Source organism: Garra rufa, chromosome 6 (genome assembly GCF_049309525.1).
Source record: "Garra rufa chromosome 6, GarRuf1.0, whole genome shotgun sequence".
NCBI lineage: Eukaryota > Metazoa > Chordata > Actinopteri > Cypriniformes > Cyprinidae > Garra > Garra rufa.
The window spans coordinates 1138313-1281638 of NC_133366.1; the positions used below are offsets into that span (position 1 = coordinate 1138313).

The following is a 143326-nucleotide window of genomic DNA, read 5'->3' on the forward strand; positions in this document are numbered from 1 at the left end:
CACAAATGCCCGCGAAACTAATGAGAAAAGATTAAATGACCTACTCATCCAGTCCATTTCAAAAGTCCATTTCAGCTCGATATTAAGAAACAGGTGTGTTTTCTGTTATCTTGTGCTGTAATTATTAAATTCCCAATCGAAATTTGTTTTTCAATTGACCTTATGCACGGAGCGTTCTTTAGAACTTCGGTATAATGATAAGCAGCTCGTAAACTTCCGCTGAAGCTCATTTTATATGTGCTATATAATAGGTGAACACTATTGAGACTCCTCTACTGCCTCGTTCTTATCAGAAACTGAGAAAAATTATAATTGCAACATTATAAACAATGTTAGCGGCATGAACATTCAGTTTCATATTATTTAACAACATATAATTTAGATGTGGAGCCTGGCAATCCCGTACTCTGCATAGTTGTACATTTAAATGCTGACAGCTAAACACTATCATAACGTGTTTAAGCTAACATTAGCTATCTAGCGATACTTCTCTTCAAGAACATCTTAATCCTATTCTTGATAATCAGTCACTTGCCTTCCCAGGTAAAAAAAAAGTGCACTAAAATGCACTTTATTTAAGTATACTTAGTACACTTTTCAGTAATGTACTAAAAGTGCTCTATTTTCGCACACTAATTTTGTACTTAATGTACTAAAAGATAGTATTAAGTATATGTTAAGATAAACTTAATACCATCTAAGTGTACTCAACTGTGCTATTTTGAGACACCATGAAATTGAACTAAAATGTTCTTTTAACATACTATATCTGTATTTTAAAAAATATATTTAGTTAAAACTAGAAATACACTTGAACCCTATTTTTAAACATTTATAAATATATTTATGACTAATTTAAAGTATAATAGTAATATATTAAAAGAATATTCAAAATGTGAAAAAAGTGTGCTAAAATACACTTTAAGTATAGTTAGTACACTTTTCAGTAATGTACTAAAAGTGCTCTATTTTCGCACACTAATTTTGTACTTATTGTACTAAAAAATAGTATTAAGTATATGTTAAGATAAACTTAATACCATCTAAGTGTACTCAACTGTGCTATTTTGAGACACCATGAAATTGAACTAAAATGTGCTTTTAACATACTATATCTATATTTAAAAATATATATTTAGTTACAACTAGAAATACACTTGAACCCTACTTTTAAACATTTATAAATATATTTATGACTAATTTAAAGTATAACAATAATATATTAAAAGAATATACAAAGTGGGAAAAAAGTGTGCTAAAATACAATTTAAGTACACTTAGTGCACTTCCCTAATGTACTTAAAGTGCTCTATTTTCGGCCACTGATTTTGTACTTAATATACTAAAAGTTATTCTTAAGTACTCCTTAAGATAAACTTAAGATCATCTAAGTGTACTCAACTGTGCTATTTTGAGACACCATGAAGATGAACTAAAACGTGCTTTTAACATACTATCTCAGCATTTCCAAAAATGTATTTTGTTACCACTTATAATACATTTGAAACATATTTCATAAACCTTTAAATATACTAATTATACATAAAAAATAAACTTACTGATTATTTAAAATACAATAATAATATATAACAAATGTATACAAGGCGTATTTATAATGTATTGCCCACATGTTTTTTATTAATAAAAAATACACTTATTAATTATTTAAAATACATGAATAATATATGACAAATGTATACAAAGCGTATTTATAATGTATTGCCCAAATATTTTTATTAATAAAAAATACACTTGATGATTATTTAAAATACATGAATAATATATGACAAATGTATACAAAGCGTATTTATAATGTATTGCCCAAATATTTTTATTAATAAAAAATACACTTGATGATTATTTAAAATACATGAATAATATATGATAAATGTATACATAGCGTATTTATAATGTATTTTTTATTAATAAAAATATGTGGGCAAGACATTATAATTACGCTTTGAATAAATTTATTATATATAATTGATATATTTTAATTAATTAATAAGTGTATTATAATGAATAAAAATGTATGGGCAATACATTATAAATACGTTGTCACGAAACGTGTAGGAAAGCAAAAAATAACGTCTTCAATAAAAAGTCTTCAATAAATCCTCAGGCAGAGTAACAAAAGACAGGAATGGCGGGAGAAGACGCGCACACAACGAAGGAACATAGGTGTAACGCTTGTAGCCGGACAAAGAAACAAGGAAATCAAACAAACTTATAAAGGGGAGATAATTACAACAACAGGTGGAGAAGATCACACTAATGAGCAGGAAGACCAAAAAAAGGCATGGGAGAAACCAAACAGACAGTCCAATGGGGGAAACACTGGGAAAAACCAAGACAAACAGTCCAAGGGCGTGACATACACTTTGTATACATTTATCATATATTATTCATGTATTTTAAATAATTAAGAAGTGTATTTTTATTATTAAACATATGTGGGCAATACATTATAAATATGCTTTGTATACATTTATTATATATTATTCATGTATTTTAAATAATCAACAAGTGTATTTTTTTTGTAATAAAAATATGTGGGAAATACATTATAAATACGCCTTGCATACATTTGTTATATATTTATGTATTTTAAATAATTAAGAAGTGTATTTTTTATTATTAAACATATGTGGGCAATACATTATAAATATGCCTTGTATACATTTATTATATATTATTCATGTATTTTAAATAATCAACAAGTGTATTTTTTTGTAATAAAAATATCTGGGCAATACATTATAAATACGCTTTGTATACATTTGTTATATATTATTCGTGTATTTTAAATAATCAGTAAGTTTATTTTTTATGTATAATTAGTATATTTAAAGGTTTATGAAATATGTTTCAATCCTATTAGAAGTGGTAACAAAATACATTTTTTGGAAATGCTGAGATAGTATGTTAAAAGCAGATTTTAGTTCATCTTCATGGTGTCTCAAAATAGCACAGTTGAGTACACTTAGATGATCTTAAGTTTATCTTAACATATACTTAAGAATAACTTTTAGTATATAGAGTACAAAATTAGTGGCCGAAAATAGAGCACTTTAAGTACATTAGGGAAGTGCACTAAGTGTACTTAAATTGTATTTTAGCACACTTTTTTCACACTTTGTATATTCTTTTAATATATTATTGCTATACTTTAAATTAGTCATAAATATATTTATAAATGTTCAAAAGCAGGGTTCAAGTGTATTTCTAGTTGTAACTAAATATATTTTTTTAAATACAGATATAGTATGTTAAAAGCACATTTTAGTTCAATTTCATGGTGTCTCAAAATAGCACAGTTGAGTACACTTAGATGGTATTAAGTTTATCTTAACATATACTTAATACTATTTTTTAGTACAATAAGTACAAAATTAGTGTGCGAAAATAGAGCACTTTTAGTACATTACTGAAAAGTGTAATAAGTATACTTAAATAAAGTGTATTTTAGTGCACTTTTTTTTAACCTGGGAGAATTACCACACTCAAAATCAGTTTAAGTGTTAGTGCTAATAATGCATTCATATTAAGTGTACTTAAGTACAACTTTTGGGAAAATGTTCTTCTACTACAATACATTACTAATAGATTTTTAATAAAATAAATTTAATGTAAACTTAAAATTACCACACTCAAAATCAATTTAAGTGTTAGTGATAATAATGCATTCACATTAAGTGTACTTAAGTACAACTTTTGGGAAAATGTACTTCTACTACAATACATTACTAATAGATTTTTAATAAAATCAATTTAATGTAAACTTAAAATTACCACACTCAAAATCAATTTAAGTGTTAGTGATAATAATGCATTCATATTAAGTGTACTTAAGTACAACTTGGGAAAATGTACTTCTACTACAGTACATTACTAATAGATTTTTAATAAAATCAATTTAATGTAAACTTAAAATTACCACACTCAAAATCAATTTAAGTGTTAGTGATAATAATGCATTCACATTAAGTGTACTTAAGTACAACTTTTGGGAAAATGTACTTCTACTACAATACATTACTAATAGATTTTTAATAAAATCAATTTAATGTAAACTTAAAATTACCACACTCAAAATCAATTTAAGTGTTAGTGATAATAATGCATTCATATTAAGTGTACTTAAGTACAACTTTTGAGAAAATGTACTTCTACTACAGTACATTACTAATAGATTTTTAATAAAATCAATTTAATGTAAACTTAAAATTACCACACTCAAAATCAATTTAAGTGTTAGTGATAATAATGCATTCACATTAAGTGTACTTAAGTACAACTTTTGGGAAAATGTACTTCTACTACACTACATTACTAATAGATTTTTAATAAAATCAATTTAATGTAAACTTAAAATTACCACACTCAAAATCAATTTAAGTGTTAGTGATAATAATGCATTCATATTAAGTGTACTTAAGTACAACTTTTGGGAAAATGTACTTCTACTACACTACATTACTAATAGATTTTTTATATATTAACTTATTTTAAACTCAAGATTAGTATGTAAACAGTGTACTAAAAATCAACTAATGTTTAAAGCATTTAAAGCACACTTTTGAAAAACACTAATAAAACTCTTTTGGATGTTTTTTCTGTAGTGTACTTTATTGTAGTACACTAAAAAATGATTTAAGTATTACTGGTATTTAGTATACTTTTGTCAAGTGTACTAAAGTCCTACTGAAGTATAAACATACTTTTAATTAGTAAATTTATAGTGTATAACCATCAAACTTTTATTTAACACAAAAAAAAAACAATGTACTAAAAATGTATTTGCGGGTATTTAAGTGTATTTTAATTGCATTTAAGTATATTTTTTTTTCACCTGGGTTCATAGTCATGAACACATTTTTAAAATCTTGCAATATTTTAAAGCCTTTATTATTTTCTAACTCTACAGCTGTGAAATAAAATTTACTTCAAGGGCTCATTTTTCATTCATAAAAACGGCATCGGAAAAAATGAGACAGTCCTCGCTGCAGTCTGTAGCGCGATGACGTAGCTGGATCATGTCCAATACGTACTGGACGTTGTAACGCGCATGCGCGGTGGTTTGTTTGGCTGATATTTCAATATAAACAGTCACATGAGTGAAAACAGCTTGATCTGACAGCTAAGATCAGTTTGTATATTGAATCTAAAGTTTAATGTTGTTTTTTTCCCCCATATATGTACATGCCCTGCTGACACTGGGTTCTGATTCAATTTGCTGATCAATGTAGATCACTGTAGAAAAATGAGTATAGTCATTAAAGAAGAAACTCTTACCAGTCAAAATATCATTAAGCACACTCGTTGTTGTTGTTTTTTACATCTGACAAGATTATTATTATTATTATTTATTTTTTATTTTTTTTTATTGGTGCTGTTATTATTTTTCCATTTCCCTTGAATGTGTACTGGTATTTCAAGTAGTTTACATCCCTTATTGTATTGTAACTTTAGGATTAAAATGACATAGAGACATATTTTTAAAATGACACTTAAAATGACATATTTTTGCTTCCACTCAACAATAAATATGACCTGAATAAAATGGCTTCATTTTAATATGTTGTATGTACACTCACTGAAAATAATACTTGACAAAGATATTATGCTTTTATTCCATTAAATTGAAATTAAAAAGCTCTAAAGTTATGCAGTTTAAAACTTTAAAATGTTAACATTTTGCATGTGCGTAGAGAGCATCACATCACAACTTAAGCATCACATTTGTGTAAATTATTATTCATCATTTATTACTTATTAATATTCATCACTACTAGTACACAGGTTAGAATATCATCACAATACAATATTGTCCCTTTAAACCAGCGTATTCGTATTATATTCAGAGATCGCTACTGCGCATGACGCGCCTAACAACATCCATTATCAAAAAAGATCAAATTAACGAATATTTTATCATTAACCTACTATTACTACTTGCAAAATGTCATATTCACTGCTGCAAATTCATTCAACAAAATCCTTTGTTATTTTAAAAGAGAGGTTCAACAGTATATCCAAACTATTTTTAATTTATATTGTTTAAGGTTTTGTTTTGTATTTATTTATTTTTATTATATACATGTATAATGCTGACATTTTTGTACTTTTGTGCTTTGTTCCTTGGCAATAAAAAAAAATAAATAAATAAAAAAAAAACGTCCAGTACGTATTGGACCTGATCCAGCCACGTCATCGCGCTACAGCCTGCAGCGAGGACCTCTTGGAAAAAATGACTTTTCAAGGAAAATAACTTCTATTTATGGAATTACCCATATAACCAATAGATGGCAGCAGAGGATTATTTGTGCAGCTGCCTTTTAAAATCCCTATATTTTTAAGACGTCTTGCTTTTCGATTTATTATAAAATTGCTAGTATAATAAATTGTAGTACTTTTTCCGCCTATATACATATATATATATATATATATAGAGAGAGAGAGAGAGAGAGAGAGAGAGTATAGCAAGTGCAGAAGCAAGTGCACCACAAACAACCTATTCATTATTTAAATACTAATATATAGTTCCCTACAAATACATTAAATATTGATGGTATAATAATTAAATAATGCACCAGTGGCGGCTGGTCCATAGGGGGCGCTGGGGCGCCGCCCCCCCTCAAGTTAGCCAAGGAAGAAGACTATTAATATGTTAAAAATAAGTTTAATACATATTGCAAAATAATTACGAAATTGCATTATTTTGACATACTATTCGACTGTTAGTTATGTTAGCACCTGTTAAAAATAAAAAAAATCTAAACTGTTTTTCGTTTGTTTGTGTATGCGGGACGCCGGCCAAATGGGTGTCTATTAGGTCTGTAAATATTTGAAACACATGTGACTTGAGGCTGAGCTCTGATTGGCTTGTTTCAGATTGTCCTCGGGGCGCAGAGCACTGCGCCCCAGACCCTCCCACTTAAGATCTTAGCCAATCAATCTTGTTTTTATATATTTTGTCCTCATGTGATTGGACCGTTCTCGACTGTCAAATATGTGCAATATCTTTTCCGAGATGAAAGTAAATTTGTTTTTATCTTTCACAAGCCATTCAAATGAAGAAAAAATAAACAAAATAAACATACGAATCATGGAGCTTGGATAGAGTTTGCTTGCTAGATGCGATGTAAGTCATGCCTTTTATTGTTTTCATTGTTTGTTATTTCAAAGTCCTGTCACCGAAGCTTTGTGGGCAACTACACAGAAAGTAACGTTAACTGTAACAATGCAGTTTAACTCAATCGTCGGTGTACAAGCAAGGGTTTATGTAGATGTCTTTTTTCAAGTAAATTGTGAGTGTTTATGTTAGTATTATTATAAACACAATATTAAAATAGATATATATAATATAGTGTTCCTTCTTTAATTGGACATACAAATATATTGTCAATAGCATTATAATTACTTATTATATTGGACTATATATAACTGTATGAAAATTAATTTATATGCAATGTTTTATTACAAATCAATTTATTTTCTCTGTCTTTGAGATTTATCCTGTGGCTCCCTCGTGTGGATAACATTAGTATTATGGCCTTTATCTCTGAATCACATTAATATAAATGGCTAATATTTTTTGGGATGATTACAAATGTTTAATGATTACTTTACTGATAATAAAGCCTGTATTAACAGTGTGATTCATTTTGTGTGCGCCCCCCTAAAAATTTTTAGCACCAGCCGCCACTGTAATGCACTCAATATGAATCGATAGGAATTTGAAATATTTAATAACTATTTTAATAATTTAATAATTTACATCTTTTAAGTTTTATCTTGAACTGTAAAAGCTATTAAATAGCCTATATTCATCCAACACAAACTTGTTACTGCTGTAGTTTTGTTACTCTGAAATTAGTCTGAATCATTTAAGCTCTTTTTTTTGACATCAGTTTGTCATTTGTTTGGTCCGGTTATTACTGTCAATCATAGCAATGACTCGCGCATATTTAGCTGATTTACTCGCATATTTTTATATGTTTTGTTTTCTGCTAGTCTCATTCATGTTGGCTCCTGTGTGAGGAATTCCAAAAACTTGTTTCGTCTTGAGATACTCGAAAATGTAAATATACTATATATAATTACAATGAATTATACAAATTAATGCACAAATGCACTATTAATCTTTCAATTATTTAAGAATAAGAAATACCAGATTTTCATTTTATATATATATATATATATATATATATATATATATATATATATATATATATTAATGGAAATTACATATTTGAGCTAAAGACTAGATGTTTTTGGCTTGATTGTCAGCATAATTACAGGAAAATGCCAATGCCAAAAAAAAAAAAAACACGTTTTATTTAAATTCAAAATAAATTCTGGAAGTATTAGTAAACAAACATCATACCTCATTATCATTAAGCTTTATAACAACAGCATTTCTGATCAGATCATTTAAGTATTTTAAACCCATCATAACGAACTCTACTGTTTATCAAACCAAACTTCAGTTTCACTTTCATTTTTCTTCTTAAATCTTTACAGTTTTTATGACATAAACCAAGCTCACCTTCAACAAAACAAATCATTTATAATTTTAAAGAAGCTGCCTTATATTGCATAATCTAAAATTGAATAATTTCTACTTGCACAACAGACAACAAAGAAAAACCAAAGCAGCCCAAATATTTTGTTCATTTAGTGATCTATTGTCCCATGACAGATCTATAACTCAGTCTCCAGCATACGCCATATGATGATTCCATATCAGTTTGGAAAGCAGTTTTCAGATCTTGAGATTGGAAAGTAATAAGCAGGGCGAATTGATGATCCCCTGTTGAACTGAAGCTTCAAGAAAAGTCTTAATTTGTCAGAGAAAGCGTTTAAGAGTTCAAAAGTTTGTGCAAAATCCATCAGCACATGCCAAGTGCTTTATATGTGTGACTCTCCTGTGCTGTCGTCACTCCGTAGAGGTTTCTGTAAAAGTCAAAGGAAGAATAAAGAAGCTGAACACATAGCTGCTGCTTTAATGTCCAAAACACTCAAACACAGGCTAACATACCTGACTGTTGGTGGAACTGTATTCCTCTTTCTTCTTGTGTGGACACATTCGGAGAAACAGATTGTTATACTCAATCCTGACCTGAAGGGGGCGACACAATAAGCAAACTAAATGACATTTGAATAAATAACAAATTGCGATTTTTTGCCCATGTTTGACACTGTTCTTTGAGTCTAAATGGGTAACAAAATGCATGCATTTGGATATTTAGAGATCGGTTTTCAGACCTCATTTATATGTAGAAATAAACCAGATATAAATGGGATGTGTGCCAATGCAACTGTCATGTAAAAAGGCAGATTGGATTTTCTGAGGCATTGCATTCTGTACGTCATTAAAATTGCTACAATTTGGTACTTCTCATCAGTTTAATGACATCTAATGTTACCCTTGCTGGCAAAATAAATGTAAATGCACACAGGATATTTTTAGGTACAGGCAAAATGGTGAAAAGGTGAAAAATGTTGGTTGAGGTTTTCACAAAAATTAGTTTATTAAGCCCTGTAAAGCGATCCCAAATGCTCCAAATAGTGATTAGACATCTAAAAGTTTCTTTATTTGCACATTTGTGACCCTGGACCACAAAACCAGTCTTAAGTCGCTGGGGTATATTTGTAGCAATAGCCAGAAACACATTGTATGGGTCAAAATTATAGATTTTTTTTTTATGCCGTAAATCATTAGGAAATTAAGTAAAGATCTTGTTACATTAAGATTTTTTGTAAAATTCCTACTGTAAATATATCAAAATGTAACTTTTGATTAGTAATATGCATGGTTAAGAAATTAATTTGGACAACTTTAAAGGTGATTTTCTCAATATTTAGATTTTTTTGCACCCTCAGATTCCAGATTTTCAAATAGATGTATCTCGGCCAAATATTGTCCTATCCTAACAAACCATACATCAATAGAAAACTTATTTATTGAGCTTTCATATGATGTATACATCTCAGTTTTGTAAAATTTAACCTTATGACTGGTTTTGTGATCCAGGGTCACATTTACTAAGATGATTAGCTTCTCTGCTCGCTTCTCACGCTAACTGTCATCCAAAGTGTGCGCATAATACAGGAAACACAATAAATACACATAGGCACAGAATATTTCAGTATTCACACAAATATATTCTGCTCTGTCTTAAGTGAACGCTTGGGGAAAAACATCTGATGTGTAACGTTATATTTGATTTGTGCATTACAGTATATCTATTATAGATTAATGTTAATCTAACCATAAAAGAAAAGAGGGAATCACTCGCTGCACTTCTTTTGTAGTTTTAATAATCAATCTATTTCTAATAAACACATTTGAGCATTTGTTTTTTCGCACATAAATGCTTTTGTTTAAATGTAAAAAGTTCTTTCTTCCTAGGCTATTTGTTATACTGTCTTTCGCATCTGTTGGTATTTATAATAGCAACGATCAAATAAAAATAGCTGTATTGTGATTATTAAGATTAAGAACTGGAGGAAACTTTTGATTCTTTCTCATAACCAACTTTGCTGACTCTATCTTCAAACGGGTGTAGCGTAGTCCAACAAATCATGCATCATATTTTTAGAAATGTGTTATTGTGGCTGGTTTAATCAGCACTGTTCACATATTACTCTCAGGAGGAAGCACATGTGAAGGAGGTAAATGACAACAATGCATGAGCAATGTTTAAGATGGTGTCACAAATGTAAATGCATGAATCAGATATGGCTCACAATTGAAAGAACATGTAAACAGCCCAAAATATTGGATATAGGCAACAAATCAGATTTGGGCATCAAGACCTGCAGTGTAAAGGAGGTCTTAGAGAGCAGGGTGGCCGATATAAAGCTGATATAAAAGACATTCCACTAATTAAATAACGTTCAGTGAGTAAGTCATGTCACCATGTGGTTTCTGTATTCATGTTTTGTGTGTGTAAATACCGGTTTGGACAGCAGGCAGTGCATGATGAAGATGAACAGCCCCTGAAGGCTGTTGAAAATAGTGAAGAGGTACAGCATGACCTCAGTTCCTTTCTCCTGGAAGAGGAAGAAGCCGAAGATCCACGTTCCTCCAAGAACAACCAACTGAGCCACGGCGGTCACTGTGAAACTCCTACACACCCAATGTAATTCATCAAACCCACTGCTAGAAAACAAAATCAAGACTTGAATCTATTTTGTGATCAAAACATACGCGCGGACCTGATTTTGTTGAGTTTGGAGAGGTCTGGATTGAGGCTGGAGAACTTTTTGGCCAGTTTCCACACAGTGATGATGAAGAAGAAACAATTGAGGAGCACGACGATGCAGACGGGCACAAAGAAACTCAAGTTAAAATTACGTTCGAGAGAGAGCCAGCAGCTGGAACACACATATGGATAAGAACATTAGTCACATGGTCACAACATACAAAAGACTAGTTCGTAGGGGTGTGACGAGACACTTAAAGGAACACTCCACTTTTTTTGGAAATAGGCTCATTCTCCAACTCCCCCTGAGTTAATAAGTTGAGTTTTACCGTTTTGAAATCCATTCAGCCGTTCTCCTATTCCTAAAGCGCCACCAATTTTTATTTCCAATACATTTTTCAGCTGTTTACGGTCAAATTATTGCAATTATCGACCCATGTTTTTATGCAGCAAACACATAGAGTTGTAAATGTGAAAGAAGTTACCTGATAGCACAGGTACATCTCGGAGACCTCTATTTGACGTCTGCATTTACATCTGTAAGACGTAGTTTGCTCATCTGCAATACATTTATTGGACGTTTCCTATCAGATGTTAAGTTGGCGTCTTTTAGATGTCTTTAAGATGTTTATGATGTAGAATGTATGTAAAACTAACATCTTACAGACGTCTGACAGATGTTTGAGCACAGCAGATGCTTTCCAGATCAAGAGATCTCCCTGATAGCACACGTACATCTCAGAGACCTCTATTTTACGTCTGCATTTACATCTGCAAAACATATGCAAGACGTAGTTTGCTCATCTGCAATACGTCTATTGGATATTTCCTATCAGATGTCAAATAGATGTCTATTAGATGTCTTTAAGATGTTTATGATGTAGAATGCATGTAAAACTGACATCTTACAGACGTCTGACAGACGTTTGCACACAGCAGATGCTTTACCAGACATCTTGCAGAAGTACGTATGCTATCTATTATATTACATTATAATGTGCTTTCTAAAAATCTAAACAATTAAGACAGTAATATTTACGTTTTAAATAAATATAATAAATTATATACTTGATTTATCCTTTTCAATGGTATAAAGGCTGAAATGCCATTATATACGATATTTTGTTTTTGTGTGAACCTGTGTCGTAATTATAAATCATGTCATTTTATGGCTTAATAAGATACCGAACATTGTCCAACCCCACTCATACTGTTAATTTTACTTGTGCAGCAGCAGCTCTTAAAAAGGCTCATAAATTTCTTTAAATTGGTATTTAAAAATTCTGCAGATACACTTAATAGTGAAATAAAATTCCTTCCTTGATATTTGTTTATATCTGATTTTCTATATTTAAAAAAAGTGGTCTTTTTTATTTGGGCTAATTAAATTTTCGGGCTACCAAACTCTGAAGAGTACCTGCCTTGTGACATTTTGCGAATTCGGATTGGTCCCGTATCCCTTTGGGTATGCGATGGCAGAGATGCTGACGATGACGAGAGGGGCTCCGTATCCCACCGCAAACATGTAGCGATGTTTTAATGTGGTATTAAACACCAGCACAACCATCCGATAGAGCTGAACCCCCTCCAGCAGCATCCAGCAGAACGCAGACAAGAAGAAGAAATGAAGCAGACCGGCCACAATCCCACACCCGACCTGAGAGAGAAACACACACGTTAGCTTACAGTAAATGTTCATTAATGTATTACCAGTGCTGGCTAATAACTGATTACATGTAGTCTAGATTAAGGTTATTTGATTACATTACATTTAAAAATGCTATTAAAAATAATCAGGTTACATTTACTCTTTTTTTTTGTCAGTTAAACTCTTTTAACCAAAAATATTTAAAGTCCCCCTGAGATTTTAAGGTAATATTTCAAAAATGACACAATAATACTCATTTGTTGGTACTCTTATGTCGGTTAATGGTCATACATTTTATTCTTAGCCTGTTTTTCCCAAAATTCCTATCTCAAAAAATTAGCATATTTCATCCAACCAAAAAAAGAAAAGTGTTTTTAATACAAAAAAAAGTAAACCTTCAAATAATTATGTTCAGTTATGCACTCAATACTTGGTCGGGAATCCTTTTGCAGAAATGACTGCTTCAATGCGGCGTGGCATGGAGGCAATCAGCCTGTGGCACTGCTGAGGTGTTATGGAGGCCCAGGATGCTTCGATAGCGGCCTTAAGCTCATCCAGAGTGTTGGGTCTTGCGTCTCTCAACTTTCTCTACACAATATCCCACAGATTCTCTATGGGGTTCAGGTCAGGAGAGTTGGCAGGCCAATTGAGCACAGTAATACCATGGTCAGTAAACCATTTACCAGTGGTTTTGTCACTGTGAGCAGGTGCCAGGTCGTGCTGAAAAATGAAATCTTCATCTCCATAAAGCTTTTCAGCAGATGGAAGCATGAAGTGCTCCAAAATCTCCTGATAGCTAGCTGCATTGACCCTGCCCTTGATAAAACACAGTGGACCAACACCAGCAGCTGACATGGCACCCCAGACCATCACTGACTGTGGGAACTTGACACTGGACTTCAGGCATTTTGGCATTTCCCTCTCCCCAGTCTTCCTCCAGACTCTGGCACCTTGATTTCCGAATGACATGCAAAATTTGCTTTCATCCGAAAAAAGTACTTTGGACCACTGAGCAACAGTCCAGTGCTGCTTCTCTGTAGCCCAGGTCAGGCGCTTCTGCCGCTGTTTCTGGTTCAAAAGTGACTTGACCTGGCGCCTGTACACGGTGGCTCTGGATGTTTCTACTCCAGACTCAGTCCACTGCTTCAGCAGGTCCCCCAAGGTCTGGAATCGGTCCTTCTCCACAATCTTCCTCAGAGTCCGGTCACCTCTTCTCGTTGTGCAGCGTTTTCTGACACACTTTTTCCTTCCCACAGACTTCCCACTGAGGTGCCTTGATACAGCACTCTGGGAACAGCCTATTCGTTCAGAAATTTCTTTCTGTGTCTTACCCTCTTGCTTGAGGGTGTCAATGATGGCCTTCTGGACAGCGGTCAGGTCGGCAGTCTTACCCATGATTGCGGTTTTGAGTAATGAACCAGGCTGGGAGTTTTTAAAAGCCTCAGGAATCTTTTGCAGGTGTTTAGAGTTAATTAGTTGATTCAGATGATTAGGTTAATAGCTCGTTTAGAGAACCTTTTCATGATATGCAAATTATTTGAGATAGGAATTTTGGGTTTTCATGAGCTGTATGCCAAAATCATCAATATTAAAACAATAAAAGGCTTGAACTACTTCAGTTGTGTGTAATGAATCTAAAATATATGAAAGTCTAATGTTTATCAGTACATTACAGAAAATAATGAACTTTATCACAATATGCTAATTTTTTGAGAAGGACCTGTATGTATATATATATATATATATATATATATATTTTTTTTTATTTTTTTTTTTTTTTAAATCTTTTAAGAAATATCTAAAATCTTTTAAGAATGTTCTTTTAAGAATTTTTTAATTATTATTAAATTAAATTTTTTTTGTGCTAATGTTTTGAGAAGATTAAAAGAACAGGTCAATTGAAACAAATGTTCTGTTAAAGTTACTGGAAGAATGTTTGTGCATACATTTGAGAAAAATTTCTCAGAAAGCTGTGAGAATGTTCCCATTAGCTGGGGTTTCTGCATTCAAACACACCCTATTCTCAGTGCTGGAGATCCCACAGAGGAAGACGAGGTCTGCGGTGAAGAGACAGATGCTCAGATGAAGATGGATGCTGGTTCGGGTTCCTTGGATGGAGCGGCAGAACTTGAACGTCAGGATACAGAGAAACAAACAGACCAGAGACAGAGCTAAACCCACACGTGTGATCAACTCCAACTCATGTGACTCCTGGAGGAGAGGAAGAGGAAATAATCATCATCATTTCAAATTAAAAATCTGAATTATGTTAAATCACAGTTTTTCTGGCTCACGGATGTACCTGGACAGGATAGAGAGCCATTAACACAGCGAAACTACTGAGGTGGGAGCAGGAACATTCTGTATGAGTGCTGTTAGACCACGCCCTCTCACAGCCCCGCCCAGACCACGCCCCCTCAGCCTCATCCCAGTACACACAGGAGTAAGACATGTCCTCAGACTCCGCCCTCTCCTGAACAAAACAGAACAAGAGTCTCGGAAAGAGTTTAGGAAACGAGGAGCAGGTCAAAACCTGCCTGAAAAGTTCAGAGAAAGGTTGGAAACTAGTGCGTGTGCCAACACTAAGTTGTCTTAACACAGAGTTAATGCTGCTCTGAGCAGTAAACAATCTCATTAAACCCTGCTAGAAAATCCAACACAAGCCTGAACATGGTAGATGGTTTTCTCCTGGTCTGAGCAGGATCTTCACCTCCATGTGTGTAAAGATGAGCGTCACCGGCTCTGACAGCTGTTTGGTTTCTGTGTTACTGACGACAGCCGTCACCACTTTAGAGCTGAGTTGGTAAGAGACGTCATCTGATTTCTCTCTGTTCATCTTCTGGAGAAGATCAGCAGATGAGTTCAGCTCTTTATAACTGACCAGAGCTGCAAACGCAAAACCTAAAGGAAACATTTGGATCTCATCATGAAAGTGTTGATGGTTTCATAAGTACATATATGTGCATGTGTGTGTTTGTACCTGGATATGAGTTTCCTACAACTGTTTCCCAGCTGGTGTTGAAGAGGGCGGAGTCTGTGTTCAGAGTGACACGCCCACTGGGCGGAGCCTGACTCCGCATGACTGCAACCTCAGCGACTGTCAATCATAAAGAAAATAGGTTTTCACTAATCACAAATGGCTTATTTTCAGTATTTCCATTTAGAACCACAATGTCTACAGTTTCTCACAGGTGTTCTGTGTCTCCATCCTAGTCAGAGGCTCTTTCAGCTGTGGTCCGATCAGACGCATGCTGTTCTCCACCGCGCCCAAAAAGTGACTCAATGTCTTCCCGTCAGCCATTTTTTCATCAGACAGCAGTTCGTCAGAGGAACTGCACAGTTTCTATGATCATTCAACCACTGTGTGAGTACATGTTTACAAACTACTATTTGTAAATGTCATGAAATGTGGGTTTCACCTCCAGTAACTTCTCTCCAGTGACATGTTCTCCATGTGGATCATTCAGAGACTCACAGCTCTTCTCCAACAGTGACATCAAATCCTTCAACTAGAAGAAGAAGACACACAGAAGTATGAGAGTCTGACAGCATATTTGTACATCTAATAACAATGATCAGAAGATGAAGTAGACTTTTTACCTTCTCCAGTGTGTGGTCCACATCAGACTCGGGTTTAAACTGATCACAGTGCATTTCTGTGCACAGATAAAATACTAAGCAAATAGTTGGCAGTAAAAACTCATTCATTACCTTCTATGAGGTAATCAAATAATACACTCTCCATTGACTTTGTATTGCAGAAAGCTGACTCCTTGTCATTTCTGACTTATAACAAAAATCAGAACAATGTCTGAAAGCTGCTATGAGACGAGGTGTACAAGCTAAAAAACAAGAACTATGTTTTTATACGCTGTTGATCTAAAAAAAACATTAAAGTAAGTAGCACAACGTGTCATATTACTAGAGAACTACGCCCGCTGGAGGGAAATTTAACGGCGACAATAAACATTCATTATTTTTAACCATATCAAAGGATTATTTCACCACCCTGAAAGAAGGAGATATATTGGGAAACTTTTTATTTTATTTTATTGGTCTATGTCTGTGCACCTTTTCCTCACCTTACATTGTTGGAGAAATGATCCAACTGAATGGCCCAATGTGAAATACCCTGACATCTACAACTCTTTGTGTCCTTAAACAATCGTTTTTGGGTCGACAGCTTATAAAAACATAGTTCTGTGTTTGGAGAGTGTTGGATTGCCTAAATGTGCTCTGTCTCTATGCCATAAATTCATACCGATGCATTTTGACTGGTTGTTGCCATAATTACTGTAACCCTGGTGGCATTTGCAGCTGTAGCCGCCTGGATGATTGGAGCAATCTGCGTTTGTGCCACAAACTTCTGGATCATCTGAACACTCATCAATGTCTGTGAGAGAAGATGGGAGAACAGTCTCTGTTAATGGCATTTTAACACATAGGGACACATTGCACATTTGATATGACTGATGTTGGGATCGCAGAAGCGACAGCAGGACACTGGACATCACCTTCACAGGTGAACTATTGCTTTTTACAATGTTTTGTAAGTCACCTTGTATTAAAGACTGCACTAAATGATGAAATATTAATGTACATGTAAGATGGACTCCTTAGTCCCACAATTCTCTGTCGTACCTTTACACGATCCTAAGCTCATTTTAAATCCTTTTTTACAGGTGCATTTGAAACTTCCCTCTGTATTTACACACTGAGCATGTTCGCCACACATGTAGTGTAAAAGCGGAAAAACGGCACACTCATCCTCATCTGAAATAGAGACAGACACATGAGTGGAATCAGGGAAGATTCATTTGAACTGTGTAATGACTACAATTAGAACGCTTCATTCTACAGTTAGAAAACTTCATTAAAAACTTCATAACAATTAAATTAATTCAATCATCAATGCACAAAGTCATTTTTACCAACACATTTTCCTTTAACAAATTTATATCCAATGGCACATCCACTGCATGACGGTAGAAAGAGACCTGGGAGGGGGAAAAAAGCAAAAAAATATAGCCAAACCCTGCTGAAAAAAACTGCATATGCTGGTTAGGTATGTTTTGGTGCTGGGATGCTGGTTTTAGCTGGTTTATGCTGGTCCTTTGCTGGTTTATGCTGGTCCTTGACCAGCAAAGGACCAGCATAAACCAGTAAAGGACCAGCATAAGCCAGCTAAAACCAGCATCCCAGCACCAAAACATACCTAACCAGCATATGCTGTTTTTTTCAGCAGGGTTTTTGATCATTATTTATACATAATTTGCATAATGTTTAACATCATGCAAATTATATATCATCATTACGTTGATAATTATGATATGAATATTATAAATCTATCTATAATGTGAAAAACATACAAAAATTATACAAATGTGTTTTTGTTCCGCAGTCGCTCTACATTCCTTTACATTTCGCGCGTTCTCGCAATTTAAAAGTTAACGGACATTCCTCTTGGTCGCCTCACGGATTCATATTCGCTGTTATTTCATAATTCATTTTAGTTGTGAGATTGAATATATGTAACCGATTTTGCTCGTCTGTTTTTAAGGGAGCATGTGAAGCGTAGGCCTAAAGGCAGAGAAAAGCGGATTCCTACCAAACTGGTAATATTCCGTGGTAAGATATTGCAGATTTTAGCCTCATTCGAATATGTTGCAGTTTTTTATGTGTACTAAACCTCTGATTACTTCTGCATACAATGTAGTAAGAGATAGTATAGTTACTTTGACGAAACTATATTTTGTTCTCTCTTGTATGCGAGGACAGCTAAGAAAATTGTTGCACCTTGATCCTTAATGGCTGTTTTCATAAACGGTCACATTTGCATGCTGGCATGATTCTGAATTGCTTTTTGCTGCACAGTATCTGCATTGAAATCTTTAAAGGAAAATCCCTGTTTAAATACAGGTGTAAAACTGTCGACAGCCTCTGTGATTGGTCATATTTACTATCAGAAATCATCGATGCAGCTGATGACAGGACAACTTGTATTTTCCGCTACAGGTAGATGACTTTTCGTGAGGGACATGTTTCCACTGGCCTCCACCCTCATGTAAAGATAAGGCTATTTAGAAAGAACAGAACTGAAAGTTGGCAGACATGAAGCGACTACGACACAAAAAGGTCTGAAAAAAATTGTAGGTGTGTCTGGAGCCGGACCTTCACGATCGTGAATGTGTTGGATTTGAGTGGGTGTTCACTTTTACGAAAGAAAAAAAAATCACTATTTCACAATCATTTCCTCATGATCCTTATCATTCTTACTGTGCGCTGTTTTGTGTGTCTGTCGCGTTGGTCCATAAGGGAGTGAATGCGATACTTTGGTATGAACAACATGCTCCAGGTCTCTCTGGTTTTACATTACTAACAACGGAAATCTACAAACTTAAAGAACACTCTTCAATACAAACACACACGTTCTTGTGGTCTTTGACACATATATTCCCAGAAGTCTGACTACCAATCCAACTTAGTGTTTACACGTGAACAGAGCAAAACAATATACTCACCCAAAATAAGTATCCATTTCAGCTCCATGTTAGGAAACCATAAATAACTATTACGTTTTATTTACGTTTATGAAAGTTCACGATAATATGAAATTCCCAAAGAAGTGTCCGGCTGACTGTTACTTCACGTCCTGAAAGTCTTTAACTCTTTTAACAGTAGCTCTAGATCTCCCGACATGTGTCCCGCCTATTAGTCAAGCTCCAAAGAAGACCACAGAGGTTCTTTACATTTCCTAAAAACTAGAAAATCATTCCAATACGTTCTGTCGCATTTCTCCTCATGTCCAGAGAGACGTCGTTGTTTCTTGGCTGTATTACCAGTACATAAGATACTCCAACCACAAGGCGTCCCTCCTTCCTCAATACAAATGATTCATCCTCAACTGATAAAAGAATGACCAATGGTTGTGACCCTAAAAATATTAACCAGCATGACTATTAAACTCCTAAATAAAAAAATAATTATAAATCTACTTACTTTTTATTTTGCATATTTGTTCCTTCCAATAAATTGTAAAATAAATTAGCATTGCAGAACATGAAATACAAAATTGATATTTAACTAAAAATCCAACCTTTTATACACATATAACACATATTTTAAAATAAACACGTTTTCAATTTCCATGTACGGTTTGATAGGACAGGACCATATTTGGTTGAGATACAACTATCTGAAAATCTGGAATCTGAGGGTGCAAAACATTTTAAATATTGAGAAAATAAACTTTAAAGTTGTCCAAATGAAGTTCTTAGCAATGCATATTACATTTATGGTAGGAAATTTATAAAATAAGCCTGCACCTCTAAAAAAGAATTTAACTGTCTCTGACATCTTGTGCATATGACAAATAACGTTAAAAGTGAAACTGTAAGTCTGCACCCTGATAGCACAATTGCATCTCAGAGACGTCTATTTGACATCTGCATTTACATGAATATTCATGAATATTAATGATCCATCAGGGCGTGGAAACCATTTGTAGGCCCTACCCATATTTACCTCGTGATCATCCAAAAACAGAAAAAATACATTATTGTAAGGTCATATAACTTGATTATTTGATTGTTAAAATATGTGGTCGTTTCTTCTTATGTGTATTTCTAATCTCCGACCTCAGACCTCAGACACAACACAGAATAATCAATTGACTACACAAATGCCCGCGAAACTAATGAGAAAAGATTAAATGACCTACTCATCCAGTCCATTTCAAAAGTCCATTTCAGCTCGATATTAAGAAACAGGTGTGTTTTCTGTTATCTTGTGCTGTAATTATTAAATTCCCAATCGAAATTTGTTTTTCAATTGACCTTATGCACGGAGCGTTCTTTAGAACTTCGGTATAATGATAAGCAGCTCGTAAACTTCCGCTGAAGCTCATTTTATATGTGCTATATAATAGGTGAACACTATTGAGACTCCTCTACTGCCTCGTTCTTATCAGAAACTGAGAAAAATTATAATTGCAACATTATAAACAATGTTAGCGGCATGAACATTCAGTTTCATATTATTTAACAACATATAATTTAGATGTGGAGCCTGGCAATCCCGTACTCTCCGTATCTGCATAGTTGTACATTTAAATGCTGACAGCTAAACACAATCATAACGTGTTTAAGCTAACATTAGCTATCTAGCGATACTTCTCTTCAAGAACATCTTAATCCTATTCTTGATAATCAGTCACTTGCCTTCATAGTCATGAACACATTTTTAAAATCTTGTAATATTTTAAAGCCTTTATTATTTTCTAACTCTACAGCTGTGAAATAAAATTTACTTCAAGGGCTCATTTTTCATTCATAAAAACGGCATCGGAAAAAATGAGACAGTCCTCGCTGCAGCCTGTAGCGCGATGACGTAGCTGGATCATGTCCAATACGTACTGGACGTTGTAACGCGCATGCGCGGTGGTTTGTTTGGCTGATATTTCAATATAAACAGTCACATGAGTGAAAACAGCTTGATCTGACAGCTAAGATCAGTTTGTATATTGAATCTAAAGTTTAATGTTGTGAAGTTTAAAGTCCCATATATGTACATGCCCTGCTGACACTGGGTTCTTATTCAATTTGCTGATCAATGTAGATCACTGTAGAAAAATGAGTATAGTCATTAAAGAAGAAACTCTTACCAGTCAAAATATCATTAAGCACACTCGTTGTTGTTTTTTTTTTTACATCTGACAAGATTATTATTATTATTATTATTATTATTATTATTATTATTTTTATTTATTTATTTTTTTTTTATTTATTGGTGCTGTTATTATTTTTCCATTTCCCTTGAATGTGTACTGGTATTTCAAGTAGTTTACATCCCTTATTGTATTGTAACTTTAGGATTAAAATGACATAGAGACATATTTTTAAAATGACACATAAAATGACATATTTTTGCTTCCACTCAACAATAAATATGACCTGAATAAAATGGCTTAATTTTAATATGTTGTATGTACACTCACTGAAAATAATACTTGACAAAGATATTATGCTTTTAATCCATTAAATTGAAATTAAAAAGCTCTAAAGTTATGCAGTTTAAAACTTTAAAATGTTAACATTTTGCATGTGCGTAGAGAGCATCACATCACAACTTAAGCATCACATTTGTGTAAATTATTATTCATCATTTATTACTTATTAATATTCATCACTACAAGTACACAGGTTAGAATATCATCACAATACAATATTGTCCCTTTAAACCAGCGTATTCGTATTATATTCAGAGATCGCTACTGCGCATGACGCGCCTAACAACATTCATTATCAAAAAAGATCAAATTAACGAATATTTTATCATTAACCTACTATTACTACTTGCAAAATGTCATATTCACTGCTGCAAATTCATTAAACAAAATCCTTTGTTATTTTAAAAGAGAGGTCCAAACTATTTTTAATTTATATTGTTTAAGGTTTTGTTTTGTATTTATTTATTTTTATTATATACATGTATAATGCTGACATTTTTGTACTTTTGTGCTTTGTTCCTTGGCAATAAAAAAATAAATAAATAAATAAATAATAAAACGTCCAGTACGTATTGGACCTGATCCAGCCACGTCATCGCGCTACAGCCTGCAGCGAGGACCTCTTGGAAAAAATGACTTTTCAAGGAAAATAACTTCTATTTATGGAATTACCCATATAACCAAAAGATGGCAGCAGAGGATTATTTGTGCAGCTGCCTTTTAAAATCCCTATATTTTCAAGACGTCTTGCTTTTCGATTTATTATAAAATTACTAGTATAATAAATTGTAGTACTTTTTCCGCCTATATATATATATATATATATATATATAGAGAGAGAGAGAGAGAGAGAGAGAGAGAGAGAGAGAGTATAGCAAGTGCAGAAGCAAGTGCACCACAAACAACCTATTCATTATTTAAATACTAATATATAGTTCCCTACAAATACATTAAATATTGATGGTATAATAATTAAATAATGCACTCAATATGAATCGATAGGAATTTGAAATATTTAATAACTATTTTAATAATTTAATAATTTACATCTTTTAAGTTTTATCTTGAACTGTAAAAGCTATTAAATAGCCTATATTCATCCAACACAAACTTGTTACTGCTGTAGTTTTGTTACTCTGAAATTAGTCTGAATCATTTAAGCTCTTTTTTTTGACATCAGTTTGTCATTTGTTTGGTCCGGTTATTACTGTCAATCATAGCAATGACTCGCGCATATTTAGCTGATTTACTCGCATATTTATGTTGGCTTGGAGAAGCCAACATATTGTTATGCTATTTAAACTTATTATTATTATTATTATGTTGGCTTGGAGAAGCCAACATATTGTTATGCTATTTAAACTTATTATTATTATTAAACTTCTTCTGAGACTAAAATTCTATACGCTACTCCTCCTAGAGCTTTAAGGCTACAAGCCCCAAACTCGGCGGAGCCCTGGGCCCTGGTCACGAAAGTGTTGCTATATCTTTTTGGAATGATCAGACTTACAGTTGATTTAATATTAATTTTTTTACATGAAAAATTTCTATGGGATTTCAATGGGCTGAGAAAAAATGCGCCATCTAAAGGCGCAATACCTCTCCACTGAAGAGGCGGGACTCAAACCTCTTGCTTACAGTCACTCTGAAATCGGTGGAAATACAAATAAATACCGCTTTTTAAAATTTAAATATTACAGCGATTTAACTCTAAATACCCATTAGAACACATCAACAGCTAAATTCAGTGGTTTGAGAGCAGTTCTTGTAAAAGGAAAGCTTGCACCCTTCAGCGAGTGTACAAGCCGTCAGCACGAACTCTCTCTGTATGTGCTCATAAACAAAATAATTTGCACGAATTAGAACGCCTTTAAAATTAATATATTTCAGCGATTTATTTGTAAATACCCATTAGAACACATCAACAAATCAGCCTTTTGTGATCTGTTTTATTTCAAAGTTAACTTAGCTCCGAGCCGTGAAGCTCGTCTGTATAACACACATTTGCTGAAGACAGTGCTTTAACGTTACCCGACTGAGAATTAGACTGCACGTCTTTTAAAAGCATTTAAATAAAAACACTCCAGCGATCCAACACAATAAATATAAAATAATATTTTAAAGAACTACATTAGCTGCAAATGAGCTATTCAATAGGTTTCACTAACGAACATGTTACCAAGCTGTGACCCACACTTTCACTTTGACTTCGGTGGAAAATGCATATAAATAACGCCTTTAAAATTACAATATTCCAGCCATTTAATTTTAAATACCCATTAGAACACATCAAGACCTGAATTCAGCTGTTTGAGCGAATTTATTCAAAACCCTAAGCATTTCCTTCACCGCGTACAGATTGCTTTCAACGAGTATACATGGAGACGAACGACATAATTTGCACGAATTAGAACGCCTTTAAAATTACAATATTGCAGCGATTTAATTCATTCCACCCATTAGAAAATATCAACAGCTAAATGCAGTTGTTTGTGAGTTTTTTTTTTTCATACAGAGAGCGCTGTGTTCAGCAGTGTAGACATGAGCTCCGAGATGTCCGTCTGAGAATTATACATGACTGAACGTCTTTTAAAGGCATGTAAATACAAACACTCCAGCGATTGCACACAATAAATATAGAAGAATATTTTAAAGACCTGCATTGGGTGCAAATGACTTTTTTCATAGGCTTAACGAACTAACAGGAGATGCACGGCTGCATTTATGTGTCTGTTAACAAAGACATCATTTGCACGTCTTTTAAAGGTATTTTAATACAAACACTCCAGCGATTCCACACAATAAATATAGAAGAATATTTTAAAGACCTACATTGAGTGCAAATGACTTTTTTCACAGGCTTAACTAACTAACATTGAATGCACTGCTCAGTCTTCGTCTGCATCAAAGACATCATTTGCACGTCTTTTAAATGTATTTAAATACAAACACTCCAGCGATTAAACACAATAATAGTAGAGTAATATATTACACAGCTTAAATGCTTGCTTATTTCTGCTTTTAGGCTCAACCGCACAGCAACGCGTCGTGGCTTTCAAGCACCCGCTGCACACTTGTTGTATGGCAAGGCGTTTTAACCTAAAATACACATAAATCCTCTATGGCAAGCTGTTTTAGCCTAAAATATACTAAGTATTACTTTTCGTGATAGCATTTTTACTAGCAACAATTCAATCAGAGAGCTCTAAGTGTTCTGGGCTGGCCCTTTTGCCCGAAGGCTGCCCGGTTTGCTTCTCCAAGCCAACATTTAAAGTTTGTCATCGAACTTTAGCTTCTAGTTATTATTAAAATTCTTCTGAGACTAAAATTCTATACGCTACTCCTCCTAGAGCTTTAAGGCTACAAGCCCCAAACTCGGCGGAGCCCTGGGCCCTGGTCACCAAAGTGTTGCTATATCTTTTTGGAATGATCAGACTTACAGTTGATTTAATATTAATTTTTTTACATGAAAAATTTCTATGGGATTTCAATGGGCTGAGAAAAAATGCGCCATCTAAAGGCGCAATACCTCTCCACTGAAGAGGCGGGATTCAAACCTCTTACTTACAGTCACTCTGAAATCGGTGGAAATACAAATAAATACCGCCTTAAAAATTCAAATATTACAGCGATTTAACTCTAAATACCCATTAGAACACATCAACAGCTAAATTCAGTGGTTTGTGAGTAGTTCTTGTAAGAGAAAAGCTCGCACCCTTCAGCGCTTATACAAGCCGTCAGCACTAGGCTTCTCTCTCTCGACATGTGCTCACAAACAACATAAATTGCACGAATTAGAACGCCTTTAAAGTAAATATATTTCAGCGATTTGTTTGTAAATACCCATTAGAACACATCAACAAATCATGCCTTTTGAGATCTGTTTTATTTCAAAGTTAAAGCACTGTCTTCAGCAAATGTGTTATACAGACGAGCTTTCGGAGCTAACCTGACTGAGAATTATACATGACTGCACGTCTTTTAAAAGCATTTAAATAAAAACACTCCAGCGATCCAACACAATACAAGAATATTTTAAAGAACTACATTAGCTGCAAATGAGCTGTTCAATAGGTTTCACTAACGAACATGTTACCGAGCTGAGACTTACTTTCACTTTGATTTCGGTGGAAAATGCATATAAATAACGCCTTTAAAATTACAATATTCCAGCCATTTAATAGTAAATACCCATTAGAAACACATCAAGACCTGAATTCAGCTGTTTGAGCGAATTTATTGAAACCCCTAAGCATTTCCTATACCGCGTACAGATTGCTTTCAACGAGTATACATGGATACGAACGACAAAATTTGCACAAATTTGACCGCCTTTAAAATTACAATATTGCAGCGATTTAATTCAGTCCACCCATTAGAAAATATCAACAGCTAAATGCAGTTGTTTGTGACTATTTTTTTTTTCATACAGAAAGCGCTGCATTCAGCAGTGTGTTAGACATGAGCTCCGAGATGTCCGACTGAGAATTATACATGACTGCACGTCTTTTAAAGGCATTTAAATAAAAACACTCCCGCGATTCAACACAATAAATATAGAAGAATATTTTAAAGACCTTCATTGGGTGCAAATGACGTTTTTCATAGGCTTAACTAACATGAGATACACGGCTGCATTTATGTGTCTGTTAACAAAGACATCATTTGCACGTCTTTTAAAGGTATTTTAATACAAACACTCCGGCGATTCAACACAATAATAGTTCAGTCATATAATAAAAAGTTTAAATGCTTGCTTATTTCTGCTTTTCGGCTCAACCGCACGGCAACGCAACGCGGCTTTGAAGCAGGCATCACTTATTCCAGTATGGCAAGCCGTTTTAACCTAAAATACACATATTAATCCAATATGGTGTTCTGGGCTGGCCCTTTTGCCCGAAGCCTGCCCGGTTTGCTTCTCCAAGCCAACATTTAAAGTTTGTCATCGAACTTTAGCTTCTAGTTATTATTAAACTTCTTCTGAGACTAAAATTCTATACGCTACTCCTCCTAGAGCTTTAAGGCTACAAGCCCCAAACTCGGCGGAGCCCTGGGCCCTGGTCACCAAAGTGTTGCTATATCTTTTTGGAATGATCAGACTTACAGTTGATTTAATATTAATTTTTTTACATGAAAAATTTCTATGGGATTTCAATGGGCTGAGAAAAAATGCGCCATCTAAAGGCGCAATACCTCTCCACTGAAGAGGCGGGACTCAAACCTCTTGCTTACAGTCACTCTGAAATCGGTGGAAATACAAATAAATACCGCCTTAAAAATTCTAATATTACAGCGATTTAACTCTAAATACCCATTAGAACATATCAACAGCTAAATTCAGTGGTTTGTGAGTAGTTCTTGTAAAAGAAAAGCTCGCACCCTTCAGCGCTTGTACAAGCCGTCAGCACTAGTCTTCTCTCTCTCTCGACATGTGCTCACAAACAACATAAATTGCACGAATTAGAACGCCTTTAAAATAAATATATTTCAGCGATTTGTTTGTAAATACCCATTAGAACACATCAACAAATCAGCCTTTTGTGATCTGTTTTATTTCAAAGTTAAAGCATTGTCTTCAGCAAATGTGTTATACAGACGAGCTTTCACGGCTCGGAGCTAACTTACCCGACTGAGAATTATGACTGCACGTCTTTTAAAAGCATTTAAATAAAAACACTCCAGCGATCCAACACAATAAATATACAAGAATATTTTAAAGAACTACCTTAGCTGCAAATGAGCTTTTCAGTTTCACAAACGAACATGTTACCGAGCTGAGACTTACTTTCACTTTGATTTCGGTGGAAAATGCATATAAATAACGCCTTTAAAATTACAATATTCCAGCCATTTAATTGTAAATACCCATTAGAACACATCAAGACCTGAATTCAGCTGTTTGAGCGAATTTATTGAAACCCCTAAGCATTTCCTTCACCGCGTACAGATTGCTTTCAACGAGTTTACATGGATACGAACGACAAAATTTGCACAAATTTGACCGCCTTTAAAATTACATTATTGCAGCGATTTCAGTCAACCCATTAGAAAATATCAACAGCTAAATGCAGTTGTTTGTGACTATTTTTTTTTCATACAGAAAGCGCTGCATTCAGCAGTGTGTTAGACATGAGCTCCGAGATGTCCGACTGAGAATTATACATGACTGCACGTCTTTTAAAGGCATTTAAATAAAAACACTCCAGCGATTCAACACAATAAATATAGAAGAATTTTTTAAAGACCTGCATTGGGTGCAAATGACGTTTTTCATAGGCTTAACTAACATGAGGTGCACGGCTGCATTTATGTGTCTGTTAACAAAGACATCATTTGCACGTCTTTTAAAGGTATTTTAATACAAACACTCCAGCGATTAAACACAATAATTGTAGAGTAATATATTACACAGCTTAAATGCTTGCTTATTAATGCTTTTAGGCTCAACCGCACAGCAACGCTTTCAAGCACGCGCTGCACACTTGTTGTATGGCAAGCCGTTTTAACCTAAAATACACATAAATCCACTATGGCAAGCTGTTTTAACCTAAAATATACTAAGCATTACTTATCGTAATAGCATTTTTACTAGCAACAATTCAATCAGAGAGCTCTAAGTGTTCTGGGCTGGACCTTTTGCCCGAAGGCTGCCCGGTTTGCTTCTCCAAGCCAACATTTAAAGTTTGTCATCGAACTTTAGCTTCTAGTTTTATATGTTTTGTTTTCTGCTAGTCTCATTCATGTTGGCTCCTGTGTGAGGAATTCCAAAAACTTGTTTCGTCTTGAGATACTCGAAAATGTAAATATACTGTATATAATTACAATGAATTATACAAATTAATGCACAAATGCACTATTAATCTTTCAATTATTTAAGAATAAGAAATACCAGATTTTCATTATATATATATATATATTAATATATATATATATATATATATATATATAGCTCAAATATGTAATTTCCATTAATATATAAATATATATATATATATATATATATATATTTTATATATTAATGGAAATTACATATTTGAGCTAAAGACTAGATGTTTTTGGCTCGATTGTCAGCATAATTACAGGAAAATGCCAATTAAAAAAAAAACACGTTTTATTTAAATTCAAAATAAATTCTGGAAGTATTAGTAAACAAACATCATACCTCATTATCATTAAGCTTTATAACATCAGCATTTCTGATGAGATCATTTAAGTATTTTAAACCCATCATAACGAACTCTACTGTTTATCAAACCAAACTTCAGTTTCACTTTCATTTTTCTTCTTAAATCTTTACAGTTTTTATGACATAAACCAAGCTCACCTTCAACAAAACAAATCATTTATAATTTTAAAGAAGCTGCCTTATATTGCATAATCTCAAATGTAAGAATTTCTACTTGCACAACAGACAACAAAGAAAACCAAAGCAGCCCAAATATTTTGTTCATTTATTTTAGTGATCTATTGTCCCATGACAGATAACTCAGTCTCCAGCATACGCCATATGATGATTCCATATCAGTTTGGAAAGCAGTTTTCAGATCTTGAGATTGGAAAGTAATAAGCAGGGCGATTTGATGATCCCCTGTTGAACTGAAGCTTCGTAAATAGTCTTCATTTGTCAGAGAAAGCGTTTAAGAGTTCAAAAGTTTGTGCAAAATCCATCAGCACATGCCAAGTGCTTCATATGTGTGACTCTCCTGTGCTGTCGTCACTCCGTAGAGGTTTCTGTAAAAGTCAAAGGAAGAATAAAGAAGCTGAACACATAGCTGCTGCTTTAATGTCCAAAACACTCAAACACAGGCTAACATACCTGACTGTTGGTGGAACTGTATTCCTCTTTCTTCTTATGTGGACACATTCGGACAAACAGATTGTTATACTCAATCCTGACCTGAAGGGGGCGACACAATAAGCAAACTAAATGACATTTGAATAAATAACAAATTGCGATTTTTTGCCCATGTTTGACACTGTTCTTTGAGTCTAAATGGGTAACAAAATGCATGCATTTGGATATTTAGAGATCGGTTTTCAGGCCTCATTTATATGTAGAAATAAACCAGATATAAATGGGATGTGTGCCAATGCAACTGTCATGTAAAAAGGCAGATTGGATTTTCTGAGGCATTGCATTCTGTACGTCATTAAAATTGCTACAATTTGGTACTTCTCATCAGTTTAATGACATCTAATGTTACCCTTGCTGGCAAAATAAATGTAAATGCACACAGGATATTTTTAGCTATAGGTAAAATGGTGAAAAATGTTGGTTGAGGTTTTCACAAAAATGAGTTTAATAAGCCCCCGTCTAGCGATCCCAAATGCTCCAAATAGTGATTAGACATCTAAAAGTTTCTTTATTTGCACATTTGTGACCATGGACCACAAAACCAGTCTTAAGTCGCTGGGGTATATTTGTAGCAATAGTCAAAAATACATTGTATGGGACAGTAAAGATCATGTTCCATGAAGAGTTTTTGTAAAATTCCTACTATAAATATATCAAAATGTAACTTTTGATTAGTAATATGCATGGTTAAGAACTTAATTTGGACAACTTTAAAGGTGATTTTCTCAATATTTAGATTTTTTTGCACCATCAGATTCCAGATTTTCAAATAGATGTATCTCGGCCAAATATTGTCCTATCCTAACAAACTATGCATGAATAGAAAACTTATTTATTGAGCTTTCATATGATGTATACATCTCAGTTTTGTAAAATTTAACCTTATGACTGGTTTTGTGATCCAGGGTCACATTTACTAAGATGATTAGCTTTTCTCTGCTCGCTTCTCATGCAAACTGTCATCCAAAGTGTGCGTTTAATGCAGGAAACCCAATAAATACATATATACACAGAATATTTCAGTATTCACACAAATATAATCTGCTCTGTCTTAAGTGAACGCTTGGGGAAAAACATCTGATGTGAAACATTATATTTGATTTGTGCATTACAGTATATCTATTATAGATTAATGTTAATCTAACCATAAAAGAAAAGAGGGAATCACTCGCTGCACTTCTTTTGTAGTTTTAATAATCAGTCTATTTCTAATAAACACATTTGAGCATTTGTTTTTTCGCACATAAATGCTTTTGTTTAAATGTAAAAAGATCTTTCTTCCTAGGCTATTTGTTATACTGTCTTTCGCATCTGTTGGTATTTATAATAGCAACGATCAAATAAAAATAGCTGTATTGTGATTATTAAGATTAAGAACTGGAGGAAACTTTTGATTCTTTCTCATAATCGACTTTGCTGACTCTATCTTCAAACGGGTGTAGCGTAGTCCAACAAATCATGCATCATATTTTTAGAAATGTGTTATTGTGGCTGGTTTAATCAGCACTGTTCACATATTACTCTCAGGAGGAAGCACATGTGAAGGAGGTAAATGACAACAATGCATGAGCAATGTTTAAGATGGTGTCACAAATGTAAATGCATGAATCAGATATGGCTCACAATTGAAAGAACATGTAAACAGCCCAAAATATTGGATATAGCCAACAAATCAGATTTGGGCATCAAGACCTGCAGTGTAAAGGAGGTCTTAGAGAGCAGGGTGGCCGATATAAAGCTGATATAGAAGACATTCCACTAATTAAATAACATTCAGTGAGTAAGTCATGTCACCATGTGGTTTCTGTATTCATGTTTTGTGTGTGTAAATACCGGTTTGGACAGCAGGCAGTGCATGATGAAGATGAACACCCCCTGAAGGCTGTTGAAAATGGTGAAGAGGTACAGCATGACCTCAGTTCCTTTCTCCTGGAAGAGGAAGAAGCCGAAGATCCACGTTCCTCCAAGAACAACCAACTGAGCCACGGCGGTCACTGTGAAACTCCTACACACCCAATATGATTTATCAAAACAAAATCAAGACTTGAATCTATTTTGTGATCAAAACATACGCGCGCACCTGATTTTGTTGAGACTGGAGAGGTCTGGATTGAGGCTGGAGAACTTTTTGGCCAGTTTCCACAAGGTGATGACGAAGAAGAAACAATTGAGGAGCACAACGATGCAGACGGGCACAAAGAAACTCAGGATGAAATAATGATGGAGAGAGAGCCAGCAGCTGGAACACACATATGGATAAGAACATGAGTCACATGGTCACAACATACAAAAGACTAGCTTGTGCCTCTTTCTTTCATTGACTACGTTAACATGGACAGCAGTAATCTAATTAATGACCTTATTCTGAATAAGACAATAATATGATTAAGGTGTTTACATGAGCTGCTTTTAGAATATTCCTTCCATGTTGCCGTTTTACATGTTATAGTGCATATATCGATTAATGACACACATCATTAGGTCCACACGCGACGCTATCAGTTCATTTTCCTTATAGACTTTTGAATGTTTCGGTTTTAATTTTACAAAAGCTTGAAGTGGCTCTGGACATATGCAACACATTTTTTTTTGAATGTGTGAGTTCAAATTTGCCGTGGTTGCATTTGTGCGAGTGCATGTTGTGCTGCTCGAAAGCGTCTGCTCCATACAGCGAGCGTTTCAGAGCCAGTCAGTTTTTAGGAAAAAAACAAAACACGCAAGCACGGTCACCGAAAGCCAGTTTAGTTTTACTTTTTTTTGTTTGTTTTCATTTTGAAAACCCTGTTATCTTTGCCGTTTACCTCACATTACGCTTTACAGGCTTTCTTTTATTTTCTATTAATTAATTTGATTGCTCAGTGTTTGCACGCCCCGTAATCATTTTTTAGTCTGCATATAACACAGCATGCGATGGAGTCCATGCCTCGTCTTATCAGTTTTTGTTAATAAATGCTATATAAGCTGGTTTTGTTTTATTGCTGTTGTGCTGTTTAATTAAAAATAACAAATCCATCTTTTAGGAATTTGTTTTAATCTTAAAATTGATAGGTGTAGCCTATATATGTGACCCTGGACCACAAAACCAGTCATAAGGTTAAATTTTACAAAACTGAGATGTATACATCATATGAAAGCTCAATAAATAAGCTTTCTATTGATGTATGGTTTGCTAGGATAGGACAATATTTGGCCGCGATACATCTATTTGAAAATCTGGAATCTAAGGGTGCAAAAAATCAAAATACTGAGAAAATCACCTTTAAAGTTCTCCAAATTAAGTTCTTAGCTATGCATATTACTAATCAAAAATTACAGTAGGAATTTTACAAAAAAATCTTCATGGAACATGATCTTTACTTAATTTGCTAATGATTTTTGACATAAAAGAAAAATCAATAATTTTGACCCATACAATGTATTTTTGGCTATTGCTACAAATATACCCCAGCGACTTAAGACTGGTTTTGTGGTCCAGGATCACATATATAAGCAAAACCAAGATCATGAATTCGAAAGTAAAAGTGAAAAGCATCCCAAGACATTCCAATAGCGGAAATCCCGTTCACAAAATTAAAATCACAAACAATACTAATGAAAAAGAACGGGTTGAATGTTAACTACGTTACCATGAACTATAAATTATGATCACAGACAAACTATTTATCAGCAATGAGCATTGATTAATCCCATGTTGTAGCAAAAAATAAATAAATAAATAAAAATGAAACCAAGGCATATGCACGTGCAACCAACTGAGAGCGTTATGCCGCGTTACCCGTGTTTTTCCAAATTTCTACCCATGAAATTGCACTGGAAACCTGTGAATTCCCACCCGTGAACTCGTACTAGATCGACGTACTCCCAGTTCCGAGTTCTGACGTAACATAGCCTGCGAAACAACAATATCAGCCTCTAGGGGTGCGGTTTTTAGTGGCACACGGTGGAAAAATTGAGTTTAGGGCAATATAACATTGCAATCAAATTATTAATAATATAAAAATAATAAATGCGCTTAGGCCGTTGACTTTCCTAGAACGCTACAAAGTCTTGAGTCGTGGTTTGAAGACGTGATTTACGAGCTCAAAAAACTGCCTGGAACAACAAAGTCCTACAGAAGGGGAATAGTGTGATTAAGGTGTGAACATGTCTTCCATAATGCGACTAAAATAGGAATACTCCACCTGTCTTAATTCGATTTGTGTTTACTCCGATTATGACTTTAGTCGGATTAATTTAATAAAAAATATCATGTTTACATGGCTGCTTCTTAATCAGAGTATGGTCTTAATCGCGTTAATATCGGAATATTGTTGTCCATGTAAACGCACTCAGTGATACTATTATTGTTTTTATTACTGTTTTGAATTAAGTTTTATATTTTCCATCAAAATCATTTGTCCATTTTTAAATGGCTATTTAGATTTTAATTTTTGTTTTAATATTTAATATTTTCCTATTTAACACTAGAAAATTTACCCACGCAGACTATTGTTTTATTTTTATTTAAGAAGGTATTAATGTATTATGTGACTGTATTATGCCACTGTCTTTTTTTTTTTTTTTCTCTGTCTATTGCAAATGTCTAGAGTCATGGAATTATTATTTTTTTAGTCATCAACTGTTTGGTTTGTAGTTAATAGACAATAGGATGTGTGATGCAACAACAAAGTCAAGTGTGCAGTTTGACCTAATTATAAACTAGATCAGACTAGAATAAATAGCAACACAGTAGCGAACAATAAATTAACAGTCTGAACATTTATGAGTAGGCTAAAATAAACTTTTTATTTTGCAATTTTTATTGTTTATTGACTGATACGGTGTTGCTATATTCTAGTCTGACTGTGTCCGTAATGGATGACCACAAATAATCATTTCATGACTTTAGACATGACTTTGTGAAGACAGTAGCATAATACTTTTTTTAGTTTGCTAGCCATATCACAACAGTAGTCATGTGCATGGGTCAAATTTACCAGCTGGCGAATTTAGGTATACAACTGTCCCTGGCAGTTAAAGTGTTCATTTTAGTTTAAGTTTCAGTAATTTTTCTGTTTATATTTGTAGTTTTTATAATTATGGTATTGTCTATATACTTCATATGAACTATTTATTTCAGTTTTAGTTATTTTAGTACTTTAAAATGCAACTAGCTGCAAAAAAATGCTTTCTTACTTAGATTTTTTTGTCTTGTTTCCAGCCAAAATATATAACAATTCTTAAATCAAGAAGGATTTTCTAGACAAATAAAAATTATTGTCTTGTTTTCAGACAAAAACAAGTCTAAATGAAGTGAGTTTTTGCTTAGAACAAGCTAAATAATCTGCCAGTGGGGTAAGCAAAAAAAATTCAAACAGAAAAGATTATTTTGCTTATTTCAAGCAAAAATGCACTTAATTTTGACGTGTTTTTTTTTTCTGAAAATGACAATAATTTTGGAATTAAGGAATTTCTAGAAAATCCTTAGAAAATTTAAGAATTGTTAGATATTCTGGCTGGAAACAAGACAAAAAATCTAAATAAGAAAAGCATTTTTTGCAGCTAGTTGCATTTTGAAGTACTAAAGTAACTAAAACTGAAATGAATAATTCATAAGAACTATATAGACAATACCATAATTATAAAAACTAAAACTAAAAAACAAAATTACTAAAACAGAAAAAAAACAAGTCAAAATTAAGTGCATTTTTGCTTGAAATAAGCAAAATAATCTTTTCTGTCTGAATTTTTTTTTTTTTTTTTTTTTTTTTTACTTACCCCACTGGCAGATTATTAAGCAAAAAAATAACTTCATAAGACAATAATTTTTACTCGTCTAGAAAATCCTTCTTGATTTAAGAATTTTTAGGTATTTTGGCTGGAAACAAGACAAAAAATCTAAGTAAGAAAAGCGTTGCAATGTAACGTTCTTAATTATTATTATTTTTTTATTTCAGTTAACATTTATTTCAAGTATCAAACATTTTAACAGTTTTAGATTCTGTTTTTGTTAATGCTAATAAACCAATAATAACACCCTTCTGATTTTCTGCTCTTGCCCAGAAAGTTCAGTCAGACTGCAAGTCAATTTTTACACCTGATGAAACTTAATAAGAGCTTGTCAGTTTCTCTTTCTCCTATTCTGACCTTCACAGTCACAGCAGAAACAGAAATGTGTTACTCAACAGTGAAGGTTGTGATAATAAAACATTGTGACGGGAACAGCACTGGCTTTATTACTGTAAGCCGTCAGAGACTCTGTGAATGATTCAACTGTATTTACAGCTCCTGAGCTGATGTTTGACCATGAGGCAGCTGAAGGAGTGTTTCTGAAGCCGACAAATCGATTACTGATATATAATGTTAACACACTTCTACAGATGAACAGCACTGGATGCAAAAACTCACTGTCTGTCGGTCCCGTATCCCTTTGGGTATGTGATAGCAGAGATGCTGACGATGACGAGAGGGGCTCCGTATCCCACCGCAAACATGTAGCGATGTTTTAATGTGGTGTTAAACACCAGCACAACCATCCGATAGAGCTGAACCCCCTCCAGCAGCATCCAGCAGAACGCAGACAAGAAGAAGAAATGAAGCAGACCGGCCACAATCCCACACCCGACCTGAGATAGAAACACACAAGTTAGCTTACAGTAAATGTTCATTAATGTATTACCAGTAAGACACCTGGTGCCACACTCTAATCAGCTAATTAACTCAAAACACCTGCAAAGGCTTTTAAATGGTCTCTCAGTCTAGTTCTGTAGGCTACACAATCATGAGGAAGACTGCTGATTTGACAGTTGTCCAAAAGACCACCATTGACACCTTGCACAAGGAGGGCAAGACACAAAAGGTCATTGCAAAAGAGGCTGGCTGTTCACAGAGCTCTGTGTCCAAGCACATTAATAGAGAGGTGAAGGGAAGGAAAAGATGTAGTAGAAATATATATATATATATATATTTTTTATAAACTAATTTAAATTAAATTATGTTTTTTCTGCTAATGTTTTGAGAGGATTATTAAAAGAACAGGTACATTTGAACAAATGTTCTATTAAAGTTACTGAAAGAATGTTTGTGCATAACTTTGAGAAAACCTTCCCAGAACGCTGTGAGAATGTTCCCATTAGCTGGGGTTTCTGCATTCAAACAAACCCTATTCTCAGTGCTGGAGATCCCACAGAGGAAGACGAGGTCTGCGATGAAGAGACAGATGCTCAGATGAAGATGGATGCTGGTTCGGGTTCCTTGGATGGAGCGGCAGAACTGGAACGTCAGGATACAGAGAAACAAACAGACCAAAGAAAGACCTAAACCCACACGTGTGATCAACTCCAACTCATGTGACTCCTGGAGGAGAGGAAGAGGAAATAATCATCATCATTTCAAATTAAAAATCTGAATTATGTTAAATCACAGTTTTTCTGGCTTACGGATGTACCTGGACAGGATAGAGAGCCATTAACACAGCGAAACTACTGAGGTGGGAGCAGGAACATTCTGTGTGAGTGCTGTTAGACCACGCCCTCTCACAGCCCCGCCCAGACCACGCCCCCTCAGCCTCATCCCAGTACACACAGGAGTAAGACATGTCCTCAGACTCCGCCCTCTCCTGAACAAGACAGAACAAGAGTCTCGGAAAGAGTTTAGGAAACGAGGAGCAGGTCAACACCTGCCTGAAAAGTTCAGAGAAAGGTTGGAAACTAGTGCGTGTGCCAACACTAAGTTGTCTTAACACAGAGTTAATGCTGCTCTGAGCAGTAAACAATCTCATTAAACCCTGCTAGAAAATCCAACACAAGCCTGAACATGGTAGATGGTTTTCTCCTGGTCTGAGCAGGATCTTCACCTCCATGTGTGTAAAGATGAGCGTCACCGGCTCTGACAGCTGTTTGGTTTCTGTGTTACTGACGACAGCCGTCACCACTTTAGAGCCGAGTTGGTAAGAGACGCTTTTCTCTTTATCATCTGATTTCTCTTTGCTCATCTTCTGGAGAAGATCAGTAGATGAGTTCAGCTCTTTATAACTGACCAGAGCCACAAACGCAAAACCTAAAGGAAACATTTGAATCTCATCATGAAAGTGTTGATGGTTTCATAAGTGCATATATGTGCATGTGTGAGTTTGTACCTGGATATGAGTTTCCTACAACTGTTTCCCAGCTGGTTTTGAAGAGGGCGGAGTCTGTGTTCAGAGTGACACGCCCACTGGGCGGAGCCTGACTCCGCATGACGGCAACCTCAGCAACTGCCAATCATAAAGAAAAAACGCTTTCACTAATCAATGTTTATAATATAAAGGCCTTATTTTTAGTATTTCCTTTAGTATTACAGTTTCTCACAAGTGTTGTCCGTCTCTATCCTGGTCACAGGCTTTTTCAGCTGAGGTCCGATCAGACGCATGCTGTTCTCCACCGCGCCCAAAAAGTGACTCAATGTCTTCCCATCAGCCATTTTTTCATCAGACAGCAATTCGTCAGAGGAACTGCACAGTTTCTATGATCATTCAACCACTGTGTGAGTACATGTTTACAAACTACTGTGTGTAAATGTCATGAAATGTGGGTTTCACCTCCAGTAACTTCTCTCCAGTGACATGTTCTCCATGTGGATCATTCAGAGACTCACAGCTCTTCTCCAACAGTGACATCAAATCCTTCAACTAGAAGAAGAAGACACACAGAAGTATGAGAGTCTGACAGCATATTTGTACATCTAATAATAATAATCATAAGATGAAGTAGACTTTTTACCTTCTCCAGTGTGTGGTCCACATCAGACTCGGGTTTAAACTGATCACAATCCATTTCTGTGCACAGATAAAATAATAAACAAATAGTTGGCAGTGAAAACACATTGATTACCTTTTATGAGGTAATGAAATACTACGCTCTAAATTGACTTTGAATTGCGGAAAGCTGACTCCTTGTCATTTCTGACTTATAACAAAAATCAGAACAATGTCTGAAAGCTGCTATGAGACGAGGTGTACAGCAAACAAGCTAAAAAACTATGTTTTTATAAGCTATCGACCTAAAAAAACGACAATTACTCTGAGAACTACGCCCGTTAGAGGAAAATTTAATGGCGACAGTAAACATTAATTATTTTTAACCATGCCAAAGGATTATTTCACCATCCTGAAAGAAGGAGATATATTGAGAAACTTTTTATTTTATTTTATTGGTCTATGTCTGTGCACCTTTTCCTTACCTTCCATTGTTGGAGAAATGATCCAACTGAATGGCCCAATGTGAAATACCCTGACATCTACAACTCTTTAACTCTTAAACAATCGTTTTTGGGTCGACAGCTTATAAAAACATAGTTCTGTGTTTTTTACCTTGTTTACTGTACACCTCGTGTCATAGCAGCTTTCAGACATTGTTCTGTTTTTTTGTTATAAGTCAGAAATGACAAGGAGTCAGCTTCCCGCAATACCAAGCCAGTGGAGAGTGTTGGATTGCCTAAATGTGCTCTGTCTCTATGCCATAAATTCATACCGATGCATTTTGACTGGTTGTTGCCATAATTACTGTAACCCTGGTGGCATTTGCAGCTGTAGCCGCCTGGATGATTGGAGCAATCTGCGTTTGTGCCACAAACTTCTGGATCATCTGAACACTCATCGATGTCTGTGAGAGAAGATGGGAGAACAGTCTCTGTTAATGGCATTTTAACACATATTTAGGGACACATTGCACATTTGATATGACTGATGTTGGGATCGCAGAAGCGACAGCAGGACACTGGACATCACCTTCACAGGTGCCGCTTTTATGTTGGTGAAACCCCGGAGAACAGCTGCAGAAGAAACTTCCAGGTGTGTTAGTGCAACTGCTGTGAACTCCACACACCGAGGACAAACACTCATCCACATCTGCAGCGGACAAACACAACATCCCAAATAATAATTCCATTTTTTTCAGTTCTAACGTTTCTTTTTGAGTGTGTCATATATTTGTTTAGCACATATCTGTGAGTGCAACTGCAAAAACAAAAGTGAAACTGGTGAAACTAATAGTTATATAGATTTATTTATTATTTGTACGAAATACCCTAAACCTTAAACCTGATTTGTTGCAATGCTCAGCCAGTGGAAAATACAATGGTTTGGACAACTTGGCCAAAACAGAAGTATGTCTTAAAGGAGTAGTTCACTTTCAGAACAAAAACTTACAGATAATTTACTCACCCCCTCGTCATCCAAAATGTTCATGTCTGTCTTTCTTCAGTCGTAAGGAAATTATGTTTTTTGAGGAAAACATTTCGGGATTTCTCTTCATATAATGGACTTCTATGGTGCCCCCGAGTTTGAACTTCCAAAATGCAGCTTCAAAGGGCTCTAAACGATCCCAGCCGAGGAAAGAAGGGTCTTATCTAGCAAAAGTTGGTTATTAAAAAAAAAAAAAATCCAATTTATATACTTTTTGACCTCAAATGCAAATCTTGCTCTGTGTGTACTCTGTGTAGAGTTAAAAAGTATATAAACTGTAAATGTTTTTATAAAATAACTGATCGTTTTGCTGGATAAGACCATTCTTCCTCGGCTGGGATCATTTAGAGCTTTTTGAAGCTGCATTTAAACTGCATTTTGGAAGTTAAAACTAGGGGGCACCATAGAAGTCCATTATATGGAGATAAATCCTGAAATGTTTCCCTCAAAAAAACATCACTTATTTATTTCTGAAGAAAGAAAGACATGAACATCTTGGATGACAAGGGGGTGAGTACATTATCTGTAAATTTTTGTTCTGAAAGTGAACTATTCCTTTAATAGAATCAATTCGTTAATGGCAGTAGCCAATGTAATGAAGTGGAATTATTGACAGTATTATAGCGCTCGCCTTCACATTCTGCTTTGTTCATCTGCTGGTACCCATGTGGACAAATACACTTGTAGGAGCCAATTGAGTTCTCACACATCAAGTGACCTGAGCAGGGAGATTCACTCTCGAAACACTCGTTTATATCTGATAGAAGAGAAAGACCGCAATTGGAATAGTTAATATGACAACTGTTGTCAGTTATATTGTGTCTCCTATAAAAAAAATGCTTTTTACAATGTTTTGTAAGTCACCTTGGATTAAAGACTGCACTAAATGATGAACTATTAATGTACATGTAAGATGGACTCCTTAGTCCCACAGTTCTCTCTCGTACCTTTACATGATCCCGCTGAGCTCATTTTAAATCCTTCATTACAGGTGCAGTAGTAACTTCCCTCTGTATTTACACACTGAGCGTAATCACCACACACAATCGGAAAAACGGCACACTCATCCTCATCTGAAATAGAGACAGACACATGAGTGGAATCAGGGAAGATTCATTTGAACTGTGTAATGACTTGAATTACATTTAGAAAAACTCCCTCCATTAAAAACTTCATAACAATTAAATTAATTAAATCATCAATGCACAAAGTCATATTTACCAACACATTTTCTTTTAACAAATTTATATCCAATGGCACATCCACTGCATGACGGTAGAAAGAGACCTGGGAGGGGGAAAAAAGCAAAAAATACAGCCATTTTTTATCATTATTTATACATAATTTGCATAATGTTTAACATTATGCAAATTATATTTCATCATCACGTTGATAATTATGATATGAACTTTATAAATCTACCTATAATGTGGAAAAACAAAAATTATACAACTGTGCTTTTGTTCCGCAGTCGCTCTACATTCCTTTACATTTCGCGCGTTCTCACAATTTAAAAGTTAACGGACATTCCTCTTGGTCGCCTCACGGATTCATATTCGCTGTTATTTCATAATTCATTTTAGTTGTGAGATTGAATATATGTAATCGATTTTGCTCGTCTGTTTGTAAGGGAGCATGTGAAGCGTAGGCCTAAAGGCAGAGAAAACGGATTCCTACCAAACTGGTAATATTCCGTGGTAAGATATTGCAGATTTTAGCCTCATTCGAATATGTTGCATTTTTTATGTTTACTAAACCTCTGATTACTTCTACATACAATGTAGTTAGAGATAGTTACTTTGACGAAACTATATTTTGTTCTCTCTTGTATGCGAGGACAGCTAAGAAAATTGTTGAACCTTGATCCTTAATGACTGTAATCATAAACGGTCATATTTGCATGCTGGCATGATTCTGAATTGCTTTTTGCTGCACAATATATTTACAGGGAAATCTTTAAAAGAAAATTCATGTTTAATACAAGTGTGAAACTGTCGACAGGTCATTGGTCATAATTACCATAGATATATATATATAGGTATATATATATATCTATGATAATTACTATCAGAAATCATCGATGCAGCGTCATTGCAGCTGATGACAGGACAACTTGTTTTTTTCCGCTAAAGGCAGATGATTTTTCGTGAGGGACATGTTTCCACTGGCCTCCACCCTCATGTAAAGATAATAAGGCTATTTAGAAAGAACAGAACTGAAAGTTGGCAGAAATGAAGCGACTACGAGACAAAGGTCTGGAAAGCATGAGGAAATGTAAAAAATAATATTGTATGTGTGTCTGGAGCCGGACCTTCACGATCGTGAATGAGTTGGATTTGAGTGGGTGTTCATTTTTACGAAATAAAAAAAAAATCACACACACTATTTCACAATCATTTCCTCATGATCCTTATCTTTCTTACTGTGCGCTGTTTTTTTTTTTTTTTTGTGTCTGTCGTGTTGGTCCATAAGGGAGTGAATGCGATACTTTGGTATGAACAACATGCTCCAGGTCTCTCTGGTTTTAGATTACTAACAACGGAAATCTACAAACTTAAAGAACACTCTTCAATACAAACACACACGTTCTTGTGGTCTTTGACACATATATTCCCAGAAGTCTGACTACCAATCCAACTTAGTGTTAACACGTGAACAGAGCAGAACAATATACTCACCCAAAATAAGTATCCATTTCAGCTCCATGTTAGGAAACCGTAAATAACTAATACGTTTTTATGTACGTTTATGCTTTTAGGAGGTTCGCGATATTATGAAATTCCCAAAGAAGTGTCCGGCTGACTGTTACTTCACGTCCTGAAAGTCTTTAACTCTTTTAACAGTAGCTCTAGATCTCCCGACATGTGTCCCGGCTATTAGACAAGCTCCAAAGAAGACCACAGAGGTTCTTTACATTTCCTAAAAACTAGAAAATCATTCCAATACGTTCTGTCGCATTTCTCCTCATGTCCAGAGAGACGTCGTTGTTTCTTGACTGTATTACCAGTACATAAGATACTCCAACCACAAGGCGTCCCTCCTTCCTCAATACAAATGATTCATCCTCAACTGATAAAAGAATGACCAATGGTTGTGACCCTAAAAATATTAACCAGCATGACTATTAAAAATAAATATAAATCATATGCATATTCATATTCATATGCAATGCATATTCGTTCCTTCCAATAAATTGTCAATTAAATTAGCATTGCAGAACATTAAATACAATATGGATTTTTAACCATAAAACCAACTTTTTATACACATATTTTAATATAAATACGTTTTGTTAGGATAGGACAATATTTGGTTGAGATACAACTATCTGGAACCTGAGGGTGCAAAAAAATCTAAAAATTGAGAAAATCACCTTTAAAGCTGTCCAAATGAATTTCTTAGCAATGCATATTACTAATAAAAAAATAAGTTAAGTTGATACATTTATGGTAGGAAATTTACAAGATATCTTATTTTGCATATTTGATCCTTCAAATAAATTGTAAATTAAATTAGCATTGCAGAACATTAAATACAAAATTGATATTTAACTATGAATCTAACCTTTTATACAAACACATTTTTTTTTTTAAATAAATACGTTTTCTATTTCCATGTTAGGATAGGACAATATTTGGTTGAGATACAACTATCTGAAAATCTGGAACCTGAGGGTGCAAAAAAATCTAAATATTAAGAAAATGACCTTCAAAGTTGTCCAAATTAAGTTCTTAGCAATGCATATTACTAATCAAAAAATAAGTTAGGTTGATACATTTATGGTAGGAAATTTACAAGATACCTTATTTTGCATATTTGTTCCTTCCAATAAATTGTAAATTAAATTAGCATTGCAGAACATTAAATACAAAATTGCTATTTAACTATGAATCACCTTTTATACATTTTTTTTTTTAAATAAATATGTTTTCCATTTTCATGTACGGTTTGGTTGAGATACAACTATCTGAAAATCTGCAATCTGAGGGTGCAAAAAAAATCTATATATTGAGAAAATCACCTTTAAAGTTGTCCAAATTAAGTTCTTAGCAATTCTTATTACTAATCAAAAATTAAGTTGATACATTTACGGTAGGACATTTACGGAATATTTTTATGAAACAATCTTTACCTAACATCCTAATGATTTTTGTCATAAAAGAAAAAAAAAATCGATAAATTTGACCCATGTGTATTGCTCTAAATATTATGATCCATGGTCACATATTTGCTGGATTCTGGTCATAAAATAATAACAAAATAATAACATTAGTACCTTGGTTTCAAAGTTGGAAGTGAGCTGTAGCCAAAACAGAATGTCCAGGTTAACACATTATTGCATGCAATTTATTACATTTACCAATGATTTCCATTTTTTCTCACAATTTTTTCTTAGTGCATATCAAGGAGGTCTAACACACTTGGAGAAGGCTACGCATTAGTAGTCCCAATCATCTCAACTGCAGTCGCACGTCTAGTGTATGCTCCCTCAGCAAACATCAGATATAATATCATAAAATTATTAAGATTTAAAAGTTGCATGAAAAAAAAAAAGGTGAAGTCAACTACTTTAGAATAGGTTTTACCAACTGTGTCAACACAGCATTCAACACTATATTCACACGAAAGCGTTAAAACTCAATATACAGTTTCAGGATAGGCTGAATGAGTGTTGTTTTGGTAGACTGATGGAATGGATTATGATGTTTCTGGAGCAGTTTGTTCTTTGGTGTGTTTGCTCTGGTGGGTCTGAAAACCTCCCAAATAGGCAAATCTCTCTCCGCAGATGGAGCAGGAGTAAGGTTTCTCTCCGGTGTGAACTCGCTCGTGGATTTTCAGGACGTCCGATCGAGCAAACGACTTGTCGCATTGAGAGCATTTGAACGGTCGTTCCCCGGTGTGAATCCTCTGGTGCTTCAGTAAGTTGGTGTGTTGACGGAAACTCTTCCCGCAGACGCTACATTGGTACGGCCTTTCTCCAGTGTGGACCCTCTGATGGACTTTGAAATGAGCCGGATCGGAAAAGCTCTTCCCGCAGTGAAAGCACAGGTACGGTCTCTCTCCGGAGTGCAATCTCTCGTGGCGTTTCAGCTGGAAAATCTGCCGGAAACGTTTGTCACATTGTGTGCACTGATGCATCTTCTCAGAATGTATTTTCTGGTGAGATATTAAGCAAATGGGCTGCTTGAAGGTTTTCCCACATTCGCTGCACTGGTACGGCCTCTCGCTGGCGTGCGAACGCATGTGCGCTTTGAAATGGGAACCATCTCTGAATCGTTTATCGCAGTGAGGGCACTTGTACGGCTTCTCCCCCGTGTGGATTCGCTTATGAACGAAAAGAGATTGTTTGGTGCTGAAATACTTGCCGCAGTCGCTGCAGTGGAAAGGCTTTTCGCCGGTGTGCGTCTTCATGTGAATTTTCAAATTACCAGAAGTGAAGGAAACCTTCCCGCACTGCTCACAGCGAAACTCCTTCTTCACTCTGTGCTCTTTTGAATGCAGTCTCCTCTCCTTTAAGGTCGGAAAGCTGCTGCCGCATGTCTTACAGGGGTAGTCTTTCTGCTCCGTGTGTTTTCTCTCGTGTCTCAGTAAGTTACCCAGTTTGCTGAAGGTTTTTCCGCAGGTGACGCAGGAGAAACTCTTGGCCGGCGTCTGCTCTTTGGATGTTGAGGCGGTTTCTTCATCAGAAGAATTGCTCTTTTCATCTGAGAGGGTACAAAATGCACACTTTGAAAATACATTCATGTATATTTGGCCAGTATGAACCCTTCACTAAACCATGTGGACCTTAAAGGAGTAGCTCACTTTCAGAACGAAAATGTACGGATAATATACTCAGCCCTTTGTCATCCAAGATGGTCATGTTTTACTTTCATCAGTCGTAAAGAAATGGTGTTTTTTGAGTAAAACCTATTGGGATTTCTCTCCGTATAATGGACTTCTATGGTGCCCCCGAGTTTGAACTTCCAAAATGTAGCTTCTAAACGATCCCAGCTGAGGAAAGAAGTTATTTCAGGAATTATCTCCATATAATGGATTTCAATGGTGCCCCCAAGTTTGAACTTCCAAAATGCATTTTAAACGCAGCTTCAAATGGCTCTAAATGATCACAGGTGAGGAAAGAAGGGTCTTATCTATTAACACAGTGAGTTATTTTCTAAAAAAATATTACAATTTATATACTTTTTATCCTCAAATGCTCATCTAGTCTAGCTCTAAGTTGTAAATGTTTCAGAAAATAACCGATTGTATCACTATATAAGATCATTTAGAGCCCTTTGAAGCTGCATTTTGGAAGTTCAAACTCAGGGGGACCATAGAAGTCTATTACATGGAAAGAAATCCTGAAATGTTTTCCTCTAAAAACACCATTTCAATGGTGCCCACCAAGTTTGAACTTCCAAAATGCATTTTAAACGCAGCTTCAAATGGCTCTAAATGATCACAGGTGAGAAAAGAAGGGTCTTATCTATTAACACAGTGAGTTATTTTCTAAAAAAATATTACAATTTATATACTTTTTAACCTCAAATGCTCATCTAGTCTAGCTCTAAGTTGTAAATGTTTCTGAAAATAACCGATAGTATCACTATATAAGATCATTTAGAGCCCTTTGAAGCTGCATTTTGGAAGTTCAAACTCAGGGGCACCATAGAAGTCTATTATATGGAGAGAAATCCTGAAAAAACATAATTTCTTTACGACTGAAGAAAGAAAGACATCTCGGATGACAATGAGGCGAGCACATTATCTGCAAATTTTAGTTCTGAAAGTGAACTAATCCTTCAAGCTTGAGAAACTATGAATTACTTGTAACACCATTTGTTGACGCACCAGTTAATATGTCAAAGGATGAAACCTACCCGAAGGAATAAAGATGTCATCATCATCATAAGTGTCATCGTTTTCTTCTTCATTCTCGCTTTGCACTTTCTCCGCAGTGGTTTCTTCCATCGTCTCCTTTGAATTCCTGCAGTCCACCAGTTTGACGGAGCACATCTTCATCGGCGTCTTCTGTTCTCCGGCGTTACAGTCAGAACCCAAAGACTCTGTGGAGGTTTGGTCAACGGATCCACGACTGTCACACATGCCTTCCTGGGCGTCAGTATAACAGAGCAAACTAAGGCTGAGCTCTGTGTCCTTTGTGTTTGCGGATCTCTGAACAGAGAGTTGAGCTGTGGACGAATCTCTGACGCTCCGGACTGAATCCTGAGAGTGAATGATACAACAGACATTAGTTGAATCTGAGCATTGAGCTCAAAGGTTGACTTGGGGAACTTCAAAAGCCACATTTTCACAAGTTCAAACCTCTCCATTCTGTTTTTCGTCTCTTTCTCTCAGCTTTGCCTCCAGAGACGCCACCTCTTTCTTCAGCTGACAGATTTCTGTGATGAAATCCTCAATATCCAGCATGGACAGATCAGTTCCTACTGATTTACAGCAGATCACATCCACCTGCACTTCCATGCTCAACATCTGAACACAAACACAGCATGATTACTAAAAGATGCATTTATAATGGACTGACTTCCAAAATCTGTTGTTAACTATGACTAGAAATGTAGATGTGTTTAGACACGTTTTTTTTTTTAGTTTTATATTTGAGCCAGCGTTGAGTTTGGATATGTTCAGATATTGTATGAATCATATTCTCTTTCAATGCACGTATAAATATTAGCTCACTGTTTTTAATAAACTCGTTTAGCGATCGGCACAAAATAACGAGATACAACGAGAAATGAAAAAAGCTAAAGACAATAAATATACAAAATCAGTCTCATAAAGAGACGAATAACATAAATCGATCACAGAAGTAAATGTAAATCTGGTAAATGATGTAAAACACACTAAAACACGTACCGGTCGAGGGTTCAAACTATACAAGCTCTTCTTAATTTCTTTCTATGGTGTGTTTTACCAGAGTTTGAGAACTTCACAGCGCCTCCTTCTGTTCCGGAGTGAGAAACGGCTCAATAAACAACTGTTTGATACAAAATTGTATACATAAATACATTTGTTTGCCATTAGTTTGAGAAAAAGTGACTACTGAGAATTCGCCACTGTACTTTAATGGTATTTTTTAACGAGAGAAAGACGAAATCAGTTTGTTTGACTTCATCACTCGTACTGTAGGAGGCGCTGTGACGATCTTTAGTTCACCAGTAAAACCACTGAAAGAAGTTTGCAGATCTATGCTAACCACACTCCAGATCAGTAGGTGGCGGTAATGCAGCTCTTTCGTTAGTTTGCCAAAACCGCCCAAACAAAAACACCAGAAGAAGAAGAAGAAGAAGAAGAAAGAAGGTTTGAGCTGGTGTTTAACTTAGTTAATGCGTTTTAGATATATGTGCTTTGTTTTTCTGTCCTTAGTGTTAAGTGGCTTCATATAAAGCACTTTCTTGCTTTTTCTCAACGCTAATGAAAATGAACCATGGTTTTACTACAGTAATCATACTTAATCTTTCAAAGAATGTTTAGAAGCAGGCTCCGATGCTTGATTTGCAACTTTCATTTTGGGTTTGGTCAGTTTAATATAATCATGCTGTGTTTGTGTTCAGATGTTGAGCATGAAAGCGCAGGTGGATGTGATCTGCTGTAAATCAGTAGGAACTGATCTGTCCATGCTGGATATTGAGGATTTGATCACAGAAATCTGTCAGCTGAAGAAAGAGGTGGCGTCACTGGAGGCAAAGCTGAGAGAAAGAGGAGACAAACTCAACAGAGAGGTTTGAACAGCTCTTCATTTCATCTTTATCTGCTAATATCTTGTTTTGAATCCTACTATCTGGTATGTATCACTGGTTGTGTTTGTCAGGATGTGGAGATGTGTGTGTCTGATGGGACAGAAGCTCAGGATTCAGTCTGGAGCGTCAGAGATCAGAGATCCAGAGACACACAGGACTCAGAGCTCAGCCTCACTTTACTCTGTTATACTGACGCTCAGGATCATGAATCCACTGATCAAACCTCTGACTGTAACGCTGGAGAACAGCAGATGAAGATGTGCTCCGTCAAACTGGTGGACTGCAGGAACCTGATAGAAACCACTGCAGAGGAACAACAACAGAGCCATGAGGATGAGGATGATGATGATGATGGGAATAATGATGATAGTGATGAAGATTTCAGTCCTCCAGGTTTGTTTCTTCCTTTTATGGCCTTTTGCTGTTTTTCATGACACTTGAATGTCAGCAGAGACTGTAGGATCAGGTTTATATTGGCTGATGGTCTCTGATCAGGTTTGAGAGATAAAATAGTTTTTCTCTCTTTAGGGTTCTTGATCTAGAATGTGTTTTTTAAGAGAGCCAGATTAGCTGGGCCTGTTTTTAAGGATGCACAAGTTGGCCAAAAATCAAATTTCAATTACTTTTGTCATGATAGAAATGTTGGTCAATTAAAAAATCCTGAATGAAATGCATCCATCAGAAATACATTGCAATTGCAATAATTCTATTACACTGTAAATGTTGCATTTCCAAACTCACTTTATCAACGTCTATGCATTGGCTAGCTGCACTAAACCATAATGTGGATGTGCAGAAGTTCTGTTTGCTTCCTAAAGTGACTCTTCTCACATATATTTTCAAAACCAAGAATTTATAACCGTTTTGTTAATTTCAGATGTCAACGGCGGTTCATCTTCTGATGGAGAAACAGCCGTAACATCAAAAGAGCAGCTGAAGACCAAGAGTTTTTCCTGCACCATCTGTGGAAAAACACTGAGTTCAAAGGGTAATTTAGGAACACATGAGAGAAAACACACAGAACAGAAAGATTTCAGCTGTAAGAGATGCGACATCAGCTTTCCTTCCGCTGAAGAGAAGAGACTTCATTTAAAAGAGCACAGTATGAAGAAGCAGTTTCGCTGTGATCAGTGTGGGAAGGATTTTTTTACCACTTCTGGTAATATGAAAATTCACATAAAGAGCCACAGTGAAAAGTCTTTCCAGTGCAGCGAATGCGACAAGTATTTCAGCACCAAAGGAAATCTTGACGCTCATAAGCGAATCCACACGGGTGAAAGACCGTACAAGTGTCCTCACTGCGAGAAGAGCTACAACCACGGATCTCATCTGAAGAAACATGTGCGTGTTCACACCAATGAGAGGCCGTACCAGTGCAGTGAATGTGGGAAAACCTTCACAGCCTCAAGCTGTCTAAAGTCACACCAGAAAATGCACTCAGGTGAGAAACCGTATCAGTGCAAATACTGCGACAAACGATTCCCCCAAAGTTCAAATGCGAATCGTCACGAGAGGACTCACACCGGAGAGAAACCATATCTGTGCTCCCACTGCGGGAAGAGCTTTTCTGATTCAGCTTATTTCAAAATGCATCAGAGAATTCACACTGGAGAAAAACCCTATCACTGCAGCATCTGTGGGAGGAGTTTCAATAAACTTGACATTTTACAAAAGCACAAGCGGATCCATACTGGAGAAAGACCGTTCAAATGCTCTCAATGTGAGAAGACGTTTGCTCGATCAGACATGCTGAAGGTCCATCAGCGAGTTCATACAGGAGAGAAACCTTACTCCTGCTCCATCTGCGGAGAGAGATTCGCTTATTTAGGTAGTTTTCAGACCCATCAGAACAAACACACTGAAGAACAAACTGCTCCAGAATCATCAGAGTGACGTCTCATGTCTTGGTCTGTCAATAAAAAAAGGTTTGATTTCTGCAGTAGCATTCATTATTTGTTCCATGTGATATATTACAGTAACATCATACACCTGATGGTTTTAATTTAAGACTGAGCCAGATGTTGTACAACAGCTGAATTGGATTTAGTCCAGCATCACTAGGCGCGTTTCCATTGCAGATTTACACACAACTTTGGGGATGTTTATAAATGTTGATTTTGAAGTATTGCAAAATGACGCTGTTTGCATTAACCAATGTTATGCGAATGAAACTATTTTTCCTTTCGCGATAAGTCATGGCAACAGATTTCTGTGGAAATTTGGTTATAATTAATCAAATGTCACCTGTAAATGCAGAAAAAAAGTTTTCATTTGCTGTTTTCGTGAAATAATCCTTTTTCGAATTGCCTGAAAAACAACCTCACGCGAGCGTAAAAACTTTTTTGTGATATATGGGAGTTTTGTGCAATTGACGCGTTTCCATTAGGCATATTTTCAATTCACAATTTCAGTTTGCGCAATTTAAAGGGTAATGGAAACGCAGCTTCTGAGTGATTTCCACTGTTTGTACAGTATTACACACTGCATTAACTTTTAATAGAACAACTAAACAACTTAAACTACTATTGTACTAAGATTGTACTCACAATTGTCTTGATGTGCAGAATATCAGCATGAATGTCTCAGAAGAATGCAGATAAGAAGTTTTTGTCTGATATTTACTTGAGAATCTCCATGTTGTAAATAGGCAATTTTTAAGACCATTAAATTTTCCCCATATATTCTATTTATTTAATGTATATTATACTTATAATATTTGAACAGAGGCTTAAATAGACTAATATTAAAAGAGCCAAAAGCTCGTCTGATAGGCAGCAGTTGCTATCGGGATAACGGTTAGTAACGGATTTAAGGCGGGGCTTCAGAAAGAGATCGTTATTATTGACACGATCTCGATCTTTCTTTTATTTTGATTATGAGTGAAATATGTCCCAGTCATTAAATTAGTGTTTGAGTATCAGCTTTAACACCAGCAATTTCTTAAACTCTCGTAAATGATCTCAAGACACATACAATTCTGTGACAGTAATATCGCCTAGCTATTTTACTTACCTAAGTATTCCATAATAAAAAATGGATCAAACCACTCAAGTCACTCGCTTTCGGCCAAAGTCGCTCATTTCATCTTTAAACACCTGTTTTCCAAATATTCTAAGTTGGCGCTCCAGTCCAGCAGGAGGCGGAAGTGCGTCATCTGTTGCTACGAAACCCGCGAAGAGCGCACGACGGAAATAGAGCTGAGTTTTCTTTCAGTCGGTGTGTGATGAACGCGTTTCTCGTCGGTTATGTGATTTATATCCTAATCTTTTTTTGTGGTTTTATCTCTGTCTGATATACTTTCTCGAATCTCGCCATTTTGCACCAAGCAGTGATTGGAGTTTTACACAGAAGTGAACAGAATATCATGTTTTAATAACTCAAATCCAGCAGCTGGACGATTGTTATAAATAAAGGTGATTTATATTTTGTCTTATGGTAAAATTTTCCTGTTAGAACTTAGAAGTATCGTTTATTACATTTTCATGTTGACTTTTTTTTGTCATTAAGTTTTTTTTTACTAGATTTCAGCATGTTTGTTGTGTAAAGGATCCATTAAAGTTATATTTAGAACGTTTTATCAAATGCTTTTTATGTTTATTGTTCTACTGTTAAAAGGCTATTGTAAATATATGGCTAGCTAAAACTATAATGATTTAAACCAAGAATCAGAAATATTACTGACTGGCCATATGAAGGCTGTGAACTTTACTGTAGTGGTATGAAGAAAGTTTGTTGACATTGTCAACAGTCAAATACACAATATAATATCGTGATGAAATATTTGACCATTCTATCATTTGAGTATTAATTTTGTAAAAAAAACTAGATTATATATTAAAGATTATCCTTGAAATGAAACATCAGACATGTGATATTTAAAGACAATAAACTCAAGATAAATCTAAAACATCTAATCGAATGTAAATGATTGTCATGCTGTGTTTGTGTTGAGATGTTGAGCATGAAAGCGCAGGTGGATGTGATCTGCTGTAAATCAGTAGGAACTGATCTGTCCATGCTGGATATTGAGGATTTGATCACAGAAATCTGTCAGCTGAAGAAAGAGGTGGCGTCACTGGAGGCAAAGCTGAGAGAAAGAGGAGACAAACTCAACAGAGAGGTTTGAACAGCTCTTCATTTCATCTTTATCTGCTAATATCTTGTTTTGAATCCTACTATCTGGTATGTATCACTGGTTGTGTTTGTCAGGATGTGGAGATGTGTGTGTCTGATGGGACAGAAGCTCAGGATTCAGTCTGGAGCGTCAGAGATCAGAGATCCAGAGACACACAGGACTCAGAGCTCAGCCTCACTTTACTCTGTTATACTGACGCTCAGGATCATGAATCCACTGATCAAACCTCTGACTGTAACGCTGGAGAACAGCAGATGAAGATGTGCTCCGTCAAACTGGTGGACTGCAGGAACCTGATAGAAACCACTGCAGAGGAACAACAACAGAGCCATGAGGATGAGGATGATGATGGGAATAATGATGATAGTGATGAAGATTTCAGTCCTCCAGGTTTGTTTCTTCCTTTTATGATCTTTTGCTGTTTTTCATAACACTTCAATGTCAACAGAGACTCACATCCAAAAATCAGATATTTGCAAGTTTCTAAGAGCTCCAGGTTTGTAAGGCTGCAGGATTTGACCAAACTCCAAGTTACTGTTGTTTAGTCATAAACTGTGACAATTATTCAAACATCATCAATAAAATGTGGGCAGCAGCATTTACCACAAACCAAGCAGCGGAAAAGAAAACCGTTGGTTTTTATTATTGCTGATTTGACCTGGACGCATGTTCTGTTAATAAACGATCGTACCAGAAGAATAATGGGGAAATGTCTAGATTAATGTGAATGTAGTTTAACACTAGTTCTTTTTTTAAAGTTTTCTTCATTTCAGATGTCAACGGTGGTTTATCTTCTGATGGAGATGAAGAAACAGCCTCAGCATCAAAAGAGCAGCTGAAGACCAAGAGCTTTTCCTGCACCATCTGTGGAAAAACACTGAGCTCACAGGGTAATTTAGTAAGACATGAGAGAAAACACACAGAACAGAAAGTCTTCAGCTGTAAGAGATGCAACATCAGCTTTCCTTCCGCAGAAGAGAAGAGACTTCATTCAAAAGAGCACAGCGTGAAGAAGGAGTTTAGCTGTGAACAGTGCGGGAAGGTTTTTTTCCGTCATTCTAAGCTAAAAGCTCACTTCAAGACTCACGGTGACAAGTCTTTCCAGTGCAACGAATGTAACAAGAGTTTCATCACCAAAGGAAATCTCGATGTTCATAAGCGAATCCACACGGGTGAAAGACCGTACAAGTGTCCTCACTGTGAGAAGAGCTTTAGTCACGGACCTCATCTGAAGAAACATGTGCGTGTTCACACCAATGAGAGGCCGTACCAGTGCAGTGAATGTGGGAAAACCTTCACAACCTCAAGTGCTCTGAAGTCACACCAGAAAGTGCACTCAGGTGAGAAACCGTATCAGTGCAAATACTGCGACAAACGATTCCGCCAAATTGCTAATCTGAATTGTCACGAGAGGACTCACACCGGAGAGAAACCGTATCTCTGCTCCCACTGCGGGAAGAGCTTTTCTGATCCAACTCATTTCAGAAAGCATCAAATAATTCACACTGGAGAAAAACCATATCACTGCAGCATTTGTGGGAGGAGTTTTAATACACTTGGCATTTTACGAAAGCACAAGCGGACTCATACTGGAGAAAGACCCTACAAATGCTCTCAATGTGAGAAGACGTTTGCTCGATCAGACATGCTGAAGGTCCATCAGCGAGTTCATACAGGAGAGAAACCTTACTCCTGCTCCATCTGCGGAGAGAGATTCGCTTATTTAGGTAGTTTTCAGACCCATCAGAACAAACACACTGAAGAACAAACTGCTCCAGAATCACCAGAGTGACGTCTCATGTCTTGGTCTGTGACAAAAATGCTTTATTATTGAATTTGATGATGGTTTCACTTTTAAGTATGACATTAGTCGACATTAAGTGTTTTTAGAACTATTGAATAACTTGAACTATTACTGTACAAATATTAAAATCACAATTGTCCTGATGTGCAGAATATCAGCATGAATTTCACAAAAGAAAGTTCTTTGTCTGATTTCGAGTTATTCTCATGATATCTGTCAAGAATCTCTATGTTGTAAGTAAATAAAGCCAATATTTAGGGCCATTACGTTTTTGCTTCGTGATTAAGTTTCTGCTATATATGCAATTAATGGACGATTCTATAATTGCATAATTCCAAGTCATTATTTTGGTTATATATTTAGCTAAAAATCATTATAGTAGTTCAATTTTAAATTATTATCATTTGTGACTCCATTGTCATGGATGGTTTTGTGTTAAAGGTAATGCGATACGTTACTTTTGTGTTACGTTTTAAATCTGGGCAGGGCTTATTTGTTTGTTTTTAATATACAAAGTTATTTCTGGAAAATGTAAAAGCCCGTTTACAACAAAAGCCTCAGGCTTAGAGAAAAGTAAATTCACGTCTGTACAGTAGAACGCAGAAGAAAAACGTTCAACACACTTCAGGAATAAACAAAATTTACAACAGATGATTATCTTGAGTAGTTTTTGCTCATTATAGTATGTTTGAGTTGGATTATTAAAGGTCAGCAAAGAAGCTGGTTATTAAAATGGGATTGAGTACATGAAAAGGATATTAGTAACATTTAACTTATTTAATTATTGCCAGTTAGCGTCATATTCTGAGTTGCATTTTACTGTTTTGTTCATTTCATTTTGGAGAATACTGAATCTGTTTTGCTTTGGGGTTTTTTGTGAGTGAGAAGAATAAATGCATGTTCACATTTGTTCTAAAACTAAAGTAACATCTTACTCCCGTTTTCTTTCAACTTGGGGACAGGAGAGCTTTCAATCAATAAATGGGAAAAACGTCACATATTTTCTTTTAAGTTAAAACGTAATGCGTTACTTTAGTTTCTTGAAAAGCGTAATCTCTACAGGATTCCAAATTCGAATTTTTGTCATATTTTGGAACCGTTAAAGGATTCCTTTAGGAATTCTCTAATAGGATTTTCTTATAGGACAAGACATAAATATCATGTAGGATCATTTCTGCAGGATTTTAAGCGGATCATGTTTTATTTTAAAGCATCTTTCAAGAAATTTGAAGAATCCTAAGACTATTCCTACACTGTAAAACGTTTTCACCAGATTCAACTTAAAAACCAACTTAAAAAAGTTCAGCAGCACCCTTAAGATGTTAAGTTAAATCAACTTAAAACTACAAGTCATTTTAACTTATTACAATAAAATGAGTTGATATGACTCGTGAGTTTAAATAACTTAAGTTGATTTAACTTAAAATCTTAAGACAGTTGCAAAACTTAAGTTTTTAAGTTGAAACTGGTGAAAACTTTTTAGTGTATCGAAATCCTATAGGTACGGTTCTAAAATATGATAGAAATTCCAATCCTGTATATGTTTCGTTTTAGGATCTTTTAGGTTTTTCTTTGACAAGCAACATGAACAACAATGAACAACGTCTTCGTCAGGGTGATGTAAACAGCAAACTGCAAGTACTATTTGTTAGTAAAACATAGCCAGTGGAAAAGTGCACCTTAAGATAAAAAAAAGAGTCCCCATAAAGACATAAACAAGCATTCGATTTGATCCCATAAAAATCCTATAGGAATGATCCTACAGAATATTTATGTCTTGTTCTATTAAGAATATTCCTGATGAAATCCTATAACGGTTCTAAAATATGCTAGACATTCCATTAAGAATTCTTATTGCAATCCTTTGGGATTTTTTGGACAAATTTTTTTTTTTAGATAGTTTGCTCATCTGCCATACATCTATAGGACATTTTCTATATCAGACGTCAAATAGACGTCTATTAGATGTTTTTAAGATGTTTATAATTTAGAGTGTATGTAAACCTGTAAATCTGTCTGTAAATCTTACAGACGTTTGTTCAAATAAGATGCTTTCCAGATCAAGTAATCTTTAACGTAATTTTTAAGTAAATCTTTAATGGACATCTTGCAGACGTAGGTGTCTATGACAATAAGTGTCCATACAATTAAATTCAGGGGGCCCTCATAACCATTACAATTGAAAATATTTTCATTTTTAAACCTAATAGCAGATACAATTGCTGGACATGTCTAGTCTAATTTTGAAGAATCAGTGTTATGTCACTCTCCAGTCCAGCAGGAGGCGGAAGTGCGTCATCTGTCGCTGCGAAACCCGCGAAGAGCAAACGAAGGAAGTAGAGCCGAGTTTTCTTTCAGCTGGTGTGTGATGAACGCGTTTCTCGTCGGTTATGTGATTTATATCATAATCTTTTTTGTGGTTTTATGTCTGTCTGATATACTTTCTCGAATCTCGCCATTTTGCACCAAACAGTGATTGGAGTTTTACACAGAAGTGAACAGAATATCATGTTTTAATAACTCAAATCCAGCAGCTGGACGATTGTTATATATAAAGGTGATTTATATTTTGTTTTATAGTTAAATATTCCTGTTAGAACGCAGAAGTAGCGTTTATTACATTTTCATGTTGACTTTAAGTTAAATAAGTTTTTTCTACTAGATTTCAGCATGTTTGTTATGCAAAGGATCCATTAAAGTTGTATTTAGAACGTTTTATCAAATGCTTTTTATGTTTATTGTTCTACTGTTAAAAGGCTATTATAAATATATGGCTAGCTAAAACTATAATGATTTAAACCAAGAATCAGTAACATTACTGACTGGCCATACGTAAGTTTGTTGACATTGTCAACAGTCAAATATACAATATTATATTGTGATTAAAATATTTGACCATTCTGTCATTACAGTATTAATTTTGTGAAAACTATATTATATAAGATTATCCTTGAAATGAAACATCACATATGTGATATTTAAAGACAAACTCAAGATCAGTCTGAATTAAGGTCATTCTGAAGAAACATCTAATCGTATGTAAATGATTGTCATGCTGTGTTTGTGTTCAGATGTTGAGCATGAAAGCGCAGGTGGATGTGATCTGCTGTAAATCAGTAGGAACTGATCTGTCCATGCTGGATATTGAGGATTTGATCACAGAAATCTGTCAGCTGAAGAAAGAGGTGGCGTCACTGGAGGCAAAGCTGAGAGAAAGAGGAGACAAACTCAACAGAGAGGTTTGAACAGCTCTTCATTTCATCTTTATCTGCTAATATCTTGTTTTGAATCCTACTATCTGGTATGTATCACTGGTTGTGTTTGTCAGGATGTGGAGATGTGTGTGTCTGATGGGACAGAAGCTCAGGATTCAGTCTGGAGCGTCAGAGATCAGAGATCCAGAGACACACAGGACTCAGAGCTCAGCCTCACTTTACTCTGTTATACTGACGCTCAGGATCATGAATCCACTGATCAAACCTCTGACTGTAACGCTGGAGAACAGCAGATGAAGATGTGCTCCGTCAAACTGGTGGACTGCAGGAACCTGATAGAAACCACTGCAGAGGAACAACAACAGAGCCATGAGGATGAGGATGATGATGATGATGAAGATTTCAGTCCTCCAGGTTTGTTTCTTCCTTTTATGATCTTTTGCTTTTTTTCGTGACACTTGAATGTCAGCAGAGACTGTCGGATCAGGTTCATGTTCGCTGATGGTCTCTGATCAGCTCTGAATTGAAATTAGATTTATTTGAGATATTTGTGAACATAATGGCAAATGATAAAATATTTTCTCTCTCTCTTTAGAGTTTTTGATCTAGAATGTGTTTTTTAAGAGAGCCAGATTAGCTGGGCCTGTTTGTAAGGAAACACAAGTTGGCCAAAAATCTCAATTTCAATTACTTTTGTCATGATAGAAATGTTAAATTATAAAATCATGAAATGCAATCATCAGAAATACATTGCAATTGCAATAATTCTATTGTAGCCTACTGTAAATCCTGCGATTTCCAAACTCACTTTATTAACGTCTATGCATTGGCTAGCTGCACTAAACCATAATGTGGATGTGCAGAAGCTCTGTTTGCTTCCTAAAGTGACTCTTCTCACATATATTTTAAAACCGAGAATTTATAACCGTTTTGTTAATTTCAGATGTCAACGGCGGTTCATCTTCTGATGGAGAAACAGCCGTAACATCAAAAGAGCAGCTGACAGTCAAAAGACTTTCTTGTGCCACCTGTGGAAAAACACTGAGCTCAAAGAGAAACTTAACGAACCATGAGAGAAAACACACAGAACAGAAAGTCTTCAGCTGTAAGAGATGCAACATCAGCTTTCCTTCCGCAGAAGAGAGGACACTTCATACAAAAGAGCACAGTATGAAGAAGCAGTTTCACTGTGATCAGTGTGGGAAGGATTTTATTACCACTTCTGGTAATATGAAAATTCACATAAAGAGCCACAGAGAAAAGTCTTTCCACTGCAGCGAATGCGACAAGTATTTCAGCACCAAAGGAACTCTTGACGCTCATAAGCGAATCCACACGGGTGAAAGACCGTACAAGTGTCCTCACTGTGAGAAGAGCTTCAGACACGGACCTCATCTGAAGAAACATGTGCGTGTTCACACCAATGAGAGGCCGTACCAGTGCAGTGAATGTGGGAAAACTTTCACAACCTCAAGTGCTCTAAAGTCACACCAGAAAGTCCACTCTGATGAGAAACCGTTTCAGTGCAAATACTGCGACAAACGATTCCGCCATATTACTGGTCTAAAATGTCACGAGAGGACTCACACCGGAGAGAAACCGTATCTGTGCTCCCACTGCGGGAAGAGCTTTTCAGATCCAACTCATTTCAGAAAGCATCAAATAATTCACACTGGAGAAAAACCGTATCACTGCAGCATTTGTGGGAGGAGTTTTAATACACTTGGCATTTTACGAAAGCACAAGCGGACTCATACTGGAGAAAGACCATTCAAATGCTCTCAATGTGAGAAGACGTTTGCTCGATCAGACATGCTGAAGGTCCATCAGCGAGTTCATACAGGAGAGAAACCTTACTCCTGCTCCATCTGCGGAGAGAGATTCGCTTATTTAGGTAGTTTTCAGACCCATCAGAACAAACACACTAAAGAACAAACTGCTCCAGAATCATCAGAGTGACGTCTCATGTCTTGGTCTGTGACAAAAATGCTTTATTATTGAATTTGATGATGGTTTCACATTAAAACATGAGCGTTCAAGTATGACATTAGTCATAGACACTAATCTAACTATTGAATAACTTGAACTGTAATTGTACAAATATTAAACTCACAATTCTGCCATCCAAAGGCAAAGTGCAGTAACTACGCCAACCCTGAAACTGAGAAAAATGCCTTTAAAGTTTTTACGCCAGCTAGTCAAACATGTGGACACTCTTGTTTCTCTGGGACAAAATTGAACCAGGAGACTTTGCCACAAGACAAAACTGTTGTCACAAAGTCCATTTTAAGCCTTAACGCAATTTTTGTCCAAATGCGTAGTTACTGTGCTTTGCCTTTGGAGGGCAGTATTGTCCTGATGTGCAGAACATCAGCATGAATTTCACAAAAGAATGAAGATCAGAAGTTCTTTGTCTGATTTCAAGTTATTCTCATGATTCTGTCAAGAATCTCTATGTTGTAAGTAAATAAAGCCAACATTTAGGACCATTACGTTTTTGCTTCGTGATTAAGTTTCTGCTATATATGCAATTAATGGGCGATTCTATAATTGCATAATTCCAAGTCATTATTTTGGTTATATATTTAGCTATATATCATTATATTAGTTCAATTTTAAATTATTGTAATAATGTCAGTCCATTGTCATGGATCACACAGTTTGTAACAGAAATGAAAGTCATGTTTATGTGCGTGTTTCTCTGGGTTTTGTGTTAAAGGTAATGCGTTACATTACTTTTATGTTACGTTTTAAATCTGGGCAGGGCCCACTTGTTTGTTTTTAATATATAAAGTTATTTCTGGAAAATGTAAAAGCCCTCTTACACCAAAAGCCCCTCAGGCTTAGAGAAAAGTAAATTTATGTCTGTACAGTAGAACACAGAAGAATAAAGTTCAACACACCTCAGCAATTAAAAAAAGAACAACAAATGTTTATCTTGAGTAGTTTTTGCTTATAGATTGTTTGAATTGGTTCATTGAAGGTCAGCAAAGAAGCTAGTTATTAAAATGGGATTGAATACATAAAGGATATTTGTAAAATTTAACATATTTAATTATTGCAGGTTACTATCATGTTCTGAGTTGCATTTTACTGTTTTATTCATTTTGAAGAATAATGAATCTGTTTTGGGTTTTTTAGTGAGTGAGAAGAATTAATGCATGTTCACATTTATTTTAAAACTAAAGTAACATCTTACTCCGGTTTTTTTTTTCAACTTGGGGACTGGGGAGCTTTCAATCAATAAATTGGAAAAAAATGTAACATATTTTCTTTTAAGTTAAAACGTAATGCGTTACTTTAGTTTCTTGAAAAACGTAATCTACAGGATTCCAATTAGAATTTCTATCATATTTTGGAACCGTTCCTAAAGGATTCCATTTGGAATTGTCTAATAGGATTTTCTTATAAGACATAAATATCCTGTAGGATCATTTCTGCAGGATTTTAATCGGATCCTGTTTTATTTTAAAGCCTCTTTTAAGAATTTTGAAGAATCCTAAGACTATTTCTATTGAAATCCTATAGGAACGGTTCCAAAATATGCTAGAAATTCCATTAAGAATCCTGTGCAAGATTCTTATTGCAATCCTTTTGGGTTTTTTTGGACAAGGGACGTCTGCATTCACATCTCCAAGACGTTTTTTTTTTTAATTGTTTGCTCATCTGCAATACATCTATAGGACATTTCCTGCATCAGATGTTAAATAGACGTCTATTAGATGTTTTTAAGATGTTTATCATTTAGAATGTAAGTCTGACATCTTACGGACGTCTGTTACATGTTTATTCAAAGAAGATGCTTTCCAGATCAACATGATATTTTAACAGACTTCTTGCAGATGTAGTCTTCCCCATATACTCTATTTATTTACTGTATATAATACTTATAACATTTTAACAGAGGCTTAAATAGACTCATATTTAAAGAGCCAAAAGCTCGATAGACAGTTGCTGTCAGGATAACGGTCAGTAACGGATTTAAGGCGGGGCTTCAGAAAGAGACCGTTTTTGTCACGATCTTTCTTTTATTTTGATTATGAGTGAAATATGCCCCAGTCATTTAGCCAGCAATTTTCTTAAACTCTCGTAAATGATCTCAGACACATACAATTATATGACAGTCATATCGCCTCTATTTTACTTACCTAAGTATTCCATAATTATAATAAAAAATGAATCAAACTGCTCACCCGCTTTCTGACAAAATCGCTCATTTCATCTTTAAACAATTGTTTTCCAGCGAAGTTGGCGCTCCAGTCCAGCAGGAGGCGGAAGTGCGTCATCTGTTGCTGCAAAACCCGCGAAGAGCGCACGACGGAAGTTTTCTTTCAGCTGGTGTGTGATGAACGCGTTTCTCGTCGGTTATGTGATTTATATCTTAATCTTTTTTGTGGTTGTATGTCTGTCTGATATACTTTCTCGAATCTCGCCATTTTGCACCAAACAGTGATTGGAGTTTTACACAGAAGTGAACAGAATATCATGTTTTTTATAACTCAAATCCAGCAGCTGGACGATTGTTATAAATAAAGGTGATTTATATTTTGTATTACAGTATAATATTCCTGTTAGAACTTAGAAGTATCGTTTATTACATTTTCATGTTGACTTTTTTTGTCATTAAGTTTTTTTCTAATAGATTTCAGCATGTTTGTTATGCAAAGGATCCATTAAAGTTGTATTTAGAACGTTTTATCAAATGCTTTTTTATGTTTATTGTTCTACTGTTAAAAGGCTATTATAAATATATGGCTAGCTAAAACTATAATGATTTAAACCAAGAACCAGTAACATTACTGACTGGCCATACATAAGTTTGTTGACATTGTCAACAGTCAAATATACAATATTATATTGTGATTAAAATATTTGACCATTCTGTCATTACAGTATTAATTTTGTGAAAACTATATTATATAAGATTATCCTTTAAATGAAACAGACATATGTGACATTTGAAGACAATAAACTCAAGATCAATCTAAATTAAGGTCATTCTGAAGAAACATCTAATCGTATGTAAATGATTGTCATGCTGTGTTTGTGTTCAGATGTTGAGCATGAAAGCGCAGGTGGATGTGATCTGCTGTAAATCAGTAGGAACTGATCTGTCCATGCTGGATATTGAGGATTTGATCACAGAAATCTGTCAGCTGAAGAAAGAGGTGGCGTCACTGGAGGCAAAGCTGAGAGAAAGAGGAGACAAACTCAACAGAGAGGTTTGAACAGCTCTTCATTTCATCTTTATCTGCTAATATCTTGTTTTGAATCCTACTATCTGGTATGTATCACTGGTTGTGTTTGTCAGGATGTGGAGATGTGTGTGTCTGATGGGACAGAAGCTCAGGATTCAGTCTGGAGCGTCAGAGATCAGAGATCCAGAGACACACAGGACTCAGAGCTCAGCCTCACTTTACTCTGTTATACTGACGCTCAGGATCATGAATCCACTGATCAAACCTCTGACTGTAACGCTGGAGAACAGCAGATGAAGATGTGCTCCGTCAAACTGGTGGACTGCAGGAACCTGATAGAAACCACTGCAGAGGAACAACAACAGAGCCATGAGGATGAGGATGGGAATAATGATGATAGTGATGAAGATTTCAGTCCTCCAGGTTTGTTTCTTCCTTTTATGACCTTTTGTTTTTTTTCCGGATCAGGATCAGGTTTGAACTCACTTTATCAATGTCTGTGCATGAGTTTATTTAATTTACCTGACAGGATGCTTGCGATTGGATATCTGCACTAAACCATATTTGTGATAAAGTGACTTTAAAACCCAGAATTTATAACCATTTTGTTAATTTCAGATGACAAAGGTGGTTCATCCTCTGATGGAGAAACAGCCGTAACATCAAAAGAGCAGCTGACAGTGAAAAGGTTTTCTTGTGCCACCTGTGGAAAAACATTCATGAAACAGGGTAATTTAGCGAACCATGAGAGAAAACACACAGAACAGAAAGTCTTCAGCTGTAAGAGATGCAACATCAGTTTTCTTACCTTTAAAGAGAGGAGACATCATTCTAAAGAGCACAGCGTGAAGAAGGAGTTGCACTGTGAACAGTGTGGGAAGGTTTTTTTCAGTAATTCTTGTCTAAAAGGTCACCTGCAATCTCATGATGAAAAGTCTTTCCAGTGCAGCGAATGCGACAAGTATTTCAGCACCAAAGGAAATCTAGATGCTCATAAGAGAATCCACACGGGTGAAAGACCGTATAAGTGTCCTCACTGCGAGAAGACCTACAACCACAGATCTCATCTGAAGAAACATGTGCGTGTTCACACCAATGAGAGGCCGTACCAGTGCAGTGAATGTGGGAAAACCTTCACAACCTCGAGCGGTCTAAAGTCACACCAGAAAGTGCACTCTGATGAGAAACCGTATCAGTGCAAATACTGCGACAAACGATTCCGCCATATTTCTAATCTGAATTGTCACGAGAGGACTCACACCGGAGAGAAACCGTATCTGTGCTCCCACTGCGGGAAGAGCTTTTCTAGTTCAGATTCATTTGTATATCATATGCGAATTCACACTGGAGAAAAACCGTATCACTGCAGCGTCTGTGGGAGGAGTTTTAGTAAACGTAATATTTTAAGAAATCACAGGAGGACTCATACTGGAGAAAGACCCTACAAATGCTCTCAATGTGAGAAGACGTTTGCTCGATTGGACATCTTGAAGGTCCATCAGCGAGTTCATACAGGAGAGAAACCTTACTCCTGCTCCATCTGCGGAGAGAGATTCGCTTATTTAGGTAGTTTTCAGACCCATCAGAACAAACACACTAAAGAACAAACTGCTCCAGAATCATCAGAGTGACTTTCAGCAGCAATTCAGCTGATGCTAAAACTGTACATTAAGCTATTAATGCCAATAGGGGGCAGTGAATGTTCATGTGGATTAAAGGATAAGTCCACTTCCAGAACAAAAATGTACAGATCATTTATTCACCCCCTTGTCATCCAAAATGCTCATGTCGTTTCTTGAATAAAAAATATTTCAGGAAATATCTCCATATAATGGATTCCAATGGTGCCCCCAAGGCTGATCTTCCAAAATGCAGTTTAAATGCAGCTTTAAAGGGCTCTAAACAATCCTAACCGATGAACTAGGCTCTTATCTGTCAAAACGATCAGTCATTTTTTTAAACAAACTGACAATTTATATACTTTTTTAAGGTCGAACACTCATCTTGTCCAGGTTTGCGTCAACTCCCATCTTATTTTTTTCCCAACTTCAAAATCGCCCTACATCGCTGCCGAAGTACTGATCCAGTGTTTACAAATTGAGCACGCAAAGTAGATCAAATGCCCTTTACGAACAAAAAAAAAAAGGTTAAAGAGTGATATAGTGCGATTTTGACGTTGAAAAAGAAAACTAGATGGAAGTTTTTCGACATACCCCATCTGTTTTGGCCAAAAAAAAAAACAGTTCACGCAGACTTACACAAGACAAGCGTTTGAGGTTGAAAAGTATATAAATTTGGAAAATGACCAATCGTTTTGCTAGATAAGACCCTTCTTCCTCGTCTGGGATTGTTTAGAGCCCTTTGAAGCTGCATTTAAACTGCATTTTGGAAGTTCAAACTTGGGGGCACCATTGAAATCCATTATATGGAGAGAAATCCTGAAATGCTTTCCTCAAGAATTTGACTGAAGAAAGAAAGACATCTTGGATTACAAGGGGGTGAGTAAATTATCTGTACATATTTGTCCTGGAAGTGGACTTCTTTGTACAGAATTCTGTATATAAAGTCATGTTTGACAGAGTAGAGCAATAAATTTGTTTTTTGAGAAGTTTGGGGGTTTTACTTCTACATCATGGCTAGAAATGACTGTTATTTACTTTTATTTGTATTGGAGAGTCAAAGTCTATTTCAAGTAAAGTTTGCTCACGTGGCCATATTTGCAAAGTCTCCAAACTATTATTTCAGACATTTAATATAGGTATTATATTTAAATTTTAATATAGGTGAATTAGGACGCGCTACTTTGTCATTTCTCGCATACTATATGATAGCATTGCAAGCTGATCTTTCTGGCGAAAGAAGTTTCGTCAGATTCTAAAATAGTAAGAACCTCTGACTGAATGGTTCTTTGTGGGAACCAAAAATGGTTCCTCAATGGCAATCGCTGTGAAGAACCTTTTAAAGCACCTTTATTTTTAAGAGTGTAGTACTTAATACTCTTCTTAAATAGACACAAAATCTTATTTATTAGTATTTATTCATTGGATAATAGTTCTTATTATTAGATTCTAGTGCTTATTCATTAGGTACTTGTACATATTCAATAGATACTAGCACAATTATTAGATACTAATACTTGTTTGAAATGTTACTAGTAAGTTAACTTAAACGCTACTGTAGCCATTCAGACTAGTTATTACATAAGCGGAGTTACAATAGATCTTAATAAGATTTGTTACTAGTAATAATTATGCAAGTACCCAATGAATAGTAACTAGTATCTGTTAAATAGTTATTAGTATCTAATAAATAAGTTTCAGTAGCCTATCTAATGAATGCTTACTGGTGAAATTTAAATAAATAGATGTATTCGATTTCGGAAGCAATGTGAGTCCTATGGGAAAAGCAGAAACAAATCTGACACGAACTGTCCAAAAAATGTTATTTCTTATGTTTAAATGGCGTTTAACAAAAAAAGAATATTATAAAATATATACACTAAATTAAAAGTCTGGAGCAGCCAAAGCATTCATTGCTGTTATAATTCGAATGAACTACATTTTTATTTTAACACAGAAAATGTTTCAAAACCTAGTCGTTATATAAAAATATATATATGTATGTGAGAAAATCTGGTGTAGATAAACCTGTTGACTAGACAGATAACCGCTTGTTCTGTAACTGTACTGTAGGAGGCGCTCTAACAAACCGAGTCCAGCGGTAAAACACTGCAGAAAGAAAGAAGGTTGGAAACGCTCACGGTATGTGTTTGAACTATTTCTGTGATTGTTCATTTGTTGTCTTTAGTGTGTTGAAGAGCTTGAATGAAGCGTGCCTTCTCCAAATCTGGTTTAGGAAATTTAACCAAGGTTTTACTACAGTATCCATAGTGTATCTTGGGTATTTGTAATTAAACCACAGTAGCTAAGCACAAACTTACCATTGCTTTACTTTTTACTTGCAGGAACCATTGTAGAGCCATGTTTAAGTTACTACGTATAGTTTATTAAATGCAGCTAAATTTATGTTTCTGAATATTCTCCAGAACTGATTTTTAGTTTGATTAGTCCATTATAAATGCTTCTTTTAGTAATCATGCTGTGTTTGTGTTCAGATGTTGAGCATGAAAGCGCAGGTGGATGTGATCTGCTGTAAATCAGTAGGAACTGATCTGTCCATGCTGGATATTGAGGATTTGATCACAGAAATCTGTCAGCTGAAGAAAGAGGTGGCGTCACTGGAGGCAAAGCTGAGAGAAAGAGGAGACAAACTCAACAGAGAGGTTTGAACAGCTCTTCATTTCATCTTTATCTGCTAATATCTTGTTTTGAATCCTACTATCTGGTATGTATCACTGGTTGTGTTTGTCAGGATGTGGAGATGTGTGTGTCTGATGGGACAGAAGCTCAGGATTCAGTCTGGAGCGTCAGAGATCAGAGATCCAGAGACACACAGGACTCAGAGCTCAGCCTCACTTTACTCTGTTATACTGACGCTCAGGATCATGAATCCACTGATCAAACCTCTGACTGTAACGCTGGAGAACAGCAGATGAAGATGTGCTCCGTCAAACTGGTGGACTGCAGGAACCTGATAGAAACCACTGCAGAGGAACAACAACAGAGCCATGAGGATGAGGATGGGAATAATGATGATAGTGATGAAGATTTCAGTCCTCCAGGTTTGTTTCTTCCCTTTATGGCCTTTTGCTGTTTTCATGACACTTGAATGTCAGCAGAGACTGTCGGATCAGGTTCATATTGGCTGATTTTCTAGGATATTTAAGAACACAATTGGCAAATTATAGCATTTGGTCAAGCGATTTGGCCAAAAATCACATTTCAATTATTTTTGTCATCATAGGATTATTTTTAAACCCCAGAATTAATAACTATTTTGTTCATTTCAGATGTCAATGGTGGTTTATCTTCTGATGGAGATGAAGAAACGGCCTCAACCTCAAAAGAGCAGCTGAAGACCAAGAGTTTTTCCTGCACCATCTGTGGGAAAACACTGAGCTCACAGGGTAATTTAGAAAGACATGAGAGAAAACACACAGAACAGAAAGTCTTCAGCTGTAAGAGATGCAACATCAGCTTTCCTTCCGCAGAAGAGAAGAGACTTCATTTAAAAGAGCACAGCGTGAAGAAGCTGTTTCACTGTGAACAGTGCGGGAAGGATTCCTCCTCTTCTAGTAATTTGAAAATGCACATGAAGACTCACGGTGAAAAGTCTTTCCAGTGCAGTGAATGTGAAAAGTATTTCAGCACCAAAGGAAGTCTTGTTGTTCATAAGCGAATCCACACGGGTGAAAGACCGTATAAGTGTCCTCACTGTGAGAAGACCTACAACCACGGATCTCATCTGAAGAAACATGTGCGTGTTCACACCAATGAGAGGCCGTACCAGTGCAGTGAATGTGGGAAAACCTTCACAACCTCAAGCTGTCTAAACTCACACCAGAAAGTCCACTCTGATGAGAAACCGTATCAGTGCAAATACTGCGACAAACGATTCCGCCATATTACTGGTCTAAAATGTCACGAGAGGACTCACACCGGAGAGAAACCGTATCTGTGCTCCTACTGCGGGAAGAGCTTTTCTCAGCCATCTCAATTTGGAATTCATAAGAGAGTCCACACTGGAGAAAAACCGTATCACTGCAGCGTCTGTGGGAAGAGTTTCAGGAGGTTTGATATTTTACAAAAGCACAAGCGGACTCATACTGGAGAAAGACCCTACAAATGCTCTCAATGTGAGAAGACGTTTGCTCGATCAGACATGCTGAAGGTCCATCAGCGAGTTCATACAGGAGAGAAACCTTACTCCTGCTCCATCTGCGGAGAGAGATTCGCTTATTTAGGTAGTTTTCAGACCCATCAGAACAAACACACTAAAGAACAAACTGCTCCAGAATCATCAGAGTGACTTTGACCAGTCAATCTGGAAAAAAAGACTCATTCAGCTCATTCTGAAAATGTATGTTCAGCTCTTACTGCCAGTAGAGGCAATGAATGTTCATGTGGTGAATTGAACTGAGTGCTGTTTATAAGGTCATGTTTGACAGAGTAGAGCAATGATTTCATGTTAAACAAGACAGAACTATTAGAAATCCTCAAAATAAAATATTACAATTCTATGAGGGCATGGATTTCATAAGGCAGGTACTAACTGAAAACATAACCCTTATAGCACTTCAAATAGCATACGTCTGTTAAAAATCACTTGATCTGAAAAGAAACTATACTTTGTACAAACATAAGATCTGCAAGATGTCGGTTTTACATACATTCTAAATCATACACATCTTAAAGATATCTTATAGACATCTATTTAACAATAGATATATTGCAGATGAGCAAATACTGGAGAAAAAAAAACGTCTTTCAGATGTAAATGCAGACATCGAATAGATGTCTCCTTGATGTGTGAGTGCTATCATGGACATTATTTTTTATGGACGCATTTTTTACAATGTTTGCTCATCTGCAATACATCTATTGGACGTTTTCCATCAGATGTCAAATAGATGTCTATTAGATGTCTGTAAGATGTTTAGATTTAGACCGTGTAAAACTGACACCCCAGGTAGCACACGTATGTCTGCAAGATGTCTGTTGAAGATCTCTTGATCTGGAAAGCATCTGCTGTGTACAAACATCTGGCAGATGTCTGTAAGATGTCAGGTTTACATACATTCTAATTCATTAACATCTTAAAGACATCTAATAGACGTGCATTTGACATCTGATATAGGAAACGTCCAATAGATGTATTGCAGATGAGCAAACTATGTACTGCAGATGTCTCGCAGATGTAAATGCAGATGTCAGATAGAAGTCTCCAAGATGTACATGTGCTATCAGTGACCTTACAAACGTCTGTCAGATGTTTGTACAGAGTATAGTTGCTTTCCAGATCTATTGATCTTTAATAGACATCTTGTAGATGTACGTGTACTATCTGGGTAAAAAGGACGTAGCATGCTCGTAATTTTATTACCAATATCCCCAGATAGCACACGTACTTCTGCAAGATGTCTGTTAAAGATCTCTTGATCTGGAAAGCATCTGCTGTGTACAAACGTCTGGCAGACGTCTGTAAGATGTCAGTTTTACATACATTCTAATTCATAAACATCTTAAAGACATCTAATAGACGTCTATTTGGCATCTGTTTGGAAACATCCAATAGACGTATTGCAGATGAGCAAACTACGTCTTGCAGATGTAAATGCAGATGTCAAATAGACGTCTCTAAGATGTATGTGTGCAATCAGGGTCCCTGCTGAAAAAAAAAAAAAAGCTAAAACCAGTCAACCAGGCTGTTTTTTCAGAGGGGTTTTGGCAACTTTCCCAGGCTGGTCTTAGCTGTTCAGGCTGGGAGACCAGCTAAAACCAGCTAGATTGGATTTAAAGGTTGTATCAGCGATTTCTAGCCTAAAACATAAAGTGTCAATTTCAGCTGACCTTTCTTCACGATCCGCTCGCTGCTTGCCCCATAAATTGTCTGTTTTTTTGGCATATCTCGGACCCTAGGCTGACCAGAGAGACGCGGTTTTTTCACAGACAATTTATGGGGCAGGCAGCAAGCGGATCGTGAAGAAAGGTCAGCTGAAATTGACACTTTATGTTTTAGACTAGAAATCGCTGATACAACCTTTAACTGTTTTTTTTTTCACCAGAGATTTTACCAACTCACAACATTGTCAGTACAAACTAAATATCTTCGCATTATTTTGCTAATTCATGACTTAGGATGAAATGATGAGCTGTTCAAACCTCTCTGTTGAATTTGTCTCCTCTTTCTCTCAGCTTTACCTCCAGTGAAGCCACCTCTTTCTTTGGATGATTTTTTAAATCATTTTAGCAGGTGCAAAGTAACAACTTATTCAGAGACAGTATATGAATTGAAAATGAATTTTCAGAATAAAGGCTATGATAGTTTGACAAGCTGTTTTAACATTTCATTTATAAGCAGTACTAGTATGTATTTCCATGCAGCTTATTTATTAGACACTAGTACTCAGTTATTCGATACTAGTACCTATTAAATAGATACTAGTAGTTTTATTAGAATTGTTACTAGTAAGATGTTTTTATTTCACTACTAAAATGTGCATTTAACTAGTCATTAGACCAGTAAGATAAGAATTGTTACTAGTAGTAATTATGAAAGATACTAGTGTCTAATAAATAAGTACTAGCTAATAAATAACTACTAGTATCTGTTATATATTATATAGTATCAAATGAGTACCAGTACCTAATAAATAAGTACTATCTAATGAATGCTTACTAGTAATGTTAAATGTTGTTTCATATGCTCAAATAGCGTTAAATAAAAAAATGAATACATTTATGAGAAAAGCTGGTGCTGATATACTATCTACTAACCCGGATGAGTCACGGGAACCTGTTGACCAGACAGATAACCGCTTGTTCTGTAACTGTACTGTAGGAGGCGCTCTAACAAACCGAGTCCAGCGGTAAAACACTGCAGAAAGAAAGAAGGTTGGAAATGCACACGGTATGTGTTTGAACTATTTCTGTGATTGTTGATTTGCTGTCTTTAGTGTGTTGAAGAGCTTGAATGAAGCGTGCTTTCTGGTTTAGGAAAATTAACCAAGGTTTTATTACAGTATCCATAGTGTTGGGTATTTGTAATAAAACCACAATAGGCTAAGCACAAACTTACCATTGCTTTTTACTTGCAGTAACCATTGTAGTATTTTAGACACTTTTGAAAGACGTCTAAAATTGATAAATCTCACGTATTTGTATAGTCATGTTTAAGTTATGACTTACAGTGTATTAAATGCAGGTAAATCTGACATTAATGTTTCTGAATATTCTCCAGTTCATTATAATCATGCTGTGTTTGTGTTGAGATGTTGAGCATGAAAGCGCAGGTGGATGTGATCTGCTGTAAATCAGTAGGAACTGATCTGTCCATGCTGGATATTGAGGATTTGATCACAGAAATCTGTCAGCTGAAGAAAGAGGTGGCGTCACTGGAGGCAAAGCTGAGAGAAAGAGGAGACAAACTCAACAGAGAGGTTTGAACAGCTCTTCATTTCATCTTTATCTGCTAATATCTTGTTTTGAATCCTACTATCTGGTATGTATCACTGGTTGTGTTTGTCAGGATGTGGAGATGTGTGTGTCTGATGGGACAGAAGCTCAGGATTCAGTCTGGAGCGTCAGAGATCAGAGATCCAGAGACACACAGGACTCAGAGCTCAGCCTCACTTTACTCTGTTATACTGACGCTCAGGATCATGAATCCACTGATCAAACCTCTGACTGTAACGCTGGAGAACAGCAGATGAAGATGTGCTCCGTCAAACTGGTGGACTGCAGGAACCTGATAGAAACCACTGCAGAGGAACAACAACAGAGCCATGAGGATGAGGATGATGATGATGATGGGAATAATGATGATAGTGATGAAGATTTCAGTCCTCCAGGTTTGTTTCTTCCTTTTATGGCCTTTTATTATTTTCCATGACACACAAACTCTTTACAAATCTTTTCATTTTGTTAATTTCAGATGACAACGGCGGTTCATCTTCTGATGGAGAAACAGCCGCAACATCAAAAGAGCAGGTGACAGTCAAATGTTTTTCTTGTGCCACCTGTGGAAAAACATTCAGCAAACAGGGTAATTTAGAGAGACACGAGACTAAACACACAGAACAGAAAGACTTCAGCTGTAAGAGATGCGACATCAGCTTTCCTTCCGCAGAAGAGAGGAGTCTTCATTCAAAAGAGCACAGCGTGAAGAAGGAGTTTCACTGTGAACAGTGCGGGAAGGATTTATTCACCTCTTCTTATAGTCTGAAAAATCATATGAAGACACATGACGAAAAGTCTTTCCACTGCAGCGAATGCGACAAGTATTTCAGCACCAAAGGAAATCTAGATGCTCATAAGCGAATCCACACGGGTGAAAGACCGTATAAGTGTCCTCACTGTGAGAAGACCTACAACCACGGATCTCATCTGAAGAAACATGTGCGTGTTCACACCAATGAGAGGCCGTACCAGTGCAGCGAATGTGGGAAAACCTTCACAAACTCAAGCTGTCTAAAGTCACACCAGAAAGTCCACTCTGGTGAGAAACCGTATCAGTGCAAATACTGCGACAAACGATTCCGTCATATTACTGGTCTAAAATGTCACGAGAGGACTCACACCGGAGAGAAACCGTATTTGTGCTCCTACTGCGGGAAGAGCTTTTCTCAGCCATCTCAATTTGGATTTCATAAGAGAGTCCACACTGGAGAAAAACCATATCACTGCAGCGTCTGTGGGAAGAGTTTCAATAAACATGATATTTTACAAAAGCACAAGCGGACTCATACTGGAGAAAGACCGTTCAAATGCTCTCAATGTGAGAAGACGTTTGCTCGATCAGACATGCTGAAGGTCCATCAGCGAGTTCATACAGGAGAGAAACCTTACTCCTGCTCCATCTGCGGAGAGAGATTCGCTTATTTAGGTAGTTTTCAGACCCATCAGAACAAACACACTAAAGAACAAACTGCTCCAGAATCATCAGCTTGTTCTGATGCTGTACATTGAGCTCTTTCTGCCAGTAGGGGGCAGTGAATGTTCATGTGGTAGATCGAGCCAAACGCTGTCAATAAAATCATGTTTGACAGAGTAGATCAGTGATTTTATGTTAAACCAGACAGAAATATTAAAAATCATCAAAAGGAAATACTGCAATACTATAAGGGCCCTGGATTTCATAAGGCTGTCAGTCTTGGTTTATGTGGGGAAATGGTGTAAAGAATGCGTGAAGGAGAGTTACTGGCAAATGCACTTTTTTGGGTTTCATTTAATCAAGAAAGTGCCATGGCTAATCAGTTATGCATTTCATCACTGTCCTTCCAGAGCGTTTATGCCGCCATGTAGGGGAAGATATTTACTGGGTAGAAATGAATGCTCTGGATGGAAAAGTTTGGGGGTTTTGTGGAAGCCACCTTAACTTCCCTGGAATATCAGTATAATTGAAGTATGTTTATGGGATATTTGAAATTCTTTCAGTAATTTTTTAATACTGAAAACCTCTTTAAAAGCTATTTTCTGAGCTCTTCTGTCTTCCGTTTGTATTTCCACAGCACAAAAGAATGGTCGTATGAATGCACATGATAACTTTTATTAACAGTAAATCCATTAAAACAGCTAATTGCTTACTCTTCAGAATTAATCCTCTGGATAGAAAAAGTGTTTTTGTGGCAGGGGTTCTTCCATCCAACTACTTCAATGTACTTCAACATGATATGCAATTAAAATGTGCGTTTATGGTGTATTGTTGCAACGCCATTCATGGAACACAAAACCAGCCACAGCTTCTTTTAGCAGTTATTTAATACTTGCTGAAAACACTGCAGTACCACATCAGGGCTAGAAATCACCCTTATTTCAAGTACAAAAATAACAGCAAAAACTTTTTTTTCTCCAAATAATACAAAGACTTTGTGTAAAATGTAAAATAAAACATTTGTTTCTTATCAAATAATACTAGACACACAACAGAGAGCTGGTAAAACGTTGCAGAAGCAAGGAGTTCAAAACCTTCGCATTAGCTTTATCATCATAGAAATTCACTTTGTTCTTAAAATGGAAACAATAAAATACAAAGTATTCTTCCCAGATTGCACAAGATGTCTGTAAAAAACCACTTGAACTGGAAAACATCTGCTGTGTACAAACAAGTGAAAGACGTCTTTCAGATGTCAGTTTTATGTACATTCTAAAATATAAACGTCTATTTGAGATCTAATAGGAAATGTCCGATAGACATATTTTAGATGAGCAAACTCTCTAAACAAATACGTCATGTAGACGCCCAATAGCGTCATATAACAGTTTAGTTTTGGTGCAAAATCTACTAGATAGCACAGGTATGTCTGTTAAAGAACACATAATCTAGAAATCTGCGTTGTGCGAGCATCTGATAGACATCTGGAAGACGTCAGTTTTACATACATTCTAAATCATAAACATCTTATAGACATTTTCTAAACGTCTGATTGACATCTAATAGGAAACATTATGGGACATATCCCAGACAGCACACATATGTCTGCAAGATGTCTGTTAAAGATCTCTTGATCTGGAAAGCATCTGCTGTGTACAAATGTCTGCCAGACGTCTGTAAGATGTCCGTTTTACATCCATTCTAAACCATAAACATCTTAAAGACATCTAATAGACGTCTATTTGACATCTGATAGGAAATTTCCAATAGACGTATTGCAGATGAGCAAACTACGTACTGCAGATGTAAATGCAGACGTCAAAGGATTTGACGTGTGCTATCAAGGATTGCAGATGAGCAAACACTCTAAACAAATATGTCATCCAGACATCAGAAATACATCCCTGTGATGAACGTGCGCTATGAGGGTCTAGTTTTGACAAGAAAGATCCCAGACAGCACTAGTACATCTGCAAGATGTCTATTAAAGATCACTTCATCTGGAAAGCATCTGATATACATCTATAAGACGTAAGTTTTATGTACATTCTGAATCATACTGCAATTTGTCTATAGGACGTTTCCTATTGTTGAATAGATGTTTATTAGATGTTTGTACACAGCTGATGCTTTCCAGATCAAGTGATCTATTACAGACATCTTGCAGACGTACATGTGCTATCTGGGAATGCATGTGAGCATGTGCTCTAAAAAGCATCATCTTTGTGCTGTCAATGCTATTTTTCTCCAGATGACTGATAAAAATGTCTTTGTGGTCTTTAAAAGTAGAGTTGTGTGAATCCTCTAACCTGATCACACAGATACTCTTCAACGTGGATATTTTTTGTTGCAACTCCTGTAGTTTGCTTTTTATCTTAATGTGAAACAACCACCCAATCCAGTGTTGCCACCTTGTGGACCAGCTAATTAGTGCAAAACAAGCATGCAGACTGCACAGATTTCATACATGTTAAAACTATACTTGGTATTTATGCCTACTCAATGGTCCATGTACAGTGCGCAATGCAAATTTTATTACCAGAATAGTTGCCGCACATACTTTGTAAGCACAGGTCACATTTACGCATTGAATTTGTTTTGCACTAATCAGTTGTTCCACAAGGTGGCAGCACTGTCCCCAGGCCATTGTTTCACAGTGGAAAACGAAACTAAAGAGACTGCAACAATAACAGATGCCTACATTGCTGCCCTCAAAGGTAAAGTGCAGTAACTACACATTTGGTCAAAATTGAGTTAAGGCTTAAAACGGACTTTGTGACAACTGTTTTGTTTTGTGGCAAAGTACCCTGGTTCAATTGTGTCAGAGAAACAAATGTTTCAATATGTTTGACTAGCTGGTGTTTAATTTTAAAGGCATTTTTCTCAGTTCTTGTGTTGGCGTAGTTACTGCACTTTGCCTTTGGAGGGCAGATTGACAAGCGCTTGTGTGAGAGGATTATGAAAGCCACAACTTTAGTTTAAAAGGGTACAAACAAATTGTTAGCGCTCATAACTTCCTAGAGCGAATTAAAGGTTTACTGTTTTTATTTTCAGCCATCTGAGAAAGTTCCTCGGACACATCATAAGAATCTCAATGTGTTTATTTCTCCATGGTATTATAGTTTGATTTACTTTTAAATTACTTTGATTTGAAGGAGGACAGTTAACGTAAACAGACTTTGTCACAAAAAAATCATCTCTGTTTAAATAGCTTTATGAATCTAAAGTACCTCTCGGCCGTTTCCCACATAAACAGAGGTCAAATTTCCCAAGAGCTTAAAGGCGTAAAGTGGCATGAAAGTGCAGATCAAATAAACGCAATGGTCTGCGATTGATAATCGATTAAGGTTTAGGAGAAGACCAGATTGGAGGCTAGTTCTTCAAATATCATCTTCACGTTTTCTTATACACTATGTAAATAAAAGCTGCCTTTTGCACATAAGACGTTCTTTACTAAAGGCACAATGAAACCCGCTGTCTCCAACGTCCATTAGAGGAAGAAAACTGCCTTACATATCTTATTAATTAAGCTGTTTTGGCTGATATGTTTCGAAACCGCCTCCAGTGACGCATAGATCACTAGACAAGCCCCACAACCTGAAATATTCTTGCGTTACAGACTGAAAGAAAGCAGGTGTAAGATCTTCTCAATGGAAAGAGTCCCATGTGCTGCAGAATTAAAGCTCTGTGAGAAGTCACGCTTCCATGTGTCTTTAAAGGTCAAACATCTACAAGGATCCTCCAGGACTGACAGCTGCTCTATATCTTGGACTCTCCTGTGGTCTGATCACTCCGTAGAGGTTGCTGTAAAAGTCAGAGGACAGGTTTAAAAGCAGAACCGCAATTATAGTAATATTCAGCGTTGATGTTTCTTGCCATGCCGGTTTACCTGACTGTTGCTAGACTGATTGGTGCTGAATTCTGAATACATTTCTTTAAGTGAGCAGATCCTGGTAATCAGCTTGCAATACTCGTCTCTGACCTGAAGGAGGCGACACGAAACGCATTAAAACACAGAAGGCTCTTGGCTAGAATACAGTAAAATGCTTTGTGAGGGAGTCAGAAGTACCGCTTTGGACAGCAGGCAGTGCAAGACGAAGAGGAGCGCCCCCTGGAGGCTGTTTAAGATGGTGAAGAGGTACAACGCAACCTGAGTTCCTTTCTCTTGAAAGAGGAAGCAGCCGAAAACCCACATCCCTCCAAGAACACACAACTGAGCCATAGCGGTCACTGTGAACCCCCTGAAAGTCAGAAATGGATTAGATTGACGGTCTGAATCTTGTTTTGGGCTTTTACAACAAACACGCACCTGATGTTGCGGAGTTTGGAGAGGTCTGGATTGAGGCTGGAGAACTTTTCAGCCAGTTTCCAGACGGTGATGATGAAGACGAAGCTGTTGAGGACAACGATGATGCAGACGGGCGCAAAGAAGCTCCATATGAAATCAAGAGAGAGCCAACAGCTGGAAAACAAATGCATGAGACAATAATCAGAACAGCTTAAAAGCACTCGGAGAACACTTTGATTTAGAGGCCGTCAAACACACTCACTGTCTATCTGTCCCGTATCCCTTTGGGTATGCGATGGCAGAGGTGCTGACGATGACGAGAGGGACTCCGTATCCCACCAAATACATGTAGAGATGTTTAATTGTTGTGTGAAACACCAGCACAACCATCCGGTAGAGCTGAACCCCCTCCAGCAGCATCCAGCAGAACGCAGACAGGAAGAAGAAATGAAGCAGACCGGCCACAATCGAACACCCTACCTGAGTTAAACAGAGAGAAACAGCACAACTGCATGAGTAAAGTGTGTAAACAAACATTGATGTTCCTCAGTCGTAAAAAAATGTAGTTTTATTGAGTGAAAACATTTCAGGATTTCTTTCCATATAGTGGACTTCTATGGTGCCCCTGAGTTTGAACTTCCAAAATGCAGCTTCAAAGGTGCTCTAAACGATCCCAGCCAAGGAAAAGCGTCTTATCTAGCAGAACAAATGGTTATTTTTCCTAAAAAGCATTTACAATTTATATACTTTTTAACCTCAAATGCTCATCTTGTCTAGGTCTGCGTGAACTGCATATTCCGGTTTAAGGCAGTTAGGGTATATCAAAATCTCCCATCTCATTTTCTCCTCCAACGTCAAAAACATCCTACATCGCTGCAGAAGTACCAACCCAGTGTTTACAGAGTGAGTTGGAGGCGAAAATGAGATGGGAGTTTTTTGACGTACCCTAACTGTGTTGAATCAGAAAAAACTGTTCAGGCAGAGCTAGACAAGATGAGCATTTGGGGTTAAAAAAAGTATTTAAATTTACATTTTTTTTTTTTTTTTTTAGAAAATAACCAATCGTTTCGCTAGATAAGAACCTATTCCTCCGCTGGGATCATTTAGAGCCCTATGAAGCTGCATTTAAACTGCATTTTGGAAGTTCAAACTTGGGGCACCATAGAAGTTCACTATATGGAGAGAAATCCTGAAATGTTTTCCTCAACAAAACATAACTTCTTTACGACTGAGGAAAGAAAGAGATGAACATCTTGGATGACGCTGCAATTTTTTGTTCTGAAAGTGAACTACTCCTTTACAAACTCTAGGAGGCGACACAGTCCAAATTTAGTCTCCGAAATGGAAGCTTATATAGTTGGTCAAGCCAGCATGAGAAATAGTAAACACTGCTAGTGATTGTCTACCTTTTGGACTTAAGACACACCTTATTCTGAGTACTGGAGATCCCACAGAGGAAGACGAGGTCCGCGATGAAGAGACAGATGCTCAGATGAAGATGGATGCTGGTTCGGGTTCCTTGGATGGAGCGGCAGAACTTGAACGTCAGGATACAGAGAAACAAACAGACCAGAGACAGAGCTAAACCCACACGCGTGATCATCAACAACTCCAATGTGTCCTGGAGGAGAGGAAGAGGAAATAATCATCATTTCAGAATCAATATCTGATGTTAAATCACAGTTTTTCTGGCTTACGGATGTACCTGGACAGGATAGAGAGCCATTAACACAGCAAAACTACTGAGGTGGGAGCAGGAACATTCTGTATGAGTGCTGTTAGACCACGCCCTCTCACAGCCCCGCCCAGACCACGCCCCCTCAGCCTCATCCCAGTACACACAGGAGTAAGACATGTCCTCAGACTCCGCCCTCTCCTGAACAAAACAGAATTTGAGAATGATTGACAGCTCAGAAGAGGGAAAAAATACATGAGTGTATTGAAGAGTCTCCAGAGAGATGTCCACCTCAACGTGTGTAAAGATGAGCGTCACCGGCTCTGACAGCTGTTTGGTTTCTGCGTTACTGACGACAGCCGTCACCACTTTAGAGCTGAGCAGATAAGTGACGTTTCTCTCTTTATCATCTGATTTCTCTCTGCTCATCTTCTGGAGAAGATCAGCAGATGAGTTCAGCTCTTTATAACTAACCAGAGCCGCAAACGCAAAACCTAAAGGAAACATTTACATCTCATCATTTAAGTGTTGATGGTTTCATAAGTACATATATACAGTGCATGTGTGTGTTTGTACCTGGATATGAGTTCCCTACAACTGTTTCCCAGCTGGTTTTGAAGAGGGCGGGGTCTGTGTTCAGAGTGACACGCCCACTGGGAGGAGCCTGACTCCGCATGACTGCAACCTCAGCGACTGTCAATCACATGATCATGCAGAACAACTGCTTTCAGTTCTATTTAAACACACATATTTAAATCTGAATGTGTGTCTAAATCCCTGTTTATAATAAAAGCGCCCTATTTTCAGTATTTCTAAACGTTTCTCACAGGTGTTGTGTGTCTCTATCCTGGTCAGAGGCTCTTTCAGCTGAGGTCCGATCAGACGCATACTGTTCTCCACCGCGTCCAGAAAGTGACTCAACGTCGCGCCGTCAGCGATATTTCCTTCAGACAGCAGCTCGTCAGTGGAAGTGAACACATTCTGTCACACAGCGATTTAGAGGAATATCTCAGGTCAAACTGTTCTGTCAACACACAGAAATGCAGAAGAAAACAGAAGCAGGAAGAAGTCTGTTTGTTTCACCTCCAGTAACTCCTCTCCCTTCTGATGGCCTCCATTTGGATCACGCAGAGACTCACAGCTGCTCTTCAAGAGTGCCAGTAAATGCTTCAACTAGACGACACACAAGTCAAAGTCTGATTACTGATTATTCACCAAGTACTACCAAAGAAATCACGAGGAGTCATTCTACCTTTACAGGGACGTCCTTCGTGTCAGACTCTACTTCAAAGTGGTCGCAGCTCATTTCTGTGCGCAACAATAAAACACAATTAATTTTTTTGGAGATTAGCAATGAACACAAGCATGCATATGCAAACTGAATGCTCACCGATGCATTTTGACCGGTCGTTGCCGTAATTACTGTAACCCTCGTGGCATTTGCAGCTGTAGCTGCCTACGTTATTGTTGCAGATGCCGTTTGTGCCGCAAACATCTTGACCTTTTGAACACTCATTGATGTCTGTGAGAGAGAGAAGACTGTCATTCATGGTGATATTTGTGACCCTGGACCACAAAACCAGTCATAAGGTTAAATTTTACAAAACTCAGATGTATACATCATATGAAAGTTCAATAAATAAGCTTTCTATTGATGTATGGTTTGTTAGGATAGGACAATATTTGGCCGAGATACATCTATTTGAATATCTAGAATCTGAGGGTGCAAAAAAATCAAAATACTGAGAAAATCACCTTTAAAGTTGTCCAAATTAAGTTCTTAACAATGCATATTACTAATCAAAAATTACATTTTGATATATTTACAGTAGGTATTTTACAAAAAATCTTCATGGAACATGATTTTATATAATTTCCTAATGATTTTTGGCATAAAAGAAAAATCAATAATTTTGACCCATACAAAGTATTTTATACAAATATACCCCAGCGACTTAAGACTGGTTTTGTGGTCCAGGGTCACATTTATATTTTATAATATTGCTATTGTTATTATTTTAATTTGCACCTAGTTTTAGCACTAAAACACTTTGTGAAGCAACAAAGTGCAACAATTTAGGATAGGAGGAGTCGTACATTTAGGACTGGCGCCCATTATTTTTAAGATTTATTCCTAAATCGGCAAGTTATAAGCTGTTTTGTGAATACAGGCCCAGATTTCACTGTATTTTCATCAAATGAATGCAGACTTGATGAGCAGAAGAGACTTCTTTCAAAAACATCACAAAATCGTATCTACCCCAAACGCTTGAACACACATGTAATGAGCTGTTATTGTTGAACATGACAGCAGACACACACACAAGATGCTACGATGGCTATGATTAGCACACAAACACGCTGGCGTCAGTATCGTTAGCTGCGGGACACTGGCGCTCACCTGCACAGGTGCCGTTCTCGTGTTTGAGAAACCCTGAAGAACAGATGCATTGGAAACTGCCAGGTGTGTTAATGCAGCTGCTGTGAACTCCACACACTGAGGACAAACACTCATCCACATCTGCAGCCGACACACACACACACACAGACGAGGGTTTCATTTAGACACAAGCATAAAGTAGTGAGATGGTAGAGGTTAGACAATGACAGCTGTCTTACGCTGGAAAACACTTTTATCAGCTTCATGTGGAAACATCTAAATGACCTTTGTTAATATACAGTCAAGCCCGAAATTATTTCTGACTTAAAGTTACTTTTATTCAACCAGCAAGTTGTTGTTTTTTTATCCGGAAATGGCACAGGCTTCTCCCAAAAGATAATAAGACGATGTACAAGAGGCATCATTGTGGGAAAAATAAAAAATATATATTTCTCAGCTTTTTTTTTTTTTTTATTTGAACAAAAAGTGGCATGTCCAAAATTATTCATACCCTTTGCAAACTGTCACAGTCTATGGGAAAATCCAAAGTTCTATACCATTCAAAATAGTCCACGCTGTTCTAAAGCATCCTAATAACACTGATTCATCGGGAACAGCTGTTTTAATCAACAGGTGAAAAACAGAAGCTCTCTGCTGTTGGTTTGTGGACAGTCCTGGCTAAGACAAATGAGCTCACAGAGGAAAGGGCTATAAGACCATGGGCCTCATTTATAAAGACTTGCGTAGAAACCATCCTTGATTTTATCTAAGAACTTTTCTGATTTGATCATAAGAGCGATTTAGAGAAACGAACATACCACGAAATCCATGCGTACGCCAGTCATTCGGTTATAAATCACAAATGATCGTGGAATTGTGTGCAGCTGAATGTTCCGCCGTCAAAATGCCGCTGCTTAATTAATTAACATATAAAATGAGCTCATTCCTAAAGCAAAAACTCTGTGACAATGGCAAGTAAAAAGGAGCGCAAGAAATCAAATTATAGTGAGGCTGAACTATCTGCAATACCAGGCATTACCACAAGGAAACGGTCGTACGCCAAACTGGAATCTGACGTGGAGATAAGTACTTTACCACGTCAAAGACGGTTTTTATAAATCTGTACTTTGACGTGGATTTGATCGTACGAACACTCTAAGATCAAATCAGTGCGTAAGAAAGTTTTATAAATGAGGCCCCAGATCTAAATGTTTTGAAGTTCCAGTGGCTACAGTGCAAAGTATTATTAAAAAACACAAGAGGTTCCGCACTGTGAAAAATCTCAGAGGATGTGGTTGGAAGCCAAAAGTGACACCTGTGCTGTCCAGGAGGATAGTGAGAGAGGTAAAGAAGAATCCAAGGATCACCACCAAGGCCATCCTGATGAATCTGGGCTCTGCTGGTGGAACATCTCAAGGCAGACAGTCCAACAGACACTGAACACCAATGGGTTCCACGGACGCAGACCAAGGAGGACACCACTTCTCCAGATAAGGCACATAAAAAATCCCACTTTGCCTATGCAAATACTCATCTGGACAAAGAAGACTTCTGGTCTTCTGTTTTATGGTCCGATGAAACAAAAATTTTATTCTTTGGCCAGACTGATGTAGCCTTCATTTGGCGTAAAAAAGGAGAAGCCTTCAACGTTATAATGTTTTGGGGGTGTTTTTCAGCCGGTGGACCAGGGAAACTTATCACAGTAAACTGCACCATGAAAAAGGAGCAATACATCAAACTTGGCCTTGGGCACCAGCGGACATTTCAGCACCACAACGACCCAAAACACACAGCAAAGTGGTGAAGAAATGGTTAGCAGACAGAAACATTAACGTTTTGCAGTGGCCCAGCCAGAGTCCTGACTTAAATCCAATTGAGAATCTGTGGAGGAGCTAAAGATCAGGCCGTTGGCAAGGAGATCCTCCAACCTGAAAGAGTTGGAGCTCATGTGTAGCGCTTACTCTATGAAATACCCGGACCAGCGTTTCAGAAGAAAATAGATTCGCTGCTGAGAAAGATGCCACAACAACAGTGATCAGATCTGACTCGGAAGATTTTGATTTAACAAGCGAATTGTATTTGCACAGACCACACTTGGTAAGTTGTTCAACATTTAGAACAGTGACAATGAAAAACAATATGTTTACAAATTTTCAGGCACTTAATTTTCTTTTTGTCTTTGTTTTAGGTTTTAAAAACCTATCTTTGGTTTCTTTTTCCCAGCAAGGTAAGTTATTAACTCACTATTTGTTCCTTTAAATGAACCAACAAAAAACAAACAGCATAAAATCAAAAAATAAATAAAATTACAATTTCAGTTGTAACTCAACAATTTGACAATTTGAATTTTCAATAAAACAAAGTTTCCCTATTTCAACCTTAAATTGTCCAGTCTCTCAGAAAACCAGATTTTGAATTGTCCATAGAGTTTATCCGTCACGAGGAAAGAATGTCTTCATCCAAGAAGAAAGAAAAAACAGAAGAAAAGTCATTCGATTTCCTACCCTTCGCAGAGTTCACTAAGTGGTCTTTTTTCACAGACTATCCAAGAACGGAATCCAGGGGGCTCGCCAGTCCAAACCCTCCTAAGCACCAACAGAAGGTCGGGACAGATCCAAGATACAGACTTCGACAGAGGATCGACTCATGGAAGAACAAAACCACATCAAAAAACCTGACCTTGAACAAACAAGGTCATAAAACAATAATGAATATCTTCATTGTAACAACAGTCAATAACATTGTATCAAAATAAACTCATGAAAATAAACTAATCGTTGTACATATACACATTTTAAACACAACTTGAATATATGTAAATGAATCCTTCAAATAAAGAATATTTTCTTTATGTGTAACATGTCTGTGACTGTTTTTCTACTTTCCAAATACAGCTTTACACAGTTTCACATACATAAATCATACTCACAGATTTAATTCCTCCTATTTCCCTTCTTAAACAATAATAACAATTTGATTTATAACTAGTAATAAGTCAGTTGACTTACCAAGGAGATCGTTAAATACAGAAATTTCCAGAAGGCACCTCGTCTCCTTTAAATCCGTTTCTTTCTCCTTTTTAATCAAAAATACATGCTGTAAACACTTAAGCATTTCTCTGATGCTTATAAAGTACATAAATATCAGCATATCTTTTGATATTCATGAAATAGAATGTGTTTCACTCGATTACATTACTAATTTGCTTTTATGAGTATTACAAAATAAAGTTTGTCACTTTACTTACAATATCCTTTATCAAAGTTCCTCTAGGAGATCGTTTCTCTTTCTCAATTTCTCATGAAGCAAAATGAAAATATTCTCTTCAGGAATCAAATGCAAAAATAAAGCAAAAACCGTTCTCCACATAAATCGATGCAATTGTTAAGCGAGCTGCTGCTAACTCTGCGTGCATTCCATGTGCGAAACCCGGATATCAATTTCTCTGCCGTGCCGCATTCAGCGCTCTCATTGGTCCTTCTTAAATCAAAGACGGCTGACTATTGGCCACATATACAACCAATTAATAGTATGTGTTTACATAAAATTAAGATTTTCTTTTAGAAATAAACTTATTTTAAATATGTTTTAATACTTTATGTATTATTAGATTTCCACTTAAAATTTATAAATTAGTTTTCTTCCTCTGTTACTCTCTGGTAACCTTGGTTACACTTCCCCCTCCTAAATCACAGCACGTCCCTGTGCGTGGGAGTCACACAGGTGAATCTACACTGGGTCCAGTATTGTTATATGCAATATGATCATGTTCATCTACTGATTCTGATAGTGCAGAGCTCAAGCCTTGCAACAAAGACTGAATGACTGAAATCAATGGATTTCCCAACCGTGCATACTGCAGCTTGTCTGGTGGTCTACTCTGTCTTTTTGAGCGTCTTGGTTCCATATCCCCTGCCTCATCTGCCACCGTTGGAATGTCTGGAAGATGTCTGACAGAGGGTGATGGAGGGTGGGTGTTCTCTACATGTGCATCAGGTCCAACTTCATTCACCACTTCAAAGGACTCATCTGGTACCTCGCTTGAGTCATTACATTCTTGCTCTGAGATTACTTGTACTAATTCATCTTCTCTATTCTTTTCAGGCTCAACTCCAGAGGCATCCGGTTCTCCATGACACATCTCAGGTGAGTTTCTCTCTACCCCAATACTGGTTAAGTTTCTTTCAGCAGGTGCAGATTCCCTTAACCGATCCAGGACAACAGATGGCGAACTCTCGGACACAACTTCAGGTAAGTTCCTTGTAACCAATGAACTCTCTGAATGGTGAGTAGGTCTCCCTTCCAGAATAACTTTAGTAGTGAACTCTAATGACTCTCCAGGTACATCAAAGTGAACAGATTCACTGTCTGATTCAGACTGAGAATGCACAGTCTCTTCTTCAGCAGCATTTTCAATTCTGGACTGAGCTCGGGTTCTTGGCCTACGATGTTCTTTCTGCTGGGCAGAATCTGAAAACTCAGTGTTGGGTAAAAACCCACAGGGCAACAGCAAATCACGATGCAAAGTACGCATCGGACCTTCCTTTCCTTCCGGGCAAACCGTGTAGACGGGGATACCACTGTTTTTCTTTAACACAACATAGACGTTAGGTTCCCATCTGTCCGCTATTTTGTGTTTTCCTCTTAGCCGGACATTCCTTACTAGGACTCGATCACCTACATCCAGAACAGAGGCAACTACATTCCTATCAAACCTCCTCTTATTTCTTCCAGCCACCTTCAAAGCGTTGCGACTGGCAAGGCGGTAGCTCTCCTCTAGCCGGTCCTTGAGAGATTTTACATACTGCGAGTGAGAATGAGAGGAGTCACTGACTGGAAGTCCAAACGCGAGATCCACGGGTAACCGAGGCTGTCGGCCAAACATCATTTCGTAAGGTGAGTACCCCGTCGCATCATTTTTTGTGCAATTGTAAGCATGCACAAGCGGTTTAACAAATTCCTTCCAGTGGGCTTTCTTGTCATTCTCCAGGGTTCCCAGCATTTGCAGCAAGGTCCTGTTAAACCTCTCTACTGGGTTCCCTCTCGGATGATAGGGCGTCGTTCTCACCTTACGGATACCCGCGACTTTGCACAGTTCTTGAATGGTCCGTGATTCGAAATCTGGGCCCTGATCACTATGCAATTTTTCTGGGAAGCCGTAGTGTAGTAAGAAATGGTCCCAGAGACATCTGGCCACTGTTCGAGCCTTCTGGTCCTTGGTAGGTACTGCAATAGCATATCTTGTAAAATGATCTGTAATGACCAATATATCCTTCGTATTGCTATTGTCTGGCTCTACTGTTAAGTAGTCCATACAGACCAGCTCCAGAGGTCTGCTGGTCTTTATGTTCACTAATGGAGCTGCTTTCTGTGGTGGAGATTTTCTCCGAATGCAACGTTCACAGGTTTTTACTTTTCTCTCCACAGCATCAGCCATTTTAGGCCAATAGAACCTGGAACGGAGGAGGTCAAGAGTTCGCTCCAGACCTAAATGACCCATGTCGTCATGTAAACTGGTAAGTACCATCTCTCGAAGATCCTCGGGTAACACAAGTTGGCTCAACTCTCTACCTTGATCAATTCTTTTCCGATATAACACTCCATTCTTCACTTCAAGTTTATTCCACTGTCTCATCCACATAGACATTGTAGGTGACAGGTTCTTCCTACCAAGAGGTTTTTCACCAGACTCTAGGTACTCCAGGACTTCCTTCAACTCGGGATCTGCTCGTTGCCGGTTTACTAAATCTTCCTCAGAGAGGTAAGGGACCACAGGTAGGCCATGTTCAAATTCTTCTCGGAATTCTTGAGGTAATGCATCCGCATTCATCGTCAAGGATTCTGCTAATGTCATCCAAACAGGACAATGTCCATCCTGTGACTGGCTAACCTGATGTTTCTCACACACAGCCTTTACTGCTTCTGGCAGGATCACAGGCGAATGTTTGTCAACTTCAGCTAGATGGTTCAGAGTGAATTGCTTTATTCTCTCCTGTTCTTTTTGGGACTCTAGATCATTCATCAGCTGACCGTTTGGGCGCCTGGACAACCCATCAGCATCCTGGTTTTGGGCTCCTGCTCTATATTGGATCTTGAAATTGTACGTTGATAACCCAGACAGCCATCTATAACTGGTTGAGTCCAATTTGGCAGAAGTTAGGATATAAGTTAAGGGATTACTGTCAGTTACAACAGTAAATTCAGTCCCGTACAAATAGTCGCTGAACTTCGTGGTAATAGCCCACTTGAGGGCCAAAAACTCAAGCTTATGAGCCGGGTATCGGGCTTCACTCTTATTTAATCCACGACTAGCATAAGCAAGAACCCTCAACTGCCCGTCCTGTTCCTGATACAATGCGGCGCCTAAGCCGACAGTGCTGGCGTCCGTATGTAATATATAGGGCAATCTAGAGTCAGCGTATCCCAAAACCGGAGCAGTTGTTAATTTCTCCACAATTGTTTCAAACGCCTCCTGACAAGAAACATCCCATCTGTCTCCCAGCTTCCCTTTTGGATCGTAGTATTGTCGGTTTGTGTCCTTACTCTTTCTTCCCTTCCGAAGTGGGGGATATCCTGCCGTGAGGTTGTTGAGAGGCTTAACTATTTTCGAGAAGTCCTGAACAAACCTCCTGTAATATCCGGCAAATCCCAAGAATGATTTCAGCTCTTTAAGAGTCTGTGGCCTTGGCCAGGTTTTAATGGCCTCAATTTTGTCTGGGTCCGTTTCCACGCCATACTCAGAAACAATATGCCCCAAATATCGCACTGATGTCTGAAAAAATTTACATTTTTCAGGCGAAAGTTTCAAGCCATATTCTTTTAGACGTGTGAGGACCTGCACTAGTCGGTGTTCGTGCTCTTCAAGGGTTTCTGAAAAAACTATAAGGTCGTCTATGAAAACTAGCACCTTTTTTCGGTTCAGATCGCCCATACAGCGCTCCATGAGCCTTTGAAAGGAACTGGGAGCATTTGTAATCCCTTGTGGCATTCTATTAAACTCCCAGAATCCTTGGGGGCATACAAAGGCTGTCTTGTGTTTATCCGTTTCCTCCATCTCGATCTGGTAGTATCCCGACTTCAGATCTAAGACGGAGAACCATTTCGAACCAGTTAAAACAGAAAACACCTCCTCCAGATTGGGAAGCGCATAGGCGTCCTTTATAGTTTGTGAATTAAGTTTCCTGAAGTCGATGCACAGGCGCACTGAATTGTTCTTCTTCCTCACTACCACTATAGGGGACGCAAATGGGGACTCAGATTCACGAATAATTCCAGCAGCCAACAGATCTTGTAAGTGTTTGCGAACAGCATCGACGTCCTGTGGGTGAATAGGCCTTGGGCGATGTTTAAAGGGAGTTTCATCACTAAGTCTGATGCGATGCTTTACTTTATCCGTGTGCCCATAGTCCATGTCATGTAAAGCAAACACCTCAGACATTGTGTTCAACACAGCTGATATTCGGCTCTTCCACTCTGCTGGTAATGGGGAATTTCCAAAATCAAACTTTATCTGCAAGCTGTCAGAGTTTGTTTGAGTCTGAGAAACATCATGTCCTGGCTTTGTCTCAATTGCACACTGAATAGCATGCATTTCAGCAATCACAGCTTTTGGTGGGACAGCTATGTCATGCTGCGTGTCATTCCTCACCAATACAGGTAAACTAAAGGAGCGCTTAGCAGGCAAAGTGTAAAGACCACTGGCTACCAATAATCCGCCTGGCATAGACGACATTACTGGCTGTTCTAAAGTTGTGAAGTTTTCTGTAGGACAACTACTTAAATGAACAACTCCATCAAGAACAGCTACACTTCCTGCTGAGACAACTTTAGAAGCAGTTCCTGCCAACATTACACATCCCAGGACTTCAGTGTTCATCTGTTTGTGTCTCACATCCAGAATTTTTAGGACCGCTCGATACCCATTAAAAGCTGGACTGAGGTTCTCTGGGTTTTCTTGAGCATGGTTAGCATAAAGAGCATCGAGGGAGTTGGTTCCCACAAGAACTTGGGGAACGTGTATCAAATCAGGGACCACTAGGGCTAAAGTGTGAACTTCCGCTTTTACTCCTAAGAATTCCTTGGGGAATGTCAGAGTGAGTTCTACATAGCCCAAGTAGGGAACTGACTGCCCATTTGCTCCTTCTACTTCCAGTAAAGACTCCAACGACTTCAGAGGGTGACTTGAGAGATGATCTTGATAAAAGGAAAGTGGAATGGTGGTTACCTGGGAACCTGTATCTAGCAAACAATTCACAGGAGTTCCTTCAACAAACAGCTGGGCAGTACATTTCAGGCCAACCAATCCTCTTGGTAATTTTTCCTGCTTCACTGTATCACAACATTTGTTAAACACTCTTTCAGGCTTGTTAGGGCATGTGGGTCTTGCTTCAGTTTCTGTAAGCCCTGCTACAGAGACTGTTTGTAGTTTAACCGTGGGGACGCACCTCGGTTTTTCAGGTCCCACTGAGCTTGTTTCTCTCTCAGCTGATATCGTTTGGTTTCTACTTTGGAAGGATTTGGTTCATTTTCACAATTCACAGAAATATGACCATCCTCTCCACATCGAAAGCAGTAGCCTGGACGAGGTCGAGCTAAAGTCAATCCACCACTTCCGACTGATTTACTTTCTTCATGTCTAGCTTGCTTGGGCTGTGACATTGCAGAAGGACTCCTGAACTCAGATGTTCTCCCTGACGGATGTTTCTGTGATTCTGAGACAGTTAATTGGGCTTTTAACTCTGCAACAAGTCTTGTAAGTTCAACAATTTCCTCAACCTCTGAGTTTCTGTTTGGAACCTGCTGAGAAACTGCAGCTTCCACAGCTTGAATCTGAGCTCGCAGTTCAGTCAGTTCTTTTTTTAGTGAAGTCACCTCCATAGCTTTGGAACAAGTGGGCTGGCACTTCTGGTGAGTCAGTGGTTGCATAGAGGCAAGTTGGGCATGAATTTCTGAGATTTGCTTTCTCATGGAATCTGTTTCAGTGACTGCTCCAACGATTGCATCAGGTGAGTGAGCGGACAACTGATGAGTGGCAGCTCGTGGCTTGGAAGAAGCTAGACCTTGTTTAGCCACCCCAAAATAACTTCTCATCCGATCCTCTTTTGAAGCTTGTCTGTCTTCTTCTGTTCTGACAGACACTACTAGTTCCGCAAATGATGGTGGGTTAATCTTTCTTCTTTCTAGCTGAAGATTGGCAATTAAGCCATTATCCCAGCACCCACGGCAGAACTGCTTTAACAAACAGCGATCACGCTCACTCTCTGCAATACCACCCCTCCTTACTGCTGCACTCAACATCACTTGTAATCGATGCAGGTAGCTGGAAGGCTTTTCTCCCTGATTCTGCAGCATCGTCATGAACTTCGCCAGCAACTCTTCTCCATCCTCCACTGATCCATACACTGATTCTAGCAACTCTAAATACACAGAGGGTGATGACTGTGGGCTAACATGTTTGATTACGTCAGCAGCAGGTGGAAGTAAGCTGTCTAGGATTCTTCTTGTACGAGACAAGTCCGAAACAGATGGATCATCCAGAAGGAATCTCACATTTGCTCTCCATGTTTCAAAGTCTGGCTCATTTGGTGGACGTGGAATTTTCCCTGAGAAAGATCTTAGACGCAAAGTGGTATGCTGGGCTGTCACATCACTTGTTCTCACGACATGCTCAACCACAACTCTCTGCACACCTGGAGGATCTATCATATCCATGGTCAGAACTGGACGTGACACCCCCGTAGCTGTAGGATGGTTAATTCCACTACTATCAGATACAGAATTAATCTCATTCTCCTTGGACAGGTTTTGGGGTTTCTTCAGGTTATCACCCAGCGATGGAGAAACGTCAGGTGAAAGAACTGCATCTCTACTTTCTCCCATTCTATGTGACGTGGCAGGTGACCCACGGTCATGTACCGAACTGGCAGTGCTGAGTCCCCGAGTTTGGGAGTCTGCTGCAAGAAATCCTTGTCTCTCGCTCAAGCTAGGCAGCTGTTCAGTGGTAGGGCTAACTGACCTCATCTTTACTAACTCCTCTTGAAGCACTTCTTGAAAAGATTTGCCAGTAGCTTTAGCAATGGCTTCCAGCTCTGCCAAATAACTCTTAGTAGCATCATCTTTAGCTACAGGTGAGTATACACTACTCAGGGCACGCACAGTGAATATGACATCAGCATCTGAAGTGCTAACAATACTTAAGGGCAACAGAGGCTTCAGATTTTCCATTGCAGAACTATGCGCAAACTCTATTATAGCCTGCCTATGAAATTCAGATGTTGGATCATCTATAAGTAGAGTACGACTAATACTGCCATACCGCACAAGCCATGCTTCTAGGTTTTGGTCAGATTCACTCAATGTTATGCCACCAACTATGACAGCATTGGAAACATTCACGTTTTCGTTTTTAACTATATCCATAATGTTAACACTTGGATAACTTGTTTCACAATAAGAGTTGTCTTTGATTTGTCGTATCAAGAAATCACTGTTGTTGTCAGGCAAACAATCTCCTGGCTGGCTCGCCAACTTTTTGTAGCGCTTACTCTATGAAATACCCGGACCAGCGTTTCAGAAGAAAATAGATTCGCTGCTGAGAAAGATGCCACAACAACAGTGATCAGATCTGACTCGGAAGATTTTGATTTAACAAGCGAATTGTATTTGCACAGACCACACTTGGTAAGTTGTTCAACATTTAGAACAGTGACAATGAAAAACAATATGTTTACAAATTTTCAGGCACTTAATTTTCTTTTTGTCTTTGTTTTAGGTTTTAAAAACCTATCTTTGGTTTCTTTTTCCCAGCAAGGTAAGTTATTAACTCACTATTTGTTCCTTTAAATGAACCAACAAAAAACAAACAGCATAAAATCAAAAAATAAATAAAATTACAATTTCAGTTGTAACTCAACAATTTGACAATTTGAATTTTCAATAAAACAAAGTTTCCCTATTTCAACCTTAAATTGTCCAGTCTCTCAGAAAACCAGATTTTGAATTGTCCATAGAGTTTATCCGTCACGAGGAAAGAATGTCTTCATCCAAGAAGAAAGAAAAAACAGAAGAAAAGTCATTCGATTTCCTACCCTTCGCAGAGTTCACTAAGTGGTCTTTTTTCACAGACTATCCAAGAACGGAATCCAGGGGGCTCGCCAGTCCAAACCCTCCTAAGCACCAACAGAAGGTCGGGACAGATCCAAGATACAGACTTCGACAGAGGATCGACTCATGGAAGAACAAAACCACATCAAAAAACCTGACCTTGAACAAACAAGGTCATAAAACAATAATGAATATCTTCATTGTAACAACAGTCAATAACATTGTATCAAAATAAACTCATGAAAATAAACTAATCGTTGTACATATACACATTTTAAACACAACTTGAATATATGTAAATGAATCCTTCAAATAAAGAATATTTTCTTTATGTGTAACATGTCTGTGACTGTTTTTCTACTTTCCAAATACAGCTTTACACAGTTTCACATACATAAATCATACTCACAGATTTAATTCCTCCTATTTCCCTTCTTAAACAATAATAACAATTTGATTTATAACTAGTAATAAGTCAGTTGACTTACCAAGGAGATCGTTAAATACAGAAATTTCCAGAAGGCACCTCGTCTCCTTTAAATCCGTTTCTTTCTCCTTTTTAATCAAAAATACATGCTGTAAACACTTAAGCATTTCTCTGATGCTTATAAAGTACATAAATATCAGCATATCTTTTGATATTCATGAAATAGAATGTGTTTCACTCGATTACATTACTAATTTGCTTTTATGAGTATTACAAAATAAAGTTTGTCACTTTACTTACAATATCCTTTATCAAAGTTCCTCTAGGAGATCGTTTCTCTTTCTCAATTTCTCATGAAGCAAAATGAAAATATTCTCTTCAGGAATCAAATGCAAAAATAAAGCAAAAACCGTTCTCCACATAAATCGATGCAATTGTTAAGCGAGCTGCTGCTAACTCTGCGTGCATTCCATGTGCGAAACCCGGATATCAATTTCTCTGCCGTGCCGCATTCAGCGCTCTCATTGGTCCTTCTTAAATCAAAGACGGCTGACTATTGGCCACATATACAACCAATTAATAGTATGTGTTTACATAAAATTAAGATTTTCTTTTAGAAATAAACTTATTTTAAATATGTTTTAATACTTTATGTATTATTAGATTTCCACTTAAAATTTATAAATTAGTTTTCTTCCTCTGTTACTCTCTGGTAACCTTGGTTACACATGGCTAAAGATGAATGGACAAACATAGCAGTGGAGACATGCAAAAAGCTGGTCAGCAATTATAAGAAGCGTTTGATTGCCGTAATAGCCAAAAAAAGGCTTTTCTATTGATTATTAAAAAGGGTATGAATACTTTTGGACATGCCATTTTTTGTTCAAATGTATATAAAAGCTGATTGCTGGTCGAGTAAAAGTAACTTTAAGTCAGAATTTGCCAGGGGTATAAATAATTTTGGCCTTGACAGATTATACATCAGCCGAACTAAATGATGTCATGGCAACAAAAGTCTAGTGCTACAAGTTTAAATAGCAACTTTTGCAGCAAAACCCAGATAATCAAATTTATTTGTCAAAAACTGTCACTGCGTGAGTTACAACGCAGATCAACTTGATCCATTTCCAGTGTGACAACTGAGCCATCCGTCCTATCAGAGGTTTTTACATGTTTTGCAAAGGCAAACGGAAGGCTTTCATTCGCTGGATGATAAATTAAAAGTACCAGCATGCAAAGCCACAGTGAAATCATGTGGAGAAGAAGCATACTAGTTTCACGCCGTATGCTGTGAAAATATAGCTGCTATTTCATCCCAAAATAACTGACTTTGCCTACAAACACTAAATGCATCACATGGATTTTGGATGGTTTTAATCACTGGGTTTACACAGTTTTAACTAGTTGACTTGATAAATACCTCGTTTTTTTCTGGAAAGCAAACATTTCTGACACTGACGGTAATGATGTTCTTTGTACTTGGATGAGTGAAGCTGCTCACCTTCACATCCTGAGTCTGTTCTTGTTTTACGATATCCAGGTGGACAGATGCACTCATAGGAGCCGATGGTGTTTACACAATTCATATCACTCGAGCATGTCTGTGTTTCCGCAAGACATTCATTGATATCTGTTGGGGGAAGCAGTTGATGTTATAGCATGTAAATCATAGTAGTGGACTCTTATGTCACATAATCCTGTCTCGTACCCCTACAGTCTCCCGTTGTTGCTGTGAAGATGGGTGGTGCTGATTGAAATCCTTCTTTACAGGTGCAGTGGTAACTTCCATCTGTGTTGAAACAGTTCGAGTGATCGCCACACACACTCAGAGCCGGCGCACACTCATTTGTATCTGTAAGAAAGACAAGAATCAGGAAGGAAACATCATTACAAAGTTAAGAGAACTAGTTGGACAAATTCGAGTGACATACAGATCATTAACGGTGTGTTATAACATAACCATGCTGTATTAAAAGAAATAAAGTGCTCATTACCAACACAGATATTGTTTTTTCTTTCATATCCAATGTTACATCCACGAGATTCACTAGACTCCAGGAAAAGACCTGATGAAAACAAAGAAAAAACAAGATATGTACATTACCTTCCACATCCATGCCAACAACTCTCCAGTCAAACCATATTAAGTTGTTAAATAAAGTTTTAAAGTCAGAATTAAATGCTTTAATTACGCAGTATATTATTAAATGTGGCTACAGCTGAAGGGTGTTGTTAGACGCAACCGACAAAACAATACAAGTAGTACAGACACACATTTGTGACCCTGGACCACAAAACCAGTCATAAGGTTAAATTTGACAAAACTGAGATTTATACATCATATGAAAGCTCAATAAATAAGCTTTCTATTGATGTATGGTTTGTTATGATATGACAATATTTGACTGAGATACATCTATTTGAAATCAGAAATCTGAGGATGCAAAAAAATCAAAAATACTGAGAAAATCATCTTTAAAGTTGTCCAAATTAGGTTCTTAACAATGCATATTACAAATCTAAAATTACGTTTTGATACGGTTACAGTAGAAATTTTACAAAAAATCTTCATGGAACATGAACTTTACTTAATTTCTTAATGATTTTTGGCATAAAAGAAAAATCTAAAATTTTGACCCATGCAATGTACTTTTGGCTATTGCTACAAATATACCCCAGCGACTTAAGACTGGTTTTGTGCTCCAGGGTCACATTTGGTAACACTTTATTATAGGGACTATTAACTACTTGCTTCTTAGCATGCATATTATTAACATTTTGGCTGTTTATTAGTACTTATAATGCACATAATCTGCATGAGCATATACGACATCCCTACCCAAAATCTAACTATTAATAAGCAGCAAATTAAGAGTTTATTGAGGCAGAAGTCGTCGTTAATAGTGTGTTAATACTGAGAACTGGACCTTAAAATAAAGTGTGACCCAAGTTTTTTTTAATGTATTTTTTACAAAGAAATTTAATTTGTTGACGTTCTGGATTCTAAAATATGTAGTTTTTGTTGGCTATTGAGTGGCTATTAAGTAGTCTCGCGTAGCCAGACCTTCAGACTGATGGCTGAAGGTCTGGTATTCATGGCAGCTTTCATTGGCCAAGACCCACCCATAAGGCCGTTTGACCGACATGTCAAACAACCAATCACAGTTCGTTTCGTTCAGCGTCACGTTTCGGGGCGTGGAGATGCTCCCACAACAACAGACTAGCGTGCAACAAGTCAGTCACTGAAATAACCAGCATTGAAAGTTAACGAAGAAGAGGGAGAACAAACAGTAAGTCAGTAATTTGTTCGCGAATGTCGCAAATGTGTATAACAACAATGGCGTCTGCATAAGCACCTTTTAGCAAAACGCGAGTAAATCAGTCTGCGCTTTGTTTCCTGGCGGACCGAAAATAAACGCAACACTCGCGTGTTCCGTAAATCCGATCAAATTCAACTAATCAGATCACGACTTCGACATTCCTGAAGTGTTTCCAGTTAAGTGTACCATATGCATCAGACGTTTAGCCAACGTTCCGTGGGCGTGACGTCTGAGGCTGAGACTAGCTATTAAGTGACTGAGTGATATAACACCCGAGAGCTTTAAACGCCTTCCTTCCTTTAGCAGATCTAATGATATCGCATAGACTTCACGTAGTTGATTCAGTTACCGCTCTGGAAGATTCAAATCAAGATCTGAGTCAAACTGGTTCCTTGTGATTCTTTTTCAGTGGTTCATTAGGTGATATGCACTTTTGATTCACTAAAAAGAACTCGTAAGAGTCACACGGATCAGAAAGCACTATATTTTGGATTCAATAAAAAGAACTGATTAATTTGAATTGGACTACATTGGTTGTGTTGTATATTTTTGATTTATTACAAAGAATTCCATCACATAAATGTGCTAGATTTAGCAATGCAGGCTCATTTATGTTGTGTTTTGTTTTCAGTTCAATAAAAAATCGGACAACACTGGCTTGTGATATGTTTTCGATTCACTGAAAAGAACTGACTCATAAGAGTCATTTGAATCGGACTACACCAGTTGTGCTGTATGTTTTTTGTTCTCTAAAAAGAACTGGATTGCAAAAGTTATTGGAATCTGACTACATCAGATGCATTGCATATTTTTAATTCACTACAAACTACATGCTCATTTTAAGAGTCATTTGTGAATTGGACTAGATACACTGTGTTGGTTTGTGCTTGTTTTTGCGTGCAGCCCACATGAACAACTCAATGTTTTCATTACACTGTAAAAAAAATATTTGTTGAATCAACTTAAAATAATTAGTTACCTGGCTGCCTTATAATTTTAAGTTCAGTCCAAAAAAGTTTAGTCAGCTTAAAATGTTAAGTTTTACTAAGTGACTTAGAGATTTTGAGTTGATTTAACATAAAGTTTTAAAGCAGCCAGGTAACTTTCCCAGCGTTTTAATTTAACAAACTAATTTTTTTTGTTACGCCAACTCAATTATCTAAGTTGTCTCTTAGTACAACTTAATATTCTCAAGTTTTTTGAGCTGACTGAACTTGACAAATATTATATTTTATTTTTTTACAGTGTCGCCAATTCAAACTGTAAAAAGTTTTTACCAGTTTCAACTTAAAAACATAAGTTTAGCCGCTGCCTTAAAATTTTAAGTTAAACCAACTTAAGTAATTTAAACTCATAAATTGTATCAACTAATTTTGATTGTAGTAAGTTAACATGACTTGTAGTTTTAAGCTGATTTAACTTAAAAACTTAAGGCAGCTGCTGAACTTAGGTTTTTAAGTAGAATGCAAACAATCCAGCTCTGCCAAAAAAAGAGGTAACTTTGAAATGTCTTTTCCATGGCGCTGTAGATTCAAACAGTGCAGGATATGAGTGAATAAGATGCGACCTTTGCCATGGTTTGGTTAACTTTTGACACATGGGCTGTTTGCTTTCACTTGATAGTCAGGAATGTTGTATTTGCTTTGCATCTGCTTCGAAGTAAGTATTCAAAAAGTATTCAAACAAATGACTGAATACTGGTATTGAAAGTGATGAAGCTGAATTAATTTCACACTTAGCACCTGTACATGTATTGTGTCATGTGTACATGTGTTAGAGCTATTTGTTGCAGTTTGCATGCAAACAAAACACACACTTTCACACATATACCAAACACTCATCTTCTCACATACACGAATGACCCCAAACATATGTGTACGTGTTCAGGAAACCACAGATGTGCTAAAGATGTACAATCTGAAGCGAGCACTGCGGCTGATGTGTTGAGTGTTTCTATGGACTGAGCAAACATTTCTGACAACTCTCAGAACAATCTGTTCGTCTACAAAACGAGAGAGAGCGCTTCACACTTTTTTTAGACTTTCGTTTCTCGCCTGCTGTCTTCTAGTTCAACACAGAGCAACAGATCAGATGCATGAACTTTTCACCCAGCACTCAGCACAACACCTCAAGTCACATATAACTTTTCTGTTTAATGTTGCGATATTCGTTTTAATCTTACATTTGCCGTTTCGTGTCGTCGCTTTTAATATATATTTTGGTTTCAGTTTGACTCTTGGTTTTTCAGTGGTGACATATTAATGAAACAAATCCCATGGTTCTCCAGCTGTCAGATGTCTTAGTTTTGCATTTGTCTGTGTGAGAAAAACTTGCAGTAAGGTGGCATTCGAGTAACTAGTGTCAGGTGATCGTGTGTGGTAGAGATCTGAATCAGAGCCGACGATCATCTCCACCATCTGTGGTTATACTGCCTCAAGCTTTAAAACTAATATTTGACGACATCGTGGTTAACACATGTAGTTAACTTCTACAGACAATTTTGCAACCATGTACTACTAACCTCAATACTCCCACAAAACTTAACATTTTTATTTTTGAATGAATTTCAGCTTTCACGGTCCTTGTTGGGGCTAAAGTAGGCAAACGTTGACACAAACATGAACACTAAGTGTCAACTGAAGGGACACGAGGACACCTACGCGCTAGATTTTACAGTGCGTCAGAGAGCGTTTCAGTGGGATGCTGCTGAGGTAAAAACCCAAATGCTTGTGAAACTTAAGGTCCATCATAAAAGTTTTGAAAGTTTTGCAACTGTTGCAACACATTCTGACGTAAAGCTGCACTGATCAGTGAGAGTAACAGAGAAATCCTGTTTAATGTTTTCTCGTTTGCTTGAAGAACTTTTAATACACTCTAAGAAATAAAGTTTTATTATTATTTTTTTATTTTTTTCGGTGATGCCATAGAGGAACTATTTTTGGTTCCCCAAAAAACCTTTTACTGGACAGTTCCTAAAAGAACTCTTTTGAAGAGCATTTAAAAAATCTAAAGAACCTTTTCTGCATTTAAAAAGGTTCCATGGATGTTCAACGTTCTGTATAGAACCATTCATGCCAATAAAGAACACCTTTATTTTTAAGAGTGTATTCTTGGAACCTTTGAGGTTCTTTGAATTTATATTATTAAAATGTTCTTCAGAAAAGGTTCTTTGGGAAACCCAACATTGTTCTTCTCTGGCATTTGGTGTAAAAAACCCATTTTGGAACCTTTATTTTTAAGTGTGTCAAATATCCTAGTCTAAAGTAAAACTGTACCAGTCAGTTCATTGAATATAGAGAAAGAGATACATCTAAGTGGTAAATGTATTCTTGAAAAACTAAAGAAACCACTAAATTCCACTAAATCAGCCTGTTTTTGAATGGACATTTAATGCATATAATTATTAAATTACATTGTTTCAATAAATCCATCATAATTTTAAAATAAAACAATTAAAAACACCAACTTGCTATTTTGGGTTTCCCGAAGAACCTTTCTTAAAAAAAAAAAAAAATTATTTATTTTATTTAATGTGAAAAACATTTTAATAACCCTTTCTACTATAAAGAACGTTTTGTGCGATGGAAAGTGTCCATAGATGTTTAAAGAGTACTCATGGAACCACAGATGGAAAAAATAACCTTTCAATAATACTCTTAAGCCTTTTACTTCAAGGTAAAATGAAGAACTCACGACAAAACTATTGATATATTAACCATTCATAAAATAAACTCACTATAAAACCCTTGATAAAACACACACACACAATAAGCACAGGCTGTTTTGATTTAGTTTCTTATCAGTCTTTATCTTGGTGTCCTCTGGTGTCTGTGTTTTGTCTAAGAAAGGGGCTCTTCATTATGATTCACTGATGTGAAGAACATGTGCGACGTCTGTCTGGTTTCATGGAGAAAAGCTCAAATAATAGAGTCCTTGTTTAACACACACACACCCTTATATCCTCATGTCCGACACACATCTCCTCAAACCAGTCCAGCTTCAACTTAAAGTTATACACCACAGACAAACACCTACTCACCCAAAAGAAGAAGTGCCCACTTCAGCTCCATGTTAGGAAACACCGTAACTGCTGTCAGTCTGTTTATGCTTAGGTTTATGATAAGAAATTCCCAAAGGAAATCTGTATTCCAGTAAGCCCTCAGCTCAGAAACTCCCGTCACTGACTTTCACTTTATATATCCTTCAGGACTCTTGAGCGGTTTGAAATCGTGAATGAATATAGTTTGTTCCTCGGCTCTTCTCTGTATGATAAGAGGCTCTTTTTGAAATACTTTTCTGTCTCTTTTTACAACTTTTCCAGTCAGTTTCCCAGACGATTCCTCCCTGGGACCTTCTCGTTTTTCACTCTTGGTTCTGCTCTGTTTGTCTTAATCCACGCGGTCGGAGAGTTTCCACTATTTTCTCTTCTTTTTTCCACTGGCCTCGTCCGTTATTCCGTCTTCACTCCTCAGATGTGTGCGCTGCCACTGGGCGAGAAGTCAGCAGCTATTCGTGGCAGACACTCCCCCCAGAGAGAGAGAGAGAGAGAGAGAGAGAGAGAGAGAGAGAGAGAGAGAGAGAGAGAGAGAGAGAGAGAGAGAAATTGAAATTTCAATGAGAGCGAGCAGCTGTTGTCGCTCTGTGCCAGTAGTCACCGCGTTGGCGCGCTCTCTTTCTTTGGAACGTTTCCCTCCATTTTCAAACTTTAAATTAACGGCTTTTTTCTCTTCAAAAAACGTTATACCAAATTTCCGTTACGTTTTTTAAAAAGTGTTTAAAACAAAATGAATTAACTTGAAACGCAGCAAGGTGGATTTTATCTTACTGCACTGGTAGAGATTTTTTTCCCCCCTTGGCGGTCGGACAGACTCATTTATCAAAGCAAACGGGGGCTTTTGGACAGTCATTTCACACACAATGAGGGTCGGTGTTGACTCTCGTGCTCATGATGTCACATCCTGAGTTGCACAACAGCCATTGTGCCAATGCAAACTCTCAGAAATATATACTGTTCGGTTTTATAAGAATGTATTTCAGTCATTTACACTTCTAATCTGATTGACGGGTCAAACTGAGAATATGAAGTGAATATTCACTCATGCAATCTATAAATGGGCTGCTGGTGGATTCCAATTACAGGGGTGTGATTGAAATGCACACACACACACACACACACACACACACACACACACACACACACACACACACACATTTTCTCTGTCTTCTGTTGTGATAGACTGTCGGGAATTGATGTTGTATTTCCTCCACACACACAGAGAGTGCTGGGTCATGGGAAAGGTCAAGAAGAAAGACATAGGATTTCAATTTATTTTAAATAATTGTTAAATCGCTAGCATGACCAGCTTGTGTTTGTGTGTGAGGAAGAGAAACAGACTAAACACACTCATGAAATGGTATGTAAAGCCGGAAGGCTTGTAAACATCAGCTGAAGTTTTGTTGATTTTTATTTAATGTATGAAGTCAGTTCATCACATTCACTATCAACATCTTCCACTAACAAACACACTTCGTCTTCAACACTCTTAAAAACAAAGGTATAGAATAACCTTTTACATCTGAAGAACCTTTCTGTTTCACAAATGTTTCTTTCTGGTGAAAGAAGGTTCTTAAAAAAGATGGTTCTTTAAAAAACCTTTGACTGAATGGTTCTCCTATAGCATCGCTGTGAAAACCTTTCAAAGCACCTTTATTTTTAAGAGTGAACACTAGTTGGTTTAGCATTCCAAATCTTACAAAAACATTTATACACAGAGACGTGTTTGTTTCACTTTCTTTCTTATTTGCCATTTCGTAATTTGTCCTTAATCCAGTGTAAACATTATAAGTGCTTTGGCAATACATTGTAGTCATACCAAAAAAGCACTTTAGAAATGAAAAGAAAAGAGACTTCTGTCTTCTGCACCTTCTGTCTTCATGAAAATCTACAGTACAAAACAAAATGCGTAATACTTTCTGAATAATATTTAAGAAGAGAAAAGAGGAAACAGGCATTCAGACATCATACGATCAGATTCACAGATGACTTCATGGACAAATGAGACTCTCATTCAGTAGAGTTCACAATATGCTAAAAAAAATGGTACATGCTTTAGATGGATCTCGAAATGGTTATAATCAGGGTTCCAAAACAAACAAGTCTTGAGGGGAAATTGCTAACAAAACTTAGAAATGTCTAATAGAATAGTTTCTCAAGACACTAGGTTCTCAAGATTATTGGCAGAGAAACTGATTTTAATAACAGTAGACTATTATGTCCTATAATCCTCTCTCGTACCCTCACACTCTCCGGTTATTGCTGTGAAATTGGCAGTTGTTGATCAAAATCTTTATCACATGAGCATTAGTAACTTTCTGATGTATTGAAACACTAAGTGTAATTGCCACACACAGCTGGCATCACACTCATCTATAACTGTAATCGAGACAAATTAATGAAATCAGGAAGGAAACCAGAAGATCTCTTATCTTAGTGACGTACAGACCAACAACTGTGTGTTATGACACAAACGCACTGTATCAAAACACTACCAACACAGCTCTTGTTTCTTCTTTCAAATCCAATGATACATTTAGGAGATTTAGTAGACCGCTGGAACAGACCTGGTAAAAATGAAGAAAAAACAAGATTTGTGTATACATCCACAAATATATCCTTCCATCAAAATTTCAAAAAGGCCAAATAAAACTTTCGTTTAGGCATACTTTGAGAAACTAATTACATTTGTGGTGTATTATTAAAACATGAAACTCAACAATTACTATATTAGACACAAAATTTAAGTTAGAAAGTTTTACCAATAATTTGGCGACGCTAACTAATGCACTATATTTGCAAGATCCTTGGAAGGGTTTTTGGAAGTGTATCCTTTGCTTCACCCACAATCTCAACAATCACAAAAGGCATTGGCGGAAAACCAATCAGCACTGAGCTCTGTCAGATTTAAGTTCATTTAAGAAGCAGCCTGCATCGGTTGCAATGCATTATGGGATTGAATAAGTGTATAACTGATCCTTTATGTTTAGACACCACAACCATCTCTGTCCCTTCAAATAGGACTCTTCATTAGGAGATGAGTGATTCACTTAAAAGAACTGGCTCATAAGAGTCATTTATTACCAAATCAGACAATACCAGTCGTGCTGGATTTGTTTTTGCGTGCAGCCCATGACAACAGCTCATCATAAAGATGTGTTTCTTACTGATTTTTGGCTGCACACAGGATTATCTTAAACAAAAATGCACATGAAGACACCAAAAAGAAGAAGTGTCCACTTCATTTGCGCGTTAGGAAACATTGTAAGTGTTGTGAGAGTCCTGTCTGTTTGTGTTTTGGTTCGTGATTTATGAAAGAAATCTGTAATTATAATAAGTTTCTCGTCTTTTGAGTTTCAGTCTCAAAGTTTAATGGGGTTCGATAGACTCTCATAAGAGCAAAGTCTGATGTTGTCACATCCTGAGATGCAGGATAACGTGACTTCCTTGTCAAAGTAAGAATATGAGCAGAGTTAGATTCATGAATAGCATTCATGTTACTAATATGACAGTATATTATTGTTTTTCTTTCTGGTTACTGATCTCTTCTAGCTCCCTACTTGACTTCTGACCCCTAAACCACCTCATCATTAGATTCACAAACATCATCTTGATCGTGTATGAGCTTTCCTACTTTGCGATGACACATTGAATGTCTTCACAAGCCGCTCGTCATGATATTTCACTATATTAAAGAGCATCATCATGGAATGTTTCTCAAAACGCAGACATTCAGGCAACTTCCTCTGAAAGCTATGAAGAAACATTCATAGAAAGAATGTTTGTTCACATTTCTCTGGACTTAACAAACGTTCTAAAGATGTTAGAACAGATATTTAAACGCTACATGTACATCTTTTGATCTGAAATGCATTTTTTGTTACTATTTGCTCAGAAAACCTTCCAAAGTAATGTTTGCAAAATGATACATTGGAATGTTCCCTCAGTGTTTGCATAACCTAAAACCAAAAAACTGTATGTTTAGAAAGCATTTTAATAACTTAATGGGTACATTAGCAAAACATTCTTTTGGTTTGGTCATGGAATAAGTTTGAAAGATAAACTGAATTTCAGTTTCATTACTTCACTACCTTTACTATATATTTTAACTGGAGAATCATCAGCTCAGTTTTGCACTGATGGGGTTTAAAGTCCTTTTGAAGTATGTTAGTAGAAACTGGCATCACACACATCACATAATCTGATAGACAGAACTGATCAACAGAGCAAGATTTCTGTCTGGCAGCACAAATAAATAAAAAGAAAAATGTCATATTTATAAGGGAATTTTTCCAATGTTGAGTCAAAGTCTAAAAACGTCTACAAAACATTCTTCGCTTACAGTACACAGCCTTTTTAGGCAGAAAACACAGAGCTAGGTTGAAACTCATTACAGGTAATAACAGAATTAAAGTGCAATTTCCGTTCACTCAGACTCTTCTTTTATAGGTGAACTAATGTACTTGGGTCATTCAGATGTGGACCTGAAACATGCAGCATTTAAATAGATCAGCGTCTGTGTTTCGCTTCTGCTTCTCTCACATTTCCATCTAACAGAGAACGTTCTCACCCTTACAAAAAAGTTTATTCAAGTTTGCTGTTAGTACACTTCTTTTAAACTAAAAAATAAGAAAGTATACTTTCAGTCTACTTCTTATGTACTTCTCAGAAATGTGCTTTATATACTTCTCAGAAATGACATTTAAGTGTACTTGACTTATACTTAGAACAAGTCCAAGTGTATTTGAGGTCTACTTGTGCTCTGAGAATCTGTGTTTTCATTGTTATACGCTAGGGGTGCTATTACACATCTTTTGTACAGAATTTCCAAAACACAAGAAGAAACCGAAACAACAGATGCTTCCACATGTAATCTAACACAATTGTCAGACATAAAACAGCATCAAAACCATAGATATGGAAAACTGTAACGTTATGGAATAAAATGTCGACCCATGAAGAGGAAATAATGACTGTCAAACTTTGGGGTGTTGATCAGCTCCATCTACGTTTTGATTATCATCATAGTCTTTTTTTTTTAGCTTTTTGTTCAAAGTGTTGTTTTTTTATTCATAAAACTTACCCACATTCAAGTGTTTATGAAAAAGAATGCACAAAGCTGGAATAAAATGCTTTGGTTTAAAAGCAGATCCCCTGTCCTTTCTTTTGATGTTTTGTATGTTCAGATATTCATATAACAAAATATATACACATTTATACCTACTGTAAATAGGGACATAGTTGTATACTTAAAGTATGATGTAAAGTCCACTTAAAAAACGTACGAGTATACTTGCACTGTAAAATATTTTACCAGTTTCAACTTAAAAACTTAAGTTTAGCAGCTGCCTTAAAATGTTAAGTTAAATCAACTTAAGTCATTTCAACTCACAAGTTAAATCAACTCAATTATTTGTAATAAGTTAAAATGACTTGTAGTTTTAAGCTGATTTAACTTAAAAAGTTAAGTTTTTAAGTTGAAGCTGGTGAAAACTTTACAGTGTGCTTTTCTAAGTATACTCAAATGAATAAAAACTATTTATTTAGTAAACTATCGGTATACCTATAAGTTCATTCTTTAGTATAGTTAAAGTACAAACTAGTTGTGTACTCAAAGTTTACAACTGATTACACTTAAAAGTATACTTTTACATTCTAGAAAGTGAGCTGATTTTGTCCTAATGAGTATCGAAATAGTACACTTAAAAGTATACTACTAGTATGCTGATATTTGTATACTTCATAAACTATAGTTAAAATAAACTTGAGCTTTACTTAATAAAATAAACTTAAATTAAACATCCTGGCAAGGTTATCACAAAGTTATGAACAAATGTTTCTCATGTTGTTTCTCTGATGTTAATAAAATGTTTTATGTTATTTATGTCATTCATACATTAATCTAACTTTTTTGAAATATTACTACTTGCTTTTTAGAACGGCAGAGAACATTCAAATGTAACGTTCACGTAATGTTTGCAAAATGATACAATGGAAAGTTTCCTTAAAGGTTTTCAAAACCTAATGGAAATGCTACCAAATGTTCTTGGGATATACTTTTATCAGCTCAGCTGGATGTATAATCCTCTACCGATGGATGACGTTACTCTTCACATGTACACTCACACAGAAAAATACATGTAATACCATATGATTTGTGGTTTGGAAACACTTCAGTTTTTTTCCACACAGGGTTTGTCTATTGAAGCCGCTGTGGTTTTGTGTCTCTCTGTGTGTATAAACTTTCCATTTCAGTTTTTTGCTTATATGCTGTCTGTTTACACAACAGTTTGTTCCTGTTGTTGCACGCAGCTCTGTTGGCCTCGTGTGTGCGGGTTTTTTTAAGCATATGAATGACTCTCTGATACATCAAAGAGCCACCTTCACTTCCTTTCTTTTTTTTTGTTTGCGCGGAAACCGTTACCGTGGTAACTCACAGTTGATTAACCATGTGACAAGCAGCCAACATTGCTAAAGAAAATTGCAGCATCAGTGTTTTACAGTCATTGTGTCCCAATGTGCATACTATCCACCCTGTCTGCCCTAAATAGTATTGAAGATTACTACTATTGCATAGAATTTAGGATGGGTAGTGCACTGTAAAACGTTTAGCAGCTGCCTTAAGTTTTTAAGTTACATCAGCTTAAAACTATAAGTTATTTCAACTTATTACACTAAAATTGACTAAAACTTGTGAGTTTAAAAATTAAAAATTTAAGTTTAGCAGCTGCCTTAAGATTTTAAGTTGAAACTGGTGAAAACTTTTTACAGTGTATGCACATTGGGATGAAACATTTGGCTAGAATGTTACAAGGAGTTGCTTGGCAACATGCAACCAATTATAAACAGAGATGTTTTGCCTCATTAAATATTCATTAGCACCATAGAGTCACAAAATTTCTTGTGCTGTGTTTAGTTTGAGAAACTGATAAAAACAAATTGTTAAACAGGTCGGGCCCACTATTAAAGCTGCTCACAGATGCCAATGAGTTGATTTTGAATGGCTCTTGTGTTTATTGTGTGATTATCAGCTTGTTCCAGGTGGAAGTCACTCCACCTACTCCTATGGAAACTCTGCCAAATCACAATATCGGTCACTTCCTGCTCAGACAGTGAAAAATAACGATATAATAGTTCCTCTCATGCCCACCAATACAAACATGGGCAACTACCAGTCAATTTATTTTTATTTTTTTTATGAAATTAACATTTTTTATTAAGAAAAGACATATTAAACTGATCACAAATAACAGTAGCCTACAAACATTTATAATGTTTCAAAAGATTTCTATGTCAAATACATGCTGTTCCTTTGAACTTTCTACCAAAGAACCCTGGAAATTAACATTTTTAACGTTGCTAATAATCAGAAATGTTTCTTGAGCAGCAAATCAGCATATTAGAATGATTTCTGAAGGTTCATGTGACACTAAAGACTGGAGTAATGATGCTGAAAATTCCGCTTTGATCACAGCAATCGATTACATTTTAACATTTAAAATAATGGTAATAATATTGAATATTTTTACTGTTTTAGCTTATATCAAATAAATGCAGCCTTTTTAAGACTATTTAGTCATTCCTATGGTATGTGTGCTCTAGTTAAATGGAAGAGCGGGATTTTAGTCAGTATACTTAGATTTATATATCAATAAAACTAAAACTGACATGTCCTTATTTAGAGTCAAACGAGCGTGTGTGCGCAGAATAACCGTTTCCTAATAGACTAACGCAGTAAATATTTACGATTGCCGCATAAAAGCTAAAAGGCTCAGGGAGAATAAAAGTTCACCGTTCGACCCACGCTGCAGTCATTTCTTTGTCTTTATTTCTGTTGGAAAAGTGAGGGGGCGCGATTTGAGACGAGCAGATGTTTCCTTTCCAGCAGTTTAACAGATTGCTTCTGTGTCTGTCTTTGAGAGAGGGTAAAACACATAGCATAATCAATGCAAGGCATTAATATTTTCATGGTGTGCAGTGAACAAACAAATGCGCATATCAGCAGAACGCGCGGCCAATATTTCATCTGAGGGGCGGGGCGTCAGATTGAGTGGGCGGGGCAACTCACATCAGAGGAGGAGCAAAAAACAGAGACAAGAGACCAGTGTTGCCAGGCATTGGGCGGGTAGACAAAATTTGGGCTGCTTTAAAAAAATAAAAGCCGCCCAATCAGCTGCTTTTTTCTTCGCTTTTATCATTAGTGATTGTTATTGTAATACCTTCGAGCTCAAAGTATCACAGTAATATAATGCGTAGTGCAGTCATCAACTCATTTTTGCTTAACGCAACCCTTACTGGTTTAGTTTAACAGAGACCTGTCAAACAATTTACGTCTTTAACGTTAGTGAGATGTGATGACTTGTGAGTGACGGAGTTTTAGCCCTATAACGGGCAAGATTTTGAATATGCAGCTTATTCATTTATTCATTTTAAGTAATTGCGATGGCAAAGTGGCCTAAATATAAGTTACACGATAAAAAGTCTAAGTGGATTACACGTGGTGAGAAATGAATAGAAGACTTCTAAATATAATTGTAACTGAAATAAGAAAACGTGGGTGTGTGCATGAACGTAAATGCCAGCTACATTACATTTGTTTCTCATCACTTTATTGTGCACTTTTTGCACAGAAATTGGCATATTTTTACTGTGGACATTGAAAATGATGCATGTGTTTTTCCAAGGGTTAAAGTCATCGGTTAATTTCCACTTTGAAAAGAAGACATTTTACGCATATTTTCGGACTGTTTTGATCCATATTCCTAAGAAACTGATTTATCTTTATTTTATTTTGTCATTCTTTTTTTTTTTTAAGAGATAAAAATGGTCCTTATCAACCTTGGCATGGCAATAAAATTCTCATTATTTTGGCAGTTAAAATTTTGGCTGGTTTTTGTTGAAGTGGGCGGGTTTTGGTGAGCTTTTGGGCTGGAAATCGTCAACCCGATCTGGCAACACTGCAAGAGACAGACAGAGATAAAGATGATGCTGACATGACCTTTGGGCAGGAAATGACCAGATATTATTACTCTGACCCAGCAGAACCCCTATGAGACAACTACTTCAGCTCATTTCTCATCTGTCATTCAACAGTGAATTGTTGAGATGTTTGCTCCAAATAACTGGTTTAATAAATTCTTTAACCGAACGGACTGAGCTGCTGCTGCTGTTGTCCAGTGTTTAGGTGCTATTCGATCCAGCTGGGTTTTTTTATTTGATTGTGTTAGTTTGTATGACTGTCAATGTTGCCATCTCGTGGTGATCACGTGAAAACACACACTGCACGACGTATTTTACGGAACACACATGAAAAACATAATGATAATAATAGTTATTTTGCATTAACATCACTATATAAGATCATTTTTAAGGTATAGGCCTGTGTCAGTTATAGGAATCGTTTGTACTGTATTTGTAGTGGAAATCCAATGAAATGTGTTTGTTTTTAGACATTGTAGCCAGACTATAGGGGGCGCTCTGACGCTCAATTATCCACCGGTAAAACCAATGAAGAAAGAAGGAAAGAAGACTGGCCGTCGGCCAATCGCACGGCGACTTACGCACAACACAGGCGCGAAACGAAAGTGGAGGGCCGAAAAACAAGGAGATGGCGGGAGGAGCGTTGATGGGAGGAAGTGACGGTAGTTCCGGAAGTGATCCGGAGATGGAGGAAGATACTGGCGGGAAATTTGAAGAATGTAATTCGAATACATGGGAAAAAGTTGGAAATAGGAAAAAGAAAAAGAAAAAGAGCGGTAGCCTAACAACCGATACGGAGAATGAAGGACAGCGGGAGATTAAAAAGAGGAAAGGGGAACATAAAGTGATGATAAGTTTTTCATCAGAAGTCGGGAACACGCTTAACCCGTTAAAATTGTCCAAAAGTCTAAAAGAAGCGATTGGAAATATAGAAAGTGCCAAGATGCTTCAGAATGGTAAATTGCTGGTGTTTTGTAAGGATAGTATCCAACAAAAAAAAGCTCTAGGATTAAAAAACCTGATGGGACAAAAGGTGACTTGCGTAGCTGTAGGAGATAAAAATGGATGAAGGGTGTAATAAAAGGAATCCCCACTAATGTATCAGTTGACTCCATTAAGAACAGCTTAACAGGAGCATCAGTGATAGAAGTTAAGCGATTGAAGTACACTTACAATAATGAAAGAGTGGATAGTCTCTCGGTAATGCTACACTTTGACGGAGATAAATTGCCGGATAAGGTATTTTTAGGATTTATGAGTTATCAGGTTAGACCATACATCCCCCCTCCTTTGAGATGTTACAAATGCCAGAAGTTCGGGCATGTAGCTTCGGTGTGTAAAGGGAAGCAACGTTGCGCAAGATGTGGAGGCGATCATGAGTATGGAAAGTGCAAAGAAGGAACGAAACCAAAATGTTGTAACTGTGGAGAGGAGCATAGTGCGGCATACGGAGGTTGTCAGGTGAAAAAGAATGCTGTTCAGGTACAGAATGTGAGAATAATAGAAGGATTAAGCTACGCTGAGGCCATAAAGCAAGTGAAAAGATCAGAACAATGTAAAGCACAAGGAAATGAAGACTCGCTAAGGAATGAAAGAAATATCCAGAGTAAAGAGCGAGATGTAATCTCTATTGACAAACTAGCGTTCGTTTCATTTATGGTGGAAGTAATCAATTGCTCGGCACAAACAGTAAGTAGAACCGAACGAATAAGAATAATAATCCGAGCAGCAGAAAAATATTTAAGTGCTGAGGGTATAACAGCTGAACAGGTTAACGATAAATTAAAGACACAAATCACAAAATCCCAGGGAGAATGTGGACGGTCATAGTGGTATTGATAATACTTCAATGGAACGCGAGAAGTCTAATATCAAATGGCCAGGAGTTTAAAAAGTATCTTGAAGACCACGAAGAAAAACCTCATATCATATGTATACAGGAATCATGGTTGAAGCCTCATTTAAAATTTACAGTCCCAGAATATTTAATAGTACGGAAAGATAGGAAAACGGGTAATGGAGGAGGAGTAGTGACGTTAATTAAACAAGGAGTAGAATTTAGGGAGATTAACGGGAAGGAAGAAGTGGAATCTATAGCGATTGATGTTTATTCAGCAAATCAGAGTATAAGAATAATCAATTATTATAATCCATGTGCAACAATTAAAGAAGATCTATTACAAAAAATTAGTGGTGAGGGAATTTCTAAATTGGTGTGGTGTGGGGACTTTAACTCGCACAGTACGCTTTGGGGTAGTGAATGTAATAATCATAACGGAAATATTATGGAAAGCATACTAGATGATAACGAGCTAGTATGCCTAAATGATGGAAGCCCAACAAGGATAGATGTGGTTCATGGCCATCAGTCAGCAATAGATTTAACCATTGTATCACAAGGTTTGGCTAGTAACTGTAAATGGGAAGTGCAAGATCAAACGATAGGTAGTGATCACTACCCTATTAGATGTGTTATTGGAATTGAATTGGTACGGTGTAAAAAGTATATAACTCCAAGATGGAAATTTAAAACAGCAGACTGGGAAAAATTTAAGGAAGTAAGTGAATCTAAAATAATAGGGATTAATCATGATACAGTAGATATCGAGGAACTAAATTATATTATAAAGGAAACTATTTGTAGTACAGCGGAGGAGGTAATTGGAAAAAGTTCTGGAGAAAGGAAAGGGAAAAGTGTTCCATGGTGGACAGAAGAATGTAGCAAAGCAATTTTAAATAGAAATAAAACATTTAACAAGGTGAAGAAAACATATTTATTTCAAGATGTAATATTATACAAAAAAGCTCAAGCTGTGGTAAGGAAAGTAATTAGAGCAGCTAAAAGAAATTACTGGAGACAATTTTGTAACGAAATCGGTACTAAAGTAGATATAAGTGAGTTATGGAACATGATTAGGAAAATGGGAGGGATTAACAGACATAGGAATATTCCTGTAATAGTAGATGAAGGGAAAAGTATAACACTTGAAAGTGAAAAGGCAGAGGTACTTGCAAAAGCTTTTGTGAAGATACATAGTAATAATAACATTTCGGAGGATATGACAAAACATAGAGAACGGGTAATGAGGGAAAATCCTGACATCTTAACTCAACAAAGACCTTCCGAATGTATCTCAGATCAAAATTTTACTTTTTATGAACTTAAGCAGGTTATTTTAGGTTTAAGCAATACATCCCCAGGAAAGGATGAAATATGTAATGAAATGATAAAAAATTTATCTGATACCTATTTGAATACGATATTGCATTTATATAACAAAATATGGGAATCAGGAAAGTTACCTTCTTCCTGGAAACATGGAGTAATTATCCCTATTGCCAAGCCTGGGAAAGATCATTCGGTAGCAGCTAATTACAGACCGATTGCTCTGACTTCAAATTTGTGCAAAATAATGGAAAGAATGGTAATAACTAGACTAAATTATATAATAGATAAAAAGGGCATAATATTCCCATATCAAAGTGGTTTTAGGAAAGGTCGCAGTACAATGGATTCTATCATATGCCTAGAATCAGAAATAAGGAAAGCCTTTATAAATAAGGAAGTGTTGATAGGGGTGTTTTTTGATGTAGAAAAAGCATACGATATGCTGTGGAAGGAGGGACTATTAATTAAATTAGATAAAATTGGTATTAAAGGAAGGTTATACAATTGGATAATGGATTTTTTAAGGAATCGTACAATACAGGTCCAGGTTGGATCAAGTTACTCTAATATATATGGAATAGATAATGGCACTCCGCAAGGGAGTGTCTGTAGTCCAATGTTGTTTAATCTAATGATTAATGACATCTTTCATAAGGTAGAACAAGGTGTAGGAAAATCGTTATATGCGGACGATGGCGCTTTGTGGAAAAGAGGGAAAAATGTTAAATTTGTGGAAAGAAGCATGCAGAAAGCTGTAGATGAGGTGGAAAAGTGGGCAAATAATTGGGGTTTTAAAATGTCAGTAGAGAAGACACAAGTTATTTGTTTTACAAAAAAGAGGATAATCCCAAAAATAAGATTAAATTTATATAATAAAACTTTAGAACAGGTTTCATTAATCAGATTTCTGGGATTATGGATGGATTCTAAACTTACATTTGGAAGTCATATAAAGAAGATTATAGATAAATGTAAAAAAGGAGTAAACATTTTAAGATGTTTGGCGGGAGTAGATTGGGGTGCGAGTCGTCAGTCTCTAAAAAGAGTATATTGTGCAGTGATCAGACCAGTAATTGATTATGGTTGTATAGTGTATAGCTCAGCGCCAGTATCTGCCTTAAAGAAAATAAATGTTGTCCAGTCTCAAGCTTTAAGGATAAGCTGTGGAGCATTTAAAACATCCTCTATTCCAGCTATACAGGTAGAAATGGCGGAAATGCCCCTGGAAATTAGGAGACTAAAACTAAAAATGACCTATTGGAGTTCAGTTAAGGGACATATAGAAAATCATCCAGTAAAAAGAGTTTTAGAGGAAAGTTGGGAACACGGGAAGAAGAAAATAAATAGCTTTGGATGGAATGCTGAAAAAGAAGCCCAGGAAATAGGAATATCGAACATAAACATTAGTCCTACGGTGGTAATACCTTCAATCCCTCCATGGTTTTTTCCCAAACCAGATGTAGACCTATCATTACAAGTCAAATTGAGATCAAAGGAAGTCTGGGTATCAAAAAATATGGTAGTAAATCAACATCTACTTCAGAAATATTACAATATGATTAAAATATTTACTGATGGATCAAAGAATCCAGAATCAGGGCGTGTAGCAGCAGCTGTTTTTATTCCCCATATCAAGCACAGTATCGGGAAAAGAATTACAGATCATGCCTCTGTATACACAGCTGAGGTGATTGGGATTTTAACGGCTCTACAGTGGGTAGAAGAAGTCCATTCAACACGTGTGGTAGTTTGCTCGGATTCATATTCAGCTCTGATGAGTTTAATTAGTGGAAAATCAGCATCTAGGCAAGATCTTATTTGTGAAATCTTACAACATCTCTACAGATTATACAGAATTGGAGTGAACATTTCCTTCTTATGGGTTCCAGCACATGTGGGGGTAGAAGGCAATGAGGAAGTGGACCATGTAGCCAAGGAGTTTCTAAAGCGTGCTGCGATAGATATCAGTATTCCTCTAAGTAAAATGGAAATAAAAGGAATAATTAAATCAGCTTTACATAGAATATGGCAAAAGAACTGGGATAATGAGAAAAAGGGGAGACATTTATATAATATTCAAAATAAAGTGGGGTTTGAGAGAAATACTTATGGAAGTAGAAAGGAGGACTCTATCATTACCAGACTTCGAATAGGGCACTCAGCCCTTAAACACTCATTGTACGCCATAGGTAAAAGCGAATCCGGTAACTGTGCGCAATGTGGTACACCAGAAACTATTGAACATGTACTGATTCAGTGTATGAAGTACAACAGGGAAAGAAAGGACTTTTCAGAATCACTTAGTAACGCAGGAATTAAGGAAATGACAGTATCGAACATATTAAAAAGCACACAGAAAGATTCTAGGATCTGCAAAGTACTAATTTCTTTCCTCAGAGAAACTGGATTGATCCACAGAATATAGATTTATACCGAATTTTTTTTTTTTTTTTTTTTTTTTTTTTTTTTTATTATGATTTATTTATTTATCTTTATTATTATTACTATTATTACTATTATTATTTTTCTCGCTAACTCCCAATCAACGCTCCACACTCCTGTCCAGTTGGTGGCAGTAAATGCACCATCTATCTGGTTTGCCAACTGCCATAAAACATTCAAAGAAGAAGAAGAAGAAGAAGGAAAGAAGACTGGAGCATTCACACGGTTAGTGTTTGAAACGTTTACCATTGTTTGTGCTTTTCAGTTCTTGTTATTGTTTGTATTTTGGAGATATTTCGTTGCTTATGAAAATCAACCTTTCGTTTAACCACGATATTTGTAATAAAACTATATATTTACTATAGAAATACATTTTCAAATTGTAGTGTAAGATATTTAGTTGGTATTGTGGTAATAAATTATTTATAGTTTTAGGAGAAACCTTTAAATATCATTAGAAAATATAGATTGTAATGACCAAATATAAATTAATTTGGTAATATGAATAATGTGATTATATGAAATATCTCTCAGTATTCATGCCAAAGGCTGGCTGAAACTAAACATCAGTTAATATTAATATTAAGAAATACCTATATATTTTCTAAGAAACAAGGTGTTATTGTTTTTAACAAGTCTGCTTGAATGTAAACAATCATTTTGAGGTCAGTGCATCTTGTAGGCCTAATAATCATGCTGTGTTTGTGTTCAGAGATGTTGAGCATGGAAGTGCAGGTGGATGTGATCTGCTGTAAATCAGTAGGAACTGATCTGTCCATGCTGGATATTGAGGATTTGATCACAGAAATCTGTCAGCTGAAGAAAGAGGTGGCCTCACTGGAGGCAAAGCTGAGAGAAAGAGGAGACAAACTCAACAGAGAGGTTTGAACAGCTCTTCATTTCATCTTTATCTGCTAATATCTTGTTTTGAATCCTACTATCTGGTATGTATCACTGGTTGTGTTTGTCAGGATGTGGAGATGTGTGTGTCTGATGGGACAGAAGCTCAGGATTCAGTCTGGAGCGTCAGAGATCAGAGATCCAGAGACACACAGGACTCAGAGCTCAGCCTCACTTTACTCTGTTATACTGACGCTCAGGATCATGAATCCACTGATCAAACCTCTGACTGTAAAACTGAAGAACAGGAGATGCTACTGACGCCGCTGAAGATGTGCTCCGTCAAACTGGTGGACTGCAGGAACCTGATAGAGAACACTGGAGAAGAAACCACCGTAAAGGAAGAATCACAGAGTGATGAGGAGGATGAAGATCAGAATGAGTTTGATGATCAGAATGAAGATGATGATGAAGATCAGAATGAGTTTGATGATCAGGATGAGAATGAAGATCAGAATTATTTTGATGATCAGAATGAGGATGATGAAGAAGATCAGAATGATGTTGATGATGATGACTTTGTTCCTTCAGGTGTGTTTCTTCCTAGTTATGACCAGATATGGGGACTTAACAGAATTGATATTATATTGTAGAAATATTTAGCATGTGCAGGGGTGGCAGGAGTCTTGAGAGAAAACCTCAAATGGTATAACAAAAGTCTTAATTATAATTTTAAGAGGTCTTACATTTGGGGAACAGGAAGTAAGACATATTACAATTTCAATTTAGTTTTGATTGTTTTGCTTTATAAGTCATATATTTCATGCCAATTTTGTTACTTTCAGATGACGACGCTGGTTCATCTTCTGATGGAGAAACTGGAACGACATCCAAAGAGCAAAGGACTGTGACTGACTGTGAAAAGACATTCAGCAAACAGGGTAATTTAACGAGACGTCAAAGAAAACACACAGAACAGAAAGACTTCATGTGCAACATATGCAACATCAGCTTTCCGACCTTCAAAGAGAAGAGAGTTCATGCAAAAGAGCACAGCGTGAAGAAGGAGTTTCGCTGTGAACAGTGCGGGAAGGATTTTTTCACCACTCCTTATAATATGCAAGCTCATATGAAGACACATGATGAAAAGTCTTTCCAGTGCAACGTATGTAACAAGCTTTTCCGGAACAAACGAGACCTTACATGTCATAAGAGGACCCACACGGGTGAAAGGCCATACAAGTGCGCTCAGTGCGAAAAGAGCTTCAGCAATGGATCTCATCTGAAAAGACATCTACTCACGCACACCAATGAGAGGCCGTACCAGTGCAATGAATGTGGAAAACCTTTTAGGAACTCAACGTCTCTAAAGTCACACCAAAGAATGCACTCTGATGAAAAACCGTATCAGTGCACGCACTGCGAGAAGGGCTTCAAATATGAAACCAGTTTGAAGAACCATCTGTTAATGCACAGCAATGAGAGACCGTATCAGTGCAGTGAATGTGAGAAAGCATTTACAAACTTAGCTTCTCTAAAGTTACACCGGAAAATGCACGCAAAAAACGATGACAAACCGTATCAGTGTTCATACTGTGAGAAACGTTTTTATCATACGACTCATCGGAAAACCCATGAGAGGGTTCACACCGGAGAGAAACCGTACCTGTGCTCCGACTGCGGGAAGAGCTTTGCGAGTTCATTTGCTTTCAAAGTTCATCAGAGAGTTCACACGGGAGAAAGACCGTATCACTGTAGCGATTGCGGGAAGAGTTTTTATGGGCTAACGCCCTTAAAAATGCACCAGAAGACTCATACAAAAGAAAAACCTTTTAAATGCTCCCATTGTGACAAGACCTTCGCTATACCAAGTTCCCTGAAGGTTCATGAACGAATACATACAGGAGAAAAACCTTACTGCTGCTCCATCTGCGGCGAGAGATTCACTTTTAAATGGGGTTTTCAGACGCACCGGAAGAAACACGCGGCTCCACAATCATCATAGTTTCATCATTAATTAGTAATTAGTTTTAGGTTGTGTTAAAAAAAAAAACACCATGCTGTATTTTATGGTTGTAAAAAAAAAATCACAAAGAATGTCAGTGTAATTGTGTAATTTACTTGCAGTGGAATGCAATTAAAAATGTCTGTTTGTCTCAATGACTTGCTTCATTTCTATTTCTTATTTTAGACCCTGTTGAAAAAAACAGCATCTGCTGGTTAGGTATGTTTTGATGATAGTTTAAGCTGGTCCTTGACGAGCTGAGGACCAACAAAAACAAGCAAAGGAGCTGCATAAACCAGCATCAAAACATACCTAAGCAGCATATGCTGTTTTTCTTTCACCAGGGGAGTAAAAACACGAACACATTAATATGATAAAATATTATTCCAGTACCAAAATCTATTTTTCTATTTGAATACTCATGAACCTTCAGGAATCATTAAAGACTGATGTGCTGGTAAAAAAAAAAATTGTCTTATCATAGCTTAAAAATTCTTGAGCTGCTTAATGAAGTGTGGAAACTGACATTCAGAGTTCAGGATTCACGAATCAACAATACACATAAAAACGTCCTCTTACACAACTGTATAGCTAAAATATTAGACCAAGGTTGTTTGTGAAAAGCATACAAAACTAATATTACTTTAAATCATAAACACATTATTTACAAACACACACTTGTATCTTTACTGCGCTCCTCTGATATCTGCGCGCGTTTTCTCCTGTCTTCCACAAAAACCGCGAACTCGCCTAATTTAAAAAGTAACGGTCATTTCTCGGACTCTATAGTAGAATCCGAATAGGGAACACATCGCTTAATTACTCACTGTTCATCATCGGGAAAAGAGAATCTGGAAATGTACAGAAACAGCTGAACATGTGTTGATTCATTGTACAAAGTATATTTAGAAAACAGAAAGAGTCAAGGGTTTATAACATTTTAATGTTTTTCTTAAGAGAAACGGGGTTGTTCAACAGAATAAAGGCTAGTATCAATTGTGTTTGACTCCCAGTTATCGCTACACACTCCTGTCCAGTTGGTGGCGGTAAATGCACCATTTAAGCTGGTTTGCCTCCCGCCATTAAACATCTAAGAAAGAGAAGACTGGAGCACCCAGACGGTAAATGCTTATCTGTTTTACATTGTTTATATGTTTTAGCTGTTTATGTTCTTGTTAGGCTACTATTTTTCAGTTTCTGTGTTGTAATGAATGAAGGTAGGGATGTGCCGAACGAAGCTTCCGAAGCAGTGAAGCTTTTACTACAAACTGCGTTGATGCTTCGAAGCTTTTTGACACAGTGCTCTACTTCTCCATCTGGTGGTCAAAAAAAATCTCTACACCAGCTGTGCCATTGAAGTGTTTTGTTCAGTGTAAGATTGTGTTTGTGTATTTAATAAACATATGTAATTAGCAAGATGGTGGTGTGTGTGTGTGTGTGTGTGTGTGTGTGTGTGTGTGTGTGTGTGTAGAGTCCCCCCCCCCTTTTTTTTGACAATATAATGGCAATAAAGACTTTCTGTTTTTCATTTGTACTCACATCAAACATTCCCCCTTCTACATAGAGACCTATAGGCATGTGTGATTTTTTGTTTTTCATTGCTCCATTTTTCTGTGTTCTTTACAAAACATCACAAACATGTACGTTGTACAAAAACAACAACACCAAAAATAAAAAAAATACACACACAAATGCAACTAAATATTTTTATTCAAGAATATTATTTGTTCTGCTGTGCTGGAGCTTAAGCGGCTCCTTTTTTTACTGATTCACATATTAAGCATGAAACTTTATTAGGACTGTCCAGACTGAAGTGTTCCCACACTTGAGAACGGGGTCTCTTGCGTGCATTTTCCATATTGATATTAAACAAGCAATGTGAGCTGAGGACGGCGTTCACAAGGACGGCGTTTACAAGCAGCAAACAAGTTTGTAGTTGAGGAAGGACTTTTATTCATTTTGGGACAGTGGTTGAGACCGCAAGGTGTTTTAATTTACATTCATACAACAGACATTCAAACGTCATTGTTTTTATTATATATTTTTTTTATAATAATACACCATGTAAAAAAACATAAAGACATGACAATTATGGATATAATTATAACATTGGAATAAAATGGACAGCGGGTATGGGATAGCGCAATCGTCGCGCTGTGTGTTTGAGCCTTAATGACGTGTCAGTGAGGAAACAAAGCTTCATTTCCACAGGTCACGTGACAGCCTCATTTCAAGCAATGCTCCGAAACACTGTTTCGAAGCACTAGCGTGTCGAAAACTCGACACGTGTGTCGAAACTGGGTGTCGAGCGACCCATCCCTAAATGAAGGTTTTCTTCGTCCACTCGCCTTATGAACAATAATAGTGTTTTTTTTTTTGTTTTGTTTACTTTTTACAACAGTAGCTAAAACAAGTAGGCCTATTGTTTTACTACAGTCAACACGATTCAACCAGGATACTGGTAGTGAACATTTTTTATATTAACACATGGTTCATTTTCAATGCAGTTTGGGGAGAAATTTGTAGAAATTTGACAATATTTGAATATATGCATGTAATATTACATAATATTTGATAACATCCACTGCTCTGTGGTGGCTCAATGTTTTAACGAAACACACTAAACACATACATATGAAATATTTTTTTTCTGAATGTTCTCAAAAATAAAAGGTTGTTTTCTAATATCAAGGCAGTTCAGATCTTGTTCCGTTGTAAACCATCATTTTGAGGTTAAATCAGTGTCAGTGCATTTGAAATATGTCATGATATGTTTGTGTTCAGAGATGTTGAGCATGGAAGTGCAGGTGGATGTGATCTGCTGTAAATCAGTAGGAACTGATCTGTCCATGCTGGATATTGAGGATTTGATCACAGAAATCTGTCAGCTGAAGAAAGAGGTGGCGTCACTGGAGGCAAAGCTGAGAGAAAGAGACCACAAACTGATCAAAGAGGTCTGAGAAGCTCTTGATTTCATCTTTAGCTGCTAATATCTTATTTTGAATCCTACTATCTTGTATTGTCCTATTGTTTGTCAGGATGTGGAGAAGGTTTCAGTGCGTGTGTCTGATGGGACAGAAGCTCAGGATTCAGTCTGGAGCACCAGAGATCAGAGATCCAGAAACACACAGGACTCAGAGTGTAGTCTGAGTTTGCTCTGTCATAGTGATACTGAGGATCATGAATCCACTGATCAAACCTCTGAATGTGAAGCTGAAGAACAGGAGATGCTGCTGACGCCGCTGAAGATGTGCTCCATCAAACTGGTGGACTGCAGGAACCTGATAGACAGCAGAGGAGAAGAAACCACCGTAAAGGAAGAACATGATGAGGAAGAACATGATGATCAGAATGATGATGATGATGATGACTTTGTTCCTTCAGGTATGTTTCTTTCTTTTATGGCCTAAACAGAATTTAAGAAGTTTCGCCAATTTGAGACACTGAGAATGACATACCATGAGCTGCACATGTATAATATCTAGTGTTGCAGATCGGGTGAATTGCTTTCCAGCTGGGTGGTTTTGAATTTGCTTGTTAGTGACAGGTTTTTAGTTGTATATTCAAGCGATTGCTGTGCCAAAGTGACATAATTATTAGTAGTATCTACAGTGAAGAGTGGGAGGATGGCTCTCGAAACATGGATTTGGTCTGTTGTAGGAGATGACTTGAAGGCTCTTTGTAATCAACTGTAAATCTGAAATCAGAAAACAGCTGAGTGACTTAATTGAAATTGAAAACGAGACAACGACTCCATGTTTATACCATTCGAATAAATGATTAAGTGAAGGTTTTGGTGACATTTTGGGCTGGAAATTGTTGACCCAATCTGGCAACACTAAAAATATATCACCAGTGTTGGGGAGGTTACTTTGAAAATGTAATAGATTACAGATTACAAATTACCCTATTTAAAATGTAATAAGTAGTGTACCTTTTCAATTACTTTAGAAAAGTAAAGTAACTGATTACATCTGATTACTTTTTGATTACTTTTAAGTTTCTAATGGATATTTTCAACTAAATCATTTTCAAGCATCTATTCAAAATAATAGATAATTATTTTTAGTTCTATTTAAGAGAAAACACAATTCTAGATTATAATAATGTAGTAAAAACACGTTTTTTTTCTTCTTACTGATATAATAAAAAAATAGTAAAAATCTGCATACTGTTATTTTTTTTTTTACCACTATGTGTGAAGGGAAATCATTATACCATACAGGGCTAATAATTATTTCTCACAAACAGAAGAAAGAATAGATTCTAGAATAGATACTGCCAAATCCAAACAGACTCCATCATTGTAGCTGTGTCATAAAAATCGATTTTGCAAGACAAAATGGGACAAACTAATTGAGAGATTTGTCCACTAGGTGGCACGTTAGGTCAACATCGATCATTATAGAGAAAAGTTTCAAGCCCTTGAGAAAAATAGATCTATATTATTTGAAAATAAACTAAACTGCAGCGGATTTTCATCCTTCAAATCATTAGTCACGTTTCAGCTGAAAATCGTGTAAGCACTGATTTTACAAATGACACTCAAAATTAAAATGGGTTAATGTGATAAAATCGCAAGTTAGATCTGACATTACCAACCTTATTCAAGGAGAAAAAATGTGATGTTTTTTTGTGAAAGGGTTCATAAATACAAGTGTGTCTGGTAAAGGCAGCTAGCAGGCTAGCTAATTTCTTATGAATGTTTTTAATATTGGTCTTGAATACACAAAGGGGACGATGAACGCGCTGACAAAGAGGATTAACCTGATTGGCAGACGTGGTGCACCACAAATTCATTTCAAACCAATCAAAAGCATCAGAATAGCACCGCTTTAATAAATGGCCTTAGCAGAAGGCATCGTGCATATCAAAAACAGGCAAAGCAACAGATTAATATTATTCAACATATCCCAAATTTTTAAAGAAAATTTTTAGATGTAACCCCATTTGTAATCTTTAACATTTTCATAAGTAACTGTAACAAATTACTGTTACATTTATTTTGTAATTAAATTACGTAACGCCGTTACATGTAACTAGTTACTCCCCAACACTGTATATCACAGTGTCAGACTTTGCAAGAAAAAGTTTTTTGTGCACTGGAATGAATAAAAAAGTACAAAAATAAATATTTATTCAGATTTTGTTCCTTTCAGATGACAACGTTGGTTCATCTTCTGATGGAGAAACTGCCTCCACATCCAAAGAGCAATCGACAGAAACAGACTCTGGAAAGACGTTCAGCAAACAGGGTGATTTAGGAAGACATAAGAAAAAACGAACAGAACAGAAGAGCTACACTTGTAAAAGATGCAACATCAGCTTTTCTACCTTAAAAGAGAAGAAGCGTCATTCAAAAAAGCACGAAATGAAGGAGTTTCACTGTGAACAGTGTGGGAAGAAATTTGTCACCACTCCTTATAATATGAAACTTCATTTAAAGACACACCAGGAAAAGACTTTACAGTGCAACGAATGTAACAAGTTTTTCCGTAGCAATAGAAATCTTTCTATTCATATGAGAATCCACACGGGTGAAAGGCCATACAAGTGCCCTCAGTGCGACAAAAGCTTCAACCAGAGAACTCCTCTGAAGAACCATCTACTCACACACAGCAATGAGGGGAAACATCAGTGCAATGAGAGGCCACACAAGTGCAGTGAGTGCGGAAAAACCTATAAAAACTCAATTCAGCTAAAGGCACATCAAAAAATACACTCTGACAAACTGTATCAGTGTTCATACTGTGAGAAACGTTTCCATCATTCAGTTCACCGCAAAACCCACGAGAGGGTTCACACCGGAGAGAAACCGTACCTGTGCTCCGACTGCGGGAAGAGTTTTGCGAGTCCATTTGCTTTCAAAGTTCATCAGAGAATTCACACGGGAGAAAGACCGTATCACTGTAGCGATTGCGGCAAGAGTTTTTATGGGCTAACGCCCTTAAAAATGCACCAGAAGACTCATACAAAAGAAAAACCTTTTAAATGCTCCCATTGTGACAAGACCTTCGCTATACCAAGTTCCCTGAAGGTTCATGAACGAATACATACAGGAGAAAAACCTTACTGCTGCTCCATCTGCGGCGAGAGATTCACTTTTAAATGGGGTTTTAAGACACACAAGAAGAAACACGCGGCTCCACAATCATCATAGTTTCATCATTAATTAGTGAGTAGTTTTAGGTTGTGTTAAAAAAAACCCCCACCATGCTGTATTTTATGGTTGTTAAAAAAAAATCACAAAGAATGTCAGTGTAATTGTGTAATTTACTTGCAGTGGAATGCAATTAAAAATGTCTGTTTGTCTCAATGACTTGCTTCATTTCTATTTCTTATTTTAGACCCTGTTGAAAAAAACAGCATCTGCTGGTTAGGTATGTTTTGATGCTGGTTTATGCTGATCCTTGACCAGCTAACGACCAGCAAAAACAAGCAAAGGAACTGCATAAACCAGCATCCAAACATACCTAACCTGCATATGCTGTTGTTTTTTTTTCACCAGGGGAATAAAAACACGAACACATATGATAAAATATTATTCCAGTACAAAAATCTATTTTTCTATTTGAATACTCATGAACCTTCAGGAATCATTAAAGGCTGATGTGCTGGTAAAAAAAATTGTCTTATCATAGTTTAAAGTTCTTGAGCTGCTTAATGAAGTGTGGAAACTGACATTCAGAGTTCAGGATTCACGAATCAACAATACACATAAAAACATCCTTTTACAACTTTAATAGCTAAAATATTAGACCGGATTTGTGTGTGAAAAGCATACAAAACTAATATTACTTTAAATCATAAACACATTATTTACAAACACACACTTGTATCTTTCTTTTCTGCGCTCCTCTGATATCTGCGCGCGTTTTCTCCTGTCTTCCACAGAAAACCGCGAACTCGCCTAATTTAAAAAAATAACGGTCATTTCTCGGACTCTAGTAGAATCCGAATAGGGAACACAATCGCTTAATTACTCACTGTTCATCATCGGGAAAAGAGAATCTGGAAATGCACAGAAACAGCTGAACATGTGTTGATTCATTGTACAAAGTATATTTAGAAAACACAGAAAGAGTCAAGGGTTTATAACATTTTAATGTTTTTCCTAAGAGAAACGGGGTTGTTCAACAGAATAAAGGCTAGTATCAATTGTGTTTGACTCCCAGTTATCGCTACACACTCCTGTCCAGTTGGTGGCGGTAAATGCACCATTTAAGCTGGTTTGCCTCCCGCCATTAAACATCTAAGAAAGAGAAGACTGGAGCACCCAGACGGTAAATGCTTATCTGTTTTACATTGTTTATATGTTTTAGCTGTTTATGTTCTTGTTAGGCTACTATTTTTCAGTTTCTGTGTTGTAATGAATGAAGGTTTTCTTCGTCCACTCGCCTTATGAACAATAATAGTGTTTTTTTTTTGTTTTGTTTACTTTTTACAACAGTAGCTAAAACAAGTAGGCCTATTGTTTTACTACAGTCAACACGATTCAACCAGGATATTGGTAGTGAACATTTTTTATATTAACACATGGTTCATTTTCAATGCAGTTTGGGGAGAAATTCGTAGAAATTTGACAATATTTGAATATATTAATGTAATATTACATAATATTTTATAACATCCACTGCTCTGTGGTGGCTCAATGTTTTAACGAAACACACTAAACACATACATATGAAATATTTTTTTTCTGAATGTTCTCAAAAATAAAAGGTTGTTTTCTAATATCAAGGCAGTTCAGATCTTGTTCCGTCGTAAACCATCATTTTGAGGTTAAATCAGTGTCAGTGCATTTGAAGTATGTCATGATATGTTTGTGTGTTCAGAGATGTTGAGCATGGAAGTGCAGGTGGATGTGATCTGCTGTAAATCAGTAGGAACTGATCTGTCCATGCTAGATATTGAGGATTTCATCACAGAAATCTGTCAGCTGAAGAAAGAGGTGGCGTCACTGGAGGCAAAGCTGAGAGAAAGAGACCACAAACTGATCAAAGAGGTCTGAGAAGCTCTTGATTTCATCTTTAGCTGCTAATATCTTATTTTGAATCCTACTATCTTGTATTGTCCTATTGTTTGTCAGGATGTGGAGAAGGTTTCAGTGCGTGTGTCTGATGGGACAGAAGCTCAGGATTCAGTCTGGAGCACCAGAGATCAGAGATCCAGAAACACACAGGACTCAGAGTGTAGTCTGAGTTTGCTCTGTCATAGTGATACCGAGGATCATGAATCCATTGATCAAACCTCTGAATGTGAAGCTGAAGAACAGGAGATGCTGCTGACGCCGCTGAAGATGTGCTCCATCCAACTGGTGGACTGCAGGAACCTGATAGAGAACAGAGCAGAAGAAACCACCGTAAAGGAAGAACATGATGAGGAAGAACATGATGATCAGAATGATGATGATGATGATGACTTTGTTCCTTCAGGTATGTTTCTTTCTTTTATGGCCTAAATTAACAGAATTTAAGAAGTTTCGCCAATTTGAGACACTGAGAATGACATACCATGAGCTGCACATGTATAATATCTAGTGTTGCAGATCGGGTGAATTGCTTTCCAGCTGGGTGGTTTTGAATTTGCTTGTTAGTGACAGGTTTTTAGTTGTATATTCAAGCGATTGCTGTGCCAAAGTGACATAATTATTAGTAGTATCTACAGTGAAGAGTGGGAGGATGGCTCTCGAAACATGGATTTGGTCTGTTGTAGGAGATGACTTGAAGGCTCTTTGTAATCAACTGTAAATCTGAAATCAGGAAACAGCTGAGTAACTTAATTGAAATTGAAAACGAGACAACGACTCCATGTTTATACCATTCGAATAAATGATTAAGTGAAGGTTTTGGTGACATTTTGGGCTGGAAATTGTTGACCCAATCTGGCAACACTGAAAATATATCACAATGTCAGACTTTGCAAGAAAAAGTTTTGTGCACTAGAATGAATAAAAAAAGTACAAAAATAAATATTTATTCAGATTTTGTTCCTTTCAGATGACAACGTTGGTTCATCTTCTGATGGAGAAACTGCCTCCACATCCAAAGAGCAATCGACAGAAACGGACTCTGGAAAGACGTTCAGCAAACAGGGTGATTTAGGAAGACATAAGAAAAAACGAACAGAACAGAAGAGCTACACTTGTAAAAGATGCAACATCAGCTTTTCTACCTTAAAAGAGAAGAAGCGTCATTCAAAAAAGCACGAAGAGAAGGAGTTTCACTGTGAACAGTGTGGTAAGAAATTTGTCACCACTCCTTATAATATGAAAGTTCATTTAAAGACACACCAGGAAAAGACTTTACAGTGCAACGAATGTAACAAGTTTTTCCGTAGCAATAGAAATCTTTCTGTTCATATGAGAATCCACACGGGTGAAAGGCCATACAAGTGCCCTCAGTGCGACAAGAGCTTCAACCAGAGAACTCCTCTGAAGAACCATCTACTCACACACAGCAATGAGGGGAAACATCAGTGCAATGAGAGACCATACAAGTGCAGTGAGTGCGACAAGAGCTTCTTCCAGAGAACTCATCTGAAGAACCATCTACTCACACACACCGATGAGAAGCAGCATCAGTGCCCTCAGTGCGAGAAGAGATTCAGTCTCAGATCAACTATGGTGAAACATCTATTCACGCACACCAATGAGAGGCCACACAAGTGCAGTGAGTGCGGAAAAACCTATAAAAACTCAACTCAGCTAAAGGCACATCAAATAATACACTCTGACAAACTGTATCAGTGTTCATACTGTGAGAAACGTTTCCATCATTCAGTTCACCGCAAAACCCACGAGAGGGTTCACACCGGAGAGAAACCGTACCTGTGCTCCGACTGCGGGAAGAGCTTTTCTAGTCCATTTGCTTTCAAAGTTCATCAGAGAGTTCACACGGGAGAAAGACCGTATCACTGTAGCGATTGCGGGAAGAGTTTTTGTGGGCTAACGCCCTTAAAAAGGCACCGGAAGACTCATACAAAAGAAAAACCTTTTAAATGCTCCCATTGTGACAAGACCTTCGCTATACCAAGTTCCCTGAAGGTTCATGAACGAATACATACAGGAGAAAAACCTTACTGCTGCTCCATCTGCGGCGAGAGATTCACTTTTAAATGGGGTTTTAAGACACACAAGAAGAAACACGCGGCTCCACAATCATCATAGTTTCATCATTAATTAGTAATTAGTTTTAGGTTGTGTTAAAAAAAAAATCACAAAGAATGTCAGTGTAATTGTGTAATTCACTTGCAGTGGAATGCAATTAAAAATGTCTGTTTGTCTCAATGACTTGCTTCATTTCTATTTCTTATTTTAGACCCTGTTGAAAAAAACAGCATCTGCTGGTTAGGTATGTTTTGATGATAGTTTAAGCTGGTCCTTGACGAGCTGAGGACCAACAAAAACAAGCAAAGGAGCTGCATAAACCAGCATCAAAACATACCTAACCAGCATATGCTGTTGTTTTTCTTTCACCAGGGGAGTAAAAACCCGAACACATTAATATGATAAAATATTGTTCCAGTACAAAAATCTATTTTTCTATTTGAATACTCATGAACCTTCAGGAATCATTAAAGGCTGATGTGCTGGTAAAGAAATTTGTCTTATCTTAGCTTAAAGTTCTTGAGCTGCTTAATGAAGTGTGGAAACATTCAGAGTTCAGGATTCACGAATAAACTATACACATAAAAACATCCTCTTACAACTTTAATAGCTAAAATATTAGACCGGGGTTGTGTGTGAAAAGCATACAAAACTAATATTACTTTAAATCATAAACACATTATTTACAAACACACACTTGTATCTTTCTTTACTGCGCTCCTCTGATATCTGCGCGCGTTTTCTCCTGTCTTCCACAAAAACCGCGAACTCGCCTAATTTAAAAAATAACGGTAATTTCTCGTACTCTATAGTAGAATCCGAATAGGGAACACATCGCTTAATTACTCACTGTTCATCATCGGGAAAAGAGAATCTGGAAATGCACAGAAACAGCTGAACATGTGTTGATTCATTGTACAAAGTATATTTAGAAAACACAGAAAGAGTCAAGGGTTTATAACATTTTAATTTTTTTTCTTAAGAGAAACGGGGTTGTTCAACAGAATAAAGGCTAGTATCAATTGTGTTTGACTCCCAGTTATCGCTACACACTCCTGTCCAGTTGGTGGCGGTAAATGCACCATTTAAGCTGGTTTGCCTCCCGCCATTAAACATCTAAGAAAGAGAAGACTGGAGCACCCAGACGGTAAATGCTTATCTGTTTTACATTATTTAAATGTTTTAGCTGTATGTTCTTGTTAGGCTACTATTTTTCAGTTTCTGTGTTTTAATGAATGAAGGTTTTCTTCGTCCACTCGCCTTATGAACAATAATAGTGTTTTTTTTTTTTTTTTTTTTTTTACAACAGTAGCCAAAACAAGAAGGCCTATTATTTTACTACAGTAACCACGATTTAACCGGGATATAGTGAACATTTTTATATTAACACATGGTTAATTTTCAAGCCTGCTGAAAAAAACAGCTTAAACCAGCTTAGGCTGGTTGGCTGGTTTAAGCTGGTCTCCCAGCCTGGTTTTAGCTGGTGGTTTCCCAGCCTGACCAGCTAAGACCAGCCTGGCCAGGCTGGAAAAATGGCCAAAACCCCTCTAAAACCAGCCTGCCTCCCAGCTATGACCAGCTAAAACCAGCCAACCAGCCTAGGCTGGTTTTAGCTGTTTTTTTCAGCAGGGAATGCACAGTTTGGGGAGAAATTCGTAGAAATTTGACAATATTTGAAAATATGCATGTAATATTACATAATATTTGATAACATCCACAGCTCTGTGGTGGCTCAATGCTTTAATGAAACACACTAAACACATACACATGAGATGTTTTTTTTCTGAATGTTCTCAGAAATAAAATGTTATTTTCTAATATCAAGGTAGTTCAGATCTTGTTCTGTTGTAAACCATCATTTTGAGGTTAAATCAGTGTCAGTGCATTTGAAGTATGTCATGATGTGTTTGTGTGTTCAGAGATGTTGAGCACGGAAGTGCAGGTGGATGTGATCTGCTGTAAATCAGTAGGAACTGATCTGTCCATGCTGGATATTGAGGATTTCATCACAGAAATCTGTCAGCTGAAGAAAGAGGTGGCGTCACTGGAGGCAAAGCTGAGAGAAAGAGAACACAAACTGATCAAAGAGGTCTGAGAAGCTCTTGATTTCATCTTTAGCTGCTAATATGGACTGATTGTTACGTGAATTAATGTCTTATTTTTCATTATACTATTATAGATGTATTACTGATTGTGTTTGTCCAGGGCTCAGTCTGGAGGGTCAGAGAACAGAGATCCAGAAACACACAGGACTCAGAGTGTAGTCTGAGTTTGCTCTGTCATAGTGATACCGAGGATCATGAATCCATTGATCAAACCTTTGAATGTAAAACTGAAGAACAGGAGATGCTGCTGACGCCGCTGAAGATGTGCTCCGTCAAACTGGTGGACTGCAGGAACCTGATAGAGAACAGAGCAGAAGAAACCACTGTAAAGGAAGAACATGATGAGGAAGAGCAGGATGATGAAGATGATGATGATGATCAAAATGATTATGATGATGATGACTTTGTTCCTTCAGGTATGTTTCTTTATTTTATCCAGAATTTGTTAAGTTCTGCCAATTTGAGACACTGACAATGACATACCATGAGCTGCACATGTATAATATCTAGTGTTGCAGATCGGGTGAATTGCTTTCCAGCTGGGTGGTTTTGAATTTGCATGTTTGGGTCAAAATTGGATTGGGTGAGTGGAAAAAATTGGGCAGTATTTACATTTTATAGGCAAATAATTTAACAAATCCCAAGCCTGCTTGTATTCCATCCAATCATCAAGATCATACTTAACACACACATCCACTGCAAAGTCGTCTGATTCTGGAGCCCACACTTTTAGCCAGTTGAGGGCGATAGCAAATGTGATAATTGATGAGTGACAGGTTTTTAGCTGTAGCTGTATATTCAAGCGATTGCTGTGCCAAAGTGGCATAATTATTAGTAATATCTACAGTGAAGAGTGGGAGGATGGCTCTCGAAACATGGATTTGGTCTGTTGTAGGAGATGACTTGAAGGCTCTTTGTAATCAACTGTAAATCTGAAATCAGGAAACAGCTGAGTGACTTAATTGAAATTGAAAACAAGACAATGACTCCATGTTTATACCATTCGAATAAATGATTAAGTGAAGGTTTTGGTGACATTTTGGGCTGGAAATTGTTGACCCAATCTGGCAACACTGAAAATATATCACAATGTCAGACTTTGCTAGAAGTAAAAAAGCTTTTTATGCACTAGAATAATAAAAAATATTTATTCAGATTTTGTTCCTTTCAGATGACAACGTTGGTTCATCTTCTGATGGAGAAACTGCCTCCACATCCAAAGAGCAATGGACAGAAACAGACTCTGGAAAGACATTCAGCAAACAGGGTGATTTAGGAAGACATAAGAAAAAACGAACAGAACAGAAGAGCTACACTTGTAAAAGATGCAACATCAGCTTTTCTACCTTCAAAGAGAAGAAGCGTCATTCAGTAAAGCACGAAATGAAGGAGTTTCACTGTGAACAGTGTGGGAAGAAATTTGTCACCACTCCTTATAATATGAAAGTTCATTTAAAGACACACGAGGAAAAGACTTTCCAGTGCAACGAATGTAACAAGTTTTTCCGTAGCAATAGAAATCTTTCTATTCATATGAGACTCCACACGGGTGAAAGGCCATACAAGTGCCCTCAGTGCGACAAGAGCTTCAACCAGAGAACTCCTCTGAAGAACCATCTACTCACACACACCAATGAGGGGATACATCAGTGCCCTCATTGCGAGAAGAGATTCAGTCTCAGATCAACTATGGAGAACCATCTATTCACGCACACCAATGAGAGGCCACACAAGTGCAGTGAGTGCGGAAAAACCTATAAAAACTCAACTCAGCTAAAGGCACATCAAAAAATACACTCTGACAAACTGTATCAGTGTTCATACTGTGAGAAACGTTTCCATCATTCGACTCACCGCAAAACCCACGAGAGGGTTCACACCGGAGAGAAACCGTACCTGTGCTCCGACTGCGGGAAGAGCTTTGCGAGTCCATTTGCTTTCAAAGTTCATCAGAGAGTTCACACGGGAGAAAGACCGTATCACTGTAGCGATTGCGGGAAGAGTTTTTGTGGGCTAACGCCCTTAAAAATGCACCAGAAGACTCATACAAAAGAAAAACCTTTTAAATGCTCCCATTGTGACAAGACCTTCGCTATACCAAGTTCCCTGAAGGTTCATGAACGAATACATACAGGAGAAAAACCTTACTGCTGCTCCATCTGCGGCGAGAGATTCACTTTTAAATGGGGTTTTAAGACACACAAGAAGAAACACGCGGCTCCACAATCATCATAGTTTCATCATTAATTAGTAATTAGTTTTAGGTTGTGTTAAAAAAACCCACCATGCTGTATTTATGGTTGTAAAAAATAAAAATAAAAAACAAGAATGTCAGTGTAATTGTGTAGTTTACTTGCAGTGGAATGCAATTAAAAATGTCTGTTTGTCTCAATGACTTGCTTCATTTCTATTTCTTCTTAGACCCTGTTGAAAAAAACAGCATCTGCTGGTTAGGTATGTTTTGATGATAGTTTAAACTGGTCCTTGACGAGCTGAGGACCAACAAAAACAAGCAAAGGAGCTGCATAAACCAGCATCAAAACATACCTAACCAGCATATGCTGTTGTTGTTTTTTTCACCAGGGGAGTAAAAACACTAAACTATTAATATGAAAAAATATTATTCCAGTACAAAAATCTATTTTTCTATTTGAACTCATGAACCTTCAGGAATCATTAAAGGCTGATGTGCTGGTAAAAAAAAAATTGTCTTATCATAGCTTAAAGTTCTTGAGCTGCTTAATGAAGTGTGGAAACTGACATTCAGCTTTCAGGATTCACGAATCAACAATACACAAAAACATCCTCTTACAACTTTAATAGTTAAAATATTAGACCGGATTTGTGCGTGAAAAGCATACAAAACTAATATTACTTTAAATCATAAACACATTATTTACAAACACACACTTGTATATTTTCTGCGCTCCTCTGATATCTGCGCGCGTTTTCTCCTGTCTTCCACAAAAACCGCGAACTCGCCTAATTTAAAAAGTAACGGTCATTTCTCGGACTCTATAGTACCGGGGTCGTCAACTGGCGGACCGTGGTCCGGATCCGGACCGCAAGATGCGTCCATGCGGACCGTGAAAGCTTTTGACATATTTAAATAAAATTAAATAAATTCTAATAAATACATTTATATCAAGCACACCAGCGTCAGCGTTTGGGTGCAATCTTCCGTGCAGTGAGAGCAGAGATCGGCACATTGCGTACAGACAGACAGATGTAGCTTTCAGTGAGTGAAAAACGTTGATGGAAAACGCATTATGTTGGGGTTACGTCGCAAAATACTGCAAATATATCTTTTTAAACTGTATTTTTATACATATTTATGTTTTAAACCATGAAGGTGAGCCAATGGATATCACACAAGCAAAGTGAAAACTGCGCAATATGTTAAAGTGAAAGTAAAACCAGCGCTTTCAGCAACTGACGTGCACATTCTCTCAGAGACAATGATAGACGAATATACTTCATATATGCTGATATTAATTTACTTCGCTAATATTTCTCGTGCGCCGAACACAGTGGGGAAAAATAAAAAGAAACGTATTTTGTGTAGACTAAGAGTTGTTTTTGAAAGTCTGTGTTTAAAATAATTAATTTTCATTGATGACTGCAGTATTATTAGGGGTTAAGAAAGTCTTAATTATGATTTCAGGTTGTCTTAAATGTGGGGACTAAAAGGCAAGAATTGCGATGAAACTTTATAAGGCTTGAATAAATATGAGCGCTACAAGTTTCAAAGTCAGCTGCGGCGCTGCTTTGTGTACCATTCTGATAGCGCCTCCTGCTGGAAGACAATGATCTGCCATTTTTAATCAGCCGAGTATCAATGTTCTGTCAAAAAGACCAATGTGAAAATCAATCCATGGTTTTAGGCAGCAAACACGAGTTGTAAATGTGAACTGATGGATCGACAAGATAATGTGTTATACAAATTTAAACAATTAAGGCAGTAAAATATATGTATATGTTAATATAATACTTGATTGACAATAATTGTTTAAAATAATATACAAATTGATACTTTTGACTCTTGAAGGCTGGAATGTGAAGTTTATAATTTAAGAAAATTTTTGTTTTGTGAAACCTGCATCTGAATTGTAAATCATGCTTTTTACAGTCATTTTAATTATTTATTTCTTTCTTTCTTAATTTATTTTTTGTTCAGGTCTTTAAAAAGGTATTTAAATGTCTAGAAATTAAGCTAATAATATACCCTATACCCAGATACCCTAGTCTCGCAAAAAACAGAAATAGTTTTTTATATATAATTGTCCGGACCTCGGCTGGTGAGCAGGGTTCATTACTGGACCTCGAGCCGTTTTAGTTGAAGAACCCTGCTATAGTAGAATCCGAATAGGGAACACATCGCTTAATTACTCACTGTTCATCATCGGGAAAAGAGAATCTGGAAATGCACAGAAACAGCTGAACATGTGTTGATTCATTGTACAAAGTATATTTAGAAAACACAGAAAGAGTCAAGGGTTTATAACATTTTAATGTTTTTCCTAAGAGAAACGGGGTTGTTCAACAGAATAAAGGCTAGTATCAATTGTGTTTGACTCCCAGTTATCGCTACACACTCCTGTCCAGTTGGTGGCGGTAAATGCACCATTTAAGCTGGTTTGCCTCCCGCCATTAAACATCTAAGAAAGAGAAGACTGGAGCACCCAGACGGTAAATGCTTATCTGTTTTACATTATTTAAATGTTTTAGCTGTATGTTCTTGTTAGGCTACTATTTTTCAGTTTCTGTGTTTTAATGAATGAAGGTTTTCTTCGTCCACTCGCCTTATGAACAATAATAGTGTTTTGTTTTTTGTTTTTGTTTTTTACAACAGTAGCCAAAACAAGAAGGCCTATTATTTTACTACAGTAACCACGATTTAACCGGGATATAGTGAACATTTTTATATTAACACATGGTTAATTTTCAAGCCTGCTGAAAAAAACAGCTTAAACCAGCTTAGGCTGGTTGGCTGGTTTAAGCTGGTCTCCCAGCCTGGTTTTAGCTGGTGGTTTCCCAGCCTGACCAGCTAAGACCAGCCTGGCCAGGCTGGAAAAATGGCCAAAACCCCTCTAAAACCAGCCTGCCTCCCAGCTATGACCAGCTAAAACCAGCCAACCAGCCTAGGCTGGTTTTATCAGTTTTTTTTTTCAGCAGGGAATGCACAGTTTGGGGAGAAATTCGTAGAAATTTGACAATATTTGAAAATATGCATGTAATATTACATAATATTTGATAACATCCACAGCTCTGTGGTGGCTCAATGCTTTAATGAAACACACTAAACACATACATATGAGATGTTTTTTTTCTGAATGTTCTCAGAAATAAAATGTTATTTTCTAATATCAAGGTAGTTCAGATCTTGTTCTGTTGTAAACCATCATTTTGAGGTTAAATCAGTGTCAGTGCATTTGAAGTTATGTCATGATGTGTTTGTGTTCAGAGATGTTGAGCATGGAAGCGCAGGTGGATGTGATCTGCTGTAAATCAGTAGGAACTGATCTGTCCATGCTGGATATTGAGGATTTCATCACAGAAATCTGTCAGCTGAAGAAAGAGGTGGCGTCACTGGAGGCAAAGCTGAGAGAAAGAGAACACAAACTAATCAAAGAGGTCTGAGAAGCTCTTCATTTCATCTTTAGCTGCTAATATGGACTGATTGTTATGTGAATTAATGTCTTATTTTTCATTATACTATTATAGATGTATTACTGATTGTGTTTGTCCAGGGCTCAGTCTGGAGGGTCAGAGAACAGAGATCCAGAAACACACAGGACTCAGAGTGTAGTCTGAGTTTGCTCTGTCATAGTGATACTGAGGATCATGAATCCACTGATCAAACCTTTGAATGTAAAACTGAAGAACAGGAGATGCTGCTGACGCCGCTGAAGATGTGCTCCGTCAAACTGGTGGACTGCAGGAACCTGATAGAGAACAGAGCAGAAGAAACCACTGTAAAGGAAGAACATGATGAGGAAGAGCAGGATGATGATGAAGATGATGATGATGACTTTGTTCCTTCAGGTATGTTTCTTTATTTTATCCAGAATTTAAGTTCTGCCAATTTGAGACACTGAGAATGACATACCATGATCTGCACATGTATAATATCTAGTGTTGCAGATCGGGTGAATTGCTTTCCAGCTGGGTGGTTTTGAATTTGCTTGTTAGTGACAGGTTTTTAGTTGTATATTCAAGCGATTGCTGTGCCAAAGTGGCATAATTATTAGTAGTATCTACAGTGAAGAGTGGGAGGATGGCTCTCGAAACATGGATTTGGTCTGTTGTAGGAGATGACTTGAAGGCTCTTTGTAATCAACTGTAAATCTGAAATCAGGAAACAGCTGAGTGACTTAATTGAAATTGAAAACGAGACAACGACTTCATGTTTATACCATTCGAATAAATGATTAAGTGAAGGTTTTGGTGACATTTTGGGCTGGAAATTGTTGACCCAATCTGGCAACACTGAAAATATATCACAATGTCAGACTTTGCTAGAAGTAAAAAAGCTTTTTATGCACTAGAATAAATAAAAAAAGTAAAAAAATATTTATTCAGATTTTGTTCCTTTCAGATGACAACGTTGGTTCATCTTCTGATGGAGAAACTGCCTCCACATCCAAAGAGCAATCGACAGAAACAGACTCTGGAAAGACGTTCAGCAAACAGGGTGATTTAGGAAGACATAAGAAAAAACGAACAGAACAGAAGAGCTACACTTGTATAAGATGCAACATCAGCTTTTCTACCTTCAAAGAGAAGAAGCGTCATTCAAGAAAGCACGAAGAGAAGGAGTTTCACTGTGAACAGTGTGGGAAGAAATTTGTCACCACTCCTTATAATATGAAAGTTCATTTAAAGACACACCAGGAAAAGACTTTCCAGTGCAACGAATGTAACAAGTTTTTCCGTAGCAATAGAAATCTTTCTATTCATATGAGACTCCACACGGGTGAAAGGCCATACAAGTGCCCTCAGTGCGACAAGAGCTTCATCCAGAAAACTCCTCTGCAGAACCATCTACTCACACACACCAGTGAGGGGATGCATCAGTGCAATGAGAGGCCACACAAGTGCAGTGAGTGCGGAAAAACCTATAAAAACTCAACTCAGCTAAAGGCACATCAAAAAATACACTCTGACAAACTGTATCAGTGTTCATACTGTGAGAAACGTTTCCATCATTCGACTCACCGCAAAACCCACGAGAGGGTTCACACCGGAGAGAAACCGTACCTGTGCTCCGACTGCGGGAAGAGTTTTGCGAGTCCATTTGCTTTCAAAGTTCATCAGAGAGTTCACACGGGAGAAAGACCGTATCACTGTAGCGATTGCGGGAAGAGTTTTTATGGGTTATGGCTCTTAAAAATGCACCAGAAGACTCATACAAAAGAAAAACCTTTTAAATGCTCCCATTGTGACAAGACCTTCGCTATACCAAGTTCCCTGAAGGTTCATGAACGAATACATACAGGAGAAAAACCTTACTGCTGCTCCATCTGCGGCGAGAGATTCACTTTTAAATGGGGTTTTCGGACGCACCGGAAGAAACACGCGGCTCCACAATCATCATAGTTTCATCATTAATTAGTAATTAGTTTTAGGTTGTGTTAAAAAAAAACCCCACCATGCTGTATTTTATGGTTGTAAAAAAAATCACAAAGAATGTCAGTGTAATTGTGTAGTTTACTTGCAGTGTAATGCAATTAAAAATGTCTGTTTGTCTCAGTGACTTGCTTCATTTCTATTTCTTCTTTTAGACCCTGTTGAAAAAAACAGCATCTGCTGGTTAGGTATGTTTTGATGATAGTTTAAGCTGGTCCTTGACGAGCTGAGGACCAACAAAAACAAGCAAAGGAGCTGCATAAACCAGCATCAAAACATACCTAACCAGCATATGCTGTTTTTCTTTCAGGGGAGTAAAAACACGAACACATTAATATGATAAAATATTGTTCCAGTACAAAAATCTATTTTTCTATTTGAATACTAATGAACCTTCAGGAATCATTAAAAGCTGATGAACTGGTAAAGAAATTTGTCTTTATCATAGTTTAAAGTTCTTGAGCTGCTTAATGAAGTGTGGAAACTGACATTCAGAGTTCAGGATTCACGAATCAACAATAAACATAAAAACATCCTCTTACACAACTTTAATAGCTAAAATATTAGACCGGGGTTGTGTGTGAAAAGCATACAAAACTAATATTACTTTAAACCATAAACACATTATTTACAAACACACACTTGTATCTTTCTTTACTGCGCTCCTCTGATATCTGCGCGCGTTTTCTCCTGTCTTCCACAAAAACCGCGAACTCGCCTAATTTAAAAAGTAACGGTCATTTCTCGGACTCTAGTAGAATCCGAATAGGGAACAAATCGCTTAATTACTCACTGTTCATCATCGGGAAAAGACAATCTGGAAATGCACAGAAACAGGTGAATATGTGTTGATTCATTGTACAAAGTATATCAGAGAAAGAATTTAGTTTATAGATTATTCATTAAGCCATGCAGGAATTAATGACCTGTCAGTAGTCAGTCTATTTAGAAAACACAGAGAGAGTCAAGGGTTTATAACATTGTAATGTTTTTCTTAAGAGAAACGGGGTTGTTCAACAGAATAAAGGCTAGTATCAATTGTGTTTGACTCCCAGTTATCGCTACACACTCCTGTCCAGTTGGTGGCGGTAAATGCACCATTTAAGCTGGTTTGCCTCCCGCCATTAAACATCTAAGAAAGAGAAGACTGGAGCACCCAGACGGTAAATGCTTATCTGTTTTACATTATTTAAATGTTTTAGCTATATGTTCTTGTTACTATTTTTCGTCTCTGTGTTGTAGTGAATGACGGTTTTCTTCGTCCACTCGCCTTATGAACAATAATAGTGTTTGTTTTTTACAACAGTAGCCAAAACAAGTAGGCCTATTGTTTTACTACAGTAACCACGATTCAACCAGGATATTGGTAGTAAACATTTTTTTATATTAAAACATGGTTCATTTTCAATGCACAGTTTGGGGAGAAATTCGTAGAAATTTGACAATATTTGAATATATGCATGTAATATTACATAATATTTGATAACATCCACTGCTCTGTGGTGGCTCAATGTTTTAACGAAACACACTAAACACATACATATGAAATATTTTTTTCTGAATGTTCTCAAAAATAAAATGTTATTTTCTAATATCAAGGCAGTTCAGATCTTGTTCCGTCGTAAACCATCATTTTTAAAATAGATCAGTATCAGTCCATTTGTAGTATGTCTTGTAGTAATCATGCTGTGTTTGTGTTCAGATGTTGAGCATGGAAGTGCAGGTGGATGTGATCTGCTGTAAATCAGTAGGAACTGATCTGTCCATGCTGGATATTGAGGATTTCATCACAGAAATCTGTCAGCTGAAGAAAGAGGTGGCATCACTGGAGGCAAAGCTGAGAGAAAGAGACGATAAACTCAACAGAGAGGTTTGAGTAGCTCTTTCATCTTTAGCTGCTAATATGGACTGAGTGTTATGTCAATGTCTCTTATTTTTAATCATACTATTATTAGATATATCACTGATTGTGTTTTATCCAGGATTCAGTCTGGAGCGCCAGAGAACAGAGATCCAGAAACACACAGGACTCAGAGTGTAGTCTGAGTTTGCACTGTCATAGTGATACTGAGGATCATGAATCCATTGATCAAACCTCTGAATATAAAACTGAAGAACAGGAGATGCTGCTGACGCCGCTGAAGATTTGCTCCGTCAAACTGGTGGACTGCAGGAACCTGATAGAGAACAGAGGAGAAGAAACCATCACAGAGGAAGAACAGAGTAATGAGGAAGAGCAGGATGATGATTGGATTGATGGTAATGATGGGGCAGAAGCTCAGGATTCAGTCTGGAGCGCCAGAGATCAGAGATCCAGAAACACACAGGACTCAGAGTGTAGTCTGAGTTTGCACTGTCATAGTGATACTGAGGATCATGAATCCATTGATCAAACCTCTGAATGTAAACCTGAAGAACAGGAGATGCTGCTGACGCCGCTGAAGATGTGCTCCATCAAACTGGTGGACTGCAGGAACCCGATAGACAGCAGAGGAGAAGAAACCATTGTTAAGGAAGAACATGATGAGGAAGATGATAATGATCAGAATGATGATGATGATGATGACTTTGTTCCTTCAGGTATGTTTCTTGCTTTTATGGCCTAAATTAACAGAATTTGTTAAGAAGTTTTGCCAATTTGAGACACTGAGAATGACATACCATGAGCTGCACATGTATAATATCTAGTGTTGCAGATCGGGTGAATTGCTTTCCAGCTGGGTGGTTTTGAATTAACTTGTTTGGGTCAAAATTGGATTGGGTGAGTGGAAAAAAATGGGCAGTATTTACATTTTATAGGCAAATAATTTAACAAATCCCAAGCCTGCTTGTATTCCATCCAATCATCAAGATCATACTTAACACACACATCCACTGCAAAGTCGTCTGATTCTGGAGCCCACACTTTTAGCCAGTTGAGGGCGATAGCAAATGTGATAATAGACCTTTTTCACAGAAACCGGAAATACGCAATCGCAGGGTATGCAGACTTCCTGTGTAATGTCAACACAGCAGAAAGCCGGGTAATTTAAAATTAAAATGGAGAGAGTCTACACAACTTTTCAGAATCAGGATCAGAATGAGCTTTATTGCCAGGTATGTTTGCACATACTAGGAATTAGTTTCAGTGACAGCAGCTCCACAGTGCAATAGAGTGACAGTGACAAGACAAGACATAGATGATAAAAAGAACAATATACAAGTACACAAGACAAATGCAAAGTGCAACATAGCAAAAACACAATATACAGAGTATGCCATTACTAGGTACAGGTATATTAGGTGCAAATTTTGACTTCCCTCACTGGTTTGCCAAAGATAACTTTTGCCGACCTGATAAGAGTCGTGGAGGAAAACTCCGTCACAAAGAGGAACAAATTGGATAAAGGATATACATTTTTCCTCTAAGAGTTTATCTGGGAGGTTCTAAAACGCTTAACGTGGCTTAACGTACGTAAAAAAAGACCAGGAAACCCCAAATTTCTGTCATACCTTACTTGGAACAAACACTAACTACTATCAAAAGAACGAGCCCTTATTCCACAGATAAAGTGAATAATATCATGTTAAGCGTTTTCTCCCCCATAGAAGCCCATTGTAAGGAAACTGCTTAACGTGGTTTAACTTACCTCAACAGCGACCAGGGAAGAGCAAACTTCTGTTAAATTTCACTTATAATAAACACTTTCTGCTGTCAAAAGAATGAGCTCTTATTCAGCATATAAAGTGAATATCACGCTTTTCTTCCTATAGAACTCCATTAAGGAAAAGGCTTAACATGGTTTGTTATTATGGACTTCTATGGGGGGCGATCACTTTATATGCTGAATAAGAGCTCCTTCTTTTGACAGCAGCAAGTGTTTATTATAAGTGAAATTTAACAGAAGTTTGGTTTTCCCTGGTCGCTGTTGAGGTACGTTAAACCACGTTAAGCTGTTTCCTTACAATGGGCTTCTATGGGGGAGAAAACGCTTAACGTGATATTATTCACTTTATCTATGGAATAAGGGCTCGTTCTTTTGATAGTAGTTAGTGTTTGTTCCAAGTAAGGTTTGACAGAAACTTTAAGCGTTTTAGAACGTACCGTTTATCCATAACTTTCAAGGTAAGTAACGTAGCTAAGGTTAGAGAGCAATCAGGCTAACAAATGACTAGTGTGTCCACTTAGACCGAGGACTAGGGTTATAAGGTTATGTATGGATACGGATAGTATAGAGGACATGTACAACTTTATTAAAGCAATATAACAGTCGTGGTCTTTATGTTACAAACAATCGTGCCCGATGTTTTCGCCATCTTTGTTGTTTAACTTGTTACCGGCATACTGGGGCGGAAATAGGTTTACACAGCAATTGCGTATTTCCGGTGCAAAATATGGAAGTTGTGAGTAGGGCTGTCGCGATAACCGCAATATCGCAATACCGCGCTATTGACAAGCATAACCGCAGAGGAATGCAGCAACCGCGATATTTGTTTTCTTTTTACGTAAGGTTTTGCCCTTCTGGCTTTACTCTGAATGCATGTGTACTGAATATTAATTTAGTAATAAGTTAGTAATGGTAACATAATGTGTACTTGATTTGTACAGAGGCTCAGTAGATTTGCACTTAACAAGCCTAAACTGACAGCGAATGAGAGAGAGAGAGAGAGAGAGATAGACTGAGCATGTGCGATTACCTGCGTCTGTCCTTCAGGATTTATATGTGAAACTAGCTTGTCTTGTCCCAGTAAAGCGAAATCTCTGTCTTAGCATCGATGCTCTGCTGGTCAGCTGATTATTTAAAAGTGGTGGTTAAAGTTAAAATGATTTCAACAGCGTGTTTCATTACGTCTCTCTTTGAATAAATGAGAGTTTTTTGAACGTGTATGTAGTTGAATGAACGGTTTAAAGACTCATTTAAAAACAGTCCCTTGCCTCCATCTTGTGGCGTAACAATAAAACTGCACTAACTGACAGCTCTATAACACGTCCTGAGATAATATATATATTATGGCAGTAAAACCGCACATCGCGCTATTGAGCCACTCAAAATTACCGCAAGGGAAAGCCCTAGTTGTGAGAAAGGTCAATTGATGAGTGACCGGTTTTTAGCTGTAGCTGTATATTCAAGCGATTGCTGTGCCAAAGTGACATAATTATTAGTAGTATCTACAGTGAAGAGTGGGAGGATGGCTCTCGAAACATGGATTTGGTCTGTTGTAGGAGATGACTTGAAGGCTCTTTGTAATCAACTGTAAATCTGAAATCAGGAAACAGCTGAGTGACTTAATTGAAATTGAAAACGAGACAA

The 143326-nt window shown here is 36.9% G+C and overlaps 12 protein-coding genes across 15 annotated transcripts in view; 7 read left to right on the forward strand and 5 right to left on the reverse strand.

Moving 5' to 3' along the window:
- Window positions 1-8340: 8340 nt before the first annotated feature.
- Window positions 8341-19685, reverse strand: LOC141336110 (adhesion G protein-coupled receptor E5-like). Its single transcript, XM_073841626.1, has 16 exons — window positions 19383-19685; window positions 17793-17858; window positions 17503-17634; window positions 17123-17254; window positions 16462-16517; window positions 16281-16370; window positions 16051-16204; window positions 15842-15958; window positions 15572-15762; window positions 15164-15334; window positions 14878-15072; window positions 12635-12870; window positions 11227-11385; window positions 10966-11137; window positions 9044-9124; window positions 8341-8958 (listed from the first exon to the last, which is right to left on the reverse strand). Exons 1-16 carry the CDS (start codon window positions 19408-19410, stop codon window positions 8914-8916), a joined length of 2025 nt encoding a protein of 674 aa, XP_073697727.1. The 5' UTR covers window positions 19411-19685; the 3' UTR covers window positions 8341-8913.
- Window positions 19686-29003: 9318 nt separating this feature from the next.
- Window positions 29004-42946, reverse strand: LOC141336108 (adhesion G protein-coupled receptor E5-like). 2 transcript variants are annotated; one of them, XM_073841623.1, is made up of 18 exons: window positions 42603-42946; window positions 41146-41211; window positions 40872-40997; window positions 40556-40681; window positions 39469-39588; window positions 39212-39343; window positions 38462-38517; window positions 38281-38370; window positions 38051-38204; window positions 37840-37956; window positions 37558-37760; window positions 37150-37320; window positions 36864-37058; window positions 36111-36328; window positions 31804-31962; window positions 31557-31728; window positions 29685-29765; window positions 29005-29599 (listed from the first exon to the last, which is right to left on the reverse strand). In XM_073841623.1, exons 1-18 carry the CDS (start codon window positions 42628-42630, stop codon window positions 29555-29557), a joined length of 2259 nt encoding a protein of 752 aa, XP_073697724.1. In that variant the 5' UTR covers window positions 42631-42946; the 3' UTR covers window positions 29005-29554. The 2 variants fall into 2 exon arrangements, with proteins under 2 accessions (XP_073697725.1, XP_073697724.1); XM_073841624.1 differs by lacking the exon at window positions 40556-40681 and having other exon boundaries at window positions 29004-29599.
- A 1297-nt stretch (window positions 42947-44243) lies between these two features.
- Window positions 44244-47819, reverse strand: LOC141336128 (uncharacterized). The gene is made up of 4 exons (XM_073841653.1): window positions 47785-47819; window positions 47233-47400; window positions 46788-47133; window positions 44244-45629 (listed from the first exon to the last, which is right to left on the reverse strand). Exons 2-4 carry the CDS (start codon window positions 47398-47400, stop codon window positions 44623-44625), a joined length of 1521 nt encoding a protein of 506 aa, XP_073697754.1. The 5' UTR covers window positions 47785-47819; the 3' UTR covers window positions 44244-44622.
- Window positions 47820-48352: 533 nt separating this feature from the next.
- Window positions 48353-60314, forward strand: LOC141336267 (uncharacterized). The gene is made up of 10 exons (XM_073841822.1): window positions 48353-48650; window positions 48740-49061; window positions 49546-50557; window positions 52596-52788; window positions 52878-53193; window positions 53562-54591; window positions 56188-56245; window positions 57679-57846; window positions 57936-58236; window positions 58766-60314. The coding sequence occupies exons 1-10, from the start codon at window positions 48483-48485 to the stop codon at window positions 59779-59781; spliced, it is 4584 nt and encodes a 1527-aa protein (XP_073697923.1). The 5' UTR covers window positions 48353-48482; the 3' UTR covers window positions 59782-60314.
- Window positions 60315-62174: 1860 nt separating this feature from the next.
- Window positions 62175-74237, forward strand: LOC141336268 (uncharacterized). The gene is made up of 10 exons (XM_073841823.1): window positions 62175-62357; window positions 62877-63044; window positions 63134-63443; window positions 63639-64647; window positions 67125-67302; window positions 67392-67701; window positions 67930-68944; window positions 71892-72078; window positions 72168-72489; window positions 72573-74237. The coding sequence occupies exons 2-10, from the start codon at window positions 62877-62879 to the stop codon at window positions 73604-73606; spliced, it is 4533 nt and encodes a 1510-aa protein (XP_073697924.1). The 5' UTR covers window positions 62175-62357; the 3' UTR covers window positions 73607-74237.
- Window positions 74238-74380: 143 nt separating this feature from the next.
- Window positions 74381-101159, reverse strand: adgre5b.1 (adhesion G protein-coupled receptor E5b, duplicate 1). Of its 2 annotated transcripts, XM_073841620.1 has the most exons (18): window positions 100744-101159; window positions 95379-95450; window positions 95093-95236; window positions 94886-95014; window positions 81876-81995; window positions 80865-80996; window positions 80727-80782; window positions 80558-80647; window positions 80302-80455; window positions 80051-80167; window positions 79766-79968; window positions 79505-79675; window positions 79226-79420; window positions 78062-78279; window positions 77821-77973; window positions 77581-77752; window positions 77401-77493; window positions 74381-77315 (listed from the first exon to the last, which is right to left on the reverse strand). In XM_073841620.1, the coding sequence occupies exons 1-18, from the start codon at window positions 100772-100774 to the stop codon at window positions 77271-77273; spliced, it is 2295 nt and encodes a 764-aa protein (XP_073697721.1). In that variant the 5' UTR covers window positions 100775-101159; the 3' UTR covers window positions 74381-77270. The 2 variants fall into 2 exon arrangements, with proteins under 2 accessions (XP_073697721.1, XP_073697722.1); XM_073841621.1 differs by lacking the exon at window positions 81876-81995.
- On the reverse strand, window positions 83736-92078 carry LOC141336225 (uncharacterized). Its single transcript, XM_073841779.1, has 3 exons — window positions 90404-92078; window positions 84863-90269; window positions 83736-84533 (listed from the first exon to the last, which is right to left on the reverse strand). Exons 1-2 carry the CDS (start codon window positions 92076-92078, stop codon window positions 85570-85572), a joined length of 6375 nt encoding a protein of 2124 aa, XP_073697880.1. The 3' UTR covers window positions 83736-84533; window positions 84863-85569.
- Window positions 101160-115541: 14382 nt separating the features above from the next.
- On the forward strand, window positions 115542-118348 carry LOC141336120 (uncharacterized). Of its 2 annotated transcripts, XM_073841642.1 has the most exons (4): window positions 115542-115573; window positions 116061-116230; window positions 116320-116779; window positions 117034-118348. In XM_073841642.1, the coding sequence occupies exons 2-4, from the start codon at window positions 116063-116065 to the stop codon at window positions 118191-118193; spliced, it is 1788 nt and encodes a 595-aa protein (XP_073697743.1). In that variant the 5' UTR covers window positions 115542-115573; window positions 116061-116062; the 3' UTR covers window positions 118194-118348. The 2 variants fall into 2 exon arrangements, with proteins under 2 accessions (XP_073697743.1, XP_073697742.1); XM_073841641.1 differs by having other exon boundaries at window positions 115552-116230.
- Window positions 118349-120650: 2302 nt separating this feature from the next.
- Window positions 120651-124512, forward strand: LOC141336123 (uncharacterized). Its single transcript, XM_073841646.1, has 3 exons — window positions 120651-121147; window positions 121232-121577; window positions 123353-124512. Exons 1-3 carry the CDS (start codon window positions 120848-120850, stop codon window positions 124351-124353), a joined length of 1647 nt encoding a protein of 548 aa, XP_073697747.1. The 5' UTR covers window positions 120651-120847; the 3' UTR covers window positions 124354-124512.
- A 925-nt stretch (window positions 124513-125437) lies between these two features.
- Window positions 125438-128472, forward strand: LOC141336122 (uncharacterized). Its single transcript, XM_073841645.1, has 4 exons — window positions 125438-125476; window positions 126029-126198; window positions 126283-126628; window positions 127193-128472. The coding sequence occupies exons 2-4, from the start codon at window positions 126031-126033 to the stop codon at window positions 128359-128361; spliced, it is 1683 nt and encodes a 560-aa protein (XP_073697746.1). The 5' UTR covers window positions 125438-125476; window positions 126029-126030; the 3' UTR covers window positions 128362-128472.
- Window positions 128473-129432: 960 nt separating this feature from the next.
- Window positions 129433-132735, forward strand: LOC141336127 (uncharacterized). Its single transcript, XM_073841652.1, has 4 exons — window positions 129433-129448; window positions 130221-130390; window positions 130507-130822; window positions 131578-132735. The coding sequence occupies exons 2-4, from the start codon at window positions 130223-130225 to the stop codon at window positions 132639-132641; spliced, it is 1548 nt and encodes a 515-aa protein (XP_073697753.1). The 5' UTR covers window positions 129433-129448; window positions 130221-130222; the 3' UTR covers window positions 132642-132735.
- A 2321-nt stretch (window positions 132736-135056) lies between these two features.
- The window catches only part of LOC141336272 (uncharacterized), a 10257-nt gene continuing 1987 nt past the window's right edge, over window positions 135057-143326 (forward strand). The window contains exons 1-6 of the mRNA XM_073841825.1: window positions 135057-135095; window positions 135871-136040; window positions 136157-136451; window positions 137005-137987; window positions 139738-139905; window positions 140018-140615. Of these exons, the coding sequence (XP_073697926.1) occupies window positions 135873-136040; window positions 136157-136451; window positions 137005-137987; window positions 139738-139905; window positions 140018-140615 (2212 nt within the window). The 5' untranslated portion in view covers window positions 135057-135095; window positions 135871-135872. The remainder of the gene's footprint in view (window positions 135096-135870; window positions 136041-136156; window positions 136452-137004; window positions 137988-139737; window positions 139906-140017; window positions 140616-143326) is intronic.

Coding starts and splice junctions, on each gene's coding strand:
- LOC141336225 (XM_073841779.1), bottom strand. CDS start 92,078: ATGGAAAATCTGAAGCCTCTGTTGCCCTTAAGTATTGTTAGCACTTCA. Junction 90,270..90,403: donor CTTTCGATGTGGAGAGGATG/GTCATATTTCTG, acceptor AACTACAAACAG/TCTCTGTAGCAGGGCTTACA.
- LOC141336123 (XM_073841646.1), top strand. CDS start 120,848: ATGTTCTCAAAAATAAAAGGTTGTTTTCTAATATCAAGGCAGTTCAGA. Junction 121,148..121,231: donor ACCACAAACTGATCAAAGAG/GTCTGAGAAGCT, acceptor ATTGTTTGTCAG/GATGTGGAGAAGGTTTCAGT. Junction 121,578..123,352: donor TGATGACTTTGTTCCTTCAG/GTATGTTTCTTT, acceptor TGTTCCTTTCAG/ATGACAACGTTGGTTCATCT.
- LOC141336108 (XM_073841623.1), bottom strand. CDS start 42,630: ATGGAGCTGAAATGGATACTTATTTTGG. Junction 37,957..38,050: donor GATAGAGACGGACAACACTT/GTGAGAAACTGT, acceptor TATGATTGGCAG/TTGCTGAGGTTGCCGTCATG. Junction 37,321..37,557: donor TCATCTTTACACACATGGAG/GTGAAGATCCTG, acceptor TGTCTTGTTCAG/GAGAGGGCGGAGTCTGAGGA.
- LOC141336268 (XM_073841823.1), top strand. CDS start 62,877: ATGTTGAGCATGAAAGCGCAGGTGGATGTGATCTGCTGTAAATCAGTA. Junction 63,045..63,133: donor GAGACAAACTCAACAGAGAG/GTTTGAACAGCT, acceptor TGTGTTTGTCAG/GATGTGGAGATGTGTGTGTC. Junction 63,444..63,638: donor TGAAGATTTCAGTCCTCCAG/GTTTGTTTCTTC, acceptor TGTTAATTTCAG/ATGACAAAGGTGGTTCATCC.
- LOC141336120 (XM_073841641.1), top strand. CDS start 116,042: ATGCTGTGTTTGTGTTCAGAGATGTTGAGCATGGAAGTGCAGGTGGAT. Junction 116,231..116,319: donor GAGACAAACTCAACAGAGAG/GTTTGAACAGCT, acceptor TGTGTTTGTCAG/GATGTGGAGATGTGTGTGTC. Junction 116,780..117,033: donor TGATGACTTTGTTCCTTCAG/GTGTGTTTCTTC, acceptor TGTTACTTTCAG/ATGACGACGCTGGTTCATCT.
- LOC141336127 (XM_073841652.1), top strand. CDS start 130,223: ATGTTGAGCACGGAAGTGCAGGTGGATGTGATCTGCTGTAAATCAGTA. Junction 130,391..130,506: donor AACACAAACTGATCAAAGAG/GTCTGAGAAGCT, acceptor GTGTTTGTCCAG/GGCTCAGTCTGGAGGGTCAG. Junction 130,823..131,577: donor TGATGACTTTGTTCCTTCAG/GTATGTTTCTTT, acceptor TGTTCCTTTCAG/ATGACAACGTTGGTTCATCT.
- adgre5b.1 (XM_073841620.1), bottom strand. CDS start 100,774: ATGGAGCTGAAGTGGGCACTTCTTCTTTTGG. Junction 95,451..100,743: donor GTGGGCACTTCTTCTTTTGG/GTGAGTAGGTGT, acceptor TGTTTTCATCAG/GTCTTTTCCTGGAGTCTAGT. Junction 95,237..95,378: donor AAAAAACAATATCTGTGTTG/GTAATGAGCACT, acceptor TCTTTCTTACAG/ATACAAATGAGTGTGCGCCG.
- LOC141336110 (XM_073841626.1), bottom strand. CDS start 19,410: ATGGAGCTGAAATGGATACTTATTTTGG. Junction 16,518..17,122: donor CAACCAGTCAAAATGCATCG/GTATGAATTTAT, acceptor ATCTGTGCACAG/AAATGCACTGTGATCAGTTT. Junction 12,871..14,877: donor TCTCCAGCACTGAGAATAGG/GTGTGTTTGAAT, acceptor TTTCTCTCTCAG/GTCGGGTGTGGGATTGTGGC.
- LOC141336128 (XM_073841653.1), bottom strand. CDS start 47,400: ATGTTGAGCATGGAAGTGCAGGTGGATGTGATCTGCTGTAAATCAGTA. Junction 47,134..47,232: donor ACGAAAAACAGAATGGAGAG/GTTTGAACTTGT, acceptor ATTCACTCTCAG/GATTCAGTCCGGAGCGTCAG. Junction 45,630..46,787: donor TGACATCTTTATTCCTTCGG/GTAGGTTTCATC, acceptor GTACCCTCTCAG/ATGAAAAGAGCAATTCTTCT.
- LOC141336122 (XM_073841645.1), top strand. CDS start 126,031: ATGTTGAGCATGGAAGTGCAGGTGGATGTGATCTGCTGTAAATCAGTA. Junction 126,199..126,282: donor ACCACAAACTGATCAAAGAG/GTCTGAGAAGCT, acceptor ATTGTTTGTCAG/GATGTGGAGAAGGTTTCAGT. Junction 126,629..127,192: donor TGATGACTTTGTTCCTTCAG/GTATGTTTCTTT, acceptor TGTTCCTTTCAG/ATGACAACGTTGGTTCATCT.
- LOC141336267 (XM_073841822.1), top strand. CDS start 48,483: ATGTTGAGCATGAAAGCGCAGGTGGATGTGATCTGCTGTAAATCAGTA. Junction 48,651..48,739: donor GAGACAAACTCAACAGAGAG/GTTTGAACAGCT, acceptor TGTGTTTGTCAG/GATGTGGAGATGTGTGTGTC. Junction 52,789..52,877: donor GAGACAAACTCAACAGAGAG/GTTTGAACAGCT, acceptor TGTGTTTGTCAG/GATGTGGAGATGTGTGTGTC.